The sequence below is a fragment of the Lissotriton helveticus genome, chromosome 7 (assembly GCF_964261635.1).
Source record: "Lissotriton helveticus chromosome 7, aLisHel1.1, whole genome shotgun sequence".
Lineage (NCBI taxonomy): Eukaryota > Metazoa > Chordata > Amphibia > Caudata > Salamandridae > Lissotriton > Lissotriton helveticus.
Genome location: NC_136068.1, coordinates 599,479,757 through 599,623,935, shown reverse-complemented (window position 1 = coordinate 599,623,935; position 144,179 = coordinate 599,479,757). Strand labels below are relative to the sequence as shown.

Here is a 144,179-nt window from a genome sequence, read left to right as displayed (position 1 = left end):
ATACGCACATTGATTCGGGCCATACGGAAGACGCTGATGGGAAAACTCGTTTCCTTGCGCGTTTCTAGAATACTGCTGTTGTGGTTGATAATTGGGCTGACTAGCCATACGAGGCGGATAGGCCTGCTGGAGAAGAACCTTAGTTTTCAAATCTTTAGTCTTTTTGTCTACCTTATCTAGCTCGTCTTTGCGCCTATTTTCATAGTACTGGGCTGTAGCTAAAATCTGCGCTGACGTAGAGACAGCCCAAGCACTCTCTGAATCTTTTAGTTTAGTACACAGTTCAGGAAGCAAATTATGTACGAATTTGTCTACAAACAATCTTTGACCACCCTCGGTAGCCATATCTTGACCACTATGATCGGTGAAAGTCTCCTCAAATCTCGTGAAAAAGTCAGACACATTCTCATCTTTCTTCTGCTTGCACGCAGATAGCTTGTCCCAGTTTACGCGTACTTCAGGCATTATTGTTTTCATGTACGCTATAATCCTACCGGGAAGTTCGGCTATTAACGGCTCAGGTTTAGAACCACCAATTTGTCTAGCATCTATAGCGGTAATATTAGCCCATGAATCACCTAGTTCTTGGTCATGGTCCGTATGACGAATTTTACTCCATAAAGGATGTGGAACAACATTCCCAAACAACATGTCTACATCCGCTAAATTCATTATACATGAGCTTGCAGTTTGCGATAACTCCTTATAATACCCAGTTGGGTTTTTACGGGGATCAGGTAGTGTCTGCTTGAGCGCTAAAACTTCTGATCTTTTCCAGGGGACATGTACCCATACACGCTGGAAATGTGGCAGAATTGGCGGTACTACATTTGCATCGCCTTCCCTCCAAACCGGAGGAACCTCTCTCATGGGGTACTGTCTCGCTCTTTTCCTACCTGATACGTCGTCTTCGTGCAATGATCTAGAGATGTTTCCCTTACTCCTATAAGAGAACAACAACTCTATCGCTTTCTCAACATCTGCACCTATAATCATATCTTCATGGAACTTAAAACGCGTACGCCATAGTTCGTCCATTGTGTATTTGGGATCATTCGTCTCCAAATCTTCGCACATATATACACACATCTCTTCGAATACGTATCTCTGAGTGGGTGCATTCCATTGACGGAAAACTTCCATAACAGACTGAACATCATATCTAACAGTATCCGCAATCCATTGGCGTGCTAGTTCATTCAGCACTTTTCTTTCCTCTTAATCAGGCAGTTGACTACGTAACTGTCTATCTTTTGTTTTAGGGGTCGTTTTAGGCGACCCGAAGAAAGGTGAAAGCAGACCAGTGACGGTACCTGTCACTCTTTGTCTAATAGAAGGAGAACCTTGCGGAGGGGCAAGTGCATCGGAAAAGACAGGCTGAGGCAAAGAAGAAATCGAGGCCATAGCAGAGGAAGTTGAAACAGTGGCAGACGTAGTATCATAGGGAACAGTTGGAGCTGTAGGCAAAGTGGTAGAAGTAGATGGAGTATGTAGCAAAGATGGCGGCCCTTGAGAAGGCTGCGCCGGAGAAGTAGAAACCAGCTGAAGAGGAGCTGGGCGTTCGTGCAAGAGCTGGGTTACGTGCGCCGGGGCGCGGTATAGTAAAATGCTTCGGTGGAGCGGTAGCGTCTAACGCATACGGCGGTGGCGAGTTCAGTAATTGGGACATTAACGGATCTTTCTCGGATCTTTCCTCTTGACCTTGTCCCTTATTTGGTAACATCGGGTAACATTTATCTACTGCTAGTTTCTTGCTCCTAAGTATTTGTTCGCTTTCCTGCTCTTCCTCGTTATCCCTGTATGCAACGGCAGCTTGCACCATTGACATACCTCTTTTATTCCTTTTTGCTAATTTTCTTTCTTTCTTTCTGTTTGGCTTCTTTGCGCCATAAGCGAAAAGAGTCAAACATCGCCGGCCGGGCTTTTTTCTTGAACAATTTGACCTCTAGGTTGTCTAATATTTCTGAGTCAAAACTACCATATTGGGGCCATTTTAAAACACCATCCTTGCGGGTGTATTTTATCCACACTTCATTATATGTGATGGGACCTACTCCATGCTTCACATAGAGCTCATACGTTGGAGTTCCAATCGGAGGAACCGGACAAGAATCCTCTAATCGGGAGTCCTTACTACCACCAAGACAAAACAAGTTTCCAAGTCTGCTAAAACCAGGCATCTTCGCTCACTAGTCTAGCTTCAAACTTCAAAGGATTATCTGTTACGATATTTCTCGTGAAAACACGAGTCCTTCGGCTTTGGGGCTTGCAAGTACCAAATCAAAGCGTATCTCAAGGATACCAAAAACTAAGGATCAAACTAAGGACTGGGAGACGCTCCACTTATACTTAACTGAAGTATTTGAAGATCAGTGACGTCGCTAGAAGACTCGTCTATTGTTTCGCTCAACCAAGGATCACTGGGTCCAAAACAAGGCGATAGTCAGGGCAGCAGTCCTTCGTAGCCGTCGGGACGCGGGGAACCTCGCAGCAAAGACTTTCGGAACCACGTCGACATACAGGGGTCGCTGAAGTGGCTGGCCGTCCTCTGGAATTTTCACACGAAGCTCCTCACGAACATCTGGCTTGGACCGTCGCCGCTTGATACCGCCCCGAGTTGGGCGCCAACTGAGGTGCCGGGTTTTTTAAGAACCCGGTGGTGCCAGGGGATAACACCCGAAGACCTCTGAGTTCTCCCTTGTTCCGGACCACAGAAACACGGAGTCTTCTAGTCGCAGTCAGAGATCAAGTTTTATTGGCAGCTACCAAGTAACATGTGTCCTAGAAGCACGACAAACGCGGATCGTGTGTTCTCAGGAGACTGTTCGTTTTTACAGAACAAGCCTTCTCCTTATATACAGGAATAATAGCTGCAAGCAAGAATTCTCGAGTTTATGATATGGCTGTACACATATTTCTACAATAATACAAAGAGCGAAGTCATGTAGGCAAGCCCATATTTTAGACGTCCAGTTCGTGATAGATTACCCGGTCAGGCCCGGAACTCCCATCAGATATCGACAAAACCCCAATAAAGAAGGGCACCTCCTAGTCATAAAAATGGCCATAAACAGGGTGCGTGGACAGGTGTGTGTGTGTAGAAAACATGATCTGTACGCGGTGAATGGTTTGTGGTATGTTATGCATTGATGCTATCGTATTCGGCCACTGGGCGAGGAGCTGCCCAAACAGGTTTGGCTGGAGGCAAGGGAGTCAGTTGAGACAGGTCAGGGGGAAGTCAGGGAGAGGTGGACGTGTCCTTTTAGATCAAGCTCGACCTTACTCAATTGACTTATCATGAGGGCAAGACACAAGATGGATGCCGTTTACAAAATGGAGTCTGAGGGGTCGGAACGGAAACTATGATTTAGGGGCGTTGGCATTCCTCGATCATGACGCAAATGCATAGGAATGATGTCCTAATCATTACCGGTCTGTTGATACCAAATTCGTCATGGGATATTGATATTTTGTGGCACGGGTATTGGATCTCGATATCGTGATAACAGTAGGGTCCAGAATTTCAGAACCACAGTTTTAATTGCATTTACATAACACTTACTATTTGTGGCGAGGCGTCGAGTCATGCATGACATACTAAATAGCTCACACTCCCTCTCAGACATCACCCCACTTACATTTACTGTCACTACCTTCAAAGTTGTACAGAGCTCCGCAGTCTTAATATGGCTCGCGCTACTGCACCACGCTTCCCTGTGAAATGGATCCAAAAAAAACCCACGCCTGCGAGTGGTGCGCGCGCCACTGTGATTTCAATACCGTGCCCGTGTCTGGGCACGATAATTGAAACCACATGACTGCCGGTGCGCGTAATAGACACCAATAGGCCATGGGCCGAGCAATGCACTCGCCTTTGGACTATTGCGTGCTGTATTTGTAAAAAACACGCATGCAAAGGCCAATAACGTGCCCAAAAGGAAAAGCACACACTCATGCGTCTGCCATTCCTAGGTCAGGTTCTGAAAACCCATTTTTACCTACTAAATGTTTCGAGCACTGCGACGCTAGGCGCGAGACCTAAAAAAGGATGGCACCTTTGCACGCGCACAAGGGAACGTCTTGTACATTGCTCCAGCTGAACGCACAGGATAGATTGACTGACCCCAAGGGAGATAGTGGCCAGAGAGGAAGTCGAGACCTTGGTATGCCCACTCTGCCAACTGCTAGCCCAATGGACCGAAGGGAAAGACCAGCACGATAGACCTTGGCCGAAGAAGGGATCTTTTAAACCAGAGGACATGGACATAGCGGAAGATTGCATTTGGCACGGAGGAGGAGATCCCGAGTTGTATTCTTCTACATGCAGGAATGTCTAAAATGATAGGAATAGGATGTTAGGGAAAAACCAGTAGAGTTACCCAAAGCAAAAATGTAACTGCTGCTACAGAAGGGCATATCAGGGACCATCTGTGTTTCATAGACTCAAATGGATAAGGAAGGGTTAAGGACAAAGGGCCACATGTATGAAGAACCAATTTGTGATTAACAAATTGCGATTTTTACTGAATTGCTATTTGGTGATTGCAAAATCCAATGAATGTCCAAAATCGGAAAAAAAATGTGAATCGGTAAAATTTGCATTCACAATTAGCAATTACCTAATTGTGATTCCCAGAATAGCGATTCGCGATTAGGTAACCACAAATTAGTGAATCTCACATTTTGTTGCAGCATGATGACTTCACAACCAGGAAGTGAGGCATTCCATGCTGTTACCTGTGTACTGAGTTAGAGGAGGAGGCAGACTGCAGGAGCACAGCACCAGGGAGCCTGTTTGGAGAGCTGAGCCTGTGTATTAAAACCAGCATAGCGTCTGAAGACAGTGGGAAGGAGGCAGCACTGCGCAAAAGAAAGCTCAAATTTAATGAGAAAGAGTTGATTCCTAATTGAGGAAGTGGTGAAGAGCCGCAAGAAATTGTTTGGAAAAAAACTCACTCCATGTCCCAGTGAGTGAAAAACAGAAAATATGGCAAGATATACAAACAAAAATCAACTCAGTGGGGATCACCCAGCGCTCCATTGAGGAGCTACGTGAGCGTTGGTATGATTTGCGGAGCAGGGAGAAGTAAAAGGTTGCTGCAATGCTTGCATAGGCGAAGACTGGTAAAGGACCATCTACCCAATCTGCATCTACACCCTTAGAGGACTTGATGGAGTCTACCCTTCAGCCTGAAGCTGTCATTGGGATGACGCAGATTGACACCTCAGCACCGCCCAGTACCACCCAAGGTAAGATGCATGCAAATGAACATATGCAAGGTAAATGCAATGAAATCCCTATTTAGGAAGATCAGGCATAAAGGTGCAAATACGACTCCAGTCCACATTTTACATGCTACACAAAAATGCATTACGGGAGTAGTAGTCGGAAAACACAAGAGGGAAGGCAAGGAGAAAAATCCAGCAGTATAGGTGCATTTAATTAAACAAGAAAGTGACATATACACACACCGTGGGATGCTAAATACCTTTATAAGACAAAAAAATGTGATATTTGACATACATGTAAATAAAGGCGAACTAAACAAGTACTGTTTGATGTCAACAACTGCCTAGAGCCAGACGAAAGTTAATCGCATGACGGTAATCTCTGGAATAAACTCCTGGATTAATTTAGACTGATCCCCGAAGAAGCAAAATTTTAGAAGGAGCTCAAAACATTTTTATTCAGATGCTAGCGAGGAGCAAGGACAACTATCTTATGCTTATTCACCTTTGGCATACCGGAAAGCACCAAGACTCTCTTTTTGAGTAGCTATATACCATAGAAATGCTTAATTCATTCATTCATGATGCTGTGGAGACTCAGGCACAGTCAGGAGATGACAGCACAGTGGCCCCATCACCCCCAACACCTGCACCTACCAGAAACAGGACCCCAGTGGTACCACTACCTGAGGTTGAAATTGAAGGAGAGTCAACCTAAACTGCCCACAACACAGGCTGAGCATACACCCACCCCAAGAGCCCAGGTCCACTCGCTGCGCCACAACATCCCCATCAGAAGGCGCAGTTTAATAGCACATAGGCAAGCTGATGAAGGTGATGGCTCATCTGTCTTTGGTGGCCTGGAGACAGCTATGTTGAAGGTGCAACCTCATCAGGGGTAGCAAGCGCTATATAAATACAAACCTTTCCCTCTTCTATCCCTCCACTATCCTTCTCAATCCAAATAACAGACTAGCGTATCCACCGCTCAAATGAATTTCATATTTCAATATACTAATTCACCACTACTGCTTTTGGGTTCCGGAGTAGCGTGCTACTCGCCAAAAATGTGGTAGTCAGGGGTAGTACGCGCTATAGAAATGCAATTGAAATACAATTACAATACAATACACACGTTCAATGCAGGCACAGCTTGTTTCCCTAAACCACAATATGGTGGAGATGCAGAACAGCATCATACAACTCAATACAGCAGTGGTGGAAGGACAGAGGGAAACATCGGATAACTTCAGTCACATGACAGATGCCATCAGGGAACTATGCAATGCAATGCAGGAAGACCATGCTTCCTACCGCAGGCGGCACAACCAATTACTGGGCCGTTTAGATGCATACACTAGTGCCATCAACTGCATGAGTAAGACTACAGCTTTCCTGTCTTAATGCGCTGTGGCCATGCAGGTAGAAAGGGCACATTGTAGCAGTAATGTGGCCAGGGGTTTGATTCAGGTCACCAATGCTGTCGAGCATTTGCAAACCACTACAGTTGGTGATAGTGATGTACTGCATGGTGATGGTATAGTGAGGAGGCTTCAGGCCTTAGTAGCATCATACCATAGCACCAGTGACAGAATGCAGAAGGCACAGTTCCAGACATGCTTCTGCCACAGAGGCCTCATCAAGGGAGGGCATAGAGCACACAGACTGGGCAACGGGAGTGCATGGCCGCAGAAAATAGTGTAGCCTTGAGCCCTGAAATGCCATTTGGTGACGTAACCTGTAGCATTCAGTTATCAGGGCTGACAGTCGAGTACTATGGCAATATTTTTTGTTGTTATATTATTTCTTTCTCACTACAATTCTTTTACTTTGAATGTGTGCATGTACAATACCTGTGTTCTGGGAATGATAAATCACATTAGCAGTGAAACCATGTAGTGCATTGCTGCCCTGGAGCCGTCTGCTTCTGGGCGAGGTTGACATGGTTCAACGTCTTCATCTGAATCTGTATCTGTAAGGTCCAAGGGTATACCCCTAGAAGGCGCAATGTTGTGCAGCATGGCACAAGTGGCCACAATTTTGCAGCATATTTCAGGCCTGTACTGCAATGCACCTTTAGTTTTATGTAGGCAGCGGAAGCTACTCTTCAGTAATCCAAAGTCCTATCACATTGTGTGTAGATTTGTGCACAGAATTGTATCTCTGTTCACGTGGAGTAGTCGGATTTAGGTATGGGGTGAGTATGACGGAGCGCACAGCATATGCGCTGTCACCTACAGGGGAAAGGCAATAATTACTCACTGTAATGTTTCACCTTATCCAGAGAGTCTATCAGACTGTGTTACATGCATTTACCTAGCAGGTATCCTTTACCAAATTCACCTCCAAGGTGACATGTATGTATACCATTGTGTCTGAAGATGAATGAATCATTGTATTATATTGTATTGTAATTGCATTTATATAGTGATTACTATCAAATCGTTTTTTCAGGTAGTAGCATGCTACTCTGGAACCCATAAAGGATTAGTGGTGAATTAGTATACTGAAATAAGAAAATAATTTGTGTGTTGGATATGTTACTTAGGGGCATATTATCAAGGGGGTTTATCTGCGCTTTTTTGGCTTTAAAAGCCAAGAAAGCGGAGATAAAATGATCTCCCTATTACCTAGCTGTCGCTAACACCAGTTAGCGACAGCTAGTAGGAGATAGCGACCATCTTGGGCCCCACTTTGCATGTCAGTGATATTTATCACTAATGATATGCAAAGTGGGAGTGCCAAGATGTTAGCGACTGGAAACAGTCGCTAACATCGCTATCTCCTATTACCAACTTTTGGAGATATTCGCGCTAAGCCCGAATATCTCCAAAAGCTAGCACCTGCCCTGAGCAGTTCTTAGCCATGTTATCCAATGGGAGGTGGATAACATGGCTAAGAGCATTGGCTCGGTAATGCATGAATATCGCTGACTTTTCAGCGATATTCATGCATTGCGGCCGTTTTTTATCGCATTTGCGATAAACCGTGGTAATACCAAGGTTTATCTGCGGTAAAAATCGCCGCAGCTCTGCGGTAAAATTTTCTCTCTAACCAAGCAATAGCGATAATTATCGCTATTGCTTGGTAATATGCCCCTTAGTTATTTGGATTAGGAAGGATAGTGGAGGAACAGAAAATGGAAAAAGGTTTGCATTTATATAGTGCTTGCTACCCCTGATGAGGTGTAATCATGTGTATACCTGGAAATCTTGTCACTATGTCTGTGATTATGTGTGAAGCATTGCATATGACTTGGATGTTCAGGGAATTATATGATTTCCTGTTTCTGTAAACATATTCATTAACTGCACCCAACCTCCGGGTCTAGCCAGCGCTACATAAATCTTTTCAAATAAATAAATAAATGTTGGTAATGGGCTAGCTGGTAAAAAATGATTTTAGTTTTCTGCAATTCCTGTGGTGTTGTGGGAAATCGTATGTACTGGTGTATCCTCTACAACATAGAGTCCAGGAACACATTTAAAAACTTTGGGAGACCATTCTTGCTGCAGCTACTACCCCTGGTAACTCCCTGAAGAGCAGTGAACATAAGACCTGCACATGTGTAAGAATGGCATTGGTCCTGCAAATTTGACACTGCAGTTGTGGATGCAATTCAGCTATCAGATCTAAGATTAAAGCTGAATTTATTCTATATTTATCATAGATTTTTTCCTCTGCTGCTCAAACAATGTGATGCATGCTCGGAAAATGCGTATTTTTTTTAGAGTTTTATATAGCGCGAACTAGACCCGAGACATCGGATATCAGAGCGCTTTACATAGCACCAGTTTCCTCCTCCTTCTATCCTCATCCTCCTCGCTATGACATACATCGCTGCCATTGTGAAACATTGTGAGACCCTCTGGGCCTGTTTAAATAGTTTGCACCTGGTTACCACCTGATTGGATTTGGTGGTGATTTGCACATGCAAAATAGCGATTTCTGGCTCATTCACAAATTGTGAATGGGTCATACATATGTCTGCGATTATCTATCTGCGAATTCGCAATTTGAGATTCGTAAAAAGGTAATCACAGCTTTTGCTTATTTCTGTGTGTGGACTGCGAATGATTTTCTGGCATTCAGTAAGGCCATTTTGCATTCGCAAATGGCCGAAATTTGCGATTCGCACCGCTTGTGAATGCAAAATTGCTTCATACCAGGCGCGACCGGTACAGATAAGAGCGGTGGGGTGGGACAGGAGAAGTCAACAGACGACGAAATAGAAAAAATAAAATAAAAAATAAAACCACTTACTTGCGCTCTCTGCAATGCCGTGTCGATCTAGTCAAGGGGGCAGATGTGAAGCACAGATTCCAGGACAAAGAGGTTACAGGTAAGCGCAATTAAGGGTTTCAAAAACCTGTGACTGCTTCCTTAGTGCAACAAATCCCACACCACCAAGGTCTTGTGGTGATTGAGCGAAGTGTGGAAACCCCACAATAGCTGGCTGCCCCTCCCACTGCCCAGCCCACCTTAACCTTGCAGTCCACTACTTGGGTGGGGGATCGTTCATGCTTTATGCTGAGTCCAATTTGTTGGCCCTCCTTTTCCACATGTGGTCTTATAGATCTGGAATAGCCGTCCTTTGCGCTTGTGCTCTCAAAAAGCACCGGCTGGGGAGGCAAGGGCGCCAGGTCACGAATTGGGGCATGGGGCAGCAGCCCCTGGTTATCACTTTCTAGCCTCTATGGCAGCCTGGTGGTGAGGGGTGGGCCCCAGAAAATGGCGGACAAGGTCCAGAGGGCTGGGGCCTACCTATCAAGGACGCAGGTGGGTCGCGCCTTGTGTGGTTCTCAATTTGGGGGAGCCTAACCAGAGGGCCCCTCGGTGCTGGGAGCAAGTAATATAAAAATTTGGACGTTATGATTTGATTGTTGATATTAAGATTGTCCGTATTGATTTATATAAAGTATGTGATATGTGTTATTAATATGCATCATTAATTGTCATGTTTATGTGTGTTATGTCAAAATTAAACATGGCCGTTTTACCCACAATCTGAAAGTATTAACTGGTGTTTTGTGGGTAAGTAGGGAGCGGGGGATAATTCTTGGGGGTATGGGTCCTATGACCTTTAGGACTGGTTCATTATCTGACTCCATCAGTATCATGACAACCTTAAAGACATAACCTGTAATTCAATCATGCACAAGATCTAGTTTTTAAATATGGTATATATGAATTACGTCTCACAAGTCTGTGAACTGAATGTACATTTTTGTAATGAAATGTATATAGTACTTAGTACCTCTTATGAGGCATTGAAGCACTTTACGGCAAGTAGCACACTACTCCAGATCTCAGACTTGGTGGTTAATTCATAGGCTTTTGGTTATTTTGGATGTTGGGATTAATCTTGTGCTCTCAATGAAATAATTTGATGCATTTACTCTTATTTCTTTATAGAAGGTTAAATTAGTGGGAGTGATCAGTAGTGGGGCTATGTTAGTTCATGCAAATGGTTGTTGAGATGAAAAGATGGACTAGAGGAGATTAGGTTTTGTTATGTTGCAGGGATATAGTTTCCAAAAAGGATAGGTAATCTATGAAATAGAGTGTGGACAATTTGCAGAGATAAAATAATTAAAATTAAGACTTACATTAGATTATACGCGGATAGAGGAGGTATGCAGAGGATGGAAGGTAAAGAGAGGGTCATTTGAAGCGAAGAAATTCGAATAAACAATCAAAAGTATTGTGCCAGGATCAGTTTTTTCTTGCAGGGTTTTAGGAGTATAGTGGAAGGAGGCGCAGTGTGACAGTATGCAATCTCAGGATGTAAAAATGTAAAAATAAACAATATTTGCATGTGAAATTTGCAGCGCTATATTAAGTGCTTACTGATAGGCACTAGAATCATTGAACCATATATAGGGCAGGTCTGGCCATTCGTGCACTGGTATTTTCCACGGAGGTCTGCGAGCTAGGGAGCTACATTCAAAGTTGGCTTGTCAGCCATTGTTGGACTTGGCCTGTCCCCTGAAATTTTTTGCTTTTTGCCCCCTTAATTTGGAATGTCTCCCCCATGGGATTACACCTGTATAGGCCATGAGTGGTGTGAGACACCTTGTTAAAAATGTAATGTCATATAATGGTGAGCACTTGTAAATTTACCCCCATTGTAAAATGCACCTGACTAAAATGTACTGTGTGTAAAATGGATGCCATTGCCATGGGTTTTGCCACTGGACTGCCCTAGGTCAGCGGTCTAGTTAATATTACCCAGCCACCCCTAGCTTTTGGAGGGAAAGCCTGGCGCCCAGGGTGCTCAACCCCTCCCCTTGAGCCAGTTTAGGCCAGCTTTGCCAACATTCCAGAAAGGTTCTGGCACTGCCTGGGAGGAGGGTATAAGTAAGGGGGATGTGCCACCAGAGAGTTAATCAGCGCTGGGACAAGAAAGAGAGGGGACCTGCTGCAAGGGGCTACCGCCACATGGGCCTGTGAGCTGGGCCCTGCACTCCTAAAAACCCCCATCTGCTGTCCCCCGGGCCCCTGATAAAGGGAGGAACCTACCCAGGGCACTGACGCTGTTTGGACCTGGAACTGCGCCAGCGCAGCGCGACAGAAGCCCCAGGAGGTGAGGAGTGTGCCCCTGGGCTGCCTGGAGGAACTGTTGCCCCTTGTGAGGTACTGCCTATCAAGCGCTGCAGAGGGAGTGTGCCCCTGAGGAGCGGTTCTCGGACTGTCCGCCCCCTTGGAAAGTGTGTCCCCTGTGGAAGCGCTGGACTGGGAGGAGCTGCCCGGGGAGGATTGTGCCCCGAGGAACTGTATCTCGCTGACCTGCCTCAGATAATCTGCCCCTGGACTGCCTACCAAGCGCTGTGGGTAGAGAAGCGCTGGGGCTGGTGTGGCCCCCGAGGTGCTGGTGGCCCTGAGAGCTGTGTGGGCCGAGGGAGGAGCGGTGCGTTGTGAATAGCGCCGTTTACTGAGGAGCCTACCCTCGTTTTGGTGCGCTGTCCGCCATATAAATAATTAATTGAAAGGGAGCCTACCCCTTACTGCCGCCGAGGAGTGTTGGCGCTGCCTTGCGCCGGTGGTAAATTGTTGAAAATCACCGCCGCGGCCCGGCGCTGTCGTGGGGACCAGGAGAGGGCCGCCGATGTGAAGAGAGGGCCACGCTAGGCCCTGAAGCCGGCCTGACTCGCATCACGTGGCTGGGGCGCCAGTGACGTCTTCCGCCATGCCCCCAGCCACGCCGCGCACGGATTGGCCCAGCGGCCGCGCCCCCTGAAGGCCGCGCAGCGATTGGCTGCCGGCCGGGAGAGCCGAGGGAGGAGTGGGGAAGTCTCGAAAAGTGACGGTGTCGGCGGGGCTCTGGGGAGAAGGAGAGCCCCGCGGGAGAGGTGACGGCTGCCTGGAGGTCCCGGGTCCCCGTGAAGCAGAGGGGCCCGGGAGAAGCAGGAAGATACCGCCGGGGGGGGCGCCCGAGGAAGCGCGAACCCCTCCTTCCTCCTGCCACGACGAGGCCCGGTTGGTCAGGGAAGCCCCGCGAGTGAAGCGCTGTGCAGCAGGGGCCTCGAGGCACATTGTCGGTGCCTGCCCCTACCGCCAAAGAGAGCCCCACGCGCCCAAGCCAGCCGCACGACTGCCCTACCCGTCTCTGCTCCCACGGGGAGGAGCAGCACAGGAGGAAAGCTTCGGCAGTGGTGAGGCCAGAGCCCCGGACGTCAGCAGAGCCTAGGAGCCCGGTGAGTGGGGCCTGGAGTATACCGAGCGGAGGGTGGAGAGGGCAGTGGGACACAGGGTCGGTGTCCGCCCTCCCCCTCCGGTTTAACTGGCAAGGGCCTAAGTGCCCCGGAAACGAGTGGAGCCACGAGTGACTGCTAGAGGGAAGGTCATTCTTATTATGGCGACTTTATGAACAGACTGCTTTACCCAATGGGATGTTTATCCTTGTGAAGGGAAATGTTGCCGGTAGCCTGGCGAATGTGCTTAACTAATGGAAGGTGCATCCTACTGTAGGCTGGAGGTCCATACTGTGCCCCTGGGTCCCCCAATGAAGTATTAAAGCCCCCAGAGTTAGGGCCAGGATTTATACTAATGCTGGGTTGATGTTCAGGCCAATGGTTTTGCGCCTAGTGGGCTTACGGCCTAGTGTTAATGCCCCTGTTAGTGGTGGGCATCCCCATGCGTTATGCTGATGAGGCTGACTGCCCCCTCTAGGGAAGTGTTAGTCGCCTGAAGAGGTATTTAAGGTGGCCCTAGTAAAATGTTTATTCCTGCACAGTGACCAGGTAATAGGAAATGTTTGATTGGTTGTGACCAGTTATTACCGTTACTGATGCCAATGTATATTGATGTGTCACGCCTGCTAGGTGATCCTACGCTGATTCCAGGCTGTTAGACAACTAAGGTTGTGGGCCCCTGCGGATGTTATATACCTGCCTAAGTGAGCCTAATGTACACACTGGTGAGGTGCACAATGTGTTAGATGCCAGGGTATTGCTCAGGAATAATGCGCCAGTGTTGATATGCTTATGGTTAAATGCCTAATGTCACAGCGTAATATGTATGCCTAAGGTTCAGTTGCATACAAGGTGCCTACTACCCTGATGGGATGGTCATCTCCCTGGCCTAAGGTGATGAGACCGATATCTAATATGGATGTGCCCTTTTACTGCAGGTGTCCTGCCCCGGTGCTGGCCTGACGTGTCATTCCAGGCCCCTGGTTATTTCCCATGTTAATAAGCAAGCATTGCTGATTTATTGCAGGTGTTCCTGTCTGTTGGGATTTACTGTGATGCCATGAAGTTTTCCTTTACAGGGGTCGGGCTGGAGTTATAGTGCACGGTGTGTACTCATGTTGATGGTGTATTTTGCAACTACGGCCTATCACTAAGGATGAGAGCCTGAGTTGGCCCCGCCATATGGGCCCCAGATTCAATGTTAATTTAGTCACATTTTTATATTTCAAATGGACTTACAGACTCAGCCCTTACTTCCCATGTAAATAATCCCCCTTGATACACTTGGCTCTTGTGTCAGTTGGCGCCGTGTTATGATACCACTGTTGATGCATTTTTGCCTTGCAGGTTGGAGATACTAAACTTCTTAATTTTCCAACTCAAACTGGTGTCCTGCCTCTTTTGTGGTGTGCCTGGTGTGTCGTCTGTGGGTACTGCGTGAGTGCTTCACATGTCCTTCGAAGTTTGGCCTGCCCGCTTGGTCCGTGCTACCCTCTTGGAGATCTGGTAACCCCATTTCTTACAGACATGATCAAACCATGGCCTACTATCATCATCAGTGCTTAATTTGAGACAGTGGTTCCCGGTGTTTAGCACCGGCCGGTGGCGTAGTTAGACCATTGGCCGCCCATTGCGGCCCCGGCGTTTGCCAACCGCTGCGGCATGGTTCTGGGCAAATCACTCAATCTCCCTGTGCCTACCAAAAAATAAATAAAAAATGAATGTGTCCTTGTGTAACGTAATCGGTGCTCATGTAAAACGAACTAAAACCTTTGGGTCGAGTTCGCGCTATATAATTCTGAAAAAAATAATAATAATGTAAGAGCGGGGGAAGGGGGTGCTGATGGATTCCTGTGATGGCCAAGGGGGTGTTGGCGTGATTCGCGTGCGACAGCCACCAAGGCCAGTGGTACAAGCGAGGGGGTGGGGGGGGACTGCCACACCCAAAACTTGTGTCGCCTGGGGCTGTCCGCCCCCGCCTCCTTGCTACGCCACTGGCACTGGCACCTGAGCACCAGTTAAGGCCATATTAATTTATGGTAGGCACAGGGAGATTAAGTGATTGCCCAGAATCACAGGATGTTGAGCCAATGCCAAGACTGGAACCTGGTTCACCATCTCCAAAGTTGGCAGCTCTGGCCATTACCCCACAACCTCTCCACACGTCGGTTTGTTGGTTCTGTGTTAGGCAGCGCTAACAGGAGAAATAGGCTGGTTGAAGCTGCCTCCTGAAGAGAGCCCCTGCACTTTTTTTTTTACAAATTAACCTCAGCTTACTCACTGCTTCCTATATTTAATTTATTAAGTCTGATTTTGGTTTCCAGCCTTTTCCTGGGTACATGTGAAGGAATACTGTGTGTACCAATAAAGGATGTTTGTTTTTTTATTCCTGAGAGGATGTGTACGGTCCCAGGCTTTCATTAAGAAATTGGTGGCTTCTGTGGGTTGTGGATTTTGTTTGCTTCAGTTGAACCACATGGTCATGGAGTGAGCGATTTGTGAAATGGACTGCTAGGACTGCATGCAATGCGGTGTTTGGTTGACACAAAACCATTTTGCAACCCTATCCATGAAATCTGATACACCCCAAAACGCCTTCTCCCTGAAACCCTCCTCAGCTCCGTTTGTACTTATTTATTTTTGTGGCTTTCCTTGAGCGCCACATGCAGCTCGCAGGCCTCTCCGGGGCGCCAAAAGGAGGGAGGGAAATAAAAGCAGGAAGTGGGAAACTTAACAACATAGAGAACAGTGCTGAACACACAGTGTAACGGTGTTTACCATACCTCTTTTCCTGCTCTATAGGGATCCTTCGCTGCAGCCTGAGTCTGCGAGACACCCCCCTCGCCTCCCCACTCCTGGCAGCAGCTGCTTGCTCTTTGACCTCAGAGGTCAGAGCGCCAGGTGGAGAGGGTGGATTTGTGGAGGCGGATCTGTGCTCGCATCTGTTTTGGCTGTGTTATCAGATAGAAAGTTTTGGGGGAAGTTGCAAAGATAGAGACATAAATGAGTAAAACGCGTTATAAAAAGGGAAGTGTCGGCATTATATGTGTGTGTATGTTTTTTTTTATTTATGTCTTTTGTTGCTTTATGTATGGACAATTATACCCAAATGGGTATAATTTTCTCACTCCCCCTCTCATCACCCCCCTCTCTCTCCTAACTTTTAATATTCATTTTCCACTTAATTTTATCTCTCTGTTTCTTTGCCCCTTAGCCCTGTTGAATGCATTATCATACTGTAACTCTTATTCGCTTAATTGTTAATTTTATCCCATTATGTTCACCATCCTTGTAAAGCGCTCTGATACTCTTGGGTCCAGTAGCGCTATATAAAACCTTTGAAAATAAAAATAAATAAAAAAATAAAAATACAATTTCACCACGTGTTTTTTTCTCAACAAGGGTTTGGCTAACCACCTGCATCATGTAATGGGAGTCAAGACAAACTATCCAGCCTATCAAACGAATCTGATGCAGTTTCAAAAACCACACAATACACAATGTGGAAAGTATTTTTGATACATTTAAATAAAATTAGAAACGTAGGCCCATAATTAGCAAGGTTTTGCGACGCCTTTGCGTGGCCCTGCATTGATTAATACATTTAGAGTAATGCAAGGCAGTGCAAATCATTGCCTTGTGTTACTCTGCACCAAGGAGGAGTTCCATGGGTGGGATGTGGATGTTCCGCCTCACCCACTCATGAATTTTAGCGCATTCTCAGATTTACCATTAGTGGCAGACATGGGAATGCGACAAAATGCTACACCTTCCCAGGTGGGATGTAATGAGGAAAAATATCTATTTCTCCTCGTTTTTTTCTCTTTCTACGCATACCGCAGCGCATATAGAATGAGGACACTCTCAGGATTGGTTTTGTGCATGAATGTGTGCCTCCTGCACATAAATAATCCTGCCTACAACGCAGGCACCCTTGCAACATGACACATAGGAACAACATTGGACCACACAGGTGCAACCACCTGCATCTGTGAGGGGCGGTCCCGTGCCACTGGCTCCCTTGTCCATATTATGAGCACCGCCCCCAAAAACCCAGCTCCCCAAAGGGCTGCGAGGAGGTAGGCAGGAGCAGCAACCCCGTGCCCAGCCCCGGTGATCTAACTCTGCGCCCTAGCCGCAAGCTGGTGTGTACATCCTCTGGTTGGCTCAAGACTTCAGGACCTTATCCTTTAGTGCTATCCTGGAGAGTCTGCTTTGGAGGACCCCTTGCTAACTAGGGGTGACTTTAGGATTCTAGACGCCCAAGCCTAAATATAGGGTCGTCGTGGTAGGAAAAAATGCAGCTGGTCCGCGCACCGCGATGGCCAGGTCCAGAAAGAGGCCAAGGCTAAGGGGCAGGCACAAGTGTGTCTGTGTCAGCTGAGGTGTAAAGTGTGAGGTGTAGACAGGTAAGATCTGAAAAGTGTGTCTGTGCAGCTGAGGTGTAAATAGTGTGAGGTATAGACAGGTAAGATCTGAAAAGTGTGTCTGTGCAGCTGAAGGGCAAACAGTGTGAGGTGGAGGGGGCAGGTGAGATGTGAAAAGTGTGTCTGTGTCCGCTGAAGTGCAAACAGTGTGAGGTGGAGGGGGTAGGTGAGATGTGAAAAGTGTGTCTGTGTCAGCTGAAGTGCAAACAGTGTGAGGTGGAGGGGGTAGGTGAGATGTGAAAAGTGGGTCTGTGTCAGCTGAGGTGTAAGTAGAGTGCGAGGTATGAGAAGTGTGTCTGCGACAGGTGAGGTCTAAGTAGTGCGTGGGGGCACGTGAAAAGGCAGGCGTGTGCCGGGAAAGGAGGTGTGAGCATTGACTGGGTCACTGGGACGTTAAGTGCGTAAACAATATGACATTTGTGGTGCGCGTGGGAGAGCAGTGCGTCTGGGACTGTGGGAATGCCCGGAGTGAAGCTCGCGCCCTGTCGTCCTTGGAGGGCTGATTTAGGGTGATTTAGGAAGGGAAGCTGTAGTCTCCAGACATCAGGGCCTCATTAACCCCCAATAAACCAAACGTTAACACTTTGAGGGCCTTTAATGGCTCCTTATTAGGGTCCCACTGAGCTGCAGCAGGCTCACCGTTTACAAGGGCTGAGAGGCGGGGAGTGGGTGGAGGGGGGTCTCATCTCTTTAACCTTGAACCCAGGGTGGGAGTGGGGCTTTGACTCCGTCGTCTTCTGCAGAACCGGCTGCCGTAGTTGTCGAGCTCTGTGGTCTCGGACATGGGTAAAACTCTTGAGGAGGACAGTCTGAGAGGTTCGTGTGCCTGCTGCGGCGCAGGCCACAGTGTAAGGCCGGCGTCATACGCCCAAAAAAACTGCTCTGTGGATTAATAAGCCTTTTATCAAAATACGTAACTGCGTGATACGTGATTAATTCACAGACTGGTTGTAATGAGCTAAGACTGACCAAAAACAGCAGTTTGAAAGCAATTAATGGACCTTGACGAGGAGGCGAGTGACCGGCGCTGGATATGGGGTTTATTCCCACCGGCAGGACATATTGGTTGGCCTGGAGAAAGATCAGCCACTTTTCAGATGAACGCAATTGGGTGGCCTGCTCCACGTATGCATGTATTCTTTGTATATGTTGTCCTCTCCCCCAAGAAAGAGAGAGACATTATCACAGTCACAGTCACTACGGGAGCACATACACACAAATACAGACCAAAAAGAAAAACTCGCATCAGGGCCATAATGCTAGCAAAAAAAAACAAAAAACACTCCCATAACACACTCCATTGCTTTGTAAGAAAAAACGGTTACAATTGGTGTGGAGTGGGTCCTTCAGGATCCGGTGCACTGCACCTCCTGCACTATTGACAGCTACGCCCGTGACTCACATGCGCCAGGTTACCCTTGCGCATGCGCACGCTCTTACGCATGCAGACCACGCAGTTGCCTTTGGACTCCTGGCCATGTTAGTGCTTCACACCGAACTTTCTTTTTACCTGGAAGGGGGTGCGCAGGAGGGTCCGCAGGAAACTCTGACCATCACCAGGGGCTGCAGGGAGCTCAACTCTCTCGACACCTTCTGAGGCAGCAAGAAACCCCTAGCCCGAGAGTGCAGGGGACAGAGAGCGCGAGCGGGTAAACTAAACCCTAACAACGGGGGCACACTGACTGCGACGCGTAAACTACAATAGTTAACCGCCGACACCCACCCGAGACCGGAACTGGGAGAGTGAGTGGGCGAGTGAATTAGTGAAAGTGGCCACAAATCACCGTAGTTAGTTCAGATGTTGTGACTGCGTCACTTGGCCGCCATCTCGCGCCCAGCAGGCAGGGTCCCGCTGTTTATGGTCGTTATCGCCCGATGCCCTCCTTTATGAGGGTCCATAAATTGTGTCTAATGACTCCGGAGCAGCTTTATGACATAAAGTGTGTGTGATGTGCCAGCTAATTATCGGAGCAATTAGGGAGCAGGTAAACACGCCAGGGCCGGGAGTGTGTGGTAACAAGAGGCCGGCCCGCCGCACTCCAAAGGTTACCAACGTCCCCGGGAGGTTCACCGTTCACAGGCACTTGTCCCACGCAGTTTGGAAAACCAAAGCAAAAATAAGAAAATCACTTATAGTCAATTTATGCCGAACCAAACCTTACAGAGAAATTCTGCTTAGGAAACAGGTAAAGCCGAAGGAAAACATTCTTGCAAATTAGTCTCGACAAACAGTCAGCAAGCACCGCCTTTTGTGGGGAAATTAGGCTGATCTTTCTTGAACCCAAAAGAACACTATAACCTTTACTCTCTTCATGCGCTGGAAAATGTTACGCAGGAGTTTGCTAATTCGGCTAGTCAGTAACACCTTACAAGGAAATCCGACTTCGTATTAGAAGGCTCCCCACTACCCTAGTCAAAGACCAGGCACCAAATTAGATAGCCCAATTGTAGTTTCCTTTATTAATACATCGTTTAATTGGGTAAATATCAGCACGTAATTTGTAAAAGAAAAAAGTGCTGGGGCCCAAAGTTTTTATCAAAAGCTTTCCGTTGTGTCTTTTGAATGCCAGGGCTGCTGAACACTAAGGTTGTCTGGTGTAGATTTCATCTCAAGCCTCTTTCTTACACCCCTTACCCTTTCATTTCACTATTGCATGTTGTTTTTAATGTTCTTGTATTTCACGGCCTCTCAAAAAGGCTTATCTTGATCCCATCACTTGCACCAATTTTTGACTGATGCCCAGCAACCATTTTTAAATCAAGATCTTTGGTTAAAAAAAAGCCCCAAAAGGAAGTATCACCAGATTTGAAAAACAAAAAATAGTGACTTTCCACAAAAATAAAAGTAGGACTACAATTTTTCATTGATTGAGGGTTACAGAATGACATAATTGACAGCTCTCACACATCTAGAAAACACAGGGATGGAGGCACTGAGGGGAAAAAAAGGCAAGATTTGCACCGAGTAACATCTGTGTGACCTAAATTGCTTTCTGTTCTGCCAGAGACTGCTATTTGTGCACAAGAACACATGAAAATGTCCCTCCCTTAGTGGTCAGTTGGTGAAAACCTGCAACTGTCCTTGCAAATCCGGGATGCCTGGTAACAATATCAGAGAGACTCTAAGCTGTTCCGGGAAGTTATCAACCAGTTAACAAATGGCAAGAACCGGCACTTTAACTCAGACATAACGGAATATTCCTGGAGAGACCATATTGATCAGACATATAACGCTACCCCACTCTTGGGTGCTATAAAGCAGGAAGTTCCCACTTCAGAAACCACGTACAAAACACAAAAGTCAGAATCTTCAGACCCTCCGTTACAGATTACACAAGACCAGGTTCTTAAAATTATAAAAAAATTAAGATCTGAGGGAGCACCAGGTCCTAATGGCCTGCCAAATGCACTATTCCAGCACGACCCTCCATTTTGGACTGGGATTCTAACTCCATTGTTTACGTACGCATTAACAACTGGCTCGATCCCCGACTCTTGGCGAGGAAGTATTTTAAATCCTATATACAAAACGGGTTCACGAGCAGACCCTGCGAACTATAGATTGATTGCACTGATCGATGTGGAGGCCAAGATATATGCTGCAAATCTCTTGGCAGATTTAGAGGATTGGGTCAAACGCATAAACCTGATACCGAACACCCAAACTGGATTTCGGGCCGGAATAGGCACCCTTACAAATATTTCTGCTGTGACATTACTAGCTAATCAAGCCTACGCAAAATCTCGAACCTTGTACGCATGCTTTATCGACCTTAAAGCAGCGTTCGACAAGGTTCCGAGAAAGAAGTTGTGGGCCAAAATGAAAACCTGGGGGGCACCACCCAAACTTCTGGAGGCAATAATCAATCTTTACTGAAATACGTGGGTGCAGATAAGGAAAGGAGATGGCCGCACCATAACAAACAAGATCCCAACATCAAACGGTCTAAAACAGGGGTGTGTGTTGGCCCCCTGTTTATTCAACATCTACACAGCTGATCTTGAGAAGTGCCTCCAACAAGTGCAAATTGACCCACCAAAATTAGGCAAAACACCGATCAGGAGCCTACAATACGCAGATGATATTGTGCTCCTAGCACAAACACCAATAGGCCTGCAGCGTTCAATGAAACAACTAGGATCTTATATTACCTCAGCTCAATTAATAATAAACCTTAAGAAAACAAAGGTATTATGCTTTAGCAGTCACCACAAAAAAGGGTCAAAAGGAATATTCACCTGGAAACTGGAGGAAAAACCAATATCCCAGGTGGACTCATACAAATACCTTGGGTTCCAACTTGACCACTCACTTAAATACAAGCTACATTTGGTCCAAGGGAATATCAAAGCAAAACAACTCCTGTATGCTTTCAAAATTTTACAGAAGAAGCTAAAAGGTTGCCCAACAGGCCAGTTCCTTAAGATAATCGCAGCCAAATTTTTACCTTCAATATCATATGGGTCGGAAATTATGAATACCAAAGATGCAGCCGCCTTAAATCTAGCCCAATCGAGTTTTTTTCAAGCGCCTCTTTTTAATTCCTCGACACATTTCTCAGGCACAAGTTTGATTGGAATACGGGCTGAAAAATCAGAAACCAGCAAGACAAGGGGCGATGGCAAAATATTATTGGCGGATGAGGCAAGCGGAAGACGACACTTTAGCCCACTGCTGTTGGGAGGAAATCGAAAATCAGGCGAGGCAAAAAAACTCCATTGCAGCAGTCCTAAAAGAATCACTCGCTGATTTACATCTTGAAGAGGCATGGCATACAACAACGTCATACTCCGGGTTCAAAAATATGGTGAACAGCGCAATAAAGCGAACTTCGCTACTAATGGATAAAACTGCCTTTGCTAAGAAAAATCACGCATGGGCAGTGATTCAATCATACCAGTTTTTGAAACCTCAACCGTACTTGTCCGAACACTTCTCGCATCACAAAAAGCACCATTTGACGCTGTTGCGGTTAGGTTCGTTCCCCATAAAGGATTTAACCCCGAAATGGAAGTCTACATGGCCTACGAAAGAATGTCGCCTGTGTGATCAAGGAGAAGAGTCGTTATTACACCTTTTATGCATCTGCCCCGCGCTACTGGAACATCGAAAAACAGTTCTTCGGGAGATTTTTAGGAAGCAGCAATTGAGATCGTGCAGAGCTGCAGTGATACAATGCCTTGGTGGACTGTCAATTCAGCTGTCATGTCGAGCCATCACCTTTTGTAAAATAGCAGCCAAAGAACTGGACAAAAAAGACAATAGTCCACACGGTAAAGGCATATGACTGACTGGTCACTCCCTTTCTGTACAGGTATCAAATACTGCTCTTTTCATACCACAATGAACTTCTTACATTTCTATCGTTTTAACTGTTGCAGTGACCAAAGCTTACGAAAGGACATTGGTTTTATTCGTCTATACTTCATAGATTTTAACCCTAGCTAATTATTATGTAAAATGTGTTTTCTCATGCTTTTACGATTTTTAACGAAATCAAATAAAAGTAATACTTACTTACTTACTTACTGGTAACAATATCTAAGGAACCATGGGATTCAACTGCATGCTATGGAGTGGTACTGTACCTGATATACCACAAGCGACATCGCAAGTACCCCCAAACCTACCTGCAACTTTATGTTGCAGACTGGCAAGAACCCTGAAACACTGGTGGCAAACAATTTTATACTTGTGAGTCATTTAAAAGCACTGTGAACTTTATCTACCATAATGCAGTTGGAGAACTAGTGCTGACTTGCTAAAAGTTTGCTCCTTACCTCTTGTACATCTAAGGAATCACTTGCACAGTGCCTATCATTGTGGTGCAGTTTGAGTTATTTGTCTCAATCAAGGCAGAGTTGGCTTTACTTGACAATGATGTCTCTTTTCTGTGGACAGTATTGAAATACTCTTGTGAGCTCCCAGCTTCACTTGTCTCTCTTGAGCATGTGTCATTACTTACCCGGTTAGACAATGTTTCTGGCACATGCCTGACAACCGTAATTTTTTTTTCTTTAGTCTTGCCTTGAAGGATGTCCCCATTTACAGCTGGGGGCTTCCCTTCTTTTATTATCATCTCAAAGCAGGGCATAGGGCTTCTCTTCTAAGCCCTACGTATCTCAACGTTACTTGACTGACTGTCCTACAGCTCACTTTCAAGTTAAAGGTTGCTCCTGTTTATTCAGTGACTCTGGTTTGATATGTATTCCGGATTTTCTCCAGAACACGGCCAGGGAATATGCTTTACTGGGTCCTTGGCACTAAGGACTTTGTCAAAGTGCCATCTCGAGACAGTAAGTCAGTTGGACTGCAACCGCCACACATCCCACTGAGCTGTATCTGAGTGTGATGCGTTTCAGGTAACAACCAATCCCATGAGATATCACTGTGATAATTAGTGGAACTCAAACCCTTTTTCATTATGGAAAGACACACTCAAGAACACTAGGAAACCAAGGCTACATTTTAAAGATTTATTTTTAAACTCAAAACCCTATCCTAGTATACACAGTATGAATAGTAACTATTATGAATGTATACTGTACAGTAGCGATAAAATTCACCAGGAGTGTGAATAGCAGATAATATTGTAACATATTGGTAGAATCATGTCTTGCTTTATGCCGATATTTAAGCCCCACTCTCATTTCTCTGGCTAACTAAACTGACAGCACCAAAGTAAAAGGTCTAATTCAAGTTTCGAAAATCCTGCATACCTTCTTTAAGTAAGGAAACAAGTGTTCAAATGAAATAGCAGCATCTACTGTTCCTTTGTGTAAAGGCAGGCAGATTGGCAAGCCCACCTAGTAAAGGCTAAGCACCTGGTATCCTTCTGCAAAGAAAGATAGTGCAGTTCTGTATAGTTTCGGTCCTGTTTCTCGGGTAGGAGGCTCCTCTCTATCTTTTCACACTGTTCTGAGCTTTCATAACATATCAGATCACTGTTGAACTTTTCAAATTAAACAGTTAGCAGAAAAGTCTTTGGCACCCTTTCACTTAACGTATATTGTGCCGAACAGTGTTCTTTGTGTAAAAAAACAATAAACGAGAAGTGAAGTTATCAGCTACCAAGAAATCTTGTAGATCATTTTAAGTAATCACCAGAATAGAGAATGTGATTCATACAAAGTAACAGGGTTACAGCTTCTTCTTTAATATGCCCTTTTCTTGAAAGATGTCCCAGTTTTTATGTGGTAGCTTCTACATCAAGTAAACAATATAGAAACACCCTTAATAGAAACCTAAATTCTCCGTCTTGTAGCCTGCAAGGACAACCAAAAGGTGCTTTTAAAAGGTCACTGAATAACGTGTGTGAATGAATTGAATGCACAAATTGTGAAATTCCGCATGATAGTCTTTAATTAGAGTGAGCTATAAAAAGAAGGGATCAATAATTGGTCTTGGGGAAAGCCACCCAACCTTGATGGGCACTACTGGTGGCTGAAACATGTAGACCCGCAGACGCTGGAGCAGTTACATCTCCAGTGTTGTCCTTGTTTTTAATCTTGTCAAAGGTCCTCCAAACAAAGAAATTCAGAGGTATCCTGCAGGAAATTTTAATATTCTTAGATCCTCTTGCCCAAAATATACGTGCTCCACTGACAGTCAAAGTAGTACCTGCAGAGATACGCAAGATATTTGGGTTAGGGCTTGACGATGAATGAAGTTCTAGTGGGCAATAGTCATTTAAAATACCCTTTGGGTGTCCCTGCAGGTTATAAGATGGAGACGTTAGGGTTCTATTGTGGTTGTTTCTACATTGGTTACTTGCATATCTTGGAAGATGAATCAAATCTCTAAAACTTTTCTCTCTCTTTTTGTCTGATGTAAGCTTCTGCTCCAATTCGTAAACGGCTTCCGGAACTTGGAATATTGGCTCTGGGTTTTCCTCCAACTGATTCTAAACTGAAAATATGCCTGAACTTAGGTTTTTAGGACTTTTCTATCCCTTACCTTAAAGGTCGCACATTTTCCTGCCTGTTATTATCTTGAATGATGACCCAACTTATATTAGAGGCTATGTTCTTCTACTCCTGTCAGTTCTTTCCTTGAAGAATTTCTTCACTACGGTTAGAGACTCCTCCTCTAACTCGTTCTTGTTTTAAGGTGTGTACCAATTTACATTTGGCAGCTTCTCCTGCAATCCACTCTCACGTTGAAGGATATCCAAAATTATGTTTTGTGAGTTCTCTTTTAGTCTCTTCTTGTCGCAAAGGATGTCATAACAGGGTGCTTCAGTTCCACACTATTCTTTTCTCATGAGCCCTCTCACTTAGGGTTGGCAGCATTTCCCCCAGGTCAGGATTTTTAACCTTAGTATGTCTTTTGGTGGTGGGTGACGCATGGTCCAGGAGATGGCAGTAGCGTAACTTGGTCACCTTTATAAAGTGGTGGTTGAGGGTTTAACAGCCTCTGCCTCTTATCCACTGGCCGACAGCCGTCCATTGACTGCTAATCACCAGCTCCACTATTGTGGGTCTTTGGGGTAATGAGAGATACAGTCTGACACAGAGGTTCAAACTATGGGCTGGTTGCCCAGTCCATCTCCATATTAGGGGCCAAAAGTTCCTCAGGGAGTCCTCTAGATTGTGCCTCTTGCATGGTTATTTTGTGCATGCATCAGAATCTCCATTTGTGGGATGAGTAATCATGCATTTTTGCGCGGCCCCCACAGTACAGATGGGATCTTACATTGGCTTACATGATGCAGTGAAGATCTGGGGAAGAGTCAAAACATGAGCTCACAAAGAATGTGTACAGGTATGGATAGGATTGTTAGGAAAGATTTCTGTCTAGCGTACTTATTATCAAGATTATCCAATTGAATTTAGTGAATGTTAATAAATTTTGTCTTTCTGTTAATTTTTGTCATAATTAATTATAGCGTGAGTTTTTTTTTCTCTAACCCAAAAAAGTTTGGGCTCAGGCTCTTTCTGTTGGTCCGGTCTTCCTCAGGTGCTTGCAGCACTCGCTGCGGCTCATCCTTTAAGGCAGAAGTCAAACTATTGAACCTACGAAAATCTAAGAGAATTTATGCCTGCATGAAGAAACTTTAAACCAGTGTATCCACCTTCCTTTGAATCCTCACCCATACAGCAGGCATTTAGGTTTGAAACCTTGGTTTTGACATATATGCCCATATGTTCATAGAACGACATTGATTTCTTTTGTGTGTTAGGGTAAGGAAGGGAATAGTGTTTGGCAGATGTATACTGATGTTCTCAAGAAAAAGGATTCATTGTATGGGAGCTATTGGCCATGAACCTTCAAATGGTCACTTCCACCTCCAATCCTTCTCCCTCTTTCATTATACCGACATGTTTAGGAACAAGCCTACGCAGCATAATGTCAAAGAGAATCCAATGCCCCAAACCCACCACACACACTGCGTCGCACTTTCAAGGACATGGGACCTCTCTGCCTACTCAGCCTAGAGGCGTCACCAACCCATTATTTCTGGATGGGGAGGCTGCACTGCTGGTCTTTTCTCCTTAACTTGTGAGCAAGACACATTGCTTTGGATGATCTGTATTGTGCTCAAGAACAATTTCAATTTCTGGGTTAAAGATTTCTGGTCGGCTCAACAATAAAGAAGACTGCTAGGAATAAAATGCCTTTACACTCGTGAACAAAGTACGTTGGTTAGTGTGATTCTATATATACACTCAGGCCCAGTATACAGTTCCTTGAACGTGATTTCTGGTATATTTGTGAACAACCACTGAACAAGAGTGGTTCACTGACATGGCACATCCTGGCATACAGGTTGGACCTAACTTGGCATGGGGAGGACGCCAAATGGCCACTGCCAATGGGATTTTCAAATTTGGCGTGCACGCATTGCTCAGATGCCTGGGTAAACGCAGACTGCACCCATTGACTACTGGAGTGAGGGGGCCGTATGCTCACCGGGCAGCAGCAGGTGCAAGAAAAGGAGAATTTAAACCAGAGGAGCTCCTCTTTGTTTCCTGGTTTGCCCCTGCGGCTCAGCGACATCCCTCTGCTCCTTCTGGTCCCAAGTTCCTGCTTTCCTCACCAGAGACAACATAAATTGATTTGTAAAGAACTTCTGTTGGGCTCAAAACCAAAGTAAAGTGCTAGGAATGAGGTGCATCACTTTGTGTCAGCCCATATGTACCTAGCATCAATATACAGGTCTTTGTGTCAGCTCCCCCTGCAACAGTTTTCTGTCCAGCTTGCGCGCAGTCCACTACCGTCTGCTGCCTGTCTGCCTGCTGCCCTCTGTTTATGCCTCCTCTGCTAGTTTCTTGCTCTGTTTTGCCTTTTCTGCTAGTTTTCCTGCCCAGTTTTGCCATTTTCTGCTCATTGTTCGGCCCTCTGTTTTGCCCTCTTCTGCTCTGTTTTGCCTTTACTGCTCGTTTTTCTGTCCCCTGTTTTGCATTTTCTGCTCACTCATTTTTCTACCTTCTGTTTTGCCTTTCTCTGCTCGTTCCTTCTCTCTACCCGCCGTTTCCTCAACACCTAGCTTCTCAACAGAGACCTCACACCCCAGCTCCTAGATACCCCCAGGAGCAACAGTGCCAGTCTCTACAAATGCTGATTGGTTGGTACAGTCCCTGGAATGTGATTTTGGTATGCTTCTGAATAACCCATTGGGACTGGGAAGTGAGTCATAGTATGCCTGTGAACAACAAAACTGTTAAAAATGATGTCTCTATGTTGTAGGAAAGTACCTCTTTTGACATGGTTAGCCTCCACTTTTTGCCTGGTGTAGGATGTGATTTCAAATTGAAAGTGTACCTGGTCCGTGCCAACCAGGTTTCCAGTGCCAGATTTCTTTCCCAAAATGGTACCACTGTTGGCACAACTTCAGCAATCCCTTTAAGTCCCTAGTAAATGGTATCCCTGGTACCTAGGGCATTAGTATTGAAGAGGGTCCACTAGGGCTGCACCACCAATCGTGCCACCCCAAAGACCCCCCACCAATACCATGCAAACTGCCATTTCAGGCTTCATGTCTTGGTGCAGAGAAAACCGAAGAGTCAACATGGCACACAGCCCAGTGTACCATGCCCACAAACAACGTATAAGGGATAGGTAAGTCACCCCTACTGCAAGCCTTATAGCCCTATGGCAGGGTGCCAATATCCCATGTGTGGGCATATCTGCATGAGCAGAAATGACCCTACAATATGAACTCCATTCTTGGATATTGTGCACAGGGAAGTCCTAGAGAGTGCATTAACTAGATACTTGTCATTACCAGTTTCCTAGCTCCACAATGGCTTCACTATACCCTAAGATGTTTGACACCAAACATCTCATTTTAATAAATCCTCACTGATGCCAGTGCTGGATTTATTAATAAAATGCACAGAGGAGACTCTTTAGAGCATCCACATAAAACCTACCAGGTCTCTGACTGGTTTTAGCCGGGGGCCACCACTAGACATGTTTCTGACCTCATGGGGAGACAGCCAGTGCTCTCTGAGTCCAGGAAGAAACCCTGCTAAGTGCTGAGGTGCTTCACACCTCTTCCCAGCCAGGATGGCCTTTCAGAGCAGGATGTTTCAAAGGTGGTGCCGCATTAGAAATGTGACCCAGGCATCTCCAGATAGTGGAGGATGCCAACTCCCCTTTCCTGCTCCACATTTCCGGGAGGACCAGGCGGGAAAATTAGTTAAATTGAGATGTGGATCCCCATTCAGCCACAACACCCCTAAGGTGGGGCATGTGATGTGGAGTCCACTTTTCATTTCCCACCATTTCCGTTTGTGAGGGAAATAGCCAATTAGGGTCAGGGTAGTGCCCCTTCCCACAGGAAGTGGTCACTTAAAGGGTGTAGACACCCCAAAGGTAGAGTAAATAGTATCAAAAAAGGGGGGGAAGAGGTGGTGCTCAACGGCACCTAGGTGGGCGCATCCTCCTCTCCTGTAAGTACGGGTTATCAAAAAGGTCCACCTCAGACTGAGTTACTGTGTGTCCAGATGTTCTTGGAATACACAGTATGTGTTAAAATACCCCTCACACACCAAAAGGGCCCTTGGTGTCATGCTTCATCATCGGGGTCTTCCCGCCCCGCTGGGGGACGGGCGTGCTACGACAAGCGACTACGCTGGAGCACCTTTCTTTTGTGGGTGCTATGTGAGTGTATTGGAGTGAGTGTCAGTAGGGTCAGGGGTGATATAAAGAGTGATGTTAAAATAATACCTGGCCTTGTGATAGAATTTGTTTTTTAATAGTCACAGGCTGGTATAGTTAAAAAGAGTGGATCGGAGAGATAAAGCTAGTTACTGGGCTTACTCTCCTGTGCGGGTCAACATGTTTCGGGGCGCTATGCCCCTTTGTCAGGACCGGGGTCAGATCCCCCTGTCACTCACTAATGTTTTACCACAAGATAGTGTATGTACAATGATGCGAGATAAATTTATCAATGTGTGGCGATATACAATTTATATCTACAGTTTCCTAGCTCTATCAGAATTCCTGATGTAATAAGCCTGAAAAACAAGAGCACGTGATTACTAATGCGCGTATCCCATTGCGCTTGGTTAATGTCACCTGTAAGAGATAAAAGGAAAACACACATAGAGACATTTGGTACCCTGAGTCCCTAAAAAAGGAAAAAGCTCCTCACATATGGAACAGGGTGAGCCCTGTACATACTACAGTGAGACACACAAACATTTAAACACACACAATAGGTTGGTTACTTTTGATTCCAGATGCAATGGTATAGAAAAATACATACTGAGAAATGATGGAGTCAGTGCCCCATGAGCCAGAACTGGACAAGGGGTAGTTAGAGGGTCCAACTGCAGAAGGTGAAAAAAAGGAAAACAATGCTAGTCCCCCTGTTTAAATTTGTTACCCTAATGTACCAACATTACCACCACAGCGTTTTTTTTCTCCCGGCTATGCCGTACTTACTCAACCCAATGCAGGCTTCGCATCCTCCCTCGTCCGTGGCTTCCGTGATATGGAATGCCGTGGTCGGGCGGACCTTATATAGTAGGCTAATTGGTTAATTAGGTCGGTTTAATAGGCACGCGGTGTGTTCTAGTGGTAGTCTCTTATTAGTAGAAAAAACCGGAACGGCCATCTTGGAGAGGGGAAAGTACCCCGTGTGTGACTGGACCTGACTGCGTACATCGTTAATGCAGTCCCGGACCCGCTGGTAGGTGCGGTATTATGAGCCGGCTATCGTTCTAAAAGGAAGTACTAAGAGGTCTGAAACACCGAATGTGACCCCAGGGAGCCGAAGTCAGCCGTGAGTATGCGCATGCGCGGTACTGCGTGTAGCATCGCCGCGCATGCGCCGTGCATACAATCCCTTGATCTCTTTAACCAAACCAAACACGCTAGATATACGCGTGTCCCATAAGGGCTGTTAGTTGGATCTGTATTACGGTAAATTACAGGGTACAGATAGAAAAACGTCACAGATATGTGATGTAATACAAGGCTGTTTGGTGGTATACCATCAAAGATATGCTATTTATGCTAGTGGGTCAAATAAACAGGATGTACTTGGTTATTTAAATACCCAAATGGGACCAGGGTATTTCATCATTGAGCCCTGTTTCGTGAGTGCCCAGTCGGTGCACCCAACGCTGTTCCTTTTCCAACAAGTTTTTATCGCTCTTAAATGACTCAATTACTGTCCATTTTAAGTCATGAATGCTGTGCCCCATTGTCAAATAGTGTGTGGCCATTCTGGTGGTGGTCTTTTTGCACCGCACGTTGCTGCGATGTTCTCCCATGCGTATCTTCACTGGCCTTGTGGTCATCCCCACATACTCTTTCTTGCACGGGCATGTTATTAAATAGACCACATTACGGCTGTTGCAGTTGGTAAAGGAACGTTGTTACCACATTGATTGGTTTGAGAAGGTGATAGAGCGGCTTTTTTGCGTATACTGACATGACGCACAGGAACCACAAGGGTGGTGTCCATTCACCTCTGCTAGTTTTGGGGGGGTCATTATTGGTGAACACGCATTATTGGTGACGTTTGACCCAGAACTGGACCTCCTTCTCGGCTTGGACGTGGAGAGCCTCTACACCAGCCTCCCCCACCAAGAAACATTGGCGATAATTGAGAAAGTCCTCTTCTCCTCACCCTGGCAATACCATACACCAAGGCAGGTGGTCCTTGAATGTATCTCTTTGGCTTTAAAAAAGAATTTCTTTATGTACGAAGACACGTACCATCTACAAAAACACGGCACGAGCACGGGGAGCACCTGCGCCCCTAGTCTGGCAGGCCTGTACGTGCACCACCTAGAGACAACAAAAATCCTCATCGAACAAAACCCCTACCGGGACCACGTGGTGACATGGAAACGGTACATCGACGATGTGCTGGTCATCTGGAGGGGGGACCAAGACTCAGTCACCCATTTCATGGCCTGGTTGAACCAACAAGACAGGTTCTTAAAATTTACACATACAACTTCCAAGGAGAACCTTGTATTTCTTGATCTGAATATCTACCCCATTGAGGGTAAATTACAGACTAGCACCCATTTCAAGCCAACCGCAAAGAACAGCCTGTTACTGTACAGCAGTTTCCATCTGCGGCACCTACGTGACAACCTACCTTATGGACAGTTCCTCCGACTATGGCGGAACTGCACCAACGTTGTGGATTTCAAAACACAAGCAGCTGATCTAGAACGCAAACTAGTGCACAGAAACTACCTACCTACCTATTGTGAGGAAAGGCTTGAAAAGAGCCAGAAACATTAACAGAGAGGCTTTGTTGGAACCAACCGCCGCAAAATAAACTGATCTGCGCCCCATCTGTGTTACTACGTATAATACTAACTCTGACAAAATCACAAAAATTGTGAATAAACATTGGAAGGTGCTATATTGTGGGAAACTTGACTTTCCGAAACCTATGTTCTCACATAGAAGAGGAAAGAATCTTAAGGACATACTGGTCCACACTAGACCGAGAAACATCACCAATAATGACTCCCCAAAACTAGCAGAGGTGAATGGACACCACCCTTGTGGTTCCTGTGCGTCATGTCAGTATACGCAAAAAAGCCGCTCTATCACCTTCTCAAACCAATCAATGTGGGAACAACGTTCCTTTACCAACTGCAACTGCCGTAATGTGGTCTATTTAATAACATGCCCGTGCAAGAAAGAGTATGTGGGGATGACCACAAGGCCAGTGAAGATACGCATGGGAGAACATCGCAGCAACGTGCGGTGCAAAAAGACCACCACCAGAATGGCCACACACTATTTGACAATGGGGCACAGCATTCATGACTTAAAATGGATAGTAATTGAGTTATTTAAGAGTGATAAAAACTTGTTGGAAAAGGAACAGCGTTGGGTGCACCGACTGGGCACTCACGAAACAGGGCTCAATGATGAAATACCCTGGTCCCATTTGGGTATTTAAATAACCAAGTACATCCTGTTTATTTGACCCACTAGCATAAATAGCATATCTTTGATGGTATACCACCAAACAGCCTCGTATTACATCCCATATCTGTAAAGTTTTTCTATCTGTACCCTGTAATTTACCGTAATACAGATCCAACTAACAGCCCTTATGGGACACGCGTATATCTAGCGTGTTTGGTTAAAGAGATCATGGGATTGTATGCACGGCGCATGCACGGCGATGCGATGCTACACGCAGTACCGCGCATGCTCATACTCACGGCTGACTTCAGCTCCCTGGGTTCACATTCGGTGTTTCAGACCTCTTAGTACTTTCCTTTAGAACGATAGCCGGCTCATAATACCGCACCTACCAGCGGGTCCGGGACTGCATTAACGATGTACGCAGTCAGGTCCAGTCACACACGGGGTACTTTCCCCTCTCCAAGATGGCCGTTCCGGTTTTTACTACAAATAAGAGACTACCACTAGAACACACCGCGTACCTATTAAACCGACCTAATTAACCAATTAGCCTACTATATAAGGTCCGCCCGACCACGGCATTCCATATCACGGAAGCCACGGACAAGGGAGGATGCGAAGCCTGCATTGGGTTGAATAAGTACGGCATAGCCGGGAGAAAAAAACCGCTGTGGTGGTACTGTTGGTACATTAGGGTAACAAATTTAAACAGGGGGACTAGCATTGTTTTCCTTTTTTTCACCTTCTGCAGTTGGACCCTCTAACTACCCCTTGTCCAGTTCTGGCTCATGGGGCACTGACTCCATCATTTCTCAGTGTGTATTTTTCTATACCATTGCATCTGGAATCAAAAGTAACCAACCTATTGTGTGTGTTCAAATGTTTGTGTGTCTCACTGTAGTATGTACAGGGCTCACCCTGTTCCATATGTGAGGAGCTTTTTCCTTTTTTAGGGACTCAGAGTACCAAATGTCTCTATGTGTGTTTCCCTTTTATCTCTTACAGGTGACATTAACCAAGCGCAATGGGATACGCGCATTAGTAATCACGTGCTCTTGTTTTTCAGACTTATTACATCAGGAATTCTGATAGAGCTAGGAAACTGTAGATATAAATTGTATATCGCCACACATTGATAGATTTATCTCACACCATTGTACATACACTATCTTGTGGTAAAACATTAGTGAGTGACATGGGGATCTGACCCCGGTCCTTACGATGGGGCATAGCGCCCGGAAACATGTTGACCCGCACAGGAGAGTAAGCCCAGTAACTAGCTTTATCTCTCCGATCCACTCTTTTTAACTATAGCAGCCTGTGACTATTAAAAAAAATTCTATCACAAGGCCAGGTATTATTTTAACATCACTCTTTATATCACCCCTGACCCTACTGACACTCACTCCAATACACTCACTTAGCACCCACAAAAGAAAGGTGCTCCAGCGTAGTCGCTTGTCGTAGCACGCCCCGTTCCGCAGCGGGGCGGGAAGACCCCGATGATGAAGCATGACACCAAGGGCCCTTTTGGTGTGTGAGGGGTATTTTAACACATACTGTGTATTCCAAGAACATCTGGACACACAGTAACTCAGTCTGAGGTGGACCTTTTTGACACCCTAAAGGTAGGCAGCCCATTGGCTACCACCTGTTACCCCTTCTAATGCCCCTACATTCAGTATTTAGGTGGCATCCCTAACCCTGAACTCAGATTCAATGGACACAGAGAAGAAAATGACAAAGAAGAGCTGCTGACCCGAGGACAGAAGCCCTGCTGCAGAAAATTGATACCAAACCCTACCTGGTTCCTTAAGGACTCGACAATCATGGTGTGCTGCCAAGTCCTGCAACTCATAGGCCTCCAAGAACCCCAGAGCTCCTCCAGCCATCTACAAATTGCCAAAGAACTCCCTTGGAGTGGAGGTACCGCTCCGTGGTAGCCACAGGCACCAAACCGCAGAATCCTGTTTTAACAACTTGCTGCTCCCCGGGGACTCAGATGTAGCACTCAAACCAAAAGTTGTACACCGGCTCCAGAGGGCAGATCGGTCTCCCACCACCAAGTTTGGAGACACCAGAACCTACCGGAACCATGCTGCACCAATACCTGTGGTACTGGACCCTCTGCATCATTCACCAAAACAAAGAGTCCAATGCAGACTTCGACTGCCCAGGAAGCAAGCACCCATCAAGGGATGTTAAGTCCCCTCAGACCCACTTCGTGAGTGGTCCAGCTGTTCCGAAATCGCTGCTTCAAGCTGCCTGCTCCTGACAGTGAGGACATCTTGACCCGCACTACCCGACTGACCTAACTGGTCTGCGCCCAGCCTGCCTGGCCTTGGTAATGACAATCTAGCTGTGCTCCCATTGTCCGAGGCCCTTGCGGCCTGCTCCCTCAAGTGGGACCTCTCGAACTTACCTTTAAGTCTCCTTGTGCAGTGTGTTTAACAGAGGCTCTCCCCTCCATGGGGGGAGCAGGCGATATTGCGGGGAGCCGGGCTCCAGCAGGGGTGCAATGAGGCGGGGTCGCCCGTCCTTCCATGTGAGGTCGGCACGGATTGGTTGCCGCACCCTCTGCCCCGAAAGCACTCGAGTGCTTCCGGGGCAGCCGGTAGGGAACCCGCCCCTATTTAAGCAGCTGCTCCGGGGCAGGCAAGTGCCTGTTTCCTGCCGGCTACAAGACGTGGTCGCCAAGGACTTTTCGCCGCTGTGCAGCATTCAGACTCCTCAGCACTTTCGGAGGTGTTGGGGCCCCCACCACCCCTCTTGTTATTTTGCTTCTGTGGACTGGTTAAAACCTCCCTGGGAGCTGCGCAGGATGTTGAGTTTTACTTGCCTGACCCAGGAGTTTTAGGGCGCTCGGGCGTGGCTCCGGGGATAGCGGGGGTGCCCACAGGTATTTGTAGGCCACGGTGGGGGCATTGATTTGTGCGTCAGTATTAGGTTTGCTCTTTTGTATGCCAACCAGAGTGTGGCGGTGATCAGCTTTGAAGTAGAAGGGGCTGCAGTAGAGTTTTCAGGCCGCGGTTGATCGCAACGTAGTGGGGCATTGATTGTGCATTAGTAGTGGGTTTATTGTATGCCAACCAGAACGCATCGGTGATCCCCTGTGGTTTGAGGTGGCTGCAGGCATTTCCAAGCAAGTGCAAGGGTGAGGGATCGGCAGTGTATTGAAGTAGTATTTGTGTTCTGGTCTTTTTCCAGGACCCCTAGGATCGTAACTGTCGAGGCGACAGGGGGATTCCTCGTTAGACCTCTGTGGTGAAGAAGCCTTTTGGGAGAGTCCTGTCTGGGGAAGGGTTGTTGTTTTGAGAGGATGGTGTGCCCGAAGTAAGGAAGTTTAGCGTTTCATTACCAGTTTTGTGGATTGGTACTAGCGTGCCTGCAGGGGCCATAGCAGGGTGCTAAAAGGGCACGCCCGGCCAGCAGAATGGAAGAGATGATGCTCAGGATGGAGCACAAGATGGGGACAATGGATGAAAGGCTGACCCTGCTCCAGGCAAGGGATTGCCAGGGGGACAGCCGGTGGACCCAGCAGTGCCGGAAAGGCCTCGTAGGCCGGGGCGTAGTGCACCGAGCACCTTTTCCGCCAGTCAGGAGGCACATTATCAGACAGGGGGGCGGAAAGGGGTGGGATGCCCAGGCCGCACCTGATCCAGTGCCAGTGGAGGTTGTCCAGACAGGGGGAGTAAGTGTTGCGGACAGTCAGGTGGTTCCCCCAAGGGTGTTCGTGTCAGTATCGAGAGCCGGCATAGGGCAGGCTGGACAGGTTGGCGAGGGAGCGACAGTGGGTCTGGTTGGCCAGCCGGATTTATGGCAAGTTTGGTCAGTGTTCTGCCTTGGCTATCCAGGGCAGTTGTTTGGTCTGCACCAGTGTTGGGGGGGGCATTGACAGGTGTGGCTAAAGCGGATCAGGTTGAAAGGGCAAAGAGGTTAGTGGCCCCATGTTGATGGCTTGGGCAGGCTGCAAGGTGGCTCTAGGCAGGAAGGGTTTGCACTTGGGGCGGCAGGTATGGGGCCGTTGGTGGCGGGGAGTACGTACGCTAGTAATGTACCTCTGATGGCACCAGCGGCAGTAGGACCGTCACCTCCACTTACAGAAAGCACGCCAGCAGGGACGTTACTGTCGAAGTTAAAAAATGTTTTCACAGAAACGTCATGAATATGAATCAAGATCCACGACTCCCCTAAGCCGCCTATTGCACCCAACCAAGTCAAAGTGACAATGGTAACCCAGGGAAGAAGGGAAACAAAACAAGGGACAGGGTAAGAAATCCGACGTCGCTACTCCAAGTGGCACAGGACCCGTCAGGATAAGGCACAAAACTGTGGGCAAGGAGAGAATCACAGAGAACAAATTAGCAAGCAGGAATATTCACCCTACATCCCTTTTAATTCTCTTTGTGGTACTATTCCCTACCTTGAAATAATAAGACAAAAATCTTGAATTATCTCTTCCTCCATATCAGTAGTAGTAAATGTATAAGGCTTGTATCTGGCTCTAAAACAAATAATAAAACAATATTGAGTTAAGTGTAACTTGTGAAAGGAGCTAAATGTAATATTCTGTGCATGTGCTTAGCCTACCTATAAGCCATGTCTTGTTTGTGACATTAATTCACAAATGTTTTTCTTGTATTCCACAGCGTAAAAATAACAAAACAGAACCTTGTATTCAGGTACTCTCTTTCCTATTAAATAAGTTCTCTAAAGAAAAGGAACAGACCCCCACAGTGCCAGGAGCAGGATCAGGTAAGTGGTATCACTGTTCATAAATTTAAAGAGCAGCGCGAAAGCGCTGTTACCGTTGACTTCAATACCGCAAATTTGTTTGTTCTTTCTCTTCTTCTGTTGCAGGTTTGCGAATTGGCCCCGAGCGATGCCACCGAAAAGAGGGTCCACAGGAGAAACGCCACAGAGAAAGGAGCCACAAGAGGAGTGCCGCCGAAAGAAGACTTGCGGGAGAGACGCCGCTCCAACTGCCAGAGGAACACAGGAGACGCCGCGTCCCGGGAGAGATCAGGTAACTCGTATCTGGTAATGTATCCGATGCAATTGAACGCGAAGCGTCACTGTTCAGGGTAGGCTGGGCTTTGACTCGCCTGACCTCCCTCTGCGTATGTGTGCACCTGAGCGGCGGGATCGGAACCAGCAATCGTGACAGTACACCCCCCCCACGATCCCCCTTACTGGTTTGAGTTTACAGGATGCCGTCTGTGAAATAAACGTAACAACAAGGGGCGTGTATCTGGCTGGATGGCTCCCACGTACGTTCCTAAACACCATAACCTTTCCAGTGCACCAAATATTGGAGTTTGCGTCTGACTCTGAGGTTCCGTGAATTCTGAACCCGTGTTTTAAATGTCATGGTTCCGTTACGATTTTGGTAACAACGAACCGTAACTAATGAGTTCGGCAAGTACAAGTGTTTTCACCACAAGGATTCACAGTGTATTTGAAGATTCCGTTCCGAACCATAGTTTTCATTTTGTGTAAGGCAGCCATTTTGTGGTTGCCCTCACATAGGCCGATGACTGCGGCTGAATGAGTCTTTAAGACCCGTGCCTTTTAGCTGGGGTTTGTGCTGACTTTTACATGACCCGAAGTGAACTGACCTCGTTGCCTGAAGCCGACCTTGCTGAGCCAGTTCTTGCCCGCTAGCTGATCAAGACTAAGATCAGAGCGCAGGACATCGTAAAGTTTTTACTACACACAAATATGCCTTATCCTACTCTTACCTGTTTCTGTTTCTTTCTTTATGGTCTATTTATGATATGGGTCGTGGCCTCTTTATTATGGGTTCGTTTGGCCTGTCTAACGAAGATTGTTGGGTTTGTCCGATGATTGATCATGGGCCGGACAACTGAAAAGTGGGTTTTACCGTCATGCGATACTTTTGGTGTGGATACATGTGATTGGACAGTTCGTAAATATTAGGTGTTTGTCTGGAATGTGATTTTTGGCATAAAAAGGGATGACTTGCTTTGTATAATTGAGCAGTCTCCTGAGAACTCATACTGTGATGATTTCTAGGACTTCTGTTACTGGCTGCAGTCAATAAATTCGATCTTTGACGTCACCAAGAAGAGTCCCGTGTCTCTGTATTCTAAGACAGGTGAACCCGAAGACTTTGGGCGTGCCCCTGGCGCCGCTGGGTTCTAAATAACCCGGTTCTTCAGTTGGCGCCCAACGCGGGGCGACATCAAGCGGTACTGGTCCAAGCCTGAAGATCGTGAGGAGCTTCGTGAGGAAATTCCGGAAGAAGGGCCCCCACTCCATCGACCCTGGTATGTCGAACGTGGACTGAAGGTCTTTGCTGCGAGGTTTCCCGCTTTCTAGACGGCTACGAAGGACCGCTGCCCTGACTGCCGCCCTGTCTTGGACCCCCCTTTGTGCAGCTTTGTAAGGCGAGACGATAGACGGGTCTTCTGGTGACGTGACTGATACCTTAGTTAAGTATACGTGGGTCGCTCCCAGTTCTTTGTTTTTTGGTTCTTTGAATACTTAATTTTTGGGTCTTTGATTTGGGTATTGCAATTTCCAAAGCCGAGGGACTCGTATATTTGCGAGACTATCGTTGTAGATAACCCCTTGAAGTTTGAAGCTAGATTAGTGAGCGAAGATGCCAAGTCTTAGCAAAATTAGGAGGATATTCTGTTGTGGTTGTAACAGGGATTCCCGATTGAAGAAGCCAGACAACGAGAAATCAAACAAGCTAAAAGAGATAAGAGAGAAAAGGGGTTGTCGATAATGCAAGCTGCCACGTAGTTTAACGATTCAGAAAAGGGGGGGGTGGATCAAGCCCTGATCTTTGGACTGGGTAAGAGTGGTCTGCTTAATTCAGGCACTCTGTTCATCACCACCCCCTTTTCTGAATCATTTTGTCCACCATAAGCGTGGAAGGGTATACTCAGATGTGAGTCCCTTGCTCATTGCACCATCAGGATTCAAGCAAGCCGGGCCGAAGACGCCTGAAATGGCAGAAACCGGTCCCCGGAAACTTGTTTCCTTCCCAGTACAAGAATTGGCTTGGTAGTTTGGTTTGCCCTGTTCCCATCATGCACTGGGACAGGAACAGACTAATTTGCATATAGCCAAGTTCTGAGCTGGGATGGTGCAGTGAGCTAAAAAACGGTGATGGATCAAGCCCTGATCTTTGGACTGGGTAAGAGTGGTCTGCTTAATTCAGGCACTCTGTTCATCACCACCCCCTTTTCTGAATCATTTTGTCCACCATAAGCGTGGAAGGGTATACTCAGATGTGAGTCCCTTGCTCATTGCACCATCAGGATTCAAGCAAGCCGGGCCGAAGACGCCTGAAATGGCAGAAACCGGTCCCCGGAAACTTGTTTCCTTCCCAGTACAAGAATTGGCTTGGTAGTTTGGTTTGCCCTGTTCCCATCATGCACTGGGACAGGAACAGACTAATTTGCATATAGCCAAGTTCTGAGCTGGGATGGTGCAGTGAGCTAAAAAACGGTGATGGATCAAGCCCTGATCTTTGGACTGGGTAAGAGTGGTCTGCTTAATTCAGGCACTCTGTTCATCACCACCCCCTTTTCTGAATCATTTTGTCCACCATAAGCGTGGAAGGGTATACTCAGATGTGAGTCCCTTGCTCATTGCACCATCAGGATTCAAGCAAGCCGGGCCGAAGATGCCTGAAATGGCAGAAACCGGTCCCCGGAAACTTGTTTCCTTCCCAGTACAAGAATTGGCTTGGTAGTTTGGTTTGCCCTGTTCCCATCATGCACTGGGACAGGAACAGACTAATTTGCATATAGCCAAGTTCTGAGCTGGGATGGTGCAGTGAGCTAAAAAACGGTGATGGATCAAGCCCTGATCTTTGGACTGGGTAAGAGTGGTCTGCTTAATTCAGGCACTCTGTTCATCACCACCCCCTTTTCTGAATCATTTTGTCCACCATAAGCGTGGAAGGGTATACTCAGATGTGAGTCCCTTGCTCATTGCACCATCAGGATTCAAGCAAGCCGGGCCGAAGACGCCTGAAATGGCAGAAACCGGTCCCCGGAAACTTGTTTCCTTCCCAGTACAAGAATTGGCTTGGTAGTTTGGTTTGCCCTGTTCCCATCATGCACTGGGACAGGAACAGACTAATTTGCATATAGCCAAGTTCTGAGCTGGGATGGTGCAGTGAGCTAAAAAACGGTGATGGATCAAGCCCTGATCTTTGGACTGGGTAAGAGTGGTCTGCTTAATTCAGGCACTCTGTTCATCACCACCCCCTTTTCTGAATCATTTTGTCCACCATAAGCGTGGAAGGGTATACTCAGATGTGAGTCCCTTGCTCATTGCACCATCAGGATTCAAGCAAGCCGGGCCGAAGACGCCTGAAATGGCAGAAACCGGTCCCCGGAAACTTGTTTCCTTCCCAGTACAAGAATTGGCTTGGTAGTTTGGTTTGCCCTGTTCCCATCATGCACTGGGACAGGAACAGACTAATTTGCATATAGCCAAGTTCTGAGCTGGGATGGTGCAGTGAGCTAAAAAACGGTGATGGATCAAGCCCTGATCTTTGGACTGGGTAAGAGTGGTCTGCTTAATTCAGGCACTCTGTTCATCACCACCCCCTTTTCTGAGCCAAGTAGTTTAAAGAAGACGAAGAAGATAAAGCAATTGAGGTATCAGATAGGCAACATAATATGGCTATTGATAAATGTTATCCAGCATTGCCACCTCTTCTTGAGAAGGCGACAAAGGACCCTGAAAAGGACCCTTTAATGTCACATCTATTGAGATTACCACCCCCTTATGCACAGAGCGCTACGGCACCTCCTCAACCTCCAGTTGTTCCACCTCCTGGTCCTGCTCAACCACCGGCTCCTCTTCAGCTGGTCCTTCCTCCTACGGTCCCGCCTCTTCTGGGGCCGCGAACTTTGCTATCAGTTTTGCCTGTACCGTCTTTGCCTTACTCTCCTTTACCTTTGACTTCTGCTACTTTGCCTCAAAATACTTTGGGGCATATTACCAAGCATTAGCGAAAAATATCGCTAAGCTTGGTTAGCGGCTATATTTATATCGCCGTGCTTCGCCTATTTTTATCGCTTAGGAGCCTTGCTATTATCAAGGTTTATCTCCTAAGCGATAAAAATCGTCCGAAATGCATGAATATCGCTGAAAAGTCAGCGATATTCATGCATTACCGAGCTAATGCTCTTAGCCATGTTATCCACCTACTATTGGATAACATGGCTAAGAACTAATCTGGGCAGTTGTTAGCTTTTGGAGATAATCGCGCTTAGCGCGATTATTTCCAAAAGTTGGTAATAGGAGTTAGCGATGTTAGCGACTGTTTCCAGTCGCTAACATCTTGGCACGCCCACTTTGCATGTCATTAGCGATATATATCGCTGACATGCAAAGTGGGCCCCCAGAAGCTCGTTATCTCCTACTAGCTGTCGCTAACTGGTGTTAGCGACAGCTAGGTAATAGGGCGATTAAATTATCGCCGCTTTAGCGGGAAAAATTCCCGCTAAAGCGGCGATAAGGCCCTTGGTAATATGCCCCTTTGTCTCCTGTCCTTATGACGGCTTCTCCTTCTGCTCGACAACGGATGGCCGAAACTGTTACTGGTCTTTTGTCTCCTTTCTTTGGGTCGTCGAGTATGACCCCCGTTTCTGTGCGTAAACAACTGCGTAGTCAGTTACCTAGTCCCAAAGAACGGACAGTGTTGGATCTCCTGGTTCGCAGGTGGATTTCGAATGTTTCGAGGTATAATTTAGAGTCAGTTATGGATGTCTTCCTGCAGTGGGAAGCACCCAAGCAAAGATATGTGTTTCATGTAATGTGTACTTTCCTCCGTGAGGAATGGGAAGATAATGATTTGGGTTCAGTCCCAGTAGAGTTGCTAAATGTCCAGTCTGAGTTTGCGAAAGGGACGATAGTGGGTCCCGGAATTGAGGAAGCAGTTGCGATGGTACTTGCGTTTAGGAGCGATTTCCCTTCTCAGCGACAGTTTGAGCCTGATTCCGCAGTTGGGAGAAAGGTACGACAATATCCAAGGAGAGAGGTTCCCCAGTTTGGAGAGAAGGGGACGCAAACGCTGCTCCACCTGTTCTGCCTTATTTTCAGAGAGTATGGGTACATGTTCCATGGAAGAGAGTAGAAGTTTTGGCCCTTAAACAGTCTTTACCTGATCCCCGTAAGAATCCAGCTGGCTATTACAAAGAATCATGAATTTAGCCGACATAGACATGCTGTTGGGTAACGTAGTACCTCAACCTTTATGGGCAAAAGATTCGTCATGAGGATCATGCGATAGAATTAGGTGACTCATGGGTCAATATTGCTGCTGCGGACGCTAGACAAGTTGGTGGTTCTAAGCCTGAGCCTGGCAAATCTACCTGGCAGAATTATAGATCTTATGAAAACGATGATGCCAGCGTTACGAGTAAATTGGGACAAGTTAGCAGCATGTAAGCAGAAGAAGGACAAAAGTGTATCTGATTTCTTCACTAGGTTTGAAGAGACATTTATAGATCATAGTGGTCAAGATATGAGTACGGAAGGTGGACAAAGATTGTTCGTAGATAAGTTTGTCTTTAACTTACTTCCTGAACTGTGTAATAAGTTGAAAGATTCTGAGAGTTCTTGGGCTGTTTCCTCGTCGGCCCAGATATTGGCGACTGCACAGTACTACGAGAATAGGGATAAGGACGAGAAAGAAAAAGTAGAGAAAAAGACAAAACACTTAAAGACAAAGGTTCTTTTGCAGCAGGCGTATCCGCCTCGCTCGAATCAGCAAGAGTCACAGCAATGCCCACAATTTCAGCAACCTCCATCGTTTCAGAGACCGCCACAGAAGGCTGGGTATTTTCCTCCAAGACCACCTTTGGGCTTGAATCAGTTTGCGTATTGTAGGGAGGAAGGTCATTATAAAAATGAGTGCCCTGTTTTACGACAGCGCGCGAGTGGTATGCCGACCCCAAGAGGTCATGGTGGGTTCCAGCAAGTGTTTAGGGGTAGAGGACATTGTGCGTTTCCTCAGAACGAACGTTCTTTTCCCCCACAGAATTCTATGAATTGTTTTGATCAACAGAAAATTGCGTCTGGTCAGTCGACTCAGTACTATGCTGATGACTATTATGTTGAGAGTGAGAATGCTGACTATAATGATTGTTAGGACAGCCATGGACAAAGAGAGGGAGTAGTGTCGGTTCCAGTAGATCAGAGTGGGCCTTATGTTGCAGTAGTTACATCAGGTGTGGAAGCGCCTTTTCTTTTGGATACCGGTGCAGCGAAGAGTTCTATCATGCATTCTAAACTCCCTGGCGCACCTTTGTCTGGCTTAACGAATGTTTCGGTAGGATTCTCTGGCGCCCCAGTTCGTAATCCAGTTTCTAGTCCCTTGTCTCTTTCCATAGGGCCTTGTGAATTGGAAACACCTCTCATTTTAACGACAGGTTGTGGTGAGAATTTGTTGGGTTTGGATTTGTTGAAAAGGTTGAATGCGACATTGCATTGTTCTCCTTCGGGAGTACAGCTTACATTGGGTAAGAACGTGATCTCTCTGATGTATTTGTCTAAAGATCGGCTTCCACCGGAATTGCGTTCTCTCCCTGATACTCTTTGGGCTACTGGTCCTAATGCTGTGGGTCTTTTGGAGATTCCACCTTATGTTGTAACGCTTAAAGCGAATGTTAAATTGCCACGTATTCCTCAATATAGGATTTCTAGCGATGGTGAAAGAGCGCTTTTAGCAATCATTTATGTTTTAATTGAGAAAGGTGTGATTGAAGAAACGAGAGGTATTGTGTGTAACAGTCCCGTTTTGCCTGTCCTGAAGCGCACTGACTCTTCTCAGCCACCTGTCTACAGGTTTGTGATCGACCTTCGAGAGGTTAATAAGATTGTTGTGCCACAGTTTTCTGTTGTTCCGGACATTACTGCTTTGCTGACTATGATTCCTGCTTCAGCGGCCTGGTTTTCGGTTATAGATCTGAAGAATGCTTTCTTCAGTATTCCAATTGCCGAGGAGAGTAGAGATATTTTTGGCTTCTCTTTAGGAGGCCGAAGATTCCGGTTTAAGCGCGCTCCTCAAGGCTATTGTGAAAGTCCTTCCATTTATAGCCAGGCTTTGAAAACTCAGCTTGATACTCTTGTGTTGCCTGCTGGTACTGCTCTTATTCAGTATGTTGACGATTTATTAGTGACTGCTGATGATGAGGAAACTTGTAAAGAAGCTACTCTTTCTTTGTTACGACATTTGTCTGACTTGCATCATAAAGTGTCACCTTCAAAGTTGCAGTATTGTCGCCAAGAGGTGACCTACTTAGGTCATCTCTTGTTGAAGGAGGGAAGAAGGTTGACCCCAGAACGAATTCAAGTGATTGCTCAAATGACTGTGCCAAGTACGCAGAGAGAGGTACGTGCTTTTCTGGGTATCACGTCGTATTGTAGACAGTGGATTCCGAACTTTTCTTTGTTGGCAAAACCTCTGTTGGCATTGACTTGTAAGGATATACCGAACCCTCTTCCTTGGTCTGTCGATTGTCAGAAAAGTTTTTCTGAGTTGCGTGATGCGTTGTGTTCTGCTCCAGTGTTGGGTACTCCTGACTACAGTAAGCCTTTTACACTCTACGTCCACAAGAGAGAGGGTTGTGCATTGTCAGTTTTGACTCAACAATTCGGTGATAAGCAGCATCCATGTGCGTATTTCTCGTCGACTTTAGATCCGGTAGCTAGAGCGTTGCCGAGTTGCTTGAGAGCTGCAGCGGCTGTTTCTATCCGACAGTCTGCTGGATTGGTGATGGATAACACGTTGGTCGTGATGGTTCCACATGCAGTGGATACTTTATTAAATAGAACCAAGACTCAGCACCTTACTAGTGCGAGGTTTTCGAGCTATGAGTTGACGCTTTTGGCTAGTCATGTGCACATCAAGCGGTGTAATGTATTGAATCCAGCGACATTGTTGCTGATTTCTGTGGACACAGATGGTCAGGAACAGCATGATTGTTTTCTTAGGACGGAAGAGGAAACAAAGGGTAGAGTTGATTTGAAAGATACTCCTCTTTCGGATCCTGATGGTACGCTATGGGTTGATGGGTCATGCTACAAGCTCCCAAATGGCGATACGACCGCGGCATATGCCGTGACGACATTATGTACGATTGTTGAAACTGCACGAGTGAGTTATAATTCGGCGCAAGCAGCGGAATTGATTGCATCAACGAGAGCGTGCATTTTATCTGAGGGAAAGAGAGTGAATGTGTATACCGATAGTCAGTACACGTTTGGTGTAGCACACAGTTTTGGACGCTTGTGGAAGGAAAGAGGATTTCTCACATCGCATGGGACTAAGATCCAACATGGGCAGTTGGTGAATGAGCTTCTTGAGTCACTTACTTTGCCGAAGCAAGTTGCGATTGTGAAGTGTAGTGCTCACCGGAAGGTTAGGGATGATGTTGGTCGTGCTAATGCGTTTGCGGATGAAGTTGCGAAAGAAACAGCGAGAAATGTGATGAGTCGAATGTACGTGCAGGCCCTGCGAGATGGATTGGTGCAGCTGGAATGTGTGAAGATACGATTGAGAGTGTGAAATCAATCCAAACTGAAGCTACTGAAAATGAAGAGTGTGTGGAGAGAAACTACGGGTAGATTGGATTCGACTGGTTGTTGGGTTGAGTTATCAGAACACCAAAGATGGATGTTGCCGGATGCATATGTGCTTGCGGTGGTTACGGTGGCACATGGGTTGTCTCACATTAGTGCGAAAGGAATTTGTAAGTTGTTGGCTCCAGTGTGGGAGAATGGTGGGATTCCCAAATGTGCGGAGAATGTGGTCAAGAATTGTATGGTGTGTTTGATGTATGTGAGAAGTTGGCCTGATATATGATGTTTCCAATTCTGGAACCACCTTGTATCAGTCCAAATAACCCCTTATGGTGTCTGGTTGTAAGTCAACCTTGTAGACAAGCTATCTTAATGGTAGCATAGACTAAGCAGCCTTAAAGGCTCAACTCAAGAGGTCGTGTTAAGCAAGCTGTTTTACCAATCACAGTCCTGTAATACCAAATGAAAGGACACCACACAAGTATATATTATAAAAATATATGTATTTATTTCTAAGAATAATCCCCAGTACTCTTTATGAATAAAGGGGCACAAGCGTTAAATCAAAAGCACAGTATAACATACAAAGTTGCACAATTATGGATGAGGGCGGGGGCCACTCAAACCATATATTAAGAAAGTGGTATAAGAGATACCAATCGAACAGTGGTTAGGCCTAGGGCCTTGGGAATCGCTGGGAGCAGTCGGGACAAGCAATGCTGAAGTCGGGAAAAGCCCGCGGGATTCGGGTGCAGTGCTGAAGCACACGCATGCACCAATGTTAAGTCAATGGTGCGTAAAAGTTACACAAATAGAGTTTTAGGACACTTCCGATGAACCTAGAAAGACAAAACTTAAGACACAGACCCTAGAGGTGTGTACCAGTGTGGGAACACTGGCGTTGCAATGTTACCTCACCCACAGGAAGCGGGTGCACAGGGTCGAAGTGGCGTCGGGTTTCGTCACGCTGGTTCTTAGTGCTTGAAGCTGAAGATGCTGCAGGCGCTGTGAAGGAGAAGTGTCCGGTGGGATCCACGGGTGGATAGAAGTCGAAAAGTACCTGAAAGCAGAGGGGACAGAGTCTGGGTCACTCAGCAGTGACCAGGGTGGAACCAGGACGGAACCAGGCAATGTCGGGCGCAATTAGGTGGTTGTCGAGGAGCTTCTCTCCGCTGCCACGTGGGCTCTGGGGCATCTGCGACGTCCAGGAGCGGGTCACGATCTGTCCCACGTAGGCTCTCATCGTTGGCGCTGTCGGCTTCAAGATTGGAGCAAACAACACTTGGCAAAAGCAATCCACGCGGAACTCGGAGATTCCTTCTCACTCGGACCAGGAGGGTCAGAGCGGGGGCTCCTTTTCAGGGGAGCTGGTGCAAATCTGGAGCAACCAGAATCGCAGGTCGTATTTCAGTTTTCAGTGGCACAGGGGCCACAAGCCGGCTGGCAAGTGACCGGGCCAACGCGTTGAGCCAAAAGAAGCAGAAGGGCCCCACGCAGCACTCGTCGAGTGTAGAGGGGTGAACTTCGGTGCAAGAGTGGCTCAGGGTTGGGGCTTCTCAAACCCCGGTGTACAGCTTCGAGGGTCACTCGTGGGCTGCACGGTCAGCGTCTCGTGGTCTTTTCAAGATGGCGTGCCCCACGCTTCCGGTCGCCTCCACGGGTCTCAGCTCTGCAGGGACTGTGGATCGGGCTGTAAGAAGGCAGGCAAGCTTGATCTCGTCGATCTCTGTCGCTCGAGTTCCGGCGGGAACTGCAACAAAGCAGACGTCGAGGTGCTGGATGGTGCTTGTTTGCACAGGGTGGTCACTCCTTGACCACAAGGGAGATTCTTCAGTCTTCTACGTTGAGTAGGATGTCGAAGGGTCCAGAGTTTCGTTTCTTATGTTTCATCAGGATAATCTGAAGTGCATTGGCACTGCTCCCATTCTTATACCAATCTAGGGGGCTGGATTACCTGCTAGGTCCCCTCCTATGGGTGGGACCCAGGAAGGGGGTGGGTACACCCCTTTCCTTTGATCCTGGCCGCACTGGGACGGGGCTGGTGTGCCCCAGAACCGGTTTGGCCGGATTATGCAAGGGGCAGCCTTGTGCGCCCCAAGCAGTGTCTGGTTTCTTTCAAACCTCCCTGCTACAATCCACTATCTCCTGTCTGGTGTGGTGTGACACCTCCCTGTGACAGGAAATCCTTTGTCCAGGCCCCCTTGGCTGAGTTTCGGTCAGCTGCAGGGGGTCAGACCTGTGTCTGTGGCAGAAGCATCCATTTTGTGGATCTGAGGCTCTTTTAAAAATCAACCGCATTTTAGCAAAGTAACATGTCTTCTCCCTCTGGAGGGGTGGAATGCTATCCCCGTCGCCAGAACTGGCGAGGGGATAGTATTCCAAATCGTATGACACCTTACACGACATGTTTTGATAAAGCCAAACCAAAGTTGCTATATAACGCGAGGATTATAATGCACTTAAGAGTATATGGTATGGCATTATCCCGGAACAGCTTAGGGAGTTGTTCCCGACAGCCGCAGACAGGCTCAGCTCATGCTAGAGCTCCATCTCACATTAAACCACGCACTCTGCCTCCAGGATTGTTAAGGCCTGCCATAGGAGTGGCTCACAGGTTTATATGTGTCCAGATAGGTTTAGATATAGGCATACTATATCTAAGCAAGGGGTGATTACACCACCTTGCCCCAGCTGAGTGATCAGCCAGTTGTGTCAATTTTAGATAGCCAGCCAGGGGTGGCAAAAGATATGCTGCAGCCCCTGGTAGGCCTTGGATGCACCTATGCCCTGGGCACCTATAGTGCTCTGTACAGGGGTTGATAAGGTGACCCAAGCCAATCTAGTTATGCACCTAGGGTACATGGAATCCATTTTACAGAGAGAGCAGATGGCCTGGGGCCCTGATTAGCAGGGAACCAGGCCAACTAAGTCGAAAACCAGCTAAACACAAGGCAAAAAAATCTGGGGTAACCATAGTCAGGTAGCCACCTTCCTACATAACCCCCCCCAAACGAAAGGAGATAAGGCTATCCTTTGCCAGGTAAGCCTATATTGCCTGAGTGGCCATATAAGGAAGTACCTGCACTAGCATGGGTACCCCCTGTCTCATGGTCCACTAAGCAGTCCCTCACCCTTGGGGTATTAGAGGGTCTCCACCATAGGGAATCACTACCTTGGGTGTGTTTATGCAAAGTCAAAGGCTGGTTTGGATATGGAGTATTGAAGTGAGGCTCCACTAATTTAGGGCTCAGCTCCCTCCAATTATCTTCCACCATGTGTGCCTTTCTTTCTTCAACTGAGTTGCACTGTGCTCTCAGGGTCAGCCTCTGGCTACCTAAAGCTGGAGGCTGGGTCCCTCTGTTTGGCTTGCTGGAGGGACAGTTCAGGTTTGGGCCCTTTGGGTCCCAGGTTTGGCTGTGCCCAACAGCATCCATCTGTGGGAGGTCCCTAACTATTTTTAAGGGGGCTCCCTCAGGAGTTTTTAAAGTTTTCACCTTACTAGGGCTACTAGTTTTGGTGCCCCTAATCTGTTGATGGGGGTGCTTTACTTGACAGGGGGCCCTCTGGGTCTCACTGTCCTTCTTGTCCTCTGCAGCCCTGGGCTGACTAAGGCAAGGTAGAGAGGGGCAGGTTACCTGCTCCAGACTGGGTCCCACCTGAGAAGGGTCCACTGACATCAGAGGCTCTGTCAGGCTAGGCCCAACCACCTCTGGGGCAGTTCCTTCATCAGGGGTAAGATCAGTTCCCTGAGGAGGCTGATCCATTCCTAAAGTCTGGTGAGGGGGAGATTTCTCCTCCTCCTCTGTGCTCTCAGTTTGTGTGGAGTTATCCATCATTTCAGGCTTCACAACACACATGTCAGTTTGAGTTTGGGCTGTGGCCATCACAGCCCCACCAACCTTTTCAGGAGGGGACTCAGTTTGGGTTTCTGCTGTTATCATAACAGCTTTGCTATTCTGTTCAGGAAGAGCTTCTATTAAAGATGGGGCAGAGAGTTGCTCAGCCCTACCAACCTTTTCAGGAAGGACATCTTGGATTGGGGCTGTAGCCATCACAGCCCCACTAACCTTTCCATTGGCATTTACCATTCTAGAATGGGTTTCCTGTTCAACCTCAGCCCAGGCTGAGATTTCTAAATCATTACCAAGTAGGCAGTCTACAGGCAAGTTTGATGACACTGCCACTCTCTTTGGGCCAGTGACACCTCCCCAGCTGAGACTTACTACTGCCATGGGATGATTTGTTTGGATGCCATCAATGTTTGTTACCTGGTATGTGGCACCAGGTAAAAGTTGCTTAGAGGGGACTATACAGTCAGCCACCATGGTGATGCTAGCCCCTATGTCTCTAAAAGCTTCAACTTTCAAACCATTGATGATGGGTTCTTGTCTATATTTGCTCAAGGTATTTGGGCAATCAGAGAAGTTGGCAAACCCCATGCCAGTCTCATAAACAAGATTATTTGGGGATGGGGACCTGGATAGGCCAGGGTCCACCTGTGCTCCAAAAGTAAACCCACCCAGATTCCTGGGTGTGCTCCCACTTCCTGGGGGATTACTGCTGACAGTAACAGGAGATGTTGGAACTGGCTTTGGAGGTATATTCTCTTTATTGCTATTCTTGGGACAACAGTTGTCTGTTTTGTAATGCCCAACCTGTTTACAGGCATAACAATAAGGCTTTTTCTCAGTTGAGGAAGTGTCTTGGGACCCACCCCCATTCTTGGAGTTTTGGGGCCCTGAGGAAGTCTTTTCTTTACTTTTATCCCCACCCTTATCTTGAGGCTTGGTAGACTCCTTCTTCTGGTTACTGTCCTGATTCTTAGGCCTAATCCTGGTTCTGACCCATTTATCTGCCCTCTTTCCCAATTCTTGGGGAGAGGTCAAATCTGAGTCCACCAGGTGTTGGTGTAAGAGCTGGTTCTGACAATTACTTAGGATCTGCTCCCTCATAATCAAATTATACAATCCTGTGAAGTCATGTACTTTGCTGCCATGTAGCCAACCCTCCAGAGCCTTAGTAGCACAATCTACAAAATCAGTCCAGTCCTGAGTCTGTGTCTTCTGGGTGTCTCTGAACCTTAACCTGTATTGTTCAGTGGTTAAGCCAAACCCATCTATCAGAACACTCTTCAGGACTTTGTAATTGTTTGCATCCTCATGTCTGACAGTGAGGAGCTTATCTCTCCCTTTCTCAGAAAAGGAGTACCATAAGATTGCAGCCCACTGTTCCTCAGGAACCTGCTGTACCATGCAGGCTCTCTCAAGAGCAGTTATCCACTTGTGGATGTCACCCCCTTCCTTGTAGGGGGGCACAATCTTTGTCAGGTTTCTACTATCATAGGACCTGGGTTTCTCTCTAGGAATATTGCTGCCACCAGTGGCATCTAAGCCACACATTTTCTGTTCTCTTGCCAAAGCAAGTCTAGCTTGAGCCAGGGCTACCTCCTCCCTCTCTATCTGGAGTTTGACAGCCCTCATCCTGGCCCTATGCTCTATCTTCTGAGAGGAAGTCATTCCTCCCTGAGATTCTCTTGAGGCACTAGAAATACGAGAGTCCCCTGATGGAGATCTCACCCTTCTGTTGCCTGGGAGAATGATATTGTGGGATCTGGGGAGGTGCTGGCCCTCTCCATTCCCAAGTAGGTCTAAGTTGGCCTGGTTAAGCCTGGCAACTACAACCTGGTTACCCCTCTGATCCTCATTTTCAGGATCCTCTATATCTGAGCTCTCCTCCTCTTCTTCCTCCTCTTCTTCTTCCTCCTCTGGAGTGGTCTCAGTTACAGGGGGGTTCACTCCATCTCCTAAGTCTAAGGGAGCTGCACTCGCCTTATCTAAGTCATCCTTTTCTAGAATGGCTATCAGGGTAGGAATGGTGGGGCCACGACCCCTTTTTAGCCCTCTTGATATGCACAAGGCACACAAGTCTTTGTGGCTAAGTTTGTCATAGCTGGAAGTTGCCTTGGTAAGGTCAACTGTCACAGGTAGAGAGCTTGGAACTTCACCTGTGCCAGACATGACTCTAGTGTGGTGTAAGTGATGCACCTACCTACACTAAGTGTTTCCCTACTGTACCTTGCTAGTGAGTTGTAGTCAGGGTGTGCTAATCCCTTTTCTCTACAACTACTAAGTCCAGTAGAACTTAATATGCTAAGCTTTTGATTTATATGTACCTAAGGTACTTGATGTGATCTTTCAATTTGATAAAAAGATTGCATGGTAAAACAACAGCAAGCTCAAATCCGCACCGCTGCGCACCAATGTGAGAAGTTGGCCTGATATATGATGTTTTCAATTCTGGAACCACCTTGTATCAGTCCAAATAACCCCTTATGGTGTCTGGTTGTAAGTCAACCTTGTAGACAAGCTATCTTAAAGGTAGCATAGACTAAGCAGCCTTAAAAGCTCAACTCAAGAGGTCGTGTTAAGCGAGCTGTTTTACCAATCACAGTCCTGTAATACCAAATGAAAGGACACCACACAAGTATATATATTATAAAAATATATGTATTTATTTCTAAGAATAATCCCCAGTACTCTTTATGAATAAAGGGGCACAAGCGTTAAATCAAAAGCACAGTATAACATACAAAGTTGCACAATTATGGATGAGGGCGGGGGGCCACTCAAACCATATATTAAGAAAGTGGTATAAGAGATACCAATCGAACAGTGGTTAGGCCTAGGGCCTAGGGAATCGCTGGGAGCAGTCGGGACAAGCAATGCTGAAGTCGGGAAAAGCCCGCGGGATTCGGGTGCAGTGCTGAAGCACACGCATGCACCAATGTTAAGTCAATGGTGCGTAAAAGTTACACAAATAGAGTTTTAGGACACTTCCGATGAACCTAGAAAGACAAAACTTAAGACACAGACCCTAGAGGTGTGTACCAGTGTGGGAACACCAGCGTTGCAATGTTACCTCACCCACAGGAAGCGGGTGCACAGGGTCGAAGTGGCGTCGGGTTTCGTCACGCTGGTTCTTGGTGCTTGAAGCTGAAGATGCTGCAGGCGCTGTGAAAGAGAAGTGTCCGGTGGGATCCAAGGGTGGATCGAAGTCGAAAAGTACCTGAAAGCAGAGGGGACAGAGTCTGGGTCACTCAGCAGTGGCCAGGGTGGAACCAGGACGGAACCAGGCAATGTCGGGCGCAATCAGGTGGTTGTCGAGGAGATTTTCTCCGCTGCCACGTGGGCTCTGGGGCATCTGCGACGTCCAGGAGGGGGTCACGATCTGTCCCACGTAGGCTCTCACCGTCGGCGCTGTCGGCTTCAAGATTGGAGCAAACAGCACTTGGCAAAAGCAATCCACGCGGAACTGGGAGATTGCTTCTCACTCGGACCAGGAGGGTCAGAGCGGGGGCTCCTTTTCAGGGGAGCTGGTGCAAATCTGGAGCAACCAGAATCGCAGGTCGTATTTCAGTTTTCGTCGGCACAGGGGCCACAAGCCGGCTGGCAAGTGACCGGGCCAACGCGTTGAGCCAAAAGAAGCAGAAGGGCCCCACGCAGCACTCGTCGAGTGTAGAGGGGTGAACTTCGGTGCAAGAGTGGCTCAGGGTTGGGGCTTCTCAAACCCCGGTGTACAGCTTCGAGGGTCACTTGTGGGCTGCACGGTCAGCGTCTCGTGGTCTTTTCAAGATGGCGTGCCCCACGCTTCCGGTCGCCTCCACTAGGGCTCAGCTCTGCAGGGACTGTGGATCGGGCTGTAAGAAGGCAGGCAAGCTTGATCTCGTCGATCTCTGTTGCTCGAGTTCCGGCGGGAACTGCAACAAAGCAGACGTCGAGGTGCTGGATGGTGCCTGTTTGCACAGGGTGGTCACTCCTTGACCACAAGGGAGATTCTTCAGTCTTCTACGTTGAGTAGGATGTCAAAGGGTCCAGAGTTTCGTTTCTTATGTTTCATCAGGATAATCTGAAGTGCATTGGCACTGCTCCCATTCTTATACCAATCTAGGGGGCTGGATTACCTACTAGGTTCCCTCCTATGGGTGGGACCCAGGAAGGGGGTGGGTACACCCCTTTCCTTTGATCCTGGCCGCACTGGGACGTGGGCTGGTGTGCCCCAGAACCGGTTTGGCCGGATTATGCAAGGGGCAGCCTTGTGCGCCCCAAGCAGTGTCTGGTTTCTTTCAAACCTCCCTGCTACAATCCACTATCTCCTGTCTGGGGTGGTGTGACACCTCCCTGTGCCAGGAAATCCTTTGTCCAGGCCCCCTTGGCTGAGTTTCGGTCAGCTGCAGGGGGTCAGACCTGTATCTGTGGCAGAAGCATCCATTTTGTGGATCTGAAGCTCGTTTAAAAATCAACCGCATTTTAGCAAAGTAACATGTCTTCTCCCTCTAGAGGGGTGGAATGCTATCCCCGTCGCCAGAACTGGCGAGGGGATAGTATTCCAAATCGTATGACACCTTACACGACATGTTTTGATAAAGCCAAACCAAAGTTGCTATATAACCGCGAGGATTATAATGCACTTAAGAGTATATGGTATGGCATTATCCCGGAACAGCTTAGGGAGTTGTTCCAGACAGCTGCAGACAGGCTCAGCTCATGCTAGAGCTCCATCTCACATTAAACCACGCACTCTGCCTCCAGGATTGTTAAGGCCTGCCATAGGAGTGGCTCACAGGTTTATATGTGTCCAGATAGGTTTAGATATAGGCATACTATATCTAAGCAAGGGGTGATTACACCACCTTGCCCCAGCTGAGTGATCAGCCAGTTGTGTCAATTTTAGATAGCCAGCCAGGGGTGGCAAATGATATGCTGCAGCCCCTGGTAGGCCTTGGATGCACCTATGCCCTGGGCACCTATAGTGCTCTGTACAGGGGCTGATAAGGTGACCCAAGCCAATCTAGTTATGCACCTAGGGTACATGGAATCCATTTTACAGAGAGAGCAGATGGCCTGGGGCCCTGATTAGCATGGAACCAGGCCAACTAAGTCGAAAACCAGCTAAACACAAGGCAAAAAAATCTGGGGTAACCATAGTCAGGTAGCCACCTTCCTACAATGTATAATCCTGGTAAGGGAACTCCAACTCCAGCTGGTCACTTTGCGCCTCCGACGTATCCATTTGAGGTTCTGCAATTGGATTTTATCCACATGGAAAGCAACAATTTGAAATACGTCCTTGTAGTTGTTTGTGCCTTTTCTAGATGGGTAGAGGCATACCCCCTAAAAGATAATACTGCCTCGTCCACAGCTAAAGTCTTGCTCAAAGAATGTTTCCCTAGGTTTGTGTTGCCAAGGATGGTGTGGAGTGATAACGGAAGTGAGTTCGTGGGGAATATCATGAAGAGAGTGTGTGAGGGTTTGGGCATAAAACAGAAATTCCATGCTGCAAATCATCCCCAATCAGCTGGGTTAGTGGAATGTTACAATGGCACTCTGAAGCTGAAGTTAGCCAAAATTCAGGCGAGTTCTGGTCTCCAATGGCCCGATGCTTTGCCGTTGGCACTTTTGTCAACTAGAACTACAGTGCGTTCCCGAATCGGACTTAGTCCGTATGAAATTGTTTTTGGTCGACCGGCAAATGTGTGGGGAGTGCCGAGACCAACAAAATTTAGTGATATTGACTATCCTGTGTTGGTGGACTATTTGTATGACCTGACGGCTAAATTGCGTGTCTTGCATCAACAGGTTCACGATAACCTGCCACCAGCCTCTGTGGACCCAGGTCACACCATCAATCCTGGTGACTGAGTCCTCGTGAAAAATTTTCAACGGACCAAGAACGACCAGCCCCGCTGGACAGGCCCTCATCAGGTGTTGCTGTCTACAAGAACATCTGTAAAAGTCTTTGGGAAGAAAAATTGGATCCACGGCGTACACTGTAAGAGGGTACCTTTACCTCTGCCGTACGACCAGTGGATCCTCGAAGGTATTGCAGACACCGAGACTGAAAGGTTGCCGAAGTTCACACCGTTCAGCGACGCTGAGTTGGTATGGAGAGGGACTGAGAAAGAAGACGATGATGTCTTGCAAGCAGCTGTGCCTTCATCTTTGAGATTGGACACCACCGAGCCTGACCTGTTATTTCAAAACCAGACAGAGCTTGGTAAAAAACGTTATAATTTACGACCTAGAGATAATGGACTAATAAAGAAAAAATAATTCCTTTTTGGTTTTTAGAACTGCACTCTCTCAGCCAAGAAACTGTTTTGATCAATTTATTTTTTTTCCTTTTTCCAACCGCCATCCGGGTTCAGCTGTAGGGTCGCGGTGTAAAGACTTGGGATTGCAGCCGTGTAGACACAAGGTCGACGGTTCTGGTTGGTCTTAGGGCGTTCCCTGGACTGACAGACGCACTCCTAAGCAGAAAAAAACCAACCGCCGCGAACAGCCCAGTTAGAGGATGGAGTTTTTTGAGATCGAGAGAGCTGCCGAGAAAATGAACTTTAAGATGAAACTATGTAGAATAATGCATAGCAAATATTTTCTGATTACATGTATTCTGATGTTTTTTAGCATGACGTTAACTTTGGTGGGTTGGATTGTTTTTACTACTCAATTGACTTCTGCACTCATTTCCCAACCTACGACCTTTCCTACTACTACTTCTTTGCATTCTTTTCATATCTTACCCGAACACGAGCACATTAGAAGGTCAGAATTTGTACATAACACATTCGTACAGCTACTGCATCAACATCAGTTGGTAGTGAACATTACTAATTGTTGGGTGTGTGGTCTTATGCCACATACTACAGATAGAGTTGTTCCCTATCTGATCTTACCGTTTAGTCAGAATGGGTCTTTATGGGCTTTTCAGAAGATGTTCATTTATGCCCTGGAAGTCTATCCCCTGCACTCCATGAGAGATAACTTGAGTAATCAAGCCTTGGTGAAGGGAGTTATGAATATGAGCAGAGATATCAATACGTACAGGACTATTCCCAAGGAAGAGTTATCGGCTTATGTTGGATGGAACACGACCAGATACAGTGTTAGTCTGAGTGAAAGGCAGAAACGAAAGAGGTCACCTCCGATTTGGATCGTACCCCACCGAGGTCATTTTTGTCTGCAAGGTAAAGGCAAAAATCCGAAAGCTCAGCTGGGGAAGAGTGTTTGTACTCAGACGTATGTTTTTACGTCTCAATCTTCCCCGCCGTTTTTGGCAGCTAAGGGCACATATTTTGTTTGTTACAACAGAGCATATACATGGTTGCCCCCTGATTTTTCAGGAACTTGTTATGTTGGATACTTGTTGCCTCCTACGTATACTGCTGCTGCAGATTACCACAAGACAAGAGTTGTTAGATGTATCTTCAATCGGGAAGATACCGCTGGACAGGAACTGGGAGACTTCTTTAAGGGTTTCTTACCATTTTGGGGACCTATGGCTAACAGTAGAGGCTTACGGCAATTGACGAGAGTGGTTGAATCCACCATAAACGAAACTGCGGTGCCCTTAGTAATTTGACAGCTGAGCTTCAAGCGGATCGCCTTATGATGTTGCAGAATCGTATAGTTTTAGACGTCATACTCGCAGATCGAGGTGGAGTATGGAAAGTGATCCAATCGAGTTGCTGCGTTTTCATCCCAGATAATGCTCCGACGGTATACGAGGCCATTTCCAGGTTACATAAGATCTCCGAGTCTATACATGTGGACGAAGGAGATTGGTTGTTAACTGGATGGTTTTGGGGACTGTTATCCGTTTGCGGATGGAAGATTCTGATGATCATTGGTGCGGCTCTAGCGGTTCTTTTCTCATGTTGTCTTTGTGTACAGTGCAGTCCTGCCATATGTGGCCTTTGTGCTACTACGTGTGTCAGGAGACCGCCTGTCTCGAGAGATGCACAGAGAAACAAGATAATGCTTCAACAGCACCTTGGTGATCTGATGAAAATTGACATCGACTCAGATATAGACTGAGTATTTGCCTATGTAAGGGCAAAAGGAGGGTCTGAGGTTCCGTGAATTCTGAACCCTTGTTTTAAATGTCACGGTTCCGTTACGATTTTGGTAACAACGAACCGTTACTAATAAGTTCGGCAAGTAAGAGTGTTTTCGCCATGTTACACACAAGGATTCACAGTGTATTTGAAGATTCCGTTCCGAACCATAGTTTTCATTTTGTGCAAGGCAGCCATTTTGTGGTTGCCCTCACATAGACCGATGACTGCGGCTGAATGAGTCTTTAAGACCCGTGCCTTTTAGCTGGGGTTTGTGCTGACTTTTACATGACCCGAAGTGAACTGACCTCGTTGCCTGAAGCCGACCTTGCTGAGCCAGTTCTTGCCCGCTAGCTGATCAAGACTAAGATCAGAGCGCAGGACATCGTAAAGTTTTTACTACACACAAATATGCCTTAGCCTACTCTTACCTGTTTCTGTTTCTTTCTTTATGGTCTATTTATGATATGGGTCGTGGCCTCTTTATTATGGGTTCGTTCGGCCTGTCTAACGAAGAATGTTGGGTTTGTCCGATGATTGATCATGGGCCGGACAACTGAAAAGTGGGTTTTACCGTCATGCGATACTTTTGGTGTGGATACATGTGATTGGACAGTTCGTAAATATTAGGTGTTTTTCTGGAATGTGATTTTTGGCATAAAAAGGGATGACTTGCTTTGTAAAATTGAGCAGTCTCCTGAGAACTCATACCGTGATGATTTCTAGGACTTCTGTTACTGGCTGCAGTCAATAAATTTGATCTTTGACGTCACCAAGAAGAGTCCCGTGTCTCTGTATTCTAAGACAGGTGAACCCGAAGACTTTGGGCGTGCCCCTGGCGCCGCTGGGTTCTAAATAACCCGGTTCTTCAACTCTGCGTGAGTCAATGATTGCCTCAACCTCATATTCCGGTTCACCATCCACTATCACAGGAACTGGGACATTAGGGAGAATCGTACCGGGTTCTACCAGTTTCAAAAGAGAAACATGGAATACCAAATGGATCTTCAGTGAGGCCGGAATATCTAACTTCATAGCGACAGGGTTCACCACCTTACATATCTTGTATGGGCCAATATATTGAGGTTTAAATTTACAAGACCCTCTCAATGTCATGTATTTAGAGGATGACCAAATCTTGTCTCCCTGTTTGTATCCAGGCTCCATGCGTCTGTGAGTATCCGCTCCTTTTTTAGGTCTCGGCTAGCGTAAGCTGCGCAGTCTCGCTGGCGAGATTTAATGATATAGAGGAATTTTCACTAGTGAGGTTAAGCCCCGCCCCTCTTTTCCATTGGCTGGCGTCATCGTTCATGCTAAACAGTGGCCAGCCATTGGAGAAGAGGTCCTAGTGACGTTCTTCTTTCTCTTTTAGCCCCGTCCTTTTCAGACTAAGTTCCTTGACTTACGTTTGTGGTAAAAGCTTTCTTATCTTCTTTATGGGGCCATCTGTTTCGCCCCATTAAGAAGATAAAAAAGCTTTTACCACAAACGTAAGTCAGGCCAAGCCAGTCTCAAAGGGACGGCAGAAAGAGAGGAAACTGTCTGTTATGGCGAGCGCTTGTTGTTAAAAGAGGGAGGTGTTGTACCTCTTGTCGCTCTCGAGTATGTGCACTTGTGCCCTTGGGAGCAGCTCGGGGCACTGCATATCTCTAGAATTGTTATTGTTTGAAGGGCTTATTCTCGTGCATTATGAATAGTTTTTCGCGCGCCTACTGTTTATCTTTTATTGTGACTTGAAATGTGGAGCTTTCCTGATGTATTGTGTAATCAAAGGGGAAAGGATCACTTGTCCTGAACAACCTTAGGTCTGCAGGATGGTTTTCGGGGGGAGTTCTGTCCCAATATAAAGACCCTCATGCACGTGATGGGTATGGTGTTGTCTCAGAGCGGTATATCTTGGTTCTCCGCTTCTATTTCACGTGTGTGCATAATCATCAGGTCTACTTAGGTTATGCAGCCTCCACCAGGAGGATTTTACCCAAAGGTTGGTGCAGTAGTGAGCCAGAGATAAAAAGACCAGAGATCAGAAGGGCAAAGCTTTAATAGGTCTGATTTCGGGTCTGGTAAACTCAATTTTTGTGCATCCGGTTGTACTTGTTTAGGAGTTACAGTTGCACTTTGAGTGATGAAGGAGTTAAAAGGTTGGTCGACATGTTTCTGCCTCTGTTGCCTTGCTAATAGGATTTACGGGCATTCTTCAGGACCGTGAAATAACGTGCAAAATATCATACAGTGTAATAAGTGAAAAGAAAAGGTTGTTGACCTGTTTCTAAGTCTTGGAGGTCTTACGGTACCTCGCGCATTGCTAATGCACACTTCCTTCAGCCGGTAAGAATATTGGAGCGGGCTGTTTCGCCTCGTCCTCAGCTCGCTATTGCGCGCGCTGCTCTGCTCTTACCGAACCGGTTCGGTAAGAGCAGAGCAGCGCGCGCAATAGCGAGCTGAGGACGAGGCGAAACAGCCCGCTCCAATATTCTTACCGGCTGAAGGAAGTGTGCATTAGCAATGCGCGAGGTACCGTAAGACCTCCAAGACTTAGAAACAGGTCAACAACCTTTTCTTTTCACTTATTACACTGTATGATATTTTGCACGTTATTTCACGGTCCTGAAGAATGCCCGTAAGTCCTATTAGCAAGGCAACAGAGGCAGAAACATGTCGACCAACCTTTTAACTCCTTCATCACTCAAAGTGCAACTGTAACTCCTAAACAAGTACAACCGGATGCACAAAAATTGAGTTTACCAGACCCGAAATCAGACCTATTAAAGCTTTGCCCTTCTGATCTCTGGTCTTTTTATCTCTGGCTCACTACTGCACCAACCTTTGGGTAAAATCCTCCTGGTGGAGGCTGCATAACCTAAGTAGACCTGATGATTATGCACACACGTGAAATAGAAGCGGAGAACCAAGATATACCGCTCTGAGACAACACCATACCCATCACGTGCATGAGGGTCTTTATATTGGGACAGAACTCCCCCCGAAAACCATCCTGCAGACCTAAGGTTGTTCAGGACAAGTGATCCTTTCCCCTTTGATTACAAGATATCTTTTGGAAAATGAATGGATCAATATTCCATCTCCCTCACCTCTGATTAGAAGCTTTCCTGATGTAGTCAGCGCACAGGTTGAGTCAGTTTTACCTGGCTGTCTGAGGCTGTGTGTCCTCATGTAAAGAGGTCCAATACCATGGGCTTTACATAACAGTGACTAAAATATTCGTCTTCATTGTTGTGAAAAACAGCAAGCCCGACAACTCTAAAAAGTGTCCATATAAGTCAAAGGCCTCCGCATCTGGTAGGAAAACGCTTTAATAATACAGGTTACAGTTAGCCGCATCCATGATCCCATCACTTTCCTTTCGCCAAAAAAACAGACAGTAATCCACACGACATCTACTGACGACATACAGACATGTGAAACAGACATATTCGGATCCATTTCTTCCTCCCGTGCTGCAGGTGGCGCTGGAACGAGAGTTGAATTCATAGCCTTTTCACTCTCGTTGAACCGCTTCCGTATTGGGTCACTTCCGGTTCAAGAACCCGGTTGTGAAAAAGAAAGCATGAAAACGCACAGTGCGTGTGCTGTGTTTTCATCAGCTGTGGCACCTTTACTATAGCTATGTCAGCGCTCGCAGCGGGAATGGATCAATGCAGAGGTGAAAGTCTCGGTAGCACAACTCCCAAACCCGACGCTGCGACTCGATTCATAGCATATGGTTATAGAGGCATTCCGTAAGCCACGCCATCTGATCTAATCTTTGCTTGACTTAAGTACGTATGGCTTACTCCAGCAGTAACTACTATTCATATCCTGTTTAAAACTGCCTGTAAATCGTGGCCATCCAGCAAAAGTACCTTCCAATCTGGGGTTTTGAGCCAATACTTAATCTGTCAACTCATCTTAATTAGTGGATGCCCCCCTATTTTCAGTAATGCACACTTTCCCAAAAGCAGCATACCAGTGTACACTTCCATAAGATCACACTTGTTGCAAGCTTTCATCATCCTAGAGAACTTGTTTCAAAAGCATTTCCAATCAGTAAAATTGAGTAAATCTGCATAGAACATAAATGCGGTTACAAATGGGGTTGTGTCTTCCCTCAGCGGTTAGTGTGTGGCAGATGATGCATTTTGACGTCTTACTCATTACCATTGGCGTTCTTCGCTATATATACTTGGGGTCACACCCAGACGTCTACCTTTGACATGTCATCGATCTGAACCATGTGCAGCCGTATTTCCTTATAAGGCCGGGTCGGGTGGCTTAGTGGACAATGTGTCTTTTGTAGGGGGGCCTGTGCTCGCCCTAATGTCACAAGGTTCAATTCCGGAGGGTCCACTCAGCCTTTAATCCTTCTAAGGTCGATAACTTGAGTACCGTTGGGTAATATTAAACACCTGTTATTCAAGGCCACGAGACACCCAACGGGGGCTTGACAAATGCAGATTATGTTATTTCTTCGGTTGCTCCACATTCCCTCCATACTTTTATATTTTTTTTACATTATGCTAGCTTCAATTAGTACACAATGCGTAATACAATTCAAAATTGTTTCAAACAGGGGTCCCGTCCCATACGTGGCCCAGGGCCCCAGAAATACTTAAGACAAAGTACAATCAATTAACCGGAACATAGCTCCAGCGATGCGAACCTCAAAACCCTGCGAACATCATTGTTTGTGATTTCCCCGAAAAACCCGACCGAGAGCTCAGCTTGGGGAGACGGCGGCTACACTAGTGCTTTTATGAAAGACTTGTGCGCATGCATGTGCATCTGTGCCAGCAAATTAAAATCCACTCAGCGTTCCTAAAACCGTCCCACATAAGGTTTAAAAACACACTTTAGAACGAGGAGAGAGGATATATACGTGTGAAATATATATGTAATATTTTAACCCAAATTCATATTCATATGCATGGTATGTACATAAACGTTTAAAAAAACACTAATAAAAGCAAAGCTAAAAGCGACCTAATTACAAACAGAATTGCTTAAGCTTTACTAAAGCAGAGACCGTTGAATTGCAAATGCTTGTTATAACTTGCCTTGGCCTTTTCTAGATTAATCTGTGCTGTCTTATGTACATCCTGTAATTCCTTTATAAAGTCTGTAGCTGCAGGGGCAGAACAGGAAGAGGAAAGGAGAGATAGCATAGTTTGTGGGTGAAAACCGTAAGTGCAAAAGAAAGGGGAGTAAGCGGTGGAAGAGGGGTAATTATTGTTATATGAAAACTCAGCAATCCATACATCTCATCCCAATCGGCAAGAGAGTGTAAAGCTAGGCATCTGATATACTGTTCAAAACATTGGTTTACTCTCTCCGTTTGGCCATCTGTTTGAGGGTGATGACTAGAGGATAGTCGTACGTCTATCTGTTTTTGTTTTTTTTTAAAACCTTTATTGGTCGTTAATACATGGTACACAGCTCAGTGCCTACAACCCACATCCATAGGCCGGCAGCAGTAAAGTGTCTTATGAAGATGGACATGTATTTTCAGTGGGGGCATATAATTAACACAGCATGCCGCCTACAACCCAGACGGGCCGGCCGCGATGTACTTAGATGTGGGCCATATAGGAGATTGTATGACATCTACATGATCACATTGCATTTTTGAGCAGCAAAGCAGTGAGGTTACTTTTAACATTTAAAACAACTTTACAACATATAATGTACTTTTCCTGTCCCCAATGAAGCCACTATATTGGGTGAGTGGCGTGGTGTAGCTTGTAGCGTGGGGTGTGAGTTCGTCGTCCACTTCCAGCGTGTAATGTCGGCCCATGCCGGCCGTGCCGTTACCCCTTCTTCAAACATAGCTCAGTTTCGGGGAAGGTATCTCTCATTTTTGCCATGCAGAAAGTATGATAGTGTGTTTTGCTTATGGGTATGTTGCAGTGAATATTGTTCTGAGTGAGACAAACCGTACTGACAAAAAACCAAAGTGGGGGGGTGCCAGCCGCCTCGCATTCCATTCCCTCCATGCTTTAGGTGTTTCGTGTGTGGGGGCGTAACGGTCTGTACGTCATGCGTCTTCAGTTGCAGGTCCCAGGGTATGCAGTTTCCAGAAGGGGAAGCACATGTAGAGGGTGCGCGCGGGAGTTATGCCGTTTTTAGTGTGAAATTGGATAAGGCCCAGGCGTGGGGGCAGCGGTGCTGTTACTGCTATTTATCTCTCCACTATTTCCCTCAATGGACCCCTCATCATTTTGTGTCTGAAGTAGGTATGACGTGAGGGGGCCCCATAGATCCTTGGGACGTGACTTATGTGGTAAGAGGTCAGCATAATTGTGTAGTTGTTCCTGCCAGGTGGCCATATTACTGAGCCAGTCCTTAAATTTTGGTGCCCGTCCTCTGCCCCATCTACATGCCACCAGTCGTTTAGCCAAAAGAAGGCTTAGTGCAAAAAATTTGCAGTTTGTCTTTATCGCCGGGTTAGCGAATCCGAGTAGTGCGATTTTAGGACAAGGGTCTATGGGTATTCCAATCATTACCGATATAGCGTCAAACACTTCCAGCCAGTATGAGGCGACTGCACGGCATTTCCACGCTAGATGTATAAAATCAGCTCCCGAGTTGCCACAACGGAGACATCGATCGTCGTCCCTGCGGCCTAGACGATGTAATTTTGTAGGGGTGAAGTAGAGCCGGTGCAGAAATTTATAATGTATTAATCTTAGGCGAGCGTTACCTGTTACGGCGTGCGTATGAGAACAACTCATCTCCCATTGCTGATCCGTCATAGGATCGGTTAGGTCAGCGTCCCAGTCTTGCCTGGCCCTAAGGGAGGGAGGTGATGGAGCCACCTGGACATGTTTATACAACATTGAGACCACGTGCTTCGGGGCCGATGCCTGGAGCAAGGAATGCAGAGGCGCCATAACTTCTGGTTCATCTGGGAAATTGGGCGTGACAGATTTAATGTTTTGCCGGAGACGAACATAAAGGAAAGTATCCATCATCATGGGGGAACTGTCTCCAAAAAGTTGCACTGCCGTGCGGAAAGTGCCCTGTATATAAAGATCTCCCCAGGTGTACATGGCGCATTTGGCAAGGAATTTACGTCCTATTTCTTCTCTGGCGACACTCACTCTGGGATCGTTCGCCATCACCATCAGAGGTGAGTAAACAAATTGTACTCCCATATGCCCTGCAATTCGCTTCCAGGCTCTGACAGTGCAGTCTACTGTAGTTGGGTCTCTGTCGGTCATACTGACTGTAGTGTAGAGATACCCTGAAGGTTTTTCTGGTCTCATGTATCCATCCTCAACTGCCAGGTGGGCCATGAATGGAGGGGGATGGAACCAGTACGAGGCGAAGTGCCCCTGGGCACAATCATAGTATTTGCGGAAGTCTGGGACCTCAAACCCTCCCTGGCGGTAAGGCAGCATCAGGGTTTTCAAACTGAGTCTGGCCTGTTTGCCTCCCCAGATCAGTCGCGACATCTGGGAGTCAAGGGCGTGAAAGAAGCATGAACCCGGGCTATATGGTATGTTAGTAAAAAGATATAATAGTTTGGGGAGGACCACCATTTTAATAAGGGAAATGCGGCCTGCCATAGATAAGGGAAGGTGTAACCACCTGGTTACGTTGTCCGTCAGTTTGTCCAGGGCCGTCCCATAATTTGCTCTGATGAGGGCCTCTCGATTCCTGGTGATTCTGATTCCTAAATATTTTATTTCCTCAGATTCCCACACTAGGGGGTAGTCAAGAGGAAACTCCGTGGTTTTGTCCGTCAGGGGGAACATAGCCGATTTTGCCCAGTTTATCTGTATCCCCGCTATTGCTCCGAATTTGGTAATCTCGCGCAATAAGGGATTTAAATTTTCTTGTGGTTTGTCTACGTAGAGGGTCATGTCGTCAGCATATAACACGATCAGGAGTTTGCGCTCTGGGTAGGCGAGGGCGCGATGTTTGTGATGTTGTCGGAGTTTAGCGGCTAGGGGTTCTATGGCAATCGCGAAGAGAATCGGGGACAGTGGGCATCCCTGCCGGGTACCCCTATGGATCTCAAATGGAGCAGAACGGGCTCCATTGAGCAGCACCGTAGCTTGGGGTTTACAATATAGCAGCCGAATCCAGTCTAAAAAATTAAAGGGGACTCCCATCCTTTCGAGCAGTGTAAGAAGGTAATCCCATTCCAGGGAGTCGAACGCCTTTGTGGCGTCAAGAAACACAGCAGCCGCTTCGCACCTAGGATTAATATCTTGCAAAACAGCTTGTAAAGTACGCAGATTATGAGATGTGGCCCGGTTCGGAACGAACCCTGCCTGATCTGGAAGAACAAGCCGCTCCATAAGGAGGTTGAGACGAGTAGCGAGGACTTTAGCTAAGATCTTGCTGTCTGTATTTAACAAGGAGAGAGGTCGGAATGAGTCGCAGTGTTCTGGTGGCTTACCCGGCTTCAGCAGTGATGTTATTAGTGCTTCTCGCATTGTGAGGGGGAGTGAGCCCTCTTCTAACGCGGCGTAGAAGACCCGTTTCAGTATGGGTGCTAGTACATGTATGAAGGATTTATAAAAATCGATCGGTAGGCCATCCGATCCCGGCGCCTTCCCAGACTTCATGGACATGATGGCATCCTTGATCTCATCAAGTTCGATCTCATGATGAAGGAATTTTTGCTGGGTCGGTCCTAGGCAGGCAATGGCAGTGTCATCTAAATATTCCTGCAAGTTGAGTGTGTCAGTCCTATGTGAGGTGTAAAGCGAGGTGTAGTGTTCAGTTAGCACTTGGAGTTGTTTCGCGGTATCACGTTGTGGTGTGCCGTGTTTGTCTAGTAAAGTGGGGACATAATTTTGGTACCTAGGGGTTCTGACAGCGAAGGCCAGTGCCTTGCCAGGTCTGTCTCCCTCGCCATATATTCGAGCCTGGAAGTGTTTACCCAGAAATTTGCTTTCTCTTTCTGCCACTTCAGAGTATTCGTTCAGTTTTTCTCTAATCTGAGCATGTACCGCGCGGTCCCTGTCTCCACTAGCTATCTCTCGCTCTAGCTGGCGAAGCTCTAATTCTAGCTTGTGTATGTCTGCTCGCAGTGCCTTGAGAACTCCCCCCCCCCTTGGCTATACAACTCCCCCTCATCGTCACTTTGAAGGCCTCCCAAACCGTAGTGAGACTCGAAACTGAATTAATATTCCGTTCAAAGAACTCCGTGATCTCCTGTTCCAATTCAGCAGTAAAGGCAGTGTCAGTTAGATGTGCGGGGTTCAGGCGCCAGTTCAGGAAAGGGGGTATGGTAATGGAAATGTGTAGGGAGAGAAGGACCGGAGAGTGGTCTGAAAACGTGCACGCCAGGTGGCTTGCCTTGGTTAACCATGGGGACAGTCCTGCTGAAACAAATATATAGTCGAGGCGGGCCCATGTGGAGTGGAATGCAGAGTGATGGGTACCTTGCTTGGCAGCGGGATTTAGGTGTCGCCACGCATCCACCAGGCGGTGTTCATTCACTATTCCCAACAGTGAGCGTTGAGTGGTCGTGTAGTGAGAGGCCTGAGGGTGTGATCTGTCCTGTACGGGTACTAGAGCTGTGTTGAAGTCTCCCCCTAGTACTACGTGAGCTATCCCTAGAGCCTGTATTTTCCCCCACATGGTGAGAAGTGCAGTCGGGTCATCTGTGTTAGGGCCATAGTAACATGCAAACAGTATTGTGTGTGTGTGTAATTTCCCCCATAACATACAAAAACGCCCTTCAGCGTCCACCTCAGTGCCCGCTGGAGTGAAATGTGTTCCCCGCTTCACAAGGATTGCCACCCCTCTAGCGTAATTAGAGTAGGATGAGAACACCCTGTTCATTGCCCATTTGGAAGCAAACGATGGGGATCCGCTAGGCATCAGATGTGTCTCCTGTAACATAGCTATGGATATCCCATGTCTGTCCAGATACCCCAAAATCTGTCTCTTCTTCCTAGGGTTATTTAACCCACGTATATTCCAGGAGGTTACACGGAATTGCGAGGCTGACTGTGGTTCAGCTAAGTCTCCCATATCTCTGACAGAAAAAATATGTAACAAAGGTCTGCAATATCCATGCGTTTATAACAGTTGGCATCAAATGTGTGACGTGATCCCCAACTACCCCTTTGGCATGACCAACACCTAGAGTGAACGATAAACAGTTCTGTCATGCATGCATCTGATTGGAACATTTTCCCTCCCACTCCGGCAACCCCAACTCGCCGGGCATCCTGATCCCACCCAATCCCAACTATCCCACCCTCTCCCCAACTTAAAAACACAAGTAATATCACATATCCCTCCATTCTACAAACAGAAGGGAGATTTTGGGGCTCGCCCATCGGGGGACCGTTCTAGGGGCACCAAACTTGCCATCCACCTCCCTACTTGCACCCACTTGGAGCCAGGTACCTACCCGGTCTCTTGACGTGGGACGGAGGTGGGCGATCGAGCCTACTAAATATATGTACCAAGTTAAGCAGTAGTGTCAAATTGTACCTCACCAGGCTGCTGGTGCCCAGTTCGTCGCCTCTCTTCGTTAGCAAAGCATCCGTATTGATTGCGTTCTATTCTTGCTGGTTCATAGGCGAAGTGGATCTGGAGCGATGATTCTCAGCGCTTTCTCTAGTTTTGTCTTTTCTGTATTGTTTAAGGAAGTCCTCCACCTGTTGAGGATTTTGGAAGAAGTGTTGCTTGCCCCTGTGGGAGACCTTCAATTTGGCCGGGTACAGCATGGCGTACGTCATCTCTTGATCTTGGAGCTTCTTTTTCACTCCTGAGAATTTCCTCCTGGCTTCTTGCACCGCCGGGGTGAAGTCTGGAAAAAATGAGAGTGTAGTATTACAGTATCCCACGGTGCCGATCTCTCTTGCTCGACGTAGCACCGCGTCCCGGTCTCTGTAATTGAGGAACCTCGCAATGATGGGACGTGGTTGGGCCCCCGATGGTGGGCGTGCGGCTAAGGATCTGTGGGCACGTTCCACTATCAGGTGCGAGGAGAACGATTCCTTACCAAAGAGTTCGATGACCAAATTTTCGATGAACACCTCCATTTTCCCCGTGTTGGTGGACTCCGCAAGGCCCAGGACGCGGATGTTGTTGCGCCTGGACCGTGCTTCTAAATCCTCGTTCTTCTCCGCAATGATTTTTAGGAGCCTGTCCATTTGGGTCACTTGCCTACTATTAGTAGTGGCACCATCCTCCAGTTCCGAAATCCTATCTTCCGTGTCTTTAAGTCTGGTGTCGTGTTGTTCCAGCTTGGTGACCACACTGTCAATGCGGGTATTGATCGTGTCAATTTTGGAGTCAATGTTTGATAGGCTCTGTTGCATGCTCATCAGTAAGGTTTTCCAGTCTTCATCAGGAGGTCCTCGGGCGGACGGGCTACCTTCCGGATCCTGCCCACTTTTGGGGTTTTTCTTAGATTCAAACGGTATTTTTGTTTGTTTGGCGTCATTTCGGCCCATGTCGCGTCTAGGCGTACGCGAAGCCGGTGTGGCTGCAGTAGCCAGAGTGAGGTGACCCGATTAGTGTCCAGTCGACCTGAAGCTGACGGGGCGCAGTGGGAGTGCTGAAAGTACACCTCCTGGAAGTGGCACTATGGGTGCGGTTCGGGTCGGAGGTGACCCCTATGGCTTGATTTACAGCAGGATTGATTGTTCGTGCATCCTAGCCCCAGTTTAAGCAGGAGTTGATTGCGGGGACGCTTGCTCTGAGTGCCGTCATCGTTGATGGGACTCCCCTAACGATGCCTCAGTGAGGTCCCTCCACCCTGTACCGCAACAGGTGAGTGTAAAGGAGAGTAGCGCCGCAGTTGGAAGGCTCAGGAAGTCTTTGGATGGGTATGGCTGGTGTTGCACTGATGTCCAATGGGGCCCGACTTGTCTGGTGGGTGATATCTAACCTGCAGGCGGGCGATCAGTAATTTGTCCACCTCTCCCTGGTAATGCGCTCTGGTATTGACAACAGTTCTGGGTCAAATCAGCTCCGATATTCCAATGGTAAACATCGTGCAGGGGGTGGCGGGAAATTCACCACAGGAGAGCGGGCGGGTTCCGCTAATTCAGACGGGAATGTGTGCTCGGACACCGTAGCGCTATATTCGAACCCTCCGGTCCTGGGGTCGGTTTCAGGCAGCTTTCGGAAATGCGCGGGCAGCGGGGAGATTGTGAGCAGTGAACGGACCTGAGCGGTCCTCGATAGTTGCAGCACAGATTGTCCCTGAGCGCCCTGCAAAAAGTTGTTACTCCGGCTGTAAGGGCATCAACTCAGCCTATAAAGTCAAGCGTATTGTAGCGCCAGACGGTATGTCCCGCCGTTGCCTGGACAGATAAGTACGCCAACAGTTTCAAATTTTCGCGCTCTTTTTGCCGTTATCGGCTTTCCGCTTTGTCCCGCAATACGCGTCTCAGATAAGCAGGTCTCACCGTCACTACAGGGAGATCCTCCCTCAGCCAGACATCAGTGTAGGGTTATGGTGGCGCTGAAACGTTCCGCCGGCGGATGTTGCCGCAGCTCCGAGAAGGCCGCAAATCCCCAGAGTCTCCCAGCAGGCCGGCCCCGGTGCGGCGGACCACAGGCAGACGTCCATGTCCGCCTCCAAGCAGATCAGCGGATAACTTCGCCGTCCGTCGGGCAATTCCGACGTTTTTGGCACCGCTGAGTCCGGGGAAGCGTCACGGACAGCCTGGCGAGGAGATGGGATAACTTTTCCCGGTCAGGATGGACAGAAGGATAGATTAAAGGCTCGATCTGGCGAGAGCCTCACTACAGTGCGGCCATCTTGGTTTGGCGCCACCTAGCGCCCCCAGTCGTACGTCTATCTGTAATAAAGCTCCCAACCCCCTTCAGAATCTAGAGTTGAACTGAGGTTCCCTGTCTGATACTAATATGGATGGGAGGCCATGTACACGTACTACTTGCTGAACAAATACAGAGGCTAATATTTGTGATGTGGGGAGAGCTTTCAATGGGGTGAAATGTGCCATCTCAGTTAATAAGTCCACTACAACGAGGAGGGTAGTGTTCCCTTGTGCTGTCTTGGGTAAATCTCCTATAAAGTCTAAGGACACAGTGTGCCAGGGACTAGGCGGTGTAGGTAAAGGTTGCAACAATCCTACAGGGCTTTGGACAGATGCTTTTCCCTGGGCATATACATTACATGTCTGAATATAGTGTCTTGTGTCCCTCCCCATGCTAGGCCACCAAAAGTATCTCTTTAGTAAATCCAGTGTCTTTTTGTACCCTGGATGTCCAGCGGGTGGATGGGCGTGGCTCCATTCTAATGCCTGTAACCTCAGTTCATGGGTGAGGAGTACTAAATCCCCTTGGATATAGAACAGATCCGTATCACTAGTGACCTCTTGAGTTCCTACTGTTTCTTTCATAGCTGAGGATGCTTGTTCTTCCTTAACAGTTCTCAAAAAGTCATCTTCTGAATACAGAGCAACAATTATTCTTTCTCTAGCTATTATGGGGGGAGGCTCACCCTGTTGTTCTGTGCTTTCATAGCCTAAGCGGGATAGAGCATCCGCTTTGCCATTCTTAATTCCTGCTTGAAACTGTATTAAGAAATCATAGTCACTAAAAAATTGAGTCCAACGCAGTTGTCTCATAGATAGAGCCCTTGCGGATTTAAAAATAGCAAGTTACGATGATCTGTACGGACAGTTATTCTATGATTAGCGCCTAACAAGTATTGTCTCCATTCCTCGAACACCCTTTTAATGGCTAGCAATTCCTTGTCTCCAATAGCATAATTTTGTTCAGCTGGAGTTCATTTTCGCGAATAGTATGCTATAGGATGAAGACGTCCAGTATCAGGATTTGTCTGGGAAAGAACCCCTCCACACGGCAACTTGAGAAGCATCCGCCTCAACCACAAAAGGTCGAGATGGGTCTGGATGTCTTAATATAGGTGCCTGAGTAAAGGCGTTCTTCAATGTATTAAAGACCTTCTCTGCCTCAGCTGTCCATTGAAGCGTAACCCCTTTTTTTTAAGGTCTAGTTATGGGTGAAGCAAAATCAGAAAAATTGCAAATAAAGCGTCTGTAAAAGTTGGCAAAACCGAGAAAACGCTGGATCTCTTTAACTGTTTGTGGTGCTTGCCAACGCGTAATAGTTTCAACTTTCTTTGGGTCCATACTGACCCCTTGTGGTGTCACCACAAATCCAAGAAAGCTTACCTCCCTAGTATGGAAACAGCACTTTTCTAGTCTACAATATAAATGGTTGTCTCACAAACGTTCAAGTACCTTTCTAACATGAATTTCATGTTCTCGCTGAGATGAGGAATAAATTAAGAGGTCGTCAATGTAAGCAATGACAAACAGTTCCAACATATCCTTTAAGATTTCATTGATAAAGAACGGGAAAGCCGAAGGGGCATTACACAGCCCGAATGGCATCCCTAAATATTCGTATAACCCATATTTAGTGGAAAAGGCTGTATTCCACTTTTCCCCATCTTTAATTCTCACAAGATGGTAGGCTCCTCTTAAATCCAGCTTGGTGAACACTTGGGCGTCTTTTATTTGGTCAAGGAGGGAGGATATCAATGGTAGAGTATACCTATTCTTAACAGTAATGGCATTTAATGCCCTATAATCTTTACAGCACCTAAGACCTCCCTCTCTCTTAGGTATAAAAAAGAGAGAAGAAGCTGGTGACCTGGAATGGCGAATAAAACCTATCTGTAGCATTTCATCCAAGTATTCCCTTAAATACAGATTTTCCTTCTCCGTCAGGGAGTACACCCTACTACAGGGTATACGAGCTCCAGGCAATAAGTCTATTCTACAATCAAAGGACCTATGAGGCGGAACGCTAGTGGCCTTTCACTATCAAATACTTCCTTGAGGTCATGATACACGAGAGGTAATTCTGGTTCCTCAATACTGATGATAGCACCGACCATCTTGGGACTGATCGTGTTAGGAAGAAGATGTTCTTTACAGCAATCAGAGTTAAAAGCAAGCGTCAGTGACTTCCAATTAATAAGTGGACTATGTTGACGTAACCAGGGTAACCCTAATATAGCTGGAAACTGAGGGGTGCGTAGAAGATCGAAAGCAATGAGTTCATGGTGCCTTTCCTGAGTGATTAACGTTATGTCTATAGTAGTGTGTATAATGGGACCAGATTTTAGCTTACTCCCATCTATAGTGGTGACCGCCTCCGACGAATCTTTAGACACCCAAGGAATCTACTTCTCCTGAGCCCACTGTGTCCATAAAGTTGCCCGAAGCACCAGAGTCCACCATTATTTGTACATCTGTAACTTCATTTCCCCATATAAGACGTGAGGAAAGGAAAAAATGACTTGCTACAGAAGCTATTTACGAGACAATCATTCCTGAAGTACCTGAAGCCTTTGTCTCGTGAGACTTCTGGCTTCCTAGTTTTCCGAACGCCTTGCCTGTCTTGGTTTCACAGGATATTCCCTAAGGAAATGGCCCTGCTTCCCACAGTACAAAGACAATTTCTTTTTGCGCCTTCACTGTTTTTCTTCTTCACTAACTTAAACTCCCTATTTGCATTGGTTCAGATTCTTCGGTTGCTTTCTTGGATTCTGTTTTCTTCTCTTTGTAAATAAAAACTCGTCCTTCTGACCTGCCTTTCTTTCTCTTTCTTTCAGATATCCTATGATCCAATTTAACTACAAGATCTATAAGGGGCGTACAAGACTCGGGCGGGTCAACTACCTGTGCTTATAAATCTTTTAAATCTTCTCTCAATCCCGATAGAACAGGGCACTATGCTTCTCCTCTTGCCACCAGGCTTCTGCCACGAACCTATTAAATGTTGCGATATACGTAGTTAAATCCTTGGTTCCCTGTTTTAAGTTCAGAAGCTGTGTCCTCTGAATGTATTAAGGAATATCTATCGAATAATTTCCTGAGTTCTTTTTTGAAAGCAGTATAATCCTGTAATAGCGGATCGTTTCTTTCTATTAGAGGTATGGTCCAATTTGCGGCAGACACTCCCAAGTAGGATATAACTAATGCCACCTTCGCTTGGTCCGTTGGTAAGCAAGAGGCCTTACACATGAAGTGAAGTTGACATTGGCTCATAAAGGCCGCAAACTTGGTAGAACCCGCTCAGGGTGGCCAATGGAATGGGCTGTGGAGTAGTGACTTGTATTACCGGAAGACTAGTACTAGGAATCTGAATAGAAGGAGTGAATGGAGTCCCGACCGTGTTACTCATTTGTATTTGTATTAGTATTTGTATTTGTTTTTGTATCGCGCATAGTTCACCCGTTAGGTCTCGTAGCGCTGACAGATGGATAAAGACAAAACAGAACCAGTATGTATGGGAAGTGGATGACTAAGGTTTGAAGAGCAGAGTTTTTAGGTTCTTACGAAAAATGATCAGGTTAGGCTCATTCCAGGCTCAGACCCAGCTGTATAGTATCTACACTTGCTGAAATGGCCTGTGTTTCTTTCTGCAAATTACCTATCATGTGGGCGAGGTCTGTAAGGGTCACCTGACTCATGTCCATGACATTCGAGCGAAAAGCAAACTTTTCTAGGGCTTCGCATTCTGTCAAGGTTCAAAAATGTTTTTGCAGAAACGTCATGAACATCAAGCAAGATCCACGACTTCCCTAAGCCACCTATTGCACCCAACCAAGTCAAAGTGACAATGGTAACCCGGGGAAGATGGGAAACAAAACAAGGGACAGGGGAAGAAATCCCACGTCGCTACTCCAAGTGGCACGGATAGGATACGGAGGTTTCCATTCAGTGTCAATAATCCTGTGAGTGTGCATGTTATGACCCATTCTTCTGGCGTTAGTGGGGTATCCAAACTGGCATTCCATTTTTCTAGTGCGTACAGCGTGTTGTCTGCTATGTCCCCTTGCAGTTGAACATATAACCTGGATACTATGTGTTTCGCTGTGGGAGTAGTAAGTAATAGTTGTAGAGAGGACAACTGTTGCATTTCGGCCGGGTAGGATGTATACAACTTTTTTACAGCCTCCTGTAGTCTATGATACGTGAATCGAAAAATAAGTGTTTGATTGCTTATGAAGGAGAGATCATCCAAAGTCCTAAACTTGCCATCCTGATATAAGTCACCCATTGTATCTATACCAACTTGTTCAAGTAATCCCATTCCCACCTTTTCCTGAGTGACCGATAATTCCGGGTGGTGGTGGAGTGGTAGCGCGGCAGCATACAATGGTAGTTTATGTGCTTTACGTCCCATCGTGTGCCAAGCATTGTTTGTCGTGTCTATGGTGTTAATATCCCGGTTATGCAGCGGGGGTCGGCGGTGTGTAATAATAGCTGTCAGTGGTATAGGGAAAGCATCACCTTCTCCTATGGCAACATGCGTGAGGTAAGGGACCTCATGATACCAAAAGTGTGCGTATTGCGCATGCGCACATAGATAATACAGCATAAAATCAGGCACCTTAAATCCCCCTTGTGAATAGGGTAATGTTAGAGCTCTTAGTTTTATTCTTGCATGTTTTCCCGCCCATATTAGGTTCAGTACCATGGTGGAAATCCTACAAAACACTGGCATCGGTGGCTTTATTGGGATGTTATTAAATAAATATAGCAGCTTTGGTCGGATTACCATTTTAACTATGGCTAACCGATCAGCCAGTGACAGCGGCAGGTGGTTCCATCTAACAATTTTGTCCTCTATGGCACTTACCGCCCTACCATAATTTGTACGGATTACGAGTTCTGGATCTCGATGAAACCGGATTCCCAGATATTTTACTGGTTCCTCCTGCCATTCTAGTGGATAGTCCATAGGGTGCGGACTTGTGGTATCAGTTAGTGGTATGATCACGGATTTGGACTAGTTTATTTTAAGTCCTGATTGTTGCCCAAATTTTATATATTCCCTCAATAAGGGATTCAGGTTTTGTGCGGGATCGCGTAAGTATAACATCATGTTGTCTGCATACAGTGAAATTTGCAATGGCCGCGGTGGAAATTGAGGCGCTGAGTAGTGATGCCTCTGCCTTATTTTGCACGCCGATTCAGAAAAGGGGGTGCCAGGAACCGGTCCCCGGAAGCTTGTTTCCTTCCCAGTGTAAGAATTGGCTTTTGTAGTCTGGTCTGCCCTGTTCCCATGATGCACTGGGCCAGGGACAGACTAATTTGCATACAGCCAGGTTCTGAAACTGGGATGGTGCAATGAGCTAAAAAACGGTGTTGGATCTAGCCCTGATCTCTTGACTGGGTGAGAGTATTCTACTTAATTCAGAGACTCTGTCCATCACCACCCCTTGTTGTAAATTATTTTGTCCACCCTAAGCGTGGAAGGGTATACTCAGATGTGAGTCCCTTGCTCATTGCACCATCAGCATTCAAGCAAGCCGGGCCGAAGACGGCTGAAATGCCAGAAACCGGTCCCTGGAAGCTTGTTTCCTTCCCAGTGTAAGAATTGGCTTTTGTAGTCTGGTCTGCCCTGTTCCCATGATGCACTGGGCCAGGGACAGACTAATTTGCATACAGCCAGGTTCTGAAACTGGGATGGTGCAATGAGCTAAAAAACGGTGTTGGATCTAGCCCTGATCTCTTGACTGGGTGAGAGTATTCTGCTTAATTCAGAGACTCTGTCCATCACCACCCCTTGTTGTAAATTATTTTGTCCACCCTAAGCGTGGAAGGGTATACTCAGATGTAAGTCCCTTGCTCATTGCACCATCAGGATTCAAGCAAGCCGGGCCGAAGACGGCTGAAATGCCAGAAACCGGTCCCCGGAAGCTTGTTTCCTTCCCAGTGTAAGAATTGGCTTTTGTAGTCTGGTCTGCCCTGTTCCCATGATGCACTGGGCCAGGGACAGACTAATTTGCATACAGCCAGGTTCTGAAACTGGGATGGTGCAATGAGCTAAAAAACGGTGTTGGATCTAGCCCTGATCTCTTGACTGGGTGAGAGTATTCTGCTTAATTCAGAGACTCTGTCCATCACCACCCCTTGTTGTAAATTATTTTGTCCACCCTAAGCGTGGAAGGGTATACTCAGATGTGAGTCCCTTGCTCATTGCACCATCAGGATTCAAGCAAGCCGGGCCGAAGACGGCTGAAATGCCAGAAACCGGTCCCCGGAAGCTTGTTTCCTTCCCAGTGTAAGAATTGGCTTTTGTAGTCTGGTCTGCCCTGTTCCCATGATGCACTGGGCCAGGGACAGACTAATTTGCATACAGCCAGGTTCTGAAACTGGGATGGTGCAATGAGCTAAAAAACGGTGTTGGATCTAGCCCTGATCTCTTGACTGGGTGAGAGTATTCTGCTTAATTCAGAGACTCTGTCCATCACCACCCCTTGTTGTAAATTATTTTGTCCACCCTAAGCGTGGAAGGGTATACTCAGATGTGAGTCCCTTGCTCATTGCACCATCAGGATTCAAGCAAGCCGGGCCGAAGACGGCTGAAATGCCAGAAACCGGTCCCCGGAAGCTTGTTTCCTTCCCAGTGTAAGAATTGGCTTTTGTAGTCTGGTCTGCCCTGTTCCCATGATGCACTGGGCCAGGGACAGACTAATTTGCATACAGCCAGGTTCTGAAACTGGGATGGTGCAATGAGCTAAAAAACGGTGTTGGATCTAGCCCTGATCTCTTGACTGGGTGAGAGTATTCTGCTTAATTCAGAGACTCTGTCCATCACCACCCCTTGTTGTAAATTATTTTGTCCACCCTAAGCGTGGAAGGGTATACTCAGATGTGAGTCCCTTGCTCATTGCACCATCAGGATTCAAGCAAGCCGGGCCGAAGACGGCTGAAATGCCAGAAACCGGTCCCCGGAAGCTTGTTTCCTTCCCAGTGTAAGAATTGGCTTTTGTAGTCTGGTCTGCCCTGTTCCCATGATGCACTGGGCCAGGGACAGACTAATTTGCATACAGCCAGGTTCTGAAACTGGGATGGTGCAATGAGCTAAAAAACGGTGTTGGATCTAGCCCTGATCTCTTGACTGGGTGAGAGTATTCTGCTTAATTCAGAGACTCTGTCCATCACCACCCCTTGTTGTAAATTATTTTGTCCACCCTAAGCGTGGAAGGGTATACTCAGATGTGAGTCCCTTGCTCATTGCATCATCAGGATTCAAGCAAGCCGGGCCGAAGACGGCTGAAATGCCAGAAACCGGTCCCCGGAAGCTTGTTTCCTTCCCAGTGTAAGAATTGGCTTTTGTAGTCTGGTCTGCCCTGTTCCCATGATGCACTGGGCCAGGGACAGACTAATTTGCATACAGCCAGGTTCTGAAACTGGGATGGTGCAATGAGCTAAAAAACGGTGTTGGATCTAGCCCTGATCTCTTGACTGGGTGAGAGTATTCTGCTTAATTCAGAGACTCTGTCCATCACCACCCCTTGTTGTAAATTATTTTGTCCACCCTAAGCGTGGAAGGGTATACTCAGATGTGAGTCCCTTGCTCATTGCACCATCAGGATTCAAGCAAGCCGGGCCGAAGACGGCTGAAATGCCAGAAACCGGTCCCCGGAAGCTTGTTTCCTTCCCAGTGTAAGAATTGGCTTTTGTAGTCTGGTCTGCCCTGTTCCCATGATGCACTGGGCCAGGGACAGACTAATTTGCATACAGCCAGGTTCTGAAACTGGGATGGTGCAATGAGCTAAAAAACGGTGTTGGATCTAGCCCTGATCTCTTGACTGGGTGAGAGTATTCTGCTTAATTCAGAGACTCTGTCCATCACCACCCCTTGTTGTAAATTATTTTGCACGCCAGCAGTTCAAGTGCTAGCGCGAATAATAAAGGAGAGAGAGGACATCCCTGTCTCATCCCTCTAGTAATTTGGATTGTGTCGGATATATATTTGTTAACTTTAATGCGTGCTACCGGGCGGTGTAGAGCATATTGACCCATTGTAAAAATATAGGGGGGAATCCCATTCTTCGTAGGACCGTGTGCAAGTACGTCCATTCAATGGAATCAATAGCTTTAGCCGCATCTAATAATACTGCTGCAGCCTTGGTGTTGGGAACTAAATAATGTGATAACCCGAATAACGTTCTGGTATTGTGGGCAGTCGAACGTGACGGATTGAACCCTGACTGGTCCGGCAGGACTAAATTGGTCATCAGTGGTTGCAGACGTGTGTCTAACAATTTGGCTATTATTTTCGTGTCTACATTCATAAGGGATAGGGGTCTGTAAGATTTGCAACGCTCCGGGTCCTTGTCTGGCTTTAAAAGGGCAATTGTTTACTTGTGATAAGACCTCCCCAATGCCGTGCTCCGAGGTGTCGGTTTGGACCACAAACTCTCGGCTGTAGTCGGGGGCTTGGAGCACAGGGGCGGTGCACATGGCAGTCTTTAGTGTCTCGAAGGCTGCTTGGCACTCGGGGGTCCAGTGCACCTTCTGTGGTAGTCTTTTGGAGGTCAGTTCTGTGAGGGGCCCCACAATGCTCCCATAGTCTTTTATGAAGCGCCGATAATATCCCGTGAACCCCAGGAAGGCTCGGACTGCGGTCTGAGTGACCGGGGGCTCCCAGGCCCGGATGGCGTCAATCTTTGGCTGGAGGGGAGCCACCTGGCCGCTCCCTACTTGGTGCCCTAGATAGGTCACGGACCCTTGGCCTATCTGGCACTTGCTGGCTTTTATTGTCAGTCCGGCCCGTCGGAGGGCCGTCAGGACCTCCCAGATGTGTGTCAGGTGCTCGTCCCGGTGGAGGCTGTATACCGCAATATCGTCCAGGTATGCGGCACTGAACTCTTCTAGCCCCGCCAGCACTCTATTCACTAGTCTCTGGAAGGTGGCCGGAGCGTTTTTCATGCCAAAGGGCATCACCTTGAAGTGGAAGTGGCCGTCGGGGGTCGAGAAGGCAGATCGCTCTTGTGCACCATGGGTGAGGCCGATCTGCCAATACCCGGCCGTGAGGTCGAAGGTGCTGAGATACTTGGCGGCCCCCAGGCGATCGACCAGTTCATCTGCCCGGGGGATGGGATGGGCGTCGGTCCTGGTGACGGCATTCAGCCCCTGGTAGTCGACACAGAGCCGGAGCTCCGGGGGTGCGCCGGGGGCGGCGGCTTTAGGGACCAGGACAACGGGACTGGCCCAGGGACTGTCTGAGGGTTCGACTACCCCCAGTGCTAGCATCTTGGCAACTTCGGACTGAATGCAGGCCCGAACTCGGTCGGGAACTCGAAAAGCCCGGTGTCGTACAGGCGGGCTGTCCCCGGTGTCTACATCGTGGACACACCACCGGGTGACCCCGGGAGTGAGGGAGAATAGGTCTGCAAATTGCCCCAGCAGCTTCCGGCAGTCCTGGTGCTGTTCTGGGGTCAGGGTAGAGGAGAGCGTGACCCCTTCGACGGAGCCGTCCTTCTCGGTGGTGCTCAGGAGATCTGGTAGAGACTCGGAGTCGTCTTCAGCTCCGTCATCTGTAGCTAGCAGCAGGCTCAGTTCAGTGCGGGCAAAGTGAGGCTTCAGCCGGTTGGCGTGTAGAACCCGGAGGGCGTTCCGGGGGGACTCCATGTCCACCAAGTAAGTGACGGGGCTCTTGCGCTCCACCACTTTGAAGGGCCCCGTCCATTTGTCCTGGAGGGCACAAGGTTCGACCGGGGACATGACCCAGACCTGCTGGCCCGGCTCGAACTCGATGGACGAGGCGTTCTGGTCATACCAGCGTTTCATCTCCTCCTGACTGGCCTCAAGGTTGGCCTCGGCAAGTTCCCGGAACTTCCGAGTCTGGTTGCGGAGGGTCAGGAGGTACCGGTAGACATCCGGTGGTGCATCTCGGACAGCCATCTCCCAGCCTTCTTTGACCAGGCTGAGGGGACCTCGGACAGGATGCCCATACAATAGTTCGAAGGGGCTGAACCCCAGGGACTTCTGGGGCACCTCTCGATAGGCAAACAGGAGGCAGGGCAGCAGGACATCCCATCTGCGTCGTAGCGGCTCTTCTAGGCCCTTGATCATCCCCTTCAGTGTTCGGTTAAACCGCTCTACAAGTCCATTTCCTTGGGGGTGATATGGGGTGGTGAACTTATATGTGACCCCGCACTGTTGCCACAGGGACCGCATATATTTAGATATAAAGTTTGTGCCCCGATCACTCACGACCTCTCGGGGGAAGCCGACTCTGGAGGAGATCCCCATTAGCGCTCGGCCCACCACGGGGGCCGTGATGGTTCGGAGGGGGGTGGCTTCTGGATAGCGGGTGGCATGGTCCACCAGAACGAGGATGAAGCGGTGTCCCTGAGAGGTGCGGGGGTCCAAGGGCCCCACTATGTCGATCCCCACCCGCTCGAAGGGGGTGGTTACCACGGGAAAAGGTTGGTGCGGGGCCTTGACTTTCCCCCCGCTCTTCCCGCTGGCTTGACACGTCGGACAGGTTCTGCAGTGGTTGCTTACATCGTTTCGCATTTTCGGCAAGTAAAAATGGGTCACCAAGTGGCTGTAGGTTTTGTCCTGCCCCAGGTGCCCGGCGAGGGGCACGTCATGTGCCAGGTTCAAGAGGAAGTCTCTGAATCGGAGGGGGACGACCAGCACCCGGCTGGCTCCCAGTTCGGCAATCTTCAGCTCACTGTAGAGGAGGTCGTGGTCCCAATAGACCCAGTGGGACCCCGAGGGGTCTCCGGCGGCTTGAGTGGCGGCTTGTTGTCGGATTCCCTTGAGAGAGGGACATGTTTTCTGTTCCTGCCGGAACTGCTCACGGGTGGGGCCACCTTCTTGGCGCCATTGGGCTAGTTCGGGAAGGTGGCCGAGCTCGGTGATGTCTTCAGGGCCGGGGCCCCGGGGCCCGGGTCCTGGGTCGACGTCCTCGGGGACGGCGGGCGGCGGAGGTGCGGGCCACTCCGGTTCTTCAGGCGGGGTGTCTTCGTTCGGGGCGGAGGCCCGGGCGGTCATGGATCGAGTGGTCGCACAGACCCACTCGGGAAGGCCTAGCATCCCCAGATGCTCTCTACGCTCGACGTGGGCCCAGGGGGAACTTTCCAGGTCGTTCCCGAGGAGGCAGTCCACAGGGGCATCGTCCCGGACAGTCACTTTCAGCATTCCCGACACTCCTCCCCATTCGAAGGGGATACGTGCCATCTGGCACAAGCTCTCAGAGTTGTCCGCCGACCGTACGGGGCACAGGACGTTGGGTAGGATTTGTTCAGGGGTCACCAAATGGCAGCGGACCGCCGTCACGCTGGCTCCAGTGTCACGGAGGGCTTCGGCCCGGTGTCCATTAATGGTGACCCATTGGCGGTACTTCTGGGTGTTGCCTGGGATCGGGGCTCGGGGGATCAGGTAGGGGAGGACCCCGTGGGGGCGTCTCGGCCCCTGCTCTGACCTCCTCCGCCGCCTCATGGTCGGTGGTTCCCCGGGGATCCCCGGCCGTAGTCTCCCATCGGGCTCCGAGGGACTCGGGTGCTCACCCATCTATCAGCCTCGACAGCGAGTTTTCGTGGCTCTGTCAATTTGCTGTCGAGGAAATGCTGCCGGAGTTCGATGAAGCAGTTGTTGGAAAGGTGTTCCCATATAATGAGGTCGACCAACTGCTGGTAGGTGGTGACCTGACTGCCTTTGACCCACCCCTCGAAGGCTCTGCTATAAAAGTTCACGTATTCCACCCATGTGGTACCGGGGATTTTTTTACAGTCTCGGAATCGCTGCCGGTGCATTTCGGGGGTGAGTCCGTAGAGGGTGAGGAGGGCGGTTTTCATGTGTTCGTATGAGGTCATCTCAGCATCGGGAAGCTCTAGCAGGGCGTCCCTCCCTTCGTTGACGAACTTCCCCCACAGGCCGGCGCCCCAGTCCTTGAGGGGTACTCGATGGGCGGTCATGGCTACTTCATAGGCTTTGAACCACTGTTGGATGTCGTCGTTCTTATAGTACTCTTTGACGACATCCTTGGGTATGTGCACCTTCGTGTCCGCAGGGGGGGGTGAGGTCTTGCCCCCGGAGGCGCTGGCCTCGCTCGTTTTGGCCTTGATCTCTAGTTCCTTTAAGCTACGCTCATGCTCGAACGTGAGTTTCTTTTCTTCGAGGTCTCTTTGTCTTCGTTTCTCCTCCAGGTCTCCTTCCAGCCGTAGTTGCTCGAGGGCTATTTTTCTTTCCGCCAGCTGTAGTTCCCCGTCTAGCCGGAGTTGTGCGAGCTCCAATTCGTGGAGCCGGTTCCTCTCTCGTTCTCGGGCGTCTTCGTGGGAGAGGCCCGTGTCTAGGTTTGCGGGTCTTTCCCCCGCTGGGGTCGTGTCGGTCTCCGGGCGTCCGTTCGGGCCCGGGTTATCTTCATTCTGGGGTGGCGTGTCTCCGGCTTCCACCCATGTTTGCAGGGCCGATTTAAAGTCTTCCTTGGTGCTTAGGCCCGTGGTAGCGATGCCCAGGTCTTTGCAGAATTGTTTCAACTCCTTATGACTGTACTCTTCCATTTTCTCTTTCTGGAATTCTGCAGTCGGTCTGGTTTCTTGAGTAGTCATGGTCGCAGTGTGTTTTTCTCGGTAGCGGTTGAATCACTCTCTGTACGATTTGCGTTGGCTCGGATCGCACCGCCTGCCACCAATGTTAGAAAGGCGATCCCGGGGGAGGCAGAAGATGTCTGACTGACCTCCCCTAGGTCCACCCCTCCGTCTAGAAGTAGCCGAGCGTTATCGAGAGGCCTCCTGGGTGAGGGTCCTCTCCTAGGATCGTACAGCAGAGTAACCACACCACTACAAATGGACACCACACAAGAGGATAAGTTCTTAGGCTTTATCAAGAATAAAGGTTGCTTGTCTTCAGCGATATGTACAGGCAGATCGAGGGATCTGAAAAGTCTCGTAAATAAGGGACAGGGTAGCGGGACAGTCTCAGTACTGGTGAAGGAAGGGATACCCTGCGCACAGCTCTCAATCCTCGAGCCGGGGGGTTCCGAGAGGTCGAGCCGCGGCAGCGCCAGCAGGACTCGACAGGTGGTCTTTAACGGATAGGGGGCCGCGGCAGCGCCAGCAGGCCTCGAGGTGGTTTCGGCGAAGATGGGCCGCGGCAGCGCCAGCAGGCTCCAAGGATGGTTCAGCGAAGATGGACCGCGGCAGCGCCAGCAGGCTCCAAAGATGGTTCAGCACCGCAGCGCCAGCAGGCTCCAAAGATGGTTCAGCTAAGATGGACCGCGGCAGCGCCAGCAGGCTCCAAAGATGGTTGCAGGTTTCAGGGTAATGAGTTCTTCTCGGGGTCAGCCGCGACAGGGTCAGCAGGGCTCTCGACTCCAGGATACAACTGGGGTCCTACTCCAGGGCTGGCCCAGATATAGGACTGGAGTCCTTTGATGTCCGGACCCTCTCGCCTGGGGGTCAGAGGGGCCGGGATGGTGGTGTCCAGACACCCAGCAGGGGGGTGGAGCCAGCGCCCAGGGAGGCCGGAGGGCGATCGATACCAGGCGTCCGGGGACGGCTGGAGGGCCATCGAAACTCCCCTCCTCTTGGATCTGTTGAGTGGCCACTCTACCACCCGGGGAGATCTTGGTGCCTCGATGTCGGGGCTTTGCTGGGGCCTTGACCGGGGCCGAGGCCACGTGCTCGGGACGTGATGGGCCCAAGATGGAGTCGGGCCTGTAGGGGTGGTCCGGAGGGGTAGCCGGACCGGCAGTGTTGGGGCGTGCAGGGTTCGCCGTGTCCCAGGGGGGAGAGCCGTGGTTTGCCAGGGTGGTTGCTCTCGTCGGTAGTTCGTGTAGGGTCGTGCCACGGGGCGACCGTGGCTCGATGGAGGGCCGATGTCGTCCTGGGCCCGCCATGCGGGAGGGGTAGGACCACGCCATGAGGCCGGGTCCAACATAACCCCAAAACTTTGTAAAAGTGTAGTGTGTTGTTGTCTTTAACAATGGGGGATGGTGGAGGTGCAGGTGGGAGGGTCCGAAATCATTCATGGGGGGCTGAGCCTCGGCGATATCTGGCCGTAGGATTTTATCAATGACTGACTGGGATGCGTGGTAACAGCTGACTAGAGACTGCTGTAATGACAACTCTTTGTACTGCTGCTATACTGTTTTTAAGATTTCCGTAGGACACTTTTTTATCTGCCCTTTCACTCGCACCTTAAAATTGAAACAGGGGATTCTTTTTATCCCTTTTACATTCTGTCACTCGCTCCTAATTTGTTTTCAACGTGTGGTTTTGCTCTTACTGTTTTCATGCCATTACCGGCACTGACTGTATTGCGTGCTCCGAGTTTGGTTGTCCCTCCTCACTTTCTTGGGTGACACCGGGCCGTACCTCCTTGAGATTAGCGCTCTAGTCGTGATTGAGCATTCCCTATTTAAGCAAGGCGAATGCAAGCGCGCAGGCCTGACTAGAGACTGCTGTAATTACAACTCTTTGTACTGCTGCTATACTGTTTTTAAGATTTCCGTAGGACACTTTTTTATCTGCCCTCTCACTCACACCCTAAAAATTGAAACGGGATTCTTTTTATCCCTTTTACTTTCTGTCACTTGCTCCTAATTTGTGTTTAACTTGTGGTTTTGCTCTTACTGTTTTCATGCCATTACCTGCACTGTCTGTATTGCGTGCTCCGAGTTTGGTTGTCCCTCCTCACTTTCTTGGGTGAAACCGGGGCCGTACCTCCTTGAGGTTAGCGCTCTAGTCATGCTTGAGCATTCCCTATTTAACCCATTGGCTGCGGGGCACATTCCCCTGCTGAGCTCGTCACGACCACGCCCGTTTAATGGAGCGCTCAGCACAGCAGGGGAATTAGCCCCGGGTGTGAGCGTTCCACGGCTCATGACGAGCTCAGCTCGTCATGAGCATGGGAGGGGTTAAGCAGGGCGAATGCAAGCGCGCAGCGCGCGCGCCGCGTGCCAGATGCAAGGCTGTCTGCCCCCGTCCGCGCCCAGACGCGCTCAGCGGCCAGACCCCCTACACAAAATTGTGTGAGTAACGAATATACTTTGAGTTATACTGCTGCCCACTTAAAGCAACTGAGACATACTCACTCTTTTAAATGTTCCACTTGTATTCTTCCAACGAATGGCTTCAAATGCCCTCACTATGCTTTTTCACTTAGTACTCCCAGCTGCAGTAAGAACGTTTGTAAAGATGGTTCTTTGGATTGGCCTACCTCCATATTTGCAACAACGCCAACTTCTTACAATGCTGTGAACTGCCTTCGCTTTTGGAACATTAATTGTCGGTCCCTCCCTAGACATAAGGACAACATCTTTGATTTTATAAGTTCTAAGCAACCCGATGCCCTATTTTTCACAGAGACCTGGTTGCATGCCAGCTCTGGTCCCGATGTCGCAGCTGCTCTTCCACCTGGCTATGTTATTGTCAGGAAGGATAGAGAGGCAGGGAATGGCGGCGGCATTGCAGTGATATTTAAAGCCTCCTACTCCTGTAAATTCGAACCTATGCCTTTCTCGGGCTGTGAAGCCACATTATTTATACTTACGGTTAGGCCGCAGCTGACTTTGTCTGGCCTTTTGATTTACCGGCCTCCTGGAAATCCTGGCCCGTGGCTGTCTTCCTTTTCTGATACAATTGCCCTCCTTTTATTAAAAGCGGCCAATATTTCTCTTCTTGGCGACCTTAATTTACATTTAGACGATCCTCAATGTAACGCCAGTAGTGCCTTTCTGTCTGACCTTGAGGCTCTGAATCTGTCCCTATGTAATGCTGGCCCCACCCATGTGGCAGGCCATTTACTCGACCCTATTTTATCTGACCTCCCCTTTAAATGCCGTGTTTCCGCTCTTCCTTTAGAATGGTCTGATCACTTTGCAGTTCAATTTATTTAGAAATCTCCGATAAGGCTACCGTTCCCACTGAGGACCTTGGTAGGTTTAGACTTTGCGGCAAGCTGAATATGGAATCCTTTAATACCTTACTATTAACAAATCTGCCGGATTCTACCCTGCCCCTCTCGCAGTTTGATGCTGCTGTGTCAGATTGGCTTACTAATACTGTTAATTCTAGTCTGCCTCTTAACACTAAATATAAGCTCCCTCACCGCCCTCCGGCCCGTGGTTCACGGAGGATCTTAAAGTTGTAAAATCTAAATGCAAAATCCTTGAGAGGAGATGGCGAAAATCTTATTCGCCAACCTGTATATCTGACTACAAGAAAGCCCTCAATAATTATCATGCTCTATGTAAGACAGCTAGAGCCATCTACATTACGAATACCATTGTGCATGCCCAAAACTGATGTATGACGTTACAACGCAGGCTATTACAACGCCTGCCTTTACAACGCGGTTTTTACATCGAAATCCATTACAACGCATAGCGCTTTGGGGTGCTGGATAGTGAATAGTTTAATTTACTATTCCAACTCCAGTCCCCGTGGACACTAGGGAAGGTGTTGGATAGTAAATTAAACTTATTCCCTATCCTAGAGCGCCCCCCAGCGCAATGCGTTGTAATGGTTTGCGTTGTAATGACCGCGTTGTAATGGTAGTGCGTTGTAATAGTTTCGTTGTAAAGGTTGTTCACCGCCCAAAACTGTCCTCGCACTTTATTTTCTGTAGTGAAGAAACTGGCAGGCTCAGACACTGCTCCTGTTCCTCCTATACTTGATGTGACTCAATGTAACAGCATCGATACCTTTTTCATTGAGAAAGTTTAACTTATTTATAGCACATTAGAAACTACTCCCTCATCTGGTCGACTCAATCTACGTCCTGATTCCACTTGTAGAGGAGAGCCCAATTATTTGGCAAAGCTTTGTCTCTGGCTTCCTCTTGATGCGGACTCCTTTCTGGAATGCTTAGCCAGTATCAAATCCGGTTCCCCACGTGACCCGCTGCCCATAAATATTTTCCGCCAACTCCTCCCTAAATCATTAGAAATCATCAGGGAACTTCTCAATCTATCATTAATAGAGGCTTGGATTCCTCCAGAGTGGAAACGCGCCATTATTATTCCTACTGAAGAAGCTGGTGCTGACCCTTCTAATTTGTCAAACTTCAGGCCTATTTCTCTGCTTCCAGTCTTCTCGAAGACTCTAGAGAAACATGTAAATAACCAGCTGACACACTTTGTGGAGAGTTCTGGTATCTTGCACCCCTCTCATTCAGGGTTCAGGGCCAATTTCTCCACTGAGACTACTCTCCTTGGAGTGACGGAAAGGTTAAATCACGGTCTGGACCGAGGGGAGACAATGGCACTTATTCTGCTTGATCTGAGTGCCGCTTTCGATACTGTTTCTCATTCCATCTTGCTTGCCTCCCTCCGGTCCCTAGGTATCGAAGGCCTTGCTCTATCTTGGCTTACCTCCTTCCTTAGTAATCGCACCTTCCAGGTTTTTTCCTCAAAGGCTGTTTCCAAAATGTGTTCATCTGCATATGGAGTTCTTCAAGGGTCCATATTGAGTCCTTTACTCTTCAACATCTATTTTAGACCCCTAGCTACCATCGTGAAAGACGCCGGTCTTTCACTGTTCTCATATGCAGATGATACCCAAATCATCTTTTCTCTTTCTTCTGCCAAGGATGGAAACATGTCAACTCTCCAGTATGAACTTAGTATGGTCTCCCATGGATGCAGGCTAATTTCCTGAAGTTAAATGGGGACAAGACTGAGGTTTTAATACTGGGAAACATAGGAACCTATGGGGCCCCAAACACTAGCCTCAGGAAATGGGCCCTTTTCCTCTGCCTGTCACACAGGTTCGCTACCTGGGCTTCATAATCGACGAAAACCTCTCCATGCGGCCGCAGGTGGTGAGAGTGGCTGCAACATGTTTTGCCATCCTGAAATGGCTTCGCAAGATTATTTGGATGCTTCCTGCCACCTCCCAAAGAACTGTGGTCCAGGCTTTGATCACCTCTCTCCTGGACCATGGCAATGTTCTTTATTTGGGTGCATGCCAGGAGGTTTTAAGAAAGCTTCAGGTTGTGCAGAATTCCGTGGCTCGCATCCTCTGCCATGTATCGAGAAGTGCCTCCATTTCTCAGTCTCTCCTTGACTTACACTGGCTCAGGATCACCAGTAGAATTAAGTTTAAAGCTCTCTGTTACAGGGGGCGTGGCTTGGACGCCGGAGAAATGGCGGCGTAATTCTGTCCTCCTCCAGGCAACTGCGAGCTTTGGAAAATAAAGAGCTGCAATCCGACTGCATTCCTCTCCAAAACGGGTGTGTAGCTGTCGGACTTCCAGACCCAGCGATGCGGATAATTTGAGCCGAATCCGTGCGAGAAAAGTGAAGAAAATCGACCTTCTGCCTTGTCCGCTGGAAACCGCAGTACGTGACGGAGCCTAAACCCGACTGCACCCACGAGGCCTCCCGGAGCACCGGTCGCATCTCATCAAAATGCGAGGGACTGCTCGCTCAACGCGACACACGGCTCCGGGATATATGCCACAGCGACTGATTCGTGAGTAAAAGGTTGCTCATAGTGAGCTTGCTGGCAAATGTGCAAATGTTGAGAAAAGCGGCACAGGAGATAACCGTTTGAAATGGCGGTTTCCCGGCGTAATTAATCTCACGCTCGAGTCACCCTGCGCTCCGCTGCTGTGACCACCGCTTTGAATGGCACGGAAGTCTTTGCTTCTGAGAGTGAGTTGAGAGACTTTTTACAGGCAATTAACCCCCCCGCTCAGATACATTTGTTAAATATAACGCGGCATTTACTAATTGGACAATTTGAGAGTCAGCCGAGCTGATACACGCGTTCACCAGTGCCTAACTAATTACTCAACTTTAATGCAGACACGTGAAGGCTAATAAGGTCAATGGGGAACTGAGACCAATATATGTGCTCAAGAACTATAACTTGCATCGTGTAGCACGCTGTTCGTGCTTCCTGCAGTAACCATTAACAGAAGGTCATATCACGCGCTGTACAAAATGGCGGCTCTCGCCGATGAGTGTTCATGGGGGGCTCTGAATCCAATATACTTGTAATGCAACATATCTTTCTCGTCAGTGAGGCGCTATTCACTACTACTTTTCACTACTCATGATTACCGGTATAAGGCAGACTATTTATATGGAGTGCACCGCAATTTCAAAGAGGCTTATCTGCAGTGTACTGTGCGAGAGGCGAACCTTGTTCAACTGGTGAAGCTAGTGAATTCCAACCCAGTACGCATGACTCCCACTGCAGTATCAGCAAGCTATTGTGCTCTGATTTCCCACAAGAATGCTGGAAGAATGAGTCTGATATATATCTGCCCTATGTGCCACACTGCTAGAGTCCACAACAGCAGCCTGTAAACGACGTGACGTGCTCTGCATGTTACAAATTCGCGACCCCTAAAGTAACTGCCCCTTGTAAAACGTACAGCTCGTGAAAATGCAGCGTAGGGTCTAATTAACTAAAATGGCGGCTTCCCAACATGTCTGCTATCGCGCTCGAGCCATCCCGGGCTCTAATGCAGTGATGCCTCTGGTTGTGCCCACGAGGATCTGAACTCCACAATCACTCCGCCCACCATGCGCTTTACATTGAATTTAGCGCTTTATTAATTGAACACTTTCACTAATCTCAAGTCTGTCAGCGCCCACAAGGCCTAGGTTCTATAAAGAACATCTTTAAAAAGGGAGGGGTGTATACTCCGCAATCCAAATATACGTGGTCTCATCGCTACATGCCTGAAACCCCAAGACGCCTGTACAACCCATCGCCTAGGCATTTACAGTATGGGAGAAAAAGAGAATGGTGCAGCTGCCAAACGCCTGAAATCTAACCCACCGACACCGATCAAAGGGAACAAAGGGAAAAAAATGGAGGAAGCCGTGGAAACAATCCTGAGCAGACTAGAAGAAGTCAGAGACTTGGCCAAATCTACCAAGGAAGAGGTTGTTGCTATCCGCCAAGACATTAAGGACATCAACTCGAGATTAACCGACACCGAGTCAAGGATAAGCAAATTGGAAGACCTCGAAAATAAGACATGTGGAGCTGTCAAGAACCTTTCCTTGTGCTCTGACCATCTCGTGAGGAAGGTTGCAGAGTTGGAGGACAGAAACAGAAGAGGGAACCTAAGAATTTTTGGTATGCCGGAGAAATCGGAGGAGAAACATGATTCCTGCATACCCTTCCTCGAGGAGTGGTTCACGCAGGCCACAAATCTAACTTTCACTCAGCCACTGGAGTTTGACAGGGCGCATAGGGTGCCAGGACGAATCTCAAAGGACCAAAAGGGCCCAAGAGCGATTGTGTGCAAACCACTAAGGTACCAACACACAGAACAGATACTCACCTTCGCTCGTAAACACAACCACGTACTATGGAAAGGCCAAAAAATCTTCATCTCACAGGACTTCAGCAAGGAAACTATGGAGATCAGAAAAGCCTTCCTTGCAATGAGACCCCAACTAAAGTCACTTGGTCACCTGTATGGCTTTATCGGTCCAACTAAGTTTAGAGTGACAATACAAGGCATATCCCATGTGTTCTCAGACCCGCGAAAACTACGACAACTCCTGTTTGACCGTGGTGATGGCAGTATGGAAGTCTCCCCCCCAGATCAACAGGGAGCCTCTGCGTCTGGCCTCGGATAAACTCTGATTTTGAAATTTTGTCCTACCAATCTCATACTCCAGAACTCTTATAACTCTTATAAAAGTGCCTATCTGAACTGGATCTGACATGCGGCTCTCTTGTCTTGGACTTGATACCTGGTTGGTGAGCATAAGTGGCCTTTGGACGGTAATGTCACGGTAATGTACTCTGTACCCTTGGGCCCTATATCAGCTATTCATCTGACTCCAGATCTATATTGGAACGATCCCTTGAACGATCTGGTGAACCCTTAACTTGAAATATCTAGATTAGATAGATTAGATAGATTGGATATCTAGATTAGAATGATTAGACCGATCCCTTGAACGATCTGATGAACCTTCACCTTGAAACAAATATCATTATAAGCTGCCTCAGTATGGTTCTACCCTTGCTACTGCACCCACGACACCATACCTATGCTAATATGATACCATGCTACCATGATATTGTTCATGCCCCTTATGGGCCTTAAAGAGGCACTATGCCCTGCTGTACTGTTGACCTGTTGTTGAACACGCTTATGATAATTCTTTGCAAGTACTGATATATTTGGTCCCGACACTGAACCCAAAGCAGTGATTTTCCTGTGTTTAATGTTCTGGCACCAGCGTTGTTTATTGTTTGTTGTTGCCTCACACATTTGGGCTAATTCCTCAGAATTAGGATTGCAGCCTGTAGAATCGTAGTTAAGAGTAAGTTGCTTGGAGGCGGCCGACTGGTCGTCATTCCTGAGTCGCCATGTTCTGTTGTATCTACTATTGGGGAGGGAGGGGAGGGAAGTGGGTGAGGGAGGAGGGTGGTGGGAGGTTGGAAGGGAGGAAGGGAGGGGTTGTTTTGTTATTTCGTATATGGTTTTGCTTAATTCTGTCCGCCTTGCATACTAGCTTACATCCAATGTACCACATTATGTTCCGAAGCTTATACTCTGTACCTCTGTATCCTGCATACTGTCCTAGCCCCACATCATGTGTGTCAAAAGATGCTGTCGACTCCTTAAGGGGTATGAGACCGCTTCCATGGCCTAGCCCTTATGTATACACATGTGTTATGAGACGATATTACTGGATGCATAGTTGATGGCTGCTGTTATAGACACTCCGATAGGAACGACAACTGTAACTAACCTTAAAATACTATCGTTGAATGTGAAGGGACTCAACCAGCCAGTTAAACGCCAAAAAATACTTGACTATCTACGAAGACAGCATGGAGATATAGCCTTATTGCAAGAAACGAAACTGGAAGCAAAGCAATTCCACACACTACGCAATAAGTATTATACTGAAGTGATAGGCTCTGAGGCAATCTCAAAAAAGAATGGGGTGGTAATGCTAGTGGCTAAAAATGCGAATGTGGAAATAGTCTCTAGTGCAATAGATACGAAAGGCAGATGGGTCTCAGCGAGACTACTCAAGGATGACACTGAATTCTTTATCACGACTATCTATGCCCCAAATACACATGATCCGTCCTTCTGGGTAGGCTTAACGAAGCAGATAAACTCCATCCCCGACACAGCAGTCCATATTTTGGCGGGCGACTTCAACCTCCCACACGACCCAATACTAGATAGAGACTCTAAATGCGTCTTTCGCCCGGGGAAGGCCCATAAGGCATTCATGAAACTGTGCAATAGATTTCATTTGGTGGACACGTGGCGCTTGATGCACCCTGATGGCAGAGATTACTCATTCTATTCCCCACCGCATGACTCGTTCTCAAGAATCGACTATATACTCATATCTAATAATGCGGTGGCAAGAGTTGAGGACGCGGACATTGCTCCCAGATTAGTCTCTGATCATTCCTGCGTCTCCCTTACATTGTCTAATATTAAACCGACCACCCGTCAATCTATGTGGCGATTCAATGACACCATTATCACTGACACAAAGCACAAAGAAACCCTTGACACTGCCATAAAAGACTTTTTATTATTGAACAAGAGGGGGGACACTTCTGACACCACTCGATGGGATGCGTTGAAGTCCACCATAAGGGGGGTTATTATAAAAATATCGTCTGCAATTAATAAGAACCGCACTGCAGCCTTGTTAAAATTAGAGGAGGACATTGCAAAACTCCAGCACACATACTTGAGGAATAGAAACCCTGAGGTTCTTACTGAACTGTCCAATCAGAAATACACCTATAACAAACTTATTAGTGAAAAGGCGGGAATCTGGTTAGACAGGAGGAAGCGTTTCAAAATTTGTGACTCGAACAAAGCCGGGAAGGGACTAGCCGCTTATCTTAAATTTAAAATTCAAAAGAATACCATTGCATCCTTACTCGATGACAATGGGACTCCTAACTCTGACCCCACTAAGATTGCGAATATCTTCAAGGACTTTTACGAGAAACTTTATGCTAAGAACATGCATGTAGACAGCGTAAAAATGGAGAAATACCTCTCCAACTGCACGCTCCCAACACCAACGGCTGCGGAAAGAGACTCCTTGAATGAACCGATCTCTGAGTCGGAGGTTATTGGCGCGATCAAGTCGCTCAAAAGGGGGAAAGCCCCTGGGCCTGACGGCTATACAGCACAATTTTATAAGACCTTTGGCCATATTCTCTCCACCCCTCTCCTGGAGGTCTTTCATGAAATTACCAATACAGGCAAAGTTAAGGGGACTATGGCAGAGGCTGTGATTGCGGTAATACCCAAGGAAGGCAAAGACCACAAACTCCCCAAAAACTACAGGCCTATCTCACTGATAAATTTAGATTGTAAGCTCCTAGCATCAATTCTAGCGAATCGCATCCAAAGAGTCCTGCCGTCTCTTATACATCCCTCACAAGCCGGTTTTCTGAAGAACAGGCTCTCGAGCGATAATACGAGAATCCTGGCTCATGTCATTGAGAAGGCGAAACTCTTAGCTACACCCACCATCGCCATCACACTAGACGCTGAAAAAGCGTTCGACAAAGTAGACTGGGGTTACTTAAATGCTGTACTACATAAATTTGACCTGGGTCCCACATTCACTAAATTAGTCATGTCCCTCTATGCTTGTCCCTCTGCTAGAGTACGAGCTGGCGGCGCTTTTTCCTCCCCATTTGGTCTAGAGCAGGGTACTAGACAGGGATGTCCATTATCCCCGTCCTTATTCCTCCTGGCTATTGAGCCTTTTTTGTACTACATAAGGGAAAACCCTGACATCGCTGGAATCCGGTTCACCGACTGTACAATTAAACTCACGGCTTATGCAGACGACGTGTTAGTCATGAGCGAACAAGCTGATAAGGCTATCCCTGCGCTAATGTCCACGATAGATGACTTCTCAGCTGTTTCTGGATACTCCTTGAACAAGGATAAAACTGAGGTGAAGTCATTGAATAATCTATGTGATAAATCCATCCTGGGCGACTCCGGGCTTACCTGGCAGTCGAAGAGTTTTAAATATTTAGGCATGGAATTTGAAAAGGACTTAATATCCACCTTAAAAATTAATGAGGAGATACTCTACAAGAAAATACAAAAGTTGTTGGATGGGTGGTCCCCTAAATTTCTTTCGTGGTGGGGCAGGGCTGAAACACTAAAAATGATGATCAGTCCCTTGGTGAATTATATGGCGTGTATGCTCCCCATGACCTTCACGGAGGACTTTTTACATAGGATTGAAAAACTGATCTCGGATTTCCTGTGGAAAGGGAAGAAGCCGAGAATTGCCATGAAAAAATTGCAACTTCCAAAGCTTAAAGGGGGTTTAGGATTGCCAAATTTCAGGAATTACCAGACCGCCTTTCTCTGTAAGCAGGGAGCCTCCTGGTTTATCGAGGACCCTGTCTACACGCCCTTATGGATCAATATTGAAAAATCCATTATAGGCAAAGCCCCGCTATCTGCAGTCCTAACAATGGACCTCTCACATCTCACGAACTCTAAATACATCATGCTCAATACCAAGAGAGCCCTCCTGCGGTTAGATCGCGCTCATGCCAATGGTCAACGAATCCACAATTCCTCCTCTGCGTCCTTATGGCGTAACCCGTCCATTAAAATTAGTGGATCACCTGTCGTATGGGACCACTGGTCCGATAAAGGTCTTAATGTGGTCTCTGATCTATACGAACATAATATGCCATTGCCATTCTCGGCTCTACAGGCTAGACACTCCCTGTTACCGATAGACTTTTATGCCTTTTTAAAGCTAAAGTCGGCCTTATCCACTAAAACATTCAAACTAGCGAAGCCTTGGCTAAAAGCTATGCTACCCCACTTTCAATCCTCTGGACATTTTGTCTCTAAAATATACAAACTACTCGCGCCAACGGCAAGCAAATCAATGAAGCGCAATGAGTTGAAATGGGAATCAGAAACGAACAACACTGGCATAAGTATAGACTGGGTCAGGATACATGCATCAGCACTCACACACAAGGTATCACCGATACTATCACAAACCAAATATATGATTATCAACAGAGCATTTTGGACCCCACAGAGGCTATTTAAGGTTGGCCTACGGGACACACCGGATTGCTGGAACTGCTCCTCTGGTATTGGTGACCTTCCGCACATGCTGTTTGATTGCCCCATGCTCCACGCCTTCTGGGCAAAAATCTTTGACTACATTGCACACACGCTCCACATACATCCTACGAGGGAATTCATCTACATTCTCCTAGGGGCATTAGATCCATCACTAAAAGGTGACCATGACCGCCAGCTCCTGGATCTCCTACTAACTTTAGCATGTAAGGTGATCCTGTGCAATTGGAAATCAACGGGTGAGGTCTCCTTCAATGCCTGGAGGGAATGGCTGTCCTGCATTAGGGGCACTGACAACCCCGCGTTACACTCATCACCATGGCAGGTCACCAACAAAAAATTATGGTCTTCATTGGACCGAGCCTCCTTCATCTTTGACCCACCTTGAAGTTCCATACGATGAGGTCTGTTCTCAGTGAATTATGGGCTCCGTGTTGCGTGAACTGTAATGGCTATATCTTGGGCTCACGGGCTTGACAACCTTAGAATCATGAAGCAAGAATGGTGTAACATACATGGTGTGATATGACTTGATTTGGACAGAGGGCTCTACGGAACTATGTACAAAAATGTGAATGCAAGGATGGTACTTTATTTTCCTTTACTGTTTACGTATTGTTTTGTGTAATAACCCATGTCTGGTTGCGGTACTTTGGCAACATGATTGTAATTCTTTTGATGCTTTCTTGCCGCTATCATCTCTGTTATGGTTAATAAATAAAATATGATTTGAAATTAAAAAAAAAGCTCTCTGTTACATTTTTAAAATAAAACTAACTCTGCGCCATCTTATCTTCAAGAACTTGTTCATACTTACGTCCCAGCTCGTACTCTCTGTTCTTCCACCCACGGTGACTTTGTGATCCCTCGATTCAAACTAGTGAGAATGGGTGGTCGTTCCTTCTCCCACTTAGGTCCTAAGATGTGGAACTCGCTACCTATTTTCCTGAAAAATGCCTCTACTTACACTAGCTTCCGGAAGAACCTTAAGACATGGCTTTTCACGCAGTAAACTCAGTTTGTCTCTCTGTTCCCTCTTTTAGGCTGTCCCTTGGCGCCGGGAACCCCTATTCGGGTAGCTGCGCGCATTATAAATTGAATAAAATAAATAAATGCGTGCATTTATCAGACCAAGACCAATCCGAGATGGCCCGGCCGCTTTGGTGACTCTTGACTGGGATGCTATGACCCTTATAACAGCTTTGGCTAGCGGAGTGGGACGCAGGTTGAAGTGTTAATGGCAGAGGTAAATAGTTTGCAGGATTTTGGGGCGTTAGAAGGAATGCATGCCAGTCCAAGGCTAGCTCTGGGTGGGCTAGACTTTTCTGCAAAAGGGAGGTACTATGGTGCAAGATTTAGAAAACTCACTACATACATATTCAGTATTCCAGCACAGGACAAAAGACCTGTCTCCTCTTAAAGTAAATCATTTGTGTCACTTATTTATTATTCATGATTCAGTTAATTAAAAACCATTACATGATATAAAACAACATACTATATAACTTGTACGCGCTCTGTTAAACAGGTAAGCGTTTTCTTAAAGTTAAAAAAGTGAAATAAATATTCCAGCTAACATTTTTAAAATGCTACGGTCCCCTACCAATTCAGTTCAGCTACAACACATGAGAGTGGTCTAACTAAGATCACTTCTTAGGGAGCCCTAATTGTTAGTTTGACTCATGTTATAAAGTGCGAATGCGTGAAGTCATAAATAATTTTAATGCGCTTTATCTTCTTTAAATTGGTATGACTATGAGTGGTTTTTTTAGCATGCAACACTTTTTTTTAGCATGCAACAGTTGAATAGGGAGCCAGCCCACCAGATCAATACAATGGCAGAAAACGTTCCGGCGTTGGTGCGAGTACTCTTCACAAGTTAGTTTTGAAGTTTTTAAGTAAATCATCGTGGAAGATTAAAAGATATGCGCGTCTCTGAAAGAGTTATTTGTCTACAAGAAAAAATGTCACTTTCAGGTTCTCGCTCATCACGAAGGGAGGACGCGTCTCTGAGTAGGTTTATTCCTGTCAGAGAATATAATGCTGTCGGTGGTTATTCCCATCAGAAAAAAAAAGTTATTTCAATCACAGAATAGCACACGGGTTTCTTAAATGTATTCCGAGGGACCAGCATACTTGTTTCTCGGTGCTGTTCCAGTCAGACAATAACATGCTCACCTCTGGCAGTTTTTCGTGCCAGGGAATAAAAGATTCATGTCTCGGTCGAGTTGTTCCTCTCCTTCCAGAAGGTACTCATCCGTCCATGGGAGTTATTATCTACATTTCCGAAGGATGCCTCGTTTAACTCTACGCTGCTCTGAATCCGGAGATGTTTCTATCTGGCCGAGCCCCCCTGGGGGTCCGATTAAAGAGGCGCCCTTGATCTGGGGAGTGACCACTCCTCTGGGCCCATTAGCTGTAATCACAGAGCCCCCCTCCCTGCACGGGAGGCCCCGCCCTGGCCGGCCTTATCTGAGCGGACAATGGACTCCAGTAATGAGCAGCTCGCCACCGGGCCGCAGGAGCAGGTAAGGCGCTGGGGCAGATGAGGGCAGCCCTTAATGGAGCCATTGAGATGCAGAGGGCGAGGGCTGCGGTCACGTGAGCCGGCCGCACAAAGGAGGGGGAGGAATGTGGACTTTGTTTGAGCAAAAGTTTTGTGCTCGGAGGATTTAATCATGAGTCTCAATGGCTGGTGCTCAGCAGGTGGTTGGGAGGGGAGGCAGGCCTGGCTCCAAGTCCACCCCAAGCTCCCCGACCAAGAGTCTACAAACACAATCAGGCCGCTGGGGCCCTGTTGTCGGGACATGGAGCTCACTGACCCGCGTGCTCGCGGGGAGTGCCCCCCCCCCCCCCCCCCGCCAGAAAGTGAGGTTCAGTTTCTCATTGCATGTTACTGGCCGGGCCTCGGTTGGACATGTGTGGAGGATAACACTGGACGACGGTGTCCAGTTCCGCGGGGCTCATGTGAGTCATGTGTCCTGTTATGGGGGACATATTGTGTACACGTTTTGGGCCACACATATATAGAGTACTGTTTCCAGTTCCTAACTTTATACAGTGCGTGCCCTGGGGTCATAAAACCAGTGGAGGAGAGAGATGTGTGAGGGAAGGAGGGTGTAAGAGGCGTGTAAATAAGGAAGTATTCTACGTAGTAGAAGCAGATAGGAAAGAGGCAAGTCTGTACCTCGGGGTTATAAGTAAATTAATGGAGGTGGGAGGGTGATGTGAAAGAATATTCCCAGCGGGCGGGCAGTAAATGTGTGAAATCTCCTTTCAGGCAACAGGCACGCGTGAATGAATATTTCTACCTTTTATGGCACGTTGCCGAAATAAAGATGATGATGATTATGAATATTTCTAGAGATAGGGTAAAGACAGAGCTGTAGACCCAGTAGAATCGATGGGCAACGTGGCAGGGACAGCCGTCCCTTTATTTACTGTCAGGGTGTATGTATGTGCGCCCCCTTGCTTAGGAGCCCCCGACACCGGTTTATATTCCATCCCTTGTTGTGTAGCGCAGGCTGTCCGTCCCTCCTATTCCATTAGCATAAAGTGACAAATAAATACCGAGATCTGTAAATACATAGTTCCTCCTTGACTGGGATGCTCCCAGTAACACCAGTCAGGAGGAAGAGGTAAAGGATCCCCGCGCTGCGAGGCTCGGGGGTGTGTGAGGGCACACGGTGCAGGGATGGGGATTATGCAGGGCTGGGAGGATTAAGGGCTGGGGGAGGTGTCGGGAGGGAGGGTCACTGCATCCCCCCCTCTCCGCGGCTCTATTGTTGGTGAGGCGCATGGACAGAAGGCTGGAGGGGGGAGGGACCTCGGGGGGTGTGACCCGGGAGCTCCCTCAGGAGTGCTCGGCGGAGCTAGCCCGTGAGAGAAACCTCGAGACTCAAGAGAGGGCAGCGGCTCACCCGAGGACCGTGTGTGTAGAGTAACTTGTCTCACCCCGAGGACCGTGTGAAGAGTAACTTGTCTCACCCCTGAGGAGCGCGCGGGGCCGGGCACGCACCCACGAGGAGAGCGAGGGCGGGCACAAGACCACGGAGCCGCACTGAGGGCACCGGATCGGCCGCTGGCATCAGCGCCTGAGGACTGGAGCGCACCACTCGCCACCGGGGGCGACCTCTCCTCATACCCTGAAGGAGTGCGCGGGCATCCACCCCTGCGGATTTACCGCCGGGACACTCGCCCCGAGGATTGAGAGGAGCCCGGGGTGTGCAGGGGGTACCGGACAGGCTGCGCCCCCTCCAGTCTCGAGGAGCCCCACCAGACAGGCGCGCGCACGAGGGACCCTCCGCTTGGATGCACTGGGGGGCTTGAGCGCGCCCCAAACCCGGAGGAGGCTGCTTTTTGTTGGGACATTGAGCTTTCCACCCGAGGTCCCTGGATACTAGGGTGTGGAGGGCCCCCAGTCCAACACCAGAGGAGCCCCCCCTTGGAGAGGTGAGATAACGGAGAGATATCATGGAGAGGGGTGGTGGTGTGGGGGGTGCACGGACAGGTAGGTGGGGCTAGTTGCGGGGTGGCGATGTAAGACTGGAGGTAAACGAAGGGGCTGGGATGAGACGCGCACTTCTCCTTTAGGTGCATGGACTGAACTGAGTCTTTTTTTAGTTCAAAAAGTTTTATTAGAATTTGAGGCAATAAATAAATAGTAAAATATAATAAAAGTGATACAGGTGATGAGTATCTATAAAGAATAATGTAACAATGTTGTATAAGTTACAAATAATTCATGACTGAACTGAGTCTTTGAAGCACATGGCAGAGAGACACCCTCGAGGCACAGCAAAACACAGAACAGAGAAAGAGACAGTATGTGTGTGTATGTATATATGTATATAATTATAACAGAAAGAATAGAGGAACTGACTCAGAATAGAGAAGCAGCCTACCCAAAACAGAGAGAGCAGAACAACGGAGATAATAACACCCAACAGTGAAACTAAACCCAAAGAGAGAACACAGACCCTAGCCAGGCGCATAAGAGGGAGATATGTCCATAACACAGTAACAAACCAGAAAACCTAGAATCATGCACACTACAGAAACATTGACCAGAAAACACAAACGTATCCCGTAAAGTGACACAGAAGACAGAAACGTGCAGTCACAGTGAATAGAGAAAAGGGTGCAGAGTAGAGGACCTCACCTCCCTCCCCAGCTGGTAGATAAAAGAGACAAGGACACAGAGCAAAGAGATAGACACATAATAGGGCCCCCTAAAAAAGAGAACTGCATTCCCGACCCACTGTAGATAAATTGCACATAAAGCAGACCGAGACAGGCACAGAGAACAGATAAACACGCAGAAGACAGAGACCAGAGCAGGCAAGCATTCCTAGAACAGAGAAACAGGCGGCAGCAGATGGGGGGAAAAGTACAGATCAAAGAAACAGGGCATGGCAGAGTTTGACCTTGTCTCCCCCTGGCTCTGAGTCTGGTGTTTGAGATTATTTTATGTTCTTGATTTATTTTAATGAAAGGTCTGTTCACGACTTGTTATCACGTTTTACCTTGACATTCAGGGCCACGGCCCTGGCTGTTGCCTGCCGCACTGTGTCCACTTTAAGGTTTCGCTCCAAGGAAATTCAATCTCCCCACCAGAGGGGAGGGCTGCCAGGACTGGAGAAAGTGTTGCTGTTGGTAGAGGGGGCGCACAGAGCGTCCCTTGTTTGCCCGTGGTGGGAGTAACACTGAACACCTCTGTCCCGCCAGGGATCGAGGTACAAAGATGCTTTTGACCCATGTGTCGTTAATGGAAATGTCTCGCATTTCAGTTGTTTGTGTAATGGCTATATTTGGAGAAACATGGAAATGTAAAGCACGCGATTTCGCTTGGGATATACTGTGAGGTATAAAACTTAAACATAATCGTGAAGTGTGTGTTGGTGGACGTGTGTGCTTGGGCAAACTGGTGGGCGGCATCTGTGCGCCTCATTACAGAGTGCACACTTCGAATTGAATTCTGATTTGTGGTTTTTTCTGTTGAACTCTTGTCCATTTCTGTGCTCTAATATAGAGTGTCTTAAATCTAATTTCGCAGTTTAATATGGAACCATGCTCGCTTTTCTTATAATCCTGCTCTTTGTAATTATAAGCTGTTTATGAATTTTCGAGCTTTGTTGTATAATTCCGTGGTTATGATCCGTAGATTTCTGCGCTATGCTATGAGTGTTTGGTTCTTCCATATTGGTGTTTAACACTCAGGGACGTAGCTTCCATTTGGTGCAGCAGGTGCAGTGGCACCGGCGCCTAAAGGACTGAAGAGGCCATCTTAACCTAATTACTGCTGTACTTTCCCCCATTCAAACAGCAGTCAGAGGGCCCATTTTCGCCCTTGCACTAGGGCTAGTGACGCTGGCTACGCACTCGGAGGGCATCTCTTCACTTGTCTGAAGAACGCTGCTTGCTTATTATAGGGTTTGAGCAAGCGGCGGACTAGTGAGAAGAGGCCACGGTTTGAATGGTATGGAGGTGATCCGTCCCTAACCAGCAGGTCCGGCGTGCAGTGGGTGTTTAGATAGCACTTAGGGGTGCAGGGTGGACAGGTGTGGGCTCTGGAGCATGTAAGGCACCGGTGGGGCAGGTGAGAGGCTTGCAATGAAGGATGCTGACAGAGAAAGCTAAAGCCGGTGGGCAATGTGAGAAGGCAAAACTGCGGGGCAGTGCGGTAGGCGTGGGCCTATATATGTATGTATATGGTATCTGTATACCCTGGGCCTACTCCAAGGCAGCGGAGCGCTGTATAGGGCAGAGGTACAATCACACAGGTGTGTTTTGATGGATACAGGGATGTTGTTCCAGATCTTGGGTGCACAGGCGGAGAAGGCCTGCAGTACACTGGTTTTCCCTGTCTTGCACTTGTTGTGGGGCAGTGTGGACCTATATGTATGGATGTGGTATGTGTATAGCATGAGCCTAATCTAAGGCAGCAGAGAGTAGTAGAGTGCGAGAGAGTGTTTGTGTGTGTGAGAGAGACTTCTGAGAGTAGAGTTCCTTAAAGAGGTGAAAGAAGTGCGTCTTCAGCTCTTTCCTACATTGGAGTAGGGGTGGGGCAGTCCTGGTGGATGCTGGGATGTTGTTCCACAGCCTGGGTGCACAGGTGGAGGCGGCCTGCAGAAACACTGCTTTTCCCTTTCTTGCACTTGCTTCTTTGCAGTCTGCTGGTGACCTGGCTGCAGGTGTGCCAAAGAGCCTTATGACCTGGTGAGCTAGTCAGCCAGCTGGGCGGGTTGCTGGTAGTGATGGTTGGAACCTGGAAGGATGATGCAGCCGGCTTCGAAGGTGGCGTGGGCAGTGTTTAATTTGAGCCGGTGGTTGCAGGTACTGGGACTTATTTTTCAACACCAGACTTTCACCCAGAATAAGAGCGAGAATGGCAGAAATGGGGAAAGAAGAGGAAGTGAAAGATGGACAACGACAGCACAGGGAGAAGGAAGGGATGAAAACGACCATGCATGAGATAGATAAAGGCACATGGTGAATGTGGCGCCCCCCCCCCCAACCCTCCCATCGAGATTTAAGAACATTTCGATATACATTGGCACGAACATCAATCCACCTAAATGCCAGGGAAAGCGGAAGTGACATCTCACGCTGTGTATTCAATTCAATTCTTTATTTATGTTTTGGAACTCATAAGAGATCCACATAAAAGAAATACAACATATATTTGTACATACACAAACTTTGCATAAAACAGAAACTGACAAGCATTTGATTCCCAAGCCCTCTAATAAATAGCTAGAAAACATTTAAAAAAGTTAAATATATTAAAACAGAACATTTAATTGGGCGGATTATTCAAAGCATTCAGAAAGGAACTCGCCGTCAAGAGACCCAATTGTAAACATATATGTCTAAACCACTTTCTACGTGATATCCGCAAGGCTGGACATATAAAGAGGGCATGTACAATATCCTGGGTGGACATATTACAAAGGTGACAATTTGCAGGGGACCCATACCATCTAGATGTTAAATTATTTAGAGGAAGAAGGTCCTGCCTCAAGAGGAACCAAAAACGCCGTATACCGTGAGGTATATTCCAAGAAACATACGGTTGCATTTTCTTATATAGGCAGGAATCAAGAAATGGCGAACTGCCTTTTTTTTTTACAAGAATTGCCTCCCTGTCTAGGCTGAAACTTAATTTCCAAGTGGCCAGTTTTAAAACAGCCTTCAACTGGCCTGGGGACAATGTGAATAAAGTTAGTTCATCTAATTGCAGGTATTCAACCGCTTTTCTAAAATTCCTCACAATTCTAGAGTGTTCTTTTAAGGATCCCAACAATTCTTTTTAAGATTCCGCATAGTCCCAGAGTCCCCACGGGCCAGGCACGACACCCAACGAACGATCCCTGCTAAAGCCTGCACCCCACTACTGCGGATTCCAAACTCTAATCTAAGGGCAGCCGCTGTGCAGGCGGTATTAACTGAGGCTAATTGTCGGAGAATTTTTCCCTCTACAGTATTCAAAAAACTCCATTGCCCCAAGTCAATTAGTTCAACACCATAGAGCAGGGATGCTGACATCTCACGCCATTTGACCGTTACTTTTACTTACACAGACATACTTACATACACACACTCTCATCAAATTTCACATAAACACACTCTCACCCACAAACATGCACGCAACATACATTTAAAAACTTTTTTTACTTACCTCAGCCGCCAGGGACGGTTAAATTCCAGCAAATCATACTCCATTATTGAATACACTAATAGAGAAAATTGTAGCATTATTCACTAGTAGTGTAATAAAAAAGTAACAAAATAAGGAAAGTGGAGCCCCAACCAGTGTCCGCAAGGACAAGCTGCCTATTTGTTCCGGGCACTGATGTTGCCTACATCTGGGCCAATGATGCAAAGGCAGCGCTTGGGGTCTTTAGGGACAAGCCAAGGGTCGCAGCTGCGACCCCTGGTGACCCCTAAATAACTGCCATGTCCATTGGATCATACTTGATAAGGGTCAAATTGAAAATTGTGTACAGAATCCACACATGTTAAATGGCGTGTCAACATTGCCAGTTCACACAGGATTCAAGATTCCAAGCCAAGCTGCCGGAAATACTGAGAATAATAATTCCTTCTGAAGATTTGTGCTCAAAACAGTGGCCTTACATAGGCGGTGCGGGGGCCGAGCTCTGGGTCTGTGTGAGGGGGTGGGGGCTTAGGACAATACCTTGGCCTGAGAGCTCCTGGGTGAGGGGGGGGGGGGGCGAGCTCAGGGGGTGGGCCCTCAGCTCAGTATCCTGGCCTGAGAGCTCCTGAGTGAATCTGGAGGGGTGGGGGCGGCATGTAGTGTGCAGGAGGGCCCCCCTCAAGTTTCGTTAGCTAGTGAGCTCCACCCCTACCAGCCCTTCTTAGGGTTCAGTGCAAACGTCCAAAGCAGGACGCACTGGGCTAGAACGCCCCGCCCAAACTCCTGGGACCGCAAGGGTCATGGGCAAGAGCTCCATATAAGATATGGTGCGCTATAATAACGGGCAGACCAGGCCAATTCTAGGCGCTACAGGGAGTTCTAACATTATCAGTATTCGCTGCCCTCCATACTCTACTCTCCCACCGGTACCTTATCCTGGTGCCTAAGCAGCGGAAAACCCCCCAAGGAATCATTGTCCCAAAAAAAGTGACCCTGCCCCACTCCCCCGCTTGGACTGAATGACCCTCGTGTTTTTTTAATGGCAGAACTCAATTATCAGAGGTCACAAACAAACATTACCCGAGTTTATAATCAATCGTAGTGAAAACAAAGATTGTGTAACCACAGGCATGTCATTCATTGGCAGCAGCGAGGGGTACAGAGTCTGCCCTCTCGACAGCCTGGCCCTTCCTGGCTCCAGGTTACCGAAAGGGGGCATGAGCAGGGAGACGGGGCAAGTGGCGGCACTCTAGTCGGAGTCTGTTGCGGTGAGGCTGGCCTGTCTGGTGCTTTCTGCCAGGGCTGATTTTGTTGTGCAGTTCGATGCTGTCCTCTAGGGCTGCTTGACTCAGAGTCTCTTAAAACTGCCTGGCGCAGGACCACCCCTGGGAAAGGACGGCTCAGGGGTGTCCCCCCTTTCATCGGGTGACCAGTTACCTCCTCTCATCTCATGGGCACGTGGTTCAGAGAAAACCCTTTCACATCAATGCATTTCAGCTCGTGGGAGTGTAGTTTGCCCAGATCTACAGAGCATGTCCCCACAGGGACTTCTACTAGCCCCGTCTGTGCCCCTCAGCAGCCCTCTGCCTGCACACATATCTCCCCGGAGCGGAGACCATGGCGGCTTCTGATAGCTGATGTGCCTGTGGCCAGGGCCTGCCTGCCCGTGCCAGCCCCCTCTGCGCCAGATCACTGCAGCGGGACTCCCGCCGGAGCCTGGGCTCAGCTGGCTTCCCAGGAATGCTGTCAATCTGTAACCAGGGCCTGGCTGCTGGCTCTGCCTTTGTGTGCCGTGGGGGTTGATGCCTGTGTGTTGCCTGGAGTCCTGCGGCAGGTATCTGGGAAGGCAGAGGGGTCTCCCTCTGTGGATCTGAAGGAAAAGAGCCCGGGAGGGGGGTGAGTAACGAGCCTTGTTGGACAGAGGCTTGTAGGCCCCGTGGCAGGAGAGCAGGGTATGTGGGTCTGGTGGCTTGGTGGATTTATGCGCCCACTGTAGGGGCCTGTGGTCGCGGGTTGAAATCCTGGTTTTCGAGATCATTTTTTTTCCCTTTCCTCCAGCTTTTATTTTATTGCATATCTTATTCATGAACATAATGTTTTTCTGTTTTTGGGCTGATTTGTGAAAGTTACTTAATGCCTATGGACTTTTGATCATTTTTTTTTAATTGTGATTAAAAAAAACGGCGGGTCCACTCAGCCTTTCATCCTTCTGAGATCGATAAAATGTGTATCATTGAGTTGGGTAACAATAAACATCTGGCATTCAGCACCAAGATACACGTGCACTTTACAAATACACGTCTGGTGAGGAAGGTGTAGATTCTGGGACAGAGGGCAGCATTGGAGTATAAAGTGGGTGATCTGAGGAGGAGGGGAAGCCAGGCGTTTTGATTACATTTGGCATGGAAATGCAGCTATGACTAATGGGGGACTCTAGGGCCCAGTGGCACAGCTGAACCTTCAGTGGCTGGTTCTGAGAGGGACCGTGGGTATCGGAGAAGGGGTGTGTCAGGTACACAGAAGGCCTTTTTGGGTGGTCCCTGTTTGTACAATCTCCACACACAGCTTTGTCACTGATTGTGTAACAATCGGACCCCGAGACTGATAGGAAGAGAATGGAGCCCAGATCGGGTGAGAATGTTATCAGACTACGGTTTTGGCAGAAGGGGGGGTGACATGATCTTTACAGAAAAGGAGTTCGTGCCCCCTAACACTCTGAACTAAAGTAAAAACATTTTACTGTAAAGTGCTATATTTGTGATGGTTAAGTTTCAAACACAATGTAGTTTTTTCTCCCTATATAGAATGAAAAATCGCTTTTAGACTTTGAGGCTGCTTTTCGTTCTTTACTTTTGATTTTGGAATGATGTGGTTAGTAGTGTATCTATGGCTTTTTGGGGAAGAATGTATTTGAAAAAAAAAAAGAATGGCGCTTCTCTTCAGATTCCCTTTACCAACTAAAAGTTAACCCCCCCCACATCTTCATCTCCCTCCTCACCTTTTCCTTCTCTCCCCAGTGACCTAGAGATGGGGGCGCTGACGGCTTCCAGGGGCATCCGGTGGAGGGGTACAACGAGGCCTCTGCCCCTGCTGCTCTGTGGGCTCCTGGCCTTCTCTGCACTCTCCTGTGCGAGGACCCTACCCGAGGGAAGGCAAGCAGACCAAGGTAAGGTCAATGGAGAAGAGATGGGGGCTTCAGAGCACCTGGCCAAGATGACTGTGCCAAGGCTCCAGCGTGCACTCCTTGTCCTGCCTGCTCTCACCTGTATGGGACCACATCCGAAGGCAGGAGAGCGGGTGAAGGCTGAGGGTCATACAAGGATGGGCGAGGTAGTGAGAGGTCAGGAGGGTTAGTCCTCTGCACCCAGGCCTGTGTAGACCCGTGTCCTGTCTGTACACAGGACAGGGTCCAAGGCGCAGATGAATGGGAAGGCAGCACAGCCAATAGAGGGGGCATTGGATGCAGTGAGCTAGGGGGTAGTCTAGGAAGCCGGGTACCATGGCTTCTGTAACACAGGGATGGAGGGGGCATTGGATGCAGTGAGCTAGGGGGTAGTCTAGGAAGCCGGGTACCATGGCTTCTGTAACACAGGGATGGAGGGGGCATTGGATGCAGTGAGCTAGGGGGTAGTCTAGGAAGCCGGGTACCATGGCTTCTGTAACACAGGGATGGAGGGGGCATTGGATGCAGTGAGCTAGGGGGTAGTCTAGGAAGCCGGGTACCATGGCTTCTGTAACACAGGGATGGAGGGGGCATTGGATGCAGTGAGCTAGGGGGTAGTCTAGGAAGCCGGGTACCAAGGCTTCTATAATACAGGGATGGATTGGATGCAGCGAGCTAGGGGGTAGTCTAGGAAGCCGGGTACCATGGCTTCTGTAACACAGGGATGGAGGGGGCATTGGATGCAGTGAGCTAGGGGGTAGTCTAGGAAGCCGGGTACCAAGGCTTCTATAATACAGGGATGGATTGGATGCAGCGAGCTAGGGGGTAGTCTAGGAAGCCGGGTACCATGGCTTCTGTAACACAGGGATGGAGGGGGCATTGGATGCAGTGATCTAGGGGGTAGTCTAGGAAGCCGGGTACCAAGGCTTCTATAATACAGGGATGGATTGGATGCAGCGAGCTAGGGGGTAGTCTAGGAAGCCGGGTACCATGGCTTCTGTAACACAGGGATGGAGGGGGCATTGGATGCAGTGAGCTAGGGGGTAGTCTAGGAAGCCGGGTACCAAGGCTTCTATAATACAGGGATGGATTGGATGCAGCGAGCTAGGGGGTAGTCTAGGAAGCCGGGTACCATGGCTTCTGTAACACAGGGATGGAGGGGGCATTGGATGCAGTGAGCTAGGGGGTAGTCTAGGAAGCCGGGTACCATGGCTTCTGTAACACAGGGATGGAGGGGGCATTGGATGCAGTGAGCTAGGGGGTAGTCTAGGAAGCCGGGTACCAAGGCTTCTATAATACAGGGATGGATTGGATGCAGCGAGCTAGGGGGTAGTCTAGGAAGCCGGGTACCATGGCTTCTGTAACACAGGGATGGAGGGGGCATTGGATGCAGTGAGCGAGCTAGGGGGTAGTCTAGGAAGCCGGGTACCAAGGCTTCTATAATACAGGGATGGATTGGATGCAGCGAGCTAGGGGGTAGTCTAGGAAGCCGGGTACCATGGCTTCTGTAACACAGGGATGGAGGGGGCATTGGATGCAGTGAGTGAGCTAGGGGGTAGTCTAGGAAGCCGGGTACCATGGCTTCTGTAACACAGGGATGGAGGGGGCATTGGATGCAGTGAGTGAGCTAGGGGGTAGTCTAGGAAGCCGGGTACCATGGCTTCTGTAACACAGGGATGGAGGGGGCATTGGATGCAGTGAGCTAGGGGGTAGTCTAGGAAGCAGGGGACCCTGGCTTCTGTACACAGGGATGGAGGGGGCTGACGGATGCAGTGATCTAGGGGGTAGTCTAGGAAGCAGGGGACCCTGGCTTCTGTAACACAGGGATGGAGGGGGCTGACGGATGTAGAGGATGACGAGACCTGTGCTCCTGGTTCTCTGTGTACTCTTTGTGCCTTCTGCCCTCTTTTCTGCCAGGATTCTATCCGAGGGCAGGAAAGTGGAGGAATGTAAGAGTGTGTGCACAATGAGTAGTATCTGGCTGAAGTGTGGGACTTACAGGGCAAGGGGCATGCATGGATCTTTGGGGGTTTATGGAGCATTGGGTGGCACTGGGAGCAGGGGACAAGGGGGGGGCAAGGGAGTGGGCCTCTAGACACGGGTATCCTGGGCCAGCATTCTGAGCCTTGCACTTTTGTGCACAGTGCTCTTATGTGTTCTTAGGTTTACTTATCCAGGGGATGCTGACGAGGGTGTAGGGCATCAAATGTCACATACATACCATACCAGGGGAACACTGAGAGGAACTGGTGGTAGGAAAGGGAACAATAATTGAATAATAAAGCAATATCTTGATGGCAAGGTGGGGGTCTTCAGTGGTGAAGATGCGCAAGGTGCCATCCTTGAGTTCATGAAAGGAGGGTGGGCCACAATAGAGGGATCCCATTGAAGGAAGTCAGTCTTCCACAAATGACTGATGTATTGACTGGTATTGATAGTGGGTACTGTAAGCAATTGGATGAGGGACCACTTGTTTCAAGACCTGGATGAAGCAACATGCCACATTACCATTATTTGTGTGTCGCATATGTCTGCCATTGGTATGGCCTGTAATAGTGTGGATTGTCAAGCAACTGCATTCCCACATATCTCTAGGATTTCATAAGAACATACTTATGGATATTTGCTGTTGTGAATAGTTGCTCGTCACCTGCTACTGGGTAGTGTGCCCAAAAAGCTGTCTTTTTATGCGCAGTGGTTAGTGGATCAAGACCTCCATGGATTCGTTGGTATTCTGTGTGCTAAACGCTGTTGCAGAGCAACACGTTGCCATCTATATTTCTTTTGGTGTGATGTTTATCTTGTGTGGTCAGCCGCATTTTCTGCAATAGCTGTTGAGGCACAGGCCCAGTGGTGTGCCTTATTTCTTGCAGATTGCTTGGATCTGTTGAGGCAAACTGATTGAATTCAGTGCTGTTGGAGAGACATGCTCCTGTATGTCTGTGCGTTGCATCAGTGTGTGATGGGAATAGGCTGGTCCCACTTACACTACACATTCTTGACGCTGAAATGGCTGTACGAGGGTGTAGTATTGGTGTGTCGAGTGTACATTGTTGTATTGGTAGTGTTGAGTGCAGAAATGTATGATTGGGAGATTAAACTGCAATAAAATGTTACAATATACCCACTTGGCTTATTTCCTGTCCTTTTGCATGAGCAAAGTGTTGATCACATAGTCTTTTGTACTGGCACCAGGCAGATTTCACAACCTGGAAAGTGTTGAGGGCCCTGGACACCTCACCTCTTAAGGCAGCCAGCATGGGTTTTAATGGCATAACAGACTTGTTTCTTGTGTTGCATGCTTTAAATCATAAGAGTTCTGTACCCTCCTGGTCAAGAATAATCAGTCACTTCCTGCCTGGTAGTTTATGTAAGCCTAATATGTTCTGAGAATAACCATGTAGGTTTTTTAGAGTTTGGGTTGTGGAAATAGGCATGCTTTCAGTGTTTTCCAGGAGAATAGGTGACAAGTGATGGTGCAGATTTTTTTTTTAAGGAGTCCAGAGTCTGGTGAGCTTTTGGTGGTATTGGATAAGTTTAGTGTGTATGAATTTGTATGGCTTGCCCTTTTGTACAATGCAGGATGCATGGTGGTGATTTTGTGGGCACTCAACAACTACTGCAGTGTGTATAATGCAGAAATGGTTTGGTCTCTTAATGCCAATGTGGACCTGCCCACTGGGGTTTGCATCCACTCATGTATGTACAGTAGCTTAAAGAGGAAACCAAATTGGAGTCAACTAGCATGCTAACCCTAGGGCAGGGCTTCAGTTATTCTTTTTAGAATTCTTTGTGCGAATGTTCGGAATGGGAAGAGTTATCAAAGGGCTGTCAGTCAATTAATGTACTTTTGACTACTTTGTTAACTTCTAGCACCATTAAGATGGTCAGCCGTCCATATAAGGTAGATGCTTAGGTTCTCTCCTGCCATTGGGCAGTGCATGGCGGCCCAATAGGAAGCAAATGTATGTGTCATGCTTTAGCACAATACGCTGTTATGTAATTCCTGCCTGGATTTAGCTTGAGCTGATTGCCGAACACTCAGAGGTCAGCTTTCAGCAGACACTCAAGCACTGAGTAACGATGAAATGAAAAGTACTATATCAGCATTGTAGCATAACAGGCATGTCCAAAGTAATGAATAAGATGGCGGCAGTCGGAAGATGGTGATATTAACTATGGAAGGAGATACAGTGGAACTCTTTTGGACAGCAGGGTCGAACTCACATTGAAACGGGTCTAGAGATATTAGGGAGTAACCAAAGAGAAAGGTCTTGGCCAGTCCCTAATGACTCTTAATTGCTTAGGTGTTCAAGGTTGTCAAAAACCCCTGAGAGGTCCAGAAGGACAAGTAATTCGAGACATTCACTAACTGTCTTTTTGTTGCGGCTGTCCAAGTATAAGAGCCTGATCACCTTGTTATTCTACTTGGTCAGCAGTAGGATGTGACTTGAGCTTTGTGACTGAGACAAGGAGATGGTCTGCATTATGGGTAGGTGAAGGATTCCGCTCCGCCGATGGAGTTCGCGGAGTTGTGCCCACTCCACGCAGAGTTCCGCAAAACTCCGTGAAGCAATGCGGAGCAGAGTTTTTTCTTTTGCGCAGCTCGCCAACGGTAAGTTGGTAAGCGTGCAGAAGAGAAAAATCGACCCCTAGACCTCCTCCTGGTGAGATTTCTCAACTCGGGCAGGCGGGCAGGTTGCGACGACCCGCGCTGATAAATCTGCTCCCTGTGTTGATGAAGCTGCCATTCGAGTAGAATGTCTACTCAGGCGGCAGAAAGCATCCACGCCCTCTGACGTGGAGTGTCGTTCTGGGTGACTTTAACAGAGTTGGACAAACTCCCTGCGCTTAAAATCAGTGTGAGCAGCATGCCTTAACAGACTCCGCTGCTGGCGGAACTCTGCGGAACGCGGCAGAGCTTTTCCGGCACAAGGCAGAGTTCCACAGAGTAGAACTCCACAAACTCTCCCTATTCCTAGTTTGCATGGGCTGGGAGTTCTAGGATTGCTTGAAGACTGTGTTTTAAGATTCCTTTAGACTTGAGCTTGTTGTAGTCTGCGGGCGCATGGTTGACTTATAGTTAAATGAGACGAGAATGTTTAACTTTATGGCTAACAGCTCACCTCATGGAATTATAGAGGGGTGCTCTACACTGAGAGTGGACCATGATGATGTTGGTGTCCTCCACCAGCTGTTTGAGATTTAGCCTGCTATTCTGTATTATCTAGTGGGCTGAAAGCGTGTTTGTATGATCAAACCAGATGTGGAAATCATCTAGAATGGTGCGGTGGGAGTGATCAAGAATTAGGGTTGAAACTGTACCAAAGAAAACGTCTGCAAAACTCGGCTTGGGTTTTGGGGGCCTTGAGATGATGGGTAAGGAGAATTAACATCTGGTTACAGCCTGTGCTGCACCTTCACTCCCAACAGTACTAAATAAATACCTAAATACAGCACTATATATAAATATACACCATATACGTGTCATTCTCCAACATGGGCTCACTTTTAAAAGCGAATATTTTGTTTATATTTTCTTAACACAACTGCACATGGAAAATAAAGCGGCACAATTACCTAACAAAAGCTAAAAACGTACTTCTCCAGATGCTTGTACAATCAAATCTAGAATCCGGTATTCAAATATTAGCACACATTCTGTTTCCAAACTTTTATAATTTGATTCTTGCAAATTTTTAAAACACATGCAAGCCACTTTTACCTCGAGGTCAAGAGGCCAGTTTAGTTTGTAATAATGTAAAAAGAACTAAGTGTACTATGGTAACTTCCATGACTACAAACCAAGATGTTTTAGCAAACACCAGGTATGTTCTACAAATCTACATCTTAAGCATCAACATCTATGGGTTTTTCAGATAGGGCACTCTTTAAAGGTCAACTTTGGTTTCATCGAGCCCTGTAGCAGAGCAAGAGTGAAGCACATTCAGGTGCATAGTGCCTGGATCTACACTCTAACATATTGTGGTCACATAGTGACATCCCAGGGCCTCATGACACCCCCAGACCTATATGGAGACATCCCGGGACCCCTAGGTGACACCCTAGAATCTGTAAGTGAGATCCTGTGACAGTATCATGACATTCTAAGACCTCATATTAGCACCATTTAGGGCCTCTTAGGGAAATCCCAGATCTGACGCCCGTTGACCACATTGTGACATCCCAGGCCTGCCTGGTAACATCTTAGGACTTCTGGATGCATTGTGACATCCCAAGGTATTAAAACAGAATTCTTCGTCCCCATAGCAACACAGAGAGACATCATACAGACGTCACCTGGCTGCATTGTGACACCCCAGTGCTGCCTGGTGACATCCCTTGCTTTCACAGTATCGTCCCAGAATCAGGCCGAACTGGCCATAGCGGGCACCGGGCAATACCCCGGTGCACCCCCCCCTCCCGAATGGGGAGGAGGGGCTGGCCGAGCACCTTGCCAGGGCTGGTTTTAGTTCCCAGTCCGGCCCTGCCCAGAATCACTTCGGGACAGCACCGGGTCGGAGTAGCTACTCCCACCTGCCGAAGGACAAATTCGAGATCTCCACACACAGGGCCCTTCTTGCCTCCAACAAATGGTTGGGGGTTGTTGGTGAGTTTGTTAGCGGGAGGGGGTGCTTGTTGAATGGCATTTCTCATTCCCTCGCCGCTGGAGGCTGGGAGGGGCAATGAGCGGGTTTGTTGAGGAGCATCCCGGCTTCCTTCACCCTGGACGTTTTGAGGAGCTGTGGGGTGGGCCACATGGCACCCCCACACTTAGTCCAGCTGCTTTGCTTTGGTTTATCAGCCCCCCGGGGAGTTGCACTCCACTAATATAGGACTGGGAGCCGCACACGGAGGCGTGGTCCCCGCACTTAAATAGCTGGGCATAAAGTACCCCTCCCATACCCTCCTCCTCGCCAATACCCCCCACAAGGAGCAAAGTCAACAGCAAGAATGGCGCCCTAGGGGGGTTTTGGGGTCAGGCAGAAGTCAAGTTAAGGGACAGGAGGGCATAAGGACAAGGTCAGAATGGGCAGCTGCAGACGAGAAGTTTGGGATACTCCGGTGTGCCTGTTATTCCTCCCTGGCACATAGCCACCCGCCTAGTCCTTGCCCTCACAGGAGCGAGTTTGCCGTGCCTGGGCTTCTGGAAGTCCGCTAGTGACTGGTTGAGTGGAGAGAGGTGTGGCGCAGCGGCCAGAGTGGCTGACCGCGCGGTCACTGTTCGATCACCAGCGCCGGAGGCAGTTCAGCTCAGCATCACGTGACTCTGGCCAATAGCTCACTTAATCTCCCCGACGGCCCCCAGCGCATTGAGACCCTTACGGGTGATTAGTTCGCGCTTTACAAATACCATTTTTTTTACTTGCCTGTCCCAGATCTGAACGCCAGTCAGGATGGTGCAGAGTCAGTCACACGCCGGTCGGCTGCCTCGGAAGTGCCAATAAGGCCGGGTTATAGTCGCTCGGTTTAAAGACAGGTGCCACGGCGAGGCTGCACGCGCGTGGGCCTGAAGAGGTCACGTGTCAGATCCCTGAAACTAGTCCGCTGACCCTTCGATCCACATACGTGGGTCACACGGAAAAGATGGGGTTTGGAAGTAGAAGACGGACTCAAAGAACTGACAGGAGAGAGCGGGGCAGAGGGACGAGGAGTGAGGGGTGAGCGGGCTAGTAATAGGATGAAGGCGGAGGAGTTGGTGGGGCCAGGAGAAATAGCGCAGAAACTGGGGGTTAGATGCCCCCCAACTTTGGTTAAGATGGCGGGCCTTAAGCGTGAGTTCAAACAATGGGGGACCCTCGTAGACCTGTCACGGGGAGGTCACCAGCCTGTGACAGGTTCATTCCAGCATCTGTCAGGCTGTCACGGGCCTTTCTGTGTGACTTCTCAATCCTGCGCCCCCTGCTGAATGGGTTCACTCTCTGAAAGGGGGGCAAAGTTCAAAGGTTGTCCATCTGCAGGCGGAATGGGCAAGGGAAGAGAGTGAGTGGCTCACACTGGCTTTTCAGTGGGAACGGGGGGGGGGGGGGCTCGGGGTGGGGAGGAAAGAATGCAAACCTTAATTAGCCTGTCTCCCACCCCAAGCACTTACTGCGTCACGTTATGTGTCTTCTTTCGTTCTAACCCAATGGGAAGCTGCCATCAGTCCCTCGGTCGCCCCTTACATATACATAAGACCTCAACCCCCACAATGTGTACCGTGTCACCCTTCACATGGCTTGTGAAATGTGCACACCCCAGCCTTACCTCATTGTCCTTGACCAAGGCCTGGCAGATGCTGCCTGTTGTCTAGTTTGGGAGGTGTTATATCCTTCTTGGCGCACGCTGTTGTGAGTTCCTCCATCCCAGACCACTGGATGAATGTATCAACAATCTAATACATGGAATAACGTGTCTTTAACTTTTCAACTCACTATTTCTCTCTCTCCGTTATTCTTCGTGTGGTTGTCTAGATTATTATCCCAGCCTCTCCATCCTCTCTCCTATCCTTTCTCTCCATCTCTGTCCGCTGTGTGTAGGCCTCAGCCTCTATCCTTCTCTTTAATTTTCTCCTGTCTCTGCATGTCTCTTCCCGTCATTCCTTTTGTGTCTCTGACTTTGTTTTTCTTCCTCTGTATGTCCCTCTTGCGCTCTCTCCGTCAGTCTCATCCTCTGCATGTTCTTTGTAGCTGGTGGGTGTTACCAGGATTTACACACAATATTTGTCAGGACCCAATTTGAGCTGTGGCACATACCAAAACGGTGGTTTCACCCAGAAGCCACCTGTTCCAAAGTAAGTATTCACATGTGTGATTGGCTTGTGTTTTTTTTAATCTCATATATTTGTATGGTGGCTATAATCCCAAAATAGTGTGTTGAACGTCGTATGAATATAAGAAGTTGAGAACTCCGTTCTTATAGTCTTTTCTTCTTTATTTGAAGCCGTGTACAAAACAAAGAACAGCCTATGGTCATATGACGTTCAACACAACATTTTGGGATTATACTCACCCTACAAATATATGAGATTAAAAAGAACATACACCAATCACACATGTGAACGAACACTCATTCTCTGAATGGTTCGCTGCCTGGGTCTTGGTCTGAAGAAGGAGTAGTGTGTCACCAACAAATGCTTATCCATGTGATGGGAGCAGAGGCGCAGGGAAAGGTTTCTTTCTCTTACCTTTAGCTCTGTACCTGCTGCAGTGTCACTCTCCTGCACTGAGGGTCTGGTCTCTAGGCTTGTGTTTAGCCATTGTCTTGCCCGTACCTGCTTCAGGGCAGTTTCCCTGTACTAAGACTCATCTCTGTGCCTGTCCTTCCCGTAACTGCTGCTGTACATACTGTGCAGGAGCACTTAGTGCCTGAAGTGCAGCTTGTCTCTGATCTGCGACCCTTTGTAGTGTTGCAGCCCCCTCTTTGCTGTAGTGAGCCTCTGAGGCCTGGACCTGTTCTAACTGTGTGTCACTTAACTTGGCCGTGGACCTGTTCTAAGTTTAATAATAACCCAGTATTTGTAAAGCGCAAACTAATCACCCCTCAGGGTCTCGAGGCACTGGGGGCTGTCGGGAAGATTAAGCAAGCTATTGCCCAGTGTCACATGGTGCTAGGCTGAGCTGCCACCGGAGCCGGGGATTGAACCATGAGCCCTAAGCTCCAGAGTCAGCTGTCCTGGCCGCTGAGCCACACTTCTCCCTCTTAAGTTTGTGCCACTTAACTTGTCTGTGGAGCTATTCCAACTTTGTGTCACTTGACTTGGCCGTGGACCTGTTCTAACTTTGTGTCACTAAACTTGGCCGTGGACCTGTTCTAACTTTGTGTCTCTTATTTGGCCGTAGACCTGTTCCAACTTTGTGTCACTTATTTGGCTTTGGACCGGTTCTAACTTTGTGTCACTTAACTTGGCCCTGCAGCCACCCTAGTGTCTGTTCAGTAGAAGTCACACTTTCTTTGATTTTTCTTACGGCTCGTGGTTTTCTTGCTACACCACTAGACTAGATATCCCAACAGTAACACAGACGTGTATCGTAGATTATATTTCTGAAACAGCGTAGAAACAGCATAGTGAGTGAGCATTAGGTACTTGCCTCCGCGTCGTAGAGTGTTGCAACAATACAAGTTTGTTCTAAGGGCGCACAGTCTATCCAAGACAGTATTCGGGGCTTGTGTCGCCATTGTGGGAAACTAAATATGCAAACACCAGACCAACTAAAGCAGTTTTTAGATAAAGCTATATTTCTTCTGAGCATATACAGACTGCACTGGGGTAGATAGGATGCAAATGCAAGTCATTTAAACTAAGATGAATGGGTCTATAGGTACAGTGTCTTTGAGAATCATAGAGCAATCTATGTCGTTGTTTCAGATCATTTTACACCGTGGACCTGTTCTAACTTTGTGTCTCTTATTTGGCCGTGGACCTGTTCTAACTTTGTGTCTCTTATTTGGCCGTGAACCTGTTCCAACTTTGTGTCACTTAACTTGGCCGTGGACCGTTTCTAACTTTGTGTCTCTTATTTGGCCGTGGACCTGTTCTTTGTGTCACTTAACTTGGCCGTGGACCTGTTCTAACTTTGTGTCACTTAACTTGTCCATGGACCTGTTCTAACTTTGTGTCACTAAACTTGTCCATGGACCTGTTCTAACTTTGTGTCACTTAACTTGTCCATGGACCTGTTCTAACTTTGTGTCTCTTAATTTGGCAGTGAACCTGTTCTAATTTGTGTCTCCTATTTGGCCGTGGACCTGTTCTTTGTGTCACTTAACTTGGCCGCCGACCTGTTCTAACTTTGTGTCTCTTATTTGGCCGTGGACCTGTTCTTTGTGTCACTTAACTTGGCCGCCGACCTGTCCTAACTTTGTGTCTCTTAACCTGGCCGTGGACCCGTTCTAACTTTGTGTCTCTTATTTGGCCGTGGACCTGTTCCAACTTTGTGTCACTTAACTTGGCCGTGGACCTGTTCTAACTTTGTGTCACTTAACTTGTCCATGGACCTGTTCTAACTTTGTGTCACTAAACTTGTCCATGGACCTGTTCTAACTTTGTGTCACTTAACTTGTCCATGGACCTGTTCTAACTTTGTGTCTCTTAATTTGGCAGTGAACCTGTTCTAATTTGTGTCTCCTATTTGGCCGTGGACCTGTTCTTTGTGTCACTTAACTTGGCCGCCGACCTGTTCTAACTTTGTGTCTCTTATTTGGCCGTGGACCTGTTCTTTGTGTCACTTAACTTGGCCGCCGACCTGTTCTAACTTTGTGTCTCTTAACCTGGCCGTGGACCCGTTCTAACTTTGTGTCTCTTATTTGGCCGTGGACCTGTTCCAACTTTGTGTCACTTAACTTGGCCGTGGACCTGTTCTAACGTTGTGTCTCTTATTTGGCCGTGGACCTGTTCTTTGTGTCACTTAACTTGGCCGTGGACCTGTTCTAACTTTGTGTCTCTTATTTGGCCGTGGACCTGTTCCGACTTTGTGTCACTTAACTTGGCCGTGGACCTGTTCTAACGTTGTGTCTCTTATTTGGCCGTGGACCTGTTCTTTGTGTCACTTAACTTGGCCGTGGACCTGTTCTAACTTTGTGTCACTTAACTTGGCCATGGACCTGTTCTAACTTTGTGTCTCTTAACTTGGCCGCTGACCTGTTCTAACTTTGTGTCTCTTATTTGGCTGTGGACTTGTTCTAACTTTGTGTCTCTTTTTTCGCCGTGGACCTGTTCTAACTTTGTGTCTCTTAACTTAGCCGTGGACCTGTTCTAACTTTGTGTCTCCTATTTGGCCGTGAACCTGTTCTTTGTGTCACTTAACTTGGCCATGGACCTGTTCTAACTTTGTTTCACTTATTTGGCTGTGTACCGGTTCCAACTTTGTGTCACTTAACTTGGCCCTGCAGCCACCCTAGTGTCTGTTCAGTAGAAGTCACACTTTCTTGATTTTTCTTACGGCTCGTAGTTTTCTTGCTACACCACTAGACTAGATATCCCAACAGTAACACAGACGTGTAGCGTAGATTACATTCCTGAAACAGCGTAGAAACAGCATAGTGAGTGAGCATTCGGTACTTGCCTCCGCATCGTAGAGTGCTGCAACAATACAAGTTTGTTCTAAGGGCGCACAGTCTATCCAAGACAGTATTCTGGGCTTGTGTCGCCATTGTGGGAAACTAAATATGCAAACACCAGACCAACTAAAGCAGTTTTTAGATAAAGCTATATTTCTTCTGAGCATATACAGACTGCACCAGGGGTAGATAGGATGCAAATGCAAGTCATTTAAACTAAGATGAATGGGTCTATAGGTACAGTGTCTTTGAGAATCATACAGCAATCTATGTTGTTGTTTCAGATCATTTTATTTAGAATGGGTACATTTTGGGGTAAATCGGCAAAATAGGTAAGTAAACTAGTCCGAAATCAAAAGGATTCCAAATCAAATCTGGTTGCTGCTGTTACTGTGCAAAGAAGGCCTCTCTCCAGAGCTAGGGTAAGTCTCTGATATGAGTTAAATCATGCTGAGGGTCTTTGTGCTAAGCTGGTTCCCAAGCAGAACAATTTCGACAGATGATGACGAGGGGAAATTAAATAAATACTTAAATTTCACCTGTCGTCGTCTGTTGAAATCCCCACCCACCTGGCCTCACCGCTCTTACCTGCACGGTCCGCGGCTGCGTGCATATGCTGTCGCTTGGCAACCTTTAGTGTCTTTTATAAAACCTCTAAAAAGGTTTTTTTAGCCCATCCGTTACTTACAATTGGTTGGTATCATTATCACTCTTTTTTTGCTGCCTTTTAATTCGACAGCGTGTGCCAGGCGTCACTTTCTGTGGCAAATGAACCAAGTACAGATTTATTTACCTTAATTAGGGTCCGTCTGCTGATCGTGCTGAGATTGAAGTACTAGTTATTCTTTTTTGGGCATTTTTATATGGGCAAACGTGACCCAGCCCGAAGGTATTGTAGTGCTTTACATGCGCACCAGTTACACTACACCAGTTTCCTTTCATTTTTTTTTTTAGGTATGGGGAGATTAAGTGATTAGTCCAGAATCATAGGATGTTGAGCCAATGTCGTCCCTGCCTGGACAATAAAACATTGATAAAGCTAATAGCTCTCTCATAGGCGAGACCTGTTGGGTTTGTCAATACTTGTTTAAAGTTTGCAGAGAAGCAACGGTTCCTCTTACTCTGTTTATTGGAAGGTCAGGCACATGTCCATGTAAGGGCACCACTGAAAATGCATTTGATCTTGGTGATAATCACAGCTTTTGGTTAAATGCCATGGTGCTGTGGCTTTTGTGATGTGTTCTGTATAAAATGTCAATATTTTTAAGAATATTCCTATTATGGAAGTAATATCCCTTTCCTGATAGTCTATTTCTGAAAACCTGCCTAGCCTTCTCCTTTGCCATGGCCAGAGGCTTTGGCCACACTGAATGTCCCACACGATTACGGTCGATGTTCACTAAAAGGTCACTCCGTGTCTTTCACTTAAGCAGAGTTGGTACCTGAAGAAGAGGAACACTTCCTGTTGGACCCTGGTAATGCTCTGCGGCTCTTCTGTGACACCAACCGAACTGCCATTGTAAACTGGTACAAAGAGAGCACCCGCCTGCAACATGGGGGCCGAATTCGGCTCACCGACACAATACTGGAGATCGCTGATGTGACCTATGAGGACTCGGGGCTCTACTTGTGCGTCGTTCCCGGTACAGGCCACATCTTGCGGAACTTCACCATCTCTGTCGTAGGTAAGAAAGTGGCGAAAACATATCTGGTTAGGCTTTGAGGTATTAGCTCACCTAGAAGGTAAATTTGGCACTGGGTCTTAGCTTTCTGAGAGGGAAACATGGACTGAGTTTTAAATGGCAGTAATCTGGAGACTCAGGTAATTGAGTGAGAAAAAGGGCTAGAGCTTTCCTCCAGGAACATTTAGATAGGGATTGCCCGGCAGCAGCCGGTGGCAGAAGTTTACAGGATGGAAATTTGGAGCCAGACTAACCTGGGTGGTAATCTGGGGTTGTTTAATAGACATCAGTCTGAGTCTAGGGTTTACTGGGAGATAATCTTGAGGTGGAACTCAATACACAGCAATCAGGGGTTGTCAATATGTTAGCTTATGTTATCAGAGTTCTGTATAGCATTGTTTTATCATTAGTATGGCCTTGCAGCACTGTTGAATACCTTTTCACCCAAGTCTAAAGAATTCATTAACATACCAGAGACTGTTGTCTCTGGTCTGTTGGAGGTTGATGTTATTCATTATTATGGCTGGTATTTCTTTTTGTGTGCTCTCTACCCACCATCTATGTGAAATAGCACACAGAAATGTTTTTGGGTCCCTACGGCGCAGTTTAACGTGTGGCAGAGTCTCAGGTATATAAACTCGTATGCCAGCCATTGGATCCAGAAAACGCCACTTGGAACTGGTTAACTAAAATTTCAAGCAAGGGGCGTGAAGAATCCTGTGTAGACAGGCAGTGCTGGTATCAGAGTTCAGATTCTAAGGGCTCGCTAAGAGGTTGACCAACTCACTACAGGTCAGTAGGGAGTCTGTCTCCTGTCTTGACCTTTTCACCTCCAAATCATTACTTTCAGGTGTGTTAGTCTAATTAGTTCAGTGGAAGCAAAACACAAATCTAAAACGCCCATAGAATGTCTTGGGCTGTAAAAGTCCCAAATTGGAAACAGCGTTCTTAATGACATGGAGAGAGGTGCTCACTTTAACCACTAAATGCATTTTCTGTGGTATTTTCTATGCAGACTCTTTGGCCTCAGGGGATGACGATGATGAGGATCACGGAAGGGAGGACTCTGCAGGCGATCTGGGAGAAGACCCTCCTTACTCTACTTCTCACCGGGGTGAGTGTTTGAACTTTACACAGGCACAGCCTACACAGACACAGGTAAAAGGGCCATAAAAGATAATGACAGGTTTGACTGTGGAATTCAGTGCCTGACTTCAGAGATGGGCCTGTACAGGGCTTGCGGAGCTGGAAGGTGGGAGGGGCATCCTGTACCCGAGTTAAGTCTCGCAACAAGATCTGATCCTGTCCCATAAGTAGCCCTGACCCCTCTCCATGTAAACTGTACTACATAGCAGTGGAGGCATAAGAGGGTGAGCCCTGTCTGTGGGACATGCAGTGGGAGATGTTCTGCTCTGACAGTGGATGAGGCTTGTGTGGCGAAGTCTGGGCATTCAAGTGAGATGGCGAGTATTGCTTGGGGGTTGATTAGCGGGTGAGAGGGTGATTGTTAGATAAGATTCATGTACAAGAGCAGATGAGAGTGAGACTATATTGGGCAAGTTACTTGTGGTTTGGACTGTGAAAAACACAGTGATTGTTAATGTTATGGACAATGGTGGGTGGTGAAAGTTAGTGGTAAGCCAGTCAGTGGGACAGTGAATGTTGCAAAGGTGATGCAACAGTTTTGGACAGGAGGTGAGGCAATGAATGTTGTAGCGGGGAAAGCCTCCATGGAAAATGAGTAAGCCAATGTATGTTTCTGCATCTGGCTCCATTGATATGGGGCTCAAGATAAACTTAAGATTCTTCTCTTTCAGCGCCCTTTTGGAGCCAGCCGCAGCGCATGGACAAGAAACTGTACGCAGTCCCTGCCGGTAACACCGTCAAGTTCCGATGCCCATCTGCAGGCAATCCCACCCCAGGCATTCGCTGGCTCAAGAACGGGCGAGAGTTTGGTGGAGAGCATCGCATTGGGGGTATCCGGGTAAGACCATTAGGTTCATAGAGAATGTAGAGGTGAAATTTGAAAGTCCGCACTCTTGGTGTTATGTGGTGTCTGCACTGCTTGTGATGTGTAGTATTTGCACACCGTGTGGATTGTGCTGGTTTGCTCAGCTCTTGGGAGAAAGGAGTAGTATGAGACTGGTGGAGGCCTAGATTCAGTAGGAGTCAGACAAGGGCTTCTGAGTATTTTATTGTGCATGTGTGTTGGACAGAAGGGATCTGAAGCTACAGTATTAGCAGGGCTTTCATAGGGATTTAGTGTGGACTGCCATGTGGTATGATGGTACAGTAAGCTGGGTTTTAGGGGGTTGAGGACAAAGTGTTTACCAGGCAGGGTAGTTTAAAATACAGCCTCTGCTGGGTGCAGGGTTCTTGGTTGCAAATCACTTGCGGCTACTGCTCTTCCTAGCCACACTGAGGATACTATTATCTGCTGGCTTCTCCAAAATGGGGTCCTCTCCTTTCTGCGGTGGGACACTGAGAGCTTCTGTCTGTTTACCACCCCCTTATCGTACCACCCTGAGTCCACACTTCCCTCTCACAGCCTGGGTGCGTAGGCCCAGGAGATTCCCATTTATGGACCGCCTCCAACTAAACCGAATCAATGACGTGGCTGAACCATATCTTAGAGTGTGGGTACCCACGCAGGAGGCACCCATCCCAGTTACTCCTGGTCCTGTGGTCACAAGACCAGGAGCATAGGGAGCTGCTGCCCTTAATACCTGGTCCATATTCCAAGATGAATAGTGATGTGTGTATTGTGGTGACCTTTTCTGCGCACCAGTCCCGCAAGTCTCACATAAGGTGGTTGGCTGGAAAAACACCTCAGCTCGATCCTTGTGACCCTTTCCCCTGCTAGGGGCGAAAGAGTCACGAGAGCTGGGCAGGGTATGGATCCACGGGAGCCCTGGGCCTAGCGCTGTTCCATTCTCAACTAAGGTTGGGGTTTGTTCATAGGCAGTGGGAACTGATGAGTCTATTAATCAGTAGTGCGAGCTGGGGTGATGTGTCTATTAGTGTGAACCTTGGTGATGTGTCTTCGTCAACAGTGTGAGCTGGGCTGATGTGTCTATTAGTCAGCAGTGTGAGCTGGGCTGATGTGTCTATTAGCAGTGTGAGCTGGGCTAATGTGTCTATTAGTCAGCAGTGTGAGCTGGGCTGATGTGTCTATTAGTCAGCAGTGTGAGCTGGGCTGATGTGTCTATTAGTCAGCAGTGTGAGCTGGGCTGATGTGTCTATTAGTCAGCAGTGTGAGCTGGGCTGTTGTGTCTATTATCAGTGTGAGCTGGGCTGATGTGGCTATTAGCAGTGTGAGCTGGGCTGATGTGGCTATTAGCAGTGTGAGCTGGGCTGATGCATCTATCAGCAGTGTGAGCTGGGCTGATGTGCCTATTAGCAGTGTGAGCTGGGCTGATGTGCCTATTAGCAGTGTGAGCTGGGCTGATGTGCCTGTTAGCAGTGTGAGCTGGGCTGATGTGCCTATTAGCAGTGTGAGCTGGGCTGATGTGCCTGTTAGCAGTGTGAGCTGGGCTGATGTGCCTATTAGCAGTGTGAGCAAGTTGAGGGGGTACTGAGGAGTGTGCAGTGCCTCCTCCATGTCTTAAGTTTCCTTGTGTCGTCCTTCTAGCTGCGCCACCAGCACTGGAGCCTGGTCATGGAGAGTGTTGTACCCTCGGACCGGGGCAATTATACCTGCCTAGTGGAGAACAAGTTTGGCAGCATTAGCTACAGTTACCTCCTAGATGTGCTTGGTGAGTACCTGATTTTCATGAAACCATCCCATACCCCAGCCTCACTCCTCCAGGCCTTTCTCCCAGTCACCCTCTGGAACCGGATTCATGAAACCATCCCTTACTCCAGCCTCACTCCTGCAGACCTGCCTCCAATACCCCTGTGGACCATCACCCCTGCTTTTTTACCTTCACCCACCCTGTCTCAAACATTCCTACCCAGCAACCCTGTCCTATTCATCCACCCAACCTCTCTCACTCTCTGGACCTTTCATGCAGAGTTTCTCGCTGGGACTCAGTTTCATAGAAATAGCCCTCCCACCGGGAGTTGTTACCAGCCTTCTTGGTCCAGCCACTGTCCGGACTCATCCTCTATGAGTTTTACCACCAGCGTCATTCCCTCTAGCTCTCCCAACCTCTCAATTACCCCGGCCCTACACAGAAGGTAGATATTGCCTCCTATACACCTTGTTGTTAGTCTCACTATAGTCAGACCTCACACCAGGATGATCTATTTTAAGTTTCTCTGCCCCCCCGCCCCCCCCCCCCCCCCCCCACTAGACTCCTCCACCTCTAGGCCATCTCCCTATCTTGATGGAAATTAATTTGAGAGCTCAGAAATTATCTCCGCTGGTATATCTACTGAACTTTGCTGGGGGAAATCCACGATTATCAGTGTGTAGTTGCCGATAGTTTGTATTTTAGGTGAATTGTAGCATTTTCCCTATTTTTTTTTAGAAAGGTCTTTATTGTTGTAAACCAGGCCCCTAGGACCCTCAGAGCACCTCACTCAATTTACAAGATTTATATCATATTTAATTTAAAAAAAATGTTTGGAAGCCCTAGAGAATCATTAGGAATACAATACTTAACAGGAGTGTTAATAAATTGGGAAAAGGGGAGGTTTGACGTCAGTTCAGCCCAAGAAAAGACATCAGTGGTTATCCTCCTAGCATCTTAACACCAGGGTTCATAAACTCCTATTACCAGAGCTGAGGTATTGCCACATCAAGCCAATTTGGGGCAACTACAGCATGGTTAGTGAATTAACAGATCAAATATCACTTCAATAAACTGTATTGTCCGAGCTGAACTTTTCCACATTAAACAGCATTGAAGTATGGCGCAAAAATTATTCAACTGAGGGGCGAAACATCATTTCAGAAACCAGATACTGTAAAGTAGGTTCCTCAAGTGACATTGCGTCCAGTGCCCAAAAGGCCTCATACGGCGGCTGGAGTCCGTTGAAACAAATTGTAACTGGTTAACTGGAATTTCCACCCGGGGTGGTAGGGGGCAGGAGGTGCCCTGGTGGGCTTGTGCAGGCAGAGGCCGGGCAGTGTTGCCTCACAGGCCCATTCCCCTGGACCAGGCGGCCAGGCCGGGACTCTCAGAGGTCACCTCTCTCCACCGCGAGGCTTCAAAGAACACAGACATGGAGGAGCCATAAACTGGGAGTAATTAGTAACCAGCCTCCTCCTCGCACTGTCTTGTCTCCTTGCTTCGGGCAGCCTGTCATTAACCTGCCGCAGCCCCAGATACACCGTGCCCAGTCCAGCCGGCCCTGTACCTGGGGAGGGCGCCTGACCAGTGCGACGGACAGTGCCCCTCCCCCAAACCGACATTAAATCCCTCACTCCGCCCCGGAGACTCGGCTCCGTACACAGAATGCAAAGTACTGCGCCCAGACAGGTATTTGCAAAGTAAATACACCGAGAGGACCTTTACACAGGCACAACAATCCTCACTCTGTGCGCTGCCTTTGCAGACTTTGTCCTGGGCAGTGCTCTGCTCTGGACTTTCACTGAAAGACTCCACATGCCCATTTCCGGTGCATCGATCTCGTGACGTCACTTGCCGCGTGAGAGTGGCGTGATGATCTGATTGATCTACAGGCAAAGCAGGCATTGGATGGCACATGGTGAACTGAAGGGAAATTACAAGCACGTGGTGTTACGCAACAGGTTACCATTCCAGGTGACCGTGCCGAAGGTCAGGTGGGGCACCCCCTTTTTAAAGGCCTATCCTAAAAGGGCTGACGTGAGACTAGTCAATGACTGGCCTGTCTTTACATTGGAAGGTTTGCAGTTATGAAATACCGCTAGGGCAGAGTCCGTCACAGGCCACAAAAGCTCAGTTTCTTTGTAATCCCCCAGCCCCCACTGTTAGAGCTCTTTTCTCAACTTCAGGAGGTTTCTTTGTGTTTGTAGTTCATCATTTTAGCAGTAGGATTATAGTAAGTATGTGTCCAGTTTTTATTTGGGATGCAGTTACATCAGAAACCGTGCTTTGGGCTGTAGTGCCTAGCCTTAACAGTTTGCAGAGACAATTGCAGCTGTTGATTGGCAGCGTCAATAATACTTTTATTTGATTTCGTTAAAAATAGTAGAAGATTGTACTAGCTTGTTATGCACAATGATTTAAAAATGGTGATTTAAGAAGTGCAATGAATAAAAACATTGTGCTGTCATTACTCAATCCTGGGAAAACCAAAGGAAATGATGGACGGAGCGTTGACAATACAAGCACTCACCCCCAGTCAACTGATCCCCCCTTCCCCTCTTCTCCCTATGTGTCTCTCACCCTCCCCTCCTCTTTCCCGCCTTCATTATCTGTCTATTTCCCCTACTCCAACCCCCCTCCCCTGAATCTCTCACCTTGCCTTCTTTTCCCCTTACGTATTTGTGCTTATTGTTTATCCCGACCTTACAAGTAACTATGTTGCCATGCTCTAAGAACTGTGTAACCTTTGTAACGATGTAACCTGTAACTATGATCCGAGGCTCATGTAAAGCGCTCTGATACCTCCGGGTCTAGCCAGCGCTATATAAAACTTTTAAAATAAAATAAAAATAAATGTCTGAACTGGGGTGGCAGAGTGGGCTAAAGAACGGTGATGGATTAAACCCAGATCAGTTGACTGGGGGTGAGTGCTTGTATTGTCGACGCTCTGTCCATCATTTCATTACTCAATCCTTACCAACAGTTGAAATAAGAAGTATTAACTATATAATCAATACAATTTAAAAAACGCTGGGGTATTCATTGAGGAGAAATCAGAAAACTGTTCAGTATACTTTTGTTTCACTTGTGTGCACACATAGCTAAAATTTCTCTCATTAATGGGCTCTTAAAATTCTAATTTTTTAAGCAACAGTTGACACAATTTATTCATTCATTTAAGAATGTTGTATCATAAAGGGACCATTGAACCAAATTTTTCCAAGAATCCTTGAACTACCAGGTCATCCATCTCCTTCCACCCTACAAACACACACTCCCCACTTAAACTTTTTTGCTAATTTGCTACATGTACCGATTTTGTGATACCAGGATTTTTGAACCCTTATTATTTTCTGAAGCGGATGCCCCTGGTCAGCAATATCCAACACTGGACCTGTATTCAGATATTTTTGATGTATGATCCACAAATATCCAGCATGCTGCCGTCAGTATATACACATTGATTTAATTACAAATCTCCAGTATGGAATCTTGAATATATTAATTATTCTTTAGCATTGGAGGTTTTATAGTCTTGGGTATCTCTAGGATCTGTTCATTGATACGTTCATAAATCTTTAATATGAGGTGTTTTATACATTCAAAAATCTCCATAATGGTACATCTTTATACAATAAAACCTGGGTTGTTAATTCATTTTTGCATCTTTTGACACATGTTCCATGAAAATACAGTGATGAGAGACAGGTATTACAAATGATGACATTTTCTGATTGTGTTGCTCTTCTCTTAAGATCCATGAACCCAGATGAGCCCGCCCATGTCTCACTGTTTGTTGAGAATTCACCCAACTGCGTTCTGTTGTCCTCTAACGTGTTGGTTTGTGTTTCCCATTCACAGAGAGGTCCCCTCACCGACCAATTCTTCAAGCAGGGTTACCGGCCAACACTACGGCCATGCTGGGCAGCGACGTGCAGTTCTTCTGTAAGGTGTACAGCGATGCCCAGCCACATATCCAGTGGCTGAAGCACATCGAGGTGAACGGCAGTCGCTATGGGCCAGATGGGGTCCCTTTCGTGCAGGTTCTCAAGGTGAGGCGCCCTGACATACAGAGTCCATTTTCTGCGAATTAAATGAGAAGGAACACAGGAACCGTAGATCAGGAACACTGCAAAACACAACACTATGAAATCAGTATTGCAAAAACCCAAAAGATTATCAACATCTGGCAATACCACACCCTGCATTACACAACAGCAAGAGATCAGAATAACTGTGCAACAAAAAGCCAAGAGATCTTTAACAGTGCACATTACTATGAAATCTGCAACAACACATCACAATAGTCGATCAGTGAGAATGCACAACCCAACACAATACCATAGAGCAGCAACAGCAACATTCTGAGATCAGCAATTCACATAATTAAATTACAAATCATGGTCAATAAAACATGCAAGCTCAGTACCACTGCATGATGTACAAATAGTTCCGGTCTTGCGTTGACTTCTAGTGTTGAAAGACACTGTTGTGGCTGCATTCTATTTTCTGAATGATTACTCTGTGTCAGTGATTTTCTGTAGCTGTTTCAAGTGTATGAACAATTTCTCACTTCTCTCTCTTTATTTTCCAGACTGCGGACATCAACAGCTCCGAGGTGGAGGTGCTTTATCTGCACAACGTGTCGTTTGAAGATGCCGGTGAATACACCTGCCTCGCTGGCAACTCCATTGGTCTTTCCTACCAGTCTGCCTGGTTGACTGTGCTGCCAGGTGAGACAGTAGACCTTTGGAGGGAATGGGTTTATGTCAGGTGAGGCAGGCAGCTGTAACGAGTTGGGGCAGAGGGCTGTGATTGAAGCAGGAGACTGTGCCAGGCGAAACAGAGCAAGACGCAGTGGGGGCATACTGCAGGGTGAAGCTGCGCCTAGGGTGCTGCCACAGGTGAGCTTTGATGGGGCAATGCTAAAACAAGTTGAGACAAAGTAGTATGGAAGACATATTGTGGGTATGAACACCGCAAGAACATGTAGAAGCTCTGAGGGCTGAAAAGGGTGATGCTAGAATGGGAGTAACTTGGAAAAACCATCAAAGTGAAAAAGTACGAGATGTTAGTAGGTGGGGGAAGTGTCAGTAGGTGGAGGGCATCACTGATAGTTGAGTGGGGGCTTCAGGGGTGTGGCATGAGGCAGGGAACATAGGCTGATATATCCTTCTCTTCTTCAGAAGAAGACTTTGCTAAGGAAGCTGATGGCCCGGAAACACGGTACACAGACATCATTATATACACCTCTGGCTCACTAGCACTTCTGATGGCGGCTGTGATCGTCGTACTCTGTAGGATGCAGCTGCCACCAACCAAGACTCACCTGGAGCCGGCTACTGTACACAAGCTCTCTAGGTTCCCTCTCATGAGACAGGTGCGTGGTTTCTTTTTCCTTTTTGTTCTCTGTCTTCTATCCTTTTTCCATTCAACCTGATGGTATATCCCTCACTCCTCTTGGCCATTCCTGTCTCTGGATTCATGTTGAATTACCTGTTTATACCTTCAGTATCTCCCATGTCCACCGTTCTGTTCGTCTTTCTCCCATTACTCTCTTCTTTTTCCCCTTACTTCAATTCTCTCCATCCTTTTCTCTTGTATCCGTTCTATTCTCTCCCATGTTCCTCTACAGTGATCCTCTTGCCCCTGCTTCTTGACATTTTCTCTGCCAGTCTTCTACTCTTTCTGTTTGCCTTTTTTCTTCCATTTTCCCTTATCTGCCACTTTCCCCTCTGTTGTTTTCCCCACAGTTCCCTTCCCACTATCCTTCATTTCATTCTGTTCCTCCCAAGTCACTGGTATCTTTCACAATTCTCTTTATTGCCCTTCTTCCCTCCAATTTGTAATGCTTTCCGCCTATTTCTGTCCCATCATTCAATTTCCCTCTTTTCCTCTTTTCTTTCTGTTCCTCTCTCCTCACCGGTCTCTCCAGTTACTCTTCTCTTTTTCCTCTCGTCTTCAATTGCTCTCCCTCTATCCCTAAGTCCCTCTCTATTTCTTATAATTTTCTTTTCTCTTCACCTCGCCCCCCTCTCTTTCATTTCTTCGCTTTCTTGATCCTTTCATGCATGTTTCTCTCATACCTTACCTTACCTGCCTTGCCTTTTATTTGCAGTTTTCCTTGGAGTCAAGTTCTTCGGGGAAGTCTAGCACCTCCCTGGTGAGGGTCACCCGCCTTTCATCCAGCTGCACCCCTATGTTGCCCGGAGTTCTGGAGTTCGACTTACCTCTGGATTCCAAGTGGGAGTTTCCTCGAGAGAGGTAATTGCCTGGATTGTGTCTGAGATGTTCAGTGGGGTATTTGTTCTATATATGTTCGGGACCTCAGATTTGATAACCATGGGGTATGCAATAAAATCTCACTCTTTATTTGCTCTCTTGCAGATTAGTGTTGGGAAAGCCCCTTGGGGAGGGTTGCTTCGGTCAAGTCGTTCGAGCAGAAGCCTATGGTATCAACAAGGATCAACCTGATAAAGCCATCACTGTGGCCATCAAGATGCTGAAAGGTAGGTTTGCCTTCTCTCCCATTTCCCCTTTCAAACCACCTTTCTTCCTTTGCTAGGGTCCCTTTTGGCCTCTGGTTCGTGTCACAGTAGACGTCCCCTGTTGGCTATAGGTCCTCACCTCTGGTAATTCTTTTCTTCAGCACCTTCCTGTCTCGCACAATGATGGACAAGACTTTACGCATAAGTTACAAAACCACATATTACTACCATTTTGAGCAACAACAAAAAAGGCCTGTTCTGTAAGAGTGAAGAACTCGTAGTACAGAAACAGCAAATGAACATGGCAACACCTCACCAGTTAATTAAAGGAACAAGCATAGCTTGTTTCTAGGTAGACAAAGATTAACCTTCGAAGAGATTCTCACTTTCTTTGAAATAGTAATCCGTTTCTGGACAGTTTATTAAGTGTCCTAGTGTGTCTGTGGAGTCAGAAAGAACTGTGAGATTACTCTACTATTGAAGCCTACTCAAAGCTAAAATTGTGCCTTCTAGCTATGATGGCCCTCTAACTGCAGTAAAGTAAAATTACCTTTTCTGCTGCCACAGCTTAGGTTTTATCTGAGAGCTTGAGATCATGATCACTACATTATTACTAAACGCAGTTCCTTCTTTTGCTCTAGCTGTTTATTCCTTGGTAGTGGTGAATGTGTTTTGGAGAGGGAGAGATGTTCTTTCACTGGAGTAATAATAAGCAAGGGCGTAATTAAGCTGTGTGCCAATCTGAACTCACCTTGACACAACACAACCTGAACTCACCATCACACAACACAAGTTGAACTCACCTTGACAAAACACAAGTTAAACTCACCTTGACAAAACACAAGTTAAACTCACCTTGACGCAACACAACGTGAAGTTGCCTTCACAAAACACAACATGAACTCCACTCTCTGCCTGACTCATAATAGTGCCCAGCCTCAGGTCATTTGGCTTTCTTCCATGGCTCCACGAAACTCTTCATCTATCCTCGCTATGCTTTCCTAGCCTGCGCTCGTCCCCGTTTACACCGTACCATGAAGTTCCCCGCCCTGGCACCCATGCTAACACCGCCCTGTTTACCTCGCAGAGAAGGGTACGGACAAGGAGCTGTCAGACCTGATCTCGGAGATGGAGCTGATGAAATTGATGGGGAAGCACAAAAATATCATCAACCTGCTGGGGGTCTGCACCCAGGACGGTGAGTGGTGGGCGTAGCAGGGTACCCAGGACAGCAAATTATGGGGTTTGTGGGACGTTCAGGATGGTGAATGGTTGAGATGGCAAGTGACTGGTAAAGACAGGGGCACTCATTGGGGAGTGTGTGTGTGAGAAGATGCTGACACCCAGGACTGTGTGACAGGCAGGGAGTGTTTACCAGTAAAATGGGAACAGGCGGGGGGGGGGTGAGATTGTCATGTACCAGGCACGTTGCTAAACACACAGCAAGATATGGTCTCGCCGTGCAATATACCAGGGTATAGACCTGCCTCCCCTGCCGTCCCTTGACCCTCCTTAAACCTGGCAATAAGATCAAGGTAGACCATACTATTGCTCGAGGAGCAACTTCTGTCACCTATATATGTTCTTCTGGACATTTCCTACGGTGGAACATTTTGTAACCTGTGCCAAGTTTAGTTGGCCTGTATGTTCTCTAGCGATACTGTTGTTTAGGTATAATTGGTCTCCTCTCATACATACCGCATCTGAAATATGTGCACGGGGCATTTCCGGCTATGTACCGTAAAACTCAATAACATTTATTTTTTTTTTAAATGGGAACTGGGAAGAGGAAGTGACAAGTTTGGCAAGTTGGTGGGTAACAGGGGCTCCACGATTTAAAACTACACAGAGGGTATCCAGTATGGCGAGCGTCAGAGATTCACCTACAGCAATCAGTTACATGGGGAAAGGAAATCAGTGACGGGGAGTGATTGAGTTCCTCAAAATGATGACTGGGGAGCATCGAGAACACTGGAATGGGGCAGTATAGTGTGTGATTGCGGTCTGGATGGTGTGTGACTCTCTGAGATGTGTCCAAGTGACCGCGTATAGGGAACACAGAAACATGAATGACAGGGACGGGGCAAGACAGATACCAAGGTACCCGCTAAGGTGGATGAATGTTAGGACACCTAGTGTTTGGAGCAGTGCGTGTGTAGTGTGTTGCTTTCAGATGGCTCCTGGCACTTCCAGTCGGACCATGATAGGGATGTTGGGTGAGGCATCTGCAGGCCAGACTTGTAATTTGTCTGTGGCTCTTGAATTGCACTCTGTTGAATATGGAAATCCATAAATGTGAAAATGTCTAAACCCTCTGGAACTGTGCACACAGGGCCGCTGTACATGGTTGTGGAGTACGCCTCCAAAGGGAACCTGCGAGAATACCTGCGTGCCCGCCGGCCGCCAAGCCCGGATTACACATTCGACATGACCAAGGTGCCAGAGGAACAGTTGTCCTTCCAGGACTTGGTGTCTTGCTCTTACCAAGTGGCACGGGGGATGGCATACCTGGAGTCCAAGAGGGTAAGAGACCAGCAAGTCATGATTAACTGAACAGGGCAGGTGTCTGGACGAACGTCTTACTCAGTTTTATTCTAGTTTGTGGCAGGTTTAGGTACTAGAACCTCATAGAACAGTGTGAGAGGATCCTTGGGCCTAATGTTTGGCAAACCTCGTCGACTTGGCCTGAGGTGGGGGTCTTGTGAACTATTAAGAGGTGGACCTTAGTGACGGGTGGGAAGATAGCCTCAGAAACTAATGTGAGGCATGCCTCTGTACAATTTGAGGTTGCCTCAACATGGAGGCAGGCCAATGGGGTCTAGTGGGAATTGGACCTTGGTAGTTAATATTAGGTGGGCCTGGGGGCCAATAAGAAGCCGACTTAAGAGATTTGGACTGAGGCAGTACTGAGACTAGTGTGACCAGGAATTCGGGTCTGTAGTGGCTAGCAGCTTTAACACAGAACTCTGGGTCTGTAGGTGCTAGCAGCTTTGACACGGAAATCGGGGTCTGTAGTGGCTAGCAGCTTTGACACGGGAATCGGGGTCTGTATTGGCTAGCAGCTTTGACACGGAAATCGGGAATCGGGGTCTGTATTGGCTAGCAGCTTTGACACGGAAATCGGGGTTTGTAGTGGCTAGCAGCTTTGACACGGAAATCGGGCTCTGTAGTGGCTAGCAGCTTTGACACGGAAATCGGGCTCTGTAGTGGCTAGCAACTTTGACACGAAAATCGGACTCTGTAGTGGCTAGCAACTTTGACACGAAAATCGGGCTCTGTAGTGGCTAGCAACTTTGACACGGAAATTGGGGTCTGCAGTGGCTGGAAGCTTTCACAGCTAGTCAAAAGTGACTTTTGTGGTCTACAGTACATTTCCCCATGGGCACTAGTCGGATGCATTCCTTAAGCCTACCTTAAGGCAACTCTCTGAGGATAGAAAGAAACATGTCTAGGGCTGGTGTGGCGTGGGTTCTGGGAGACTAATATGGGAGAGTTCTCGGGCTCATGTGAGGTGATATTTGGGAGGGCACTGGGGGAGGGGCTCGAGGGCTCGTGTTATTCTTGTGTCCAGTACTGTCAACCTGTTCAGGGGGGGTGGGGGTGGAGATAGCTGGCGTGACAGTGCCATGTTCAAGAGGCCTGCTTATTACAGCCGCAGACACGTGGGGCAGCTCTGACTGCCTGAGCTCCCTGGCCCTGCATTGTTGCTCAACCGGAGTGCCTGAGCCCGGAGAGGGTGGGAAGTGTGGGCCCTGGGGTGGATGTGCGCGCCGTGAACACTGGGATGGGACCCGTGGGAAAAGGTCAGAGTTCAAAGTAAAGTCTTTGTGCAGAGGAGGTAAGGTGAGAGGGCAGCACAGCAGCCATAGAGGCTGCTCCAGGTGTGTACGGATGCTGGAAAAGGGGATGCTTCGATTAGGCGCTAAGAGTGCAGTGCGTGGTGGAGGGTGGGGGGGTACCCAAAGCCACCAAAGATGAGTGCTGGGAGATTGGATGCTTGCTGAATGGCCTTTAAAGGGACTTCTCTTCCCTCTGCAGTGCATCCACAGGGACCTGGCAGCGCGCAACGTGCTGGTGACTGGCGAGAACGTCATGAAGATCGCTGACTTCGGACTGGCTAGAGGAGTGCATGACATCGATTACTACAAGAAGACGAGCAACGTGAGTGATGCATCCTGGGAACTGTCCACATCTGCCTCCACCATTGCCTACAACCCCTATACTATAGTCTCCATACCAGCCCCTCAACAAGGACCCACCAGAGGCTCCATGCATGTCTCCTCACACACCCAGAGGCTCCTATTCATCAAACTCTCAGCTCCCTTCCCTCTGTCCCAGCCCCTCCAGCCTCTTTGTCCATTTAACTCCCAGCATCCTGTATCACTTTCACTCCCACACCCCTTCCTTCTCTGCAACTCTTGGGAGGTGACAGTGACTCGAAGGAAGAAAGTGGCAAATTTTGGTATAGGACCAACACTCCAGGGAGGAGTCGCTTTGCTGTGGATTGGGGTCGTGACTCTTTGTCTGTTTGTCCCCACAGGGCCGCCTGCCAGTGAAGTGGATGGCACCCGAGGCCTTGTTTGACCGAGTGTACACTCACCAGAGCGATGTGTAAGTTAAAGGACATTGGGGGGCGGCAGGATGGGAAACAGCAGGAATAATCGGGAAGTAAAATAAACTAATCCATGAGGTGAGACTGACTGACTAATGACACTTACAACGCACCCACCTGCATCAGTAGCATGTGTCCAGGATGGCTCAGTGATTTGAATGCTTGCAGCTAACCGCTCCTGTGATCTGCAGGTCTCAAGTCTGAATGACACAAGGCATACTCAGGTCTGCCACACTGCCAAAGTAGGCACATTGAGTACCCTAATTTGAGTGATAGCAAAAGTTGCAACTTACAGTACTTTGACCAGCATGGTAGGTACTTAGCGTTAGAGAAAAAGAAATCTCATTGCTGCTGGGGTTCTTGGTGGCCTTGTGGCACCAGCTGAGTGAGTTTCAAGTCAGGAAGCCCTTAATAATAAGACATTGGTCTTAGATACTTTTTTAGTTTATTTGACTCAAACTCTGGTTTGAGTCAAATACACTAACACAACTTAAAAATACGAGTTCTAAAAAAGAAAAGCTTGTGCGTGGAGTATTTCATTTATACCTCATGGTATGGAGCCGTCTGGCAGCCTTATTAGAAGAACTGCACCTACAGAAACCAAGTTTAACCCCCTGAATGCTTGGGGACTAGAGGTCGGATGTTAATTTACATTATTTATGACATCCTTTTTTGTGAGTTGATTCACTGTCTTAGCAATCAGAAGATTACCATTGCTGTGCCCTTTCTCTGTAAGAGAGAATTTCCACTGCTGCAGTCCATGAAATACCTGTGCTGTGTGTGTTTATGGCAGGCTCGCACTGCTGCTGAAGTAGTGTGCCTGGGGCCATTTTATAGTAGGATGCATTGCCCGTATTTTTACTGCTGTTCATCTTTAACCAGGTCTGCCAGATGCACAAAAGGGTACAGAGCACCCTACCCGCTGTTCACCCCAGGGCAGCCACCAACTCGTACTGTTCTGGGGGCAACACATTAGTGAAAGACAGACCAGCTGATAGAAGCAACCAAGTCCGCCTTACACAGTGCATGCGGCACCTGGCTTGCACTTCCAAGGGGAATAGCGATCTGCCTGCAGACGGGTGCAATGAGTGACTGCACCGGCCCGCAGGAGGTGAATCGGGGAGTCTATGGGATTCCTTTCACGCTATTTATTACACCACCGCTTTGGTGCACAGTCAGTATCCCTCCTGACTTTCTCTTTGCCTCTGTACTCACATCCATATTATGGCAAGACTTCGGAGGCAAAATGTTTCCCTCATGAGATACAGGTCACACCCCATGCTAATGAGGGATTGTCCCCTTAACTAACCCTGGGCTGTGAGCTCCGCTCTGTTTGCGGAGTTTTCCACGTTAAGTAGAGCTCGTGGAGTTACCAAAAATTGTAGCGGAGCGGAGTTTTTTTCCTCGCTCGCGTTCATCAACGTCAAGTGAGGAAAATCCCCCTCCCGGCGAGATTTTTCCTCGTTTGAGATTGTCAACATCAAGTTGGCGAGCACGAGCTTCGAAAATCAACCTCCCGGTGAGATTTCTCAACACGGGCGGTCACATTTCTCATTGCGAGTGGTTGCGTATGCTCGTGACTGCTTGCGTTGAGAAACTGTTCACGCTGAGAAAGCCGCTGCTCAAGTAAAAATTCACAAGAGTGGCAGAAAGGAAGCAGCGTCCACTTACGCTGTGCATGGTGCAGTTTGCGAATATTGCACAGTGCGGAGAAGCATCTGGTACTGAAAATCACAGCAAAACTGCATTTATCGAAAGCACTCCGCAGCTCGCAGAGCTCTGATTAGCGAAGCAGAGGTTTTTTTTGCACTCACGGCGCTCCGCTATGAGGAACTCCATCCAGGCTTACCCTTAACATAGGGCTAGCAGCATATGTGTGCCAGTTGAATTTGTATTACAGAAGGGCCTCAAAAGTTTCTGTAATATTACAGTGCCCCAGGAGTGCAGAAAATGAAATGGGTGCACACGCTTGTTACACTCAGGGCGCTCTATGTATGTAATATGGCTCCCAGGTGCTTATCTGGGATATATTTTCACAGCACTTAAATGTTTGGGAGAAAGGGCCAGATAACAATTGCTGGAAGAAAAGCGGGACATGGTTAGTTAGCTCAATTGAACATTAGCTCAAGAAATGGGCATGCAAGTTAATCATTGCTTCGCTATGAATCTTCTCTGCACATTCTCCTCCCATCTGTTCTGGTTTTAAGACAAGAAGATCATCCTGAGATTTAATGTATCAGCGCTTCCTTCTTGGCTTCTCTTACCGGTTTACTTAGTAACCAAGTGACTTTTGCTCTTGTTTATTTTGTACGGATTTGTGTAGTAATTAGCTTTCTGCTTTCTATCTCCCTTATGGCCCCAGAAATGTGAATCCTGCTGCTTGCTCTCATCTCCATAGAACTAGCACATGGGTGGGAGCTACCTATAGGGTTGTTGCACCTGTACCTCCTTTTTCTTTGGTGTCTACCCTGGTGCCTGTCATTTGCGTTCTGTGCCTCTGGGCTGGCTTTGCCACTTGTGCCACTAAGCTCTGCAGTAGTAACCATTCCTTGTATCTTGTTTTTCAGGTGGTCTTTTGGGGTCTTGACGTGGGAAATATTTACTCTTGGGGGGTCCCCATACCCTGGTATCCCCGTAGAGGAACTCTTCAAGCTACTGCGAGAGGGGCACCGAATGGACAAACCCTCCAACTGCACGCATGAACTGTGAGTACCCCACTGCATAGTATGATAAACCAGGGAGGGAGGGAAGGGGAGCTAGTTGGCCTACATACCAGGCTCCTGGTCGGGGGAGGACAGGCATGGCAGAAGGGTTAGATGGACTTTACCTCAGATTCTATAAGAGCCTGCGCATTAAAAGATAGGTTGTAAATATGGCACACCAGCTGAACTCAGGATGGTGAGTGCCTTGCAACCATTGCCTGCAAATAGGCCCAGTTAAGTTAAGGTATGGTCCTCACAAATGATCGGGAGGTAATCAGAGGGTGGGGGGTTCCAAAGCATGCTTTGTCATGTACTGTAAATATGCCACATTCATGGATACATTCTTAAAGTACTTCCTTATATTTGCAGGTACATGCTCATGAGGGAATGCTGGCACGCGGCTCCCTCACAAAGACCCACCTTCAAACAACTAGTGGAGACACTAGACAGGATCCTTGTGACTGTGGCTGAAGAGGTGAGTTGGCTTTGTTAAACTTCTCTTCCTCTATTCCTGCTTCTTTCAGTGTCTCCAGGTAGCTCTGTGTTTGATGGCACAGCCTTCAATGTTGGGTGACCAGGGTGGCAAGGTTCTTTTTTAGGGGTCTGATTAACATATATGGACATCTTTTCGAACACCATGCCCGGTATCTCATGTGAATTCTTTCTGCAAACGATGTCCTTGCGTGAAATGCTCACACAAGATGCCGGCATGCCACACTTTATGCTTTACACATAATTTTGCAGAATTGCCCCTAAATTTTCCATGAAAAAAATTACTCCAATTCGCACACTCCTTATAGATTTAGCGTAAATTGTCCGCTATCTGGTATCTGTTTGGAAGTTGGTTAAAAAATGCTGCCCTGAAAAGAAACTGTTTTCCCCGAGCATCTCTCATTCTCTCTGGTTGAGAGGTGTGCACTTTTTCACTGACCCAGTGATTATGCTCACTGGGCTTTATTAGTCTGTTTCTAGACTTGTTTCCCGGAAAGGTTCTGGGAAGCACTTGCAGTCCATCCGAGGGCCATGGGTTCCTTTACTAAGGGCATGCAAGGATGTGAATCTTGGCAGCCACCTGTCAATCAGGACCCCGAACACCACCCACTCCTTGTTAGTTGGTCCCACCTTACCATGCTTGATCTGGTCAAAAGATCAGCAGAGGGCTTTTCTTGGTGCTTTATCAGAGACCAAGATAAAACTGGTGTTGTGTAACCTCACTCTCTGTCTTAGGGGAAAGGTTCTTCAGCCCCATAACCGCACCCTGACATCCTTTGTATCACAAAAGGATGAGAGAATAAAGGGGTATACGGTTGTCATGGGTAACAGTGGTGAACAGTTGGAAAAGGTTTCCTGGCAAGTGCACAATCGTTTTTCCTAGACCAAAGTGCCCAGCTTTACTTTACATATACACACAGCGGGCCCTGCACCTCATAATCCCACTTCTTCACAACACTCAATACACCGCTGCCTTACAGCATTTGTGTGCTGGGGAAGTTAAAGAGCACATAGACAGCTGTAGAACAGGATGCCAGGGGGTGTTTATCTATCTTTCTAGGATGTTTCTGTCTGTGGAATGTCTGTGTTAGGCAACCTGTGAGTCTTGCCTTGATTTGCTCTGTTCAGCTTTTTTTTGGTTGGACCTTTACTCATCTCACTCCTGATTGTCTCTGCCCACAGTATCTAGACCTATCCATGCCCTTTGAGCAGTACTCGCCAGCCTGCGAAGACACCACCAGCACCTGTTCCTCCGACGACTCTGTCTTCACGCACGAGCCTGCAGTGCCAAGTCTCTTCACCCATCACACAACCACCTCCAGAGTGGGCACCTGAAGCGGAGGCTGGGGCACCTGAAGAAAAAGAGGCTGAAGGATATAAAGGGAGAAGCTTGGGTAGAGAAATGGACCTTCTGAAATTAGGTAACCTCTCACCTGGCCTCTTCCCTCTCCACTTCGATGAAGAACAGTATCAGCAGCGTGCACCAGACCAGCGTGGGCAGGAATCACTTGGCCAGAACTTCACTAGGCCACAACTAAGTGCAAGCTCCACCCACAATGGCGACCCAGCAAAGATCCTTCGAAAGATTCAAAACTTCACTGACTTTTCTGACCTTTTGGTGCCAAGGCATGCCAAGTTTTGGAGAGGGTGGCTCATACAGTGTCATATACAAAGGCATTTTCAGTGCCATGCCTTTTTTTTTCTCTTCTGTGCCACGAATGTGCGATCGCAGATGCCTGGCCTTTACCCTGGCTAGGGCCATGCTTAATTTGCTGCAAACCCTTTTCCCTTAAGTGCCACAGATAAACAGATTACCATTGATAGAACTTCCAAAGTGCCATTGATCAACAGATTGTCTGTGGGCAGACCTTGCTCTGCCTTAGTGGCATCTGTTAATGGGATAGTCAGTGACCGAACTGTCTCTCCCTCAGAACCACGTATGAAGGAATTAACCTCCATGCCATCGGACCCTTACCAGGGTCACCCAGTGGTAGAATGTTTTGCATCTTGTACAAATGTATACATATAAATATTTATGTTTGTAGCCTTTAAAATGCAGATGAAATGTGCTTTATAAATTATTCCTTTTTTTTTTTTTGATTTTTGCAAATGTCAGACTTTGAGGAGTTTCCTTTTACCGCACCGCGGTTTAGGGGAACACCACACCAGTCTGTGTGCCTGACACAGATGGCATAATGAAGGAATTGCTGAATGTTGAATATTTTTATACACAATATATTTATATCTCTATATTTACATTTGCATTGAAGTTGTCTTCTTTCTTAGAAACAGCATATTGGGGGTGGCGGTCAGGTCAGCAGTTCATTTTTTTTAAAACAATTAACCAACATAGTGCAACGTCAGATAAGTAGAAATGGTTCCAAAACGTCACAGTCTGATGAGAAAATCATAACAAAACACCTTCCTCTTGATGGTTCATGCAGCCTTTTTCAGAGGTTCTCATGCCAGAATTTAGAGCAAATGGGTTAGATTTTTTTTTTCCTTGCCTTTTTTTCTAAGACATGAGGGGACAAAACAGTTAATGCAACATACATTAATGGGCAGATAACACCACAAAATAAAAAAAACTGTAAAAGTGGGGAAACACAGTACTTAATTTTAAATCCCTAGAAAGGTCCCTGTTTATCGCACAGTGCTTTGTTGCTTCTGAGCTAGGTTTTTTTTCCTGAAATCCAATACATAGATATACAAGATCTGAAAAGTCTGTGAACCACAGTGTTCAGAAGTGGTTTCGGGATTTATTCTGGGTTTGTCAACCATCAAAATAAATCTTGTCTCACTGCTTGTTCGAATGATCAGGAAAAACACAAAAAGAAAAATTCATAGACAGATTGCAGAACAATGTCATACATTCACCCCAGTACAGAGATCTGGACCTAAATCCATAGTTGTTTTGCTCACCATGCCATTCCAGTTTGAACCCAGCCATATGCAAATCGGTCTGGACTCTGTGGCTCATGGGAACAGTCCAGCACGAACTGCCAGGCCAGGTCCTTCCTGGACTGGAAACAAGCATCCTAGGACCGTTTTCGGAGTTTCACCCCTCATCAGCCAGGATAGCTTGACTCCAGTGGCATGGAGAGCACGGGACCCACGTCTGGGCAAACCCGTACCACTCGGGGTGACAAATGCAAAAAGAACAATTGTTGTACAGAATACAGGACAATGTCATACATTCACCCCAGTACAGAGATCTGGGCCTAAATCCATCGTTTTTTTGCTCACCATGCCATTGCAGTTTAGGGGCTGAGTGTTTGAAAAGTTTCAGCGCTCCATCCATCTCCTTGAGTTTGCTTTGTTCGCCTTAAGTTGGCAGGGTATGCTCAGGTCCCTTGCTCACTCTGCCACTGGATTCAAGCTAGCCTGGCTGATGAAGGGTGCTACCCAGAAACCGGGCCCAGGATGCTTGTTTCTGGCTCAAGGAATACCTGGCGTGGCAGTTTGGGCTGTACTGTTCCCATGAGGCATAGGGTCAAGACTTATTTGCATATGGCTGTGTCTGAACTGAGGTGGCGAAGTGAGCTAAAGAATGATGATGGATTCAACCCAGATCTGTGACTGGGGGGTGAGTGTCTGAAAAGTTTTCAGCGCTCCGTCCATCATCTCCTTGTATTTGATCAGGAAAAACACTGTTTTTTCATCTAAGGGAAATAGTGAAAAAAGCAAGAAATTGCATCTTAATGATGTTAAATGCTAGCTTCTGCTATGATTTTGGTGGTCGAAATGTCTGTCATAAACTGAAAGGAAGACTAATATTATTTTGAGAATTTTTACAGAAGTCTAAATAACACATTTTCGCCATCTGTGCCCAGAGACGAACTAGCATTTAGAGTATGAGAGTTTCTGTCAGTAACATTTTCTGAAATACCAGTATAACTGTAGAAATATTGTGTTAGTTTCGGGCCAAACAATTACCGGAGGAGTTATTACTGGAAGGCTTAGACAGTCTCATTCAGTGGTTAAGTCAATGGTATATTTAATAGGTATTGCCCAGAGTTTAAGTCTCTGCAGACCTGGTGCCTACAATCCTTATATCATTTGGGGGATTTGGATGGTATGGTTCAAGCGATAATGCATTTTGAGCTTTCTGGTTCTTGTGTTAAGCCACCAAGGTTCAGAATTCCTGGTCCAAGAGTTAAGTTATTTGAGGGTCTAGGTCACTGAGGTGAGGGATAAAGTGCAATTTTTTTTCAAGACATAAGCACTCTAAAGTCACCAAAAAGATACGCATTTTGTCTTACAAATCATCCAAATATGTAAATAAGTATCAAGTCACCACAATGTTTATCAAATTGGTGCTGTGTTAAGTCACTGGCAAGGGAGGAAAGAATTTCAGTTGAGAGCTCGGGTGACTCAACAAGTAAGAGGCCAGGTGCAAAGGACTATCTTAGCGGAGGGCTAATTAAGATCACTGATTAGAAATTCTGATCCAGATTATGTTGCTTGAGGTCTCTTCTAAAGGTGAAGTCACTGAGATTGTATTCAGGATGCTTGATCCCAGGTTTATATCACCAAGAGGATTTACAGCCTAATCCAGGAGCGATGACACTAGTAA

General features: G+C 47.6%; 1 protein-coding gene across 10 annotated transcripts; it reads left to right on the top strand.

Moving 5' to 3' along the window:
* Positions 1-37,677: 37,677 nt before the first annotated feature.
* On the top strand, positions 37,678-141,859 carry FGFR4 (fibroblast growth factor receptor 4). Of its 10 annotated transcripts, none has more exons than XM_078652787.1 (19): positions 99,895-100,273; positions 100,313-100,481; positions 107,706-107,854; positions 121,324-121,575; positions 122,588-122,686; positions 123,390-123,556; positions 125,204-125,327; positions 129,171-129,361; positions 129,904-130,042; positions 130,496-130,689; positions 131,428-131,573; positions 131,697-131,818; positions 132,885-132,995; positions 134,130-134,320; positions 135,836-135,958; positions 136,338-136,408; positions 138,977-139,114; positions 139,481-139,586; positions 140,786-141,859. In XM_078652787.1, exons 3-19 carry the CDS (start codon positions 107,716-107,718, stop codon positions 140,936-140,938), a joined length of 2,466 nt encoding a protein of 821 aa, XP_078508913.1. In that variant the 5' UTR covers positions 99,895-100,273; positions 100,313-100,481; positions 107,706-107,715; the 3' UTR covers positions 140,939-141,859. The 10 variants fall into 10 exon arrangements, with proteins under 10 accessions (XP_078508912.1, XP_078508915.1, XP_078508913.1 ...); XM_078652792.1 differs by having other exon boundaries at positions 99,911-100,273; positions 130,499-130,689; XM_078652786.1 differs by lacking the exons at positions 99,895-100,273; positions 100,313-100,481 and adding an exon at positions 37,678-37,737 and having other exon boundaries at positions 121,321-121,575.
* Positions 141,860-144,179: the final 2,320 nt, after the last annotated feature.

Excerpts from the sequence above, each read along its gene's own strand:
- FGFR4 (XM_078652786.1), top strand. The coding sequence starts at position 107,716 with ATGGGGGCGCTGACGGCTTCCAGGGGCATCCGGTGGAGGGGTACAACG. Across the intron at positions 121,576-122,587 it reads CTTCACCATCTCTGTCGTAG|ACTCTTTGGCCTCAGGGGAT; the intron begins GTAAGAAAGTGG and ends TTTTCTATGCAG. Across the intron at positions 135,959-136,337 it reads ACTACAAGAAGACGAGCAAC|GGCCGCCTGCCAGTGAAGTG; the intron begins GTGAGTGATGCA and ends TTGTCCCCACAG.